Source organism: Phocoena sinus, chromosome 9, assembly GCF_008692025.1.
Source record: "Phocoena sinus isolate mPhoSin1 chromosome 9, mPhoSin1.pri, whole genome shotgun sequence".
Lineage (NCBI taxonomy): Eukaryota > Metazoa > Chordata > Mammalia > Artiodactyla > Phocoenidae > Phocoena > Phocoena sinus.
The window spans coordinates 54,551,816-54,695,994 of NC_045771.1; the positions used below are offsets into that span (position 1 = coordinate 54,551,816).

Here is a 144,179-nt window from a genome sequence, read left to right on the forward strand (position 1 = left end):
TTTCAAAGCCAATGTGTTTCTAATATTGCTTTGTCATTTTGAACTGATTTGTATTACCTTATAAATATATGTTTTAAATTATATCATATTTAAATCAAATTTGTATGAAATATGTCTGCGTAGTTAAAATCCTATTAATGAAATGAACACTCATGCATCAGACATCAGCTTAAGAATAAAATCCTAGTGTCTCAGAGGTCTCCTAAGTACCCTTCTTTGTTATAGTTGACTCCCCACCCCCATCCTCAGAGGTAGACACCATGCTCTATTAAGCCAGGCATTAAAGAAATTTGAAAAAATGTAAACAATGTCACTTTTCTCACTTTTGTTTTGGAAAATATAGTTATTTTTCATAAAAATGTTATTTACATTAACATGTAATTATCTATTATTGTTATATGAAACGAAATAAGTATTTATAAATAAATGTTGACAGATATAACCCACAGAAACAAAAACCCTTTGGGGTTCTTCAAATAATTTTTAAGAGTGTAAATAGGTTCAGAGACAAAAGTATTGGAGGCATATAACAGGAATGGTATTGCTAGGCTGAATACTGTGCACATATTTTTGATCATTTTTCTTTTGGATGGATGCTGCTCTTATTAATTCATATAGTTTTTATTTTTGGATACTAATCATTTGCTTACACACTGCAAATACCATTTTGCAATGCAACTAATATTTTTCAGTCCCTCCATGGTTTCTTTTGATTATGAGGAGTTTTAATATTAGTGTAAAATGGATAAATTTTTTACTCTTTTGGTTCACATTCTTATATGTGTCTTATTTAATAAATCTATCCTCATTCAAAGGTTACAAAGATATTTTCCTATGTTTTCCTCTTTAAAGATATTTTCCTATATTTTCAAGTTTTCCTTTCAGAGTAAGTCTTTCATTTTTCCTAGACTTGATTTTTGTGGAGGAAAGTACAGTTTCTTTTTGTCAAAAAATGATGTTTTATAAATTAACATAAACAACAGCCCACTGACATACAAGCGCTGGTACAAATCAAATTTTTCCTCTATGCCTGGGTCAGTTTCAGTGTTCTCTATTCCATTCCCTTGGTCTGTTTGCCTAACCCTGTGTTAAACAATTTTCACAGCTTTATGTTAACCTTGATATCTGAAACAGCAAATCATCTTATATTGTTCTTCTTCTCTGGGAATTTCATGACTATTCTTGACCTCTTACTCTTCCATGATAATTTAGAATTAATGTGTCTAGTTCCATGAAAAACCCTGATGGGACAACCATTAGAATCACATTGAAAAAATAGATATATTGAGGGAGAATTGCTATTTTAATATACTGAGTTCTTCTCGCCAAGATTATGGAAGATCTTTATGTTCATTTGGATATTCTTTAATTCCTTTTCCCATACAGTTAATGCTTTTCTCCATAAGGAGCTTGCTTAACTTTCATTAACTATTAGTAGGTACTTGGTGCTTGGGGTTACTATAAGAAATGGTATCTTTCCTAATTGCATTATTTAACTATTCATTGAATTTTGTATGTTGATGTTTTTATCTAGCAATCTTGCTAAACTCTGATTAAATCTTATACTTTATCTGTGGACTCTCGGGTTTTCTATGTAAAATTACAGTTGATCTTTGAACAACAGGGATTTGAAGTGTGCAGGTCCACTTACACATGGATTTTTTTTTCAATAAGTACATACTATAATACGGCATGATCCACAGTTGGTTAAACCTACAGATGAGGAACCATGGATACAGAGAGCTTACATTCCACTGTGTTGAAGTGGAACCTCCACCTTTAACCCCCTTGACCACCCACTGTTGTTCAAGAGTCAACTGTATTTCATCTATGAATAATGACAATTTTGTTTCCTCCTTTTTAATCATTATACTTTTTATTTCTTCTTCTTTCCTTACTGCACAAGCTAGGACTACAGGTACAATGTTGAACAGTGATGGGAACAGAGGATATCTTTGTCCTGTTCATTATTTAAGGACATGCTTTCAACACTACATTAGGAAGTGCTGGGCGCAGGCCCAAAGGTAGGTTAAAAACGTTTCCTTTTAACCCTCCTACACTGTTGGTGGGAATGTAAATTGGTGCAACCACTATGGAAAACAGTATGGAGGTTCCTTAAAAAACTAAAAATAGAGCTACCATACGATCCATCAATCCCATTCCTGAGTATATATCCAGAAGAGATGAAAATGATAATTTGAAAGGATACATCACCCCAATGTTTACAGCAGCACTATTTACAGCACATTATTTGAAGTGTCCATCAACAGATTAATGGATAAACAAGATGTGATATATATATATTTTCCATTGTATATATATATATAATATACATATAATATTGCATAAAAAAGAATAAAATATTGCCATTTGCAGAAACATGGATGGACCTACAGAATATCACACTAAGTGAAGTAAGTCAGACAGAGAAAGACAAATATATGATCTCACTTATCCGTGGAATCTAAAAAATAATACAGGTACTTCCCTAGTGGCCCAGTGGCTAAGACTCTGCACTCCCAATGCTGAGGGCCCAGGTTTGATCCCTGCTCAGGGAAGTAAATCCCACATGCTGAAACTAAGAGTTCTTATGCCGCAACTAAAGATCCCACGTGCCGCAATTAAAGATCCTGCATGTAGCAACGAAGATCCTGCGTGCCGCAACTAAGACCCGGTGCAGCCAAATAAATAAATAAATATTAAAAAAAAAGAAATGGAGTTAACATTTATAAAAATTAAAAAATAAAATAAATAATACAAATGAATCTATTCACAAAACAGAAACAGATTCACAGACATAGAAAAGAAACTTATGGTTACCAAAGGGGAAAGGGAGGGGGGGATAAATTAGGAGTATGAAATTAATAGGTATACACTACTATATACAAAATACACGAGCAACAGGGATTTATTGTATCAAGGAATAATATTCAATATCTTATAATAACCTATAATGGAAAATAATCTGAAAAAAATTCTATATATAACTGAATCACTTTGCTGTACACCTGAAACTAACACAATATTTTAAATCAAATATATTTCAGGTTTTTTTTGTTTTTAAATTTATTTATTTTATTTATTTATTTTTGGCTGCACTGGATCTTCACTGCTACACGCGGGCTTTCTCTAGTTGCGGTGAGAGGGGATTCCTCTTCATTGCGGTGCACAGGCTTCCCACTGCGGTCGCGTCTCTTGTTGCAGAGCACAGGCTCTAGGAATGCGGGCTTCAATAGTTGTCGCTCGCGGACTCTAGAGCGCAGGCTCAGTAGCTGTGGTGCTAGGGCTTAGTTGTTCCACAGCATGTGGGATCTTCCCGGACCCGGGCTCGAACCCGTGTCCCCTGCATTGGCAGGTGGATTCTTAACCACTGTGCCACCAGGGAAGCCCCTACACTTCAGTTTTAAAAGTTCCCTTTTATTCTGTTTGCTAAATTGTTTTTATGAATAGAGTTATGCAGAATGCTTTTTCTGCATCTATTGAGATGATCATATGATTTTCTCCCTTGAACTGCTAGTATAGTGAATTACAATACAGTAATATATTTTCTAATGTTAAATCATCTAACATCCTTGTAATAAACTTAATCATAATGTATTATCTTTTTTAAAAATTTGCTATCAAGCAAATCAGTTTGTTCATTTAAAAAAAATTTTACATTGAATTAAAAAATAAAATTGTACTCTTTTTTACTAACTTTGGTCTCAAGATTGTGCTAACCTCATAAAACAAGTTGGGGAACATTCTTTCTCATCTGTTTTCTGGAAAAGTTTGTGCTATATTGGATTGGTCTGTTCTTTGAATGTTTGGATAACTGACCAGGAAAGCCTCCTGTGCCTGATTTTATTTGTTTGCTGTTTATGTTTTACTTTATAAAAAGATTTTAATTCAAGATTCAATTGCTCAAAAATTGTGCTGAAATCTCTTACTGTGGTGGTAAATTTTTTAAAAATCTCTTTGTGGTTCTGTCATATTATGTTTTGAGGCTACATTATTAGAGACAAAATTTAGAATTACTTTATCTTCTTGGTGAACTGAATATTTTATCATTATGTAATAACTCTCTTTAAAGTCATTTTATCTGGTAATATAGTTAGATCATGCTTCTTTTACTTGATATCTCACAGGTACGCCTTTTGAATCCTTAATTTTTTAGTTTTTCTCTGTTCTTGCAATTTACATCTGACTTATGTAAATAGCATAAATGTTTGTTTCAATCCCGTCTGAAAATTTTGCCTTTTGATTGGAAAGTTTATTCCATTCATAGTTGTGGTGATTACCGATACATTTAGACCTATTTCTACCTTCTTATTATGTGCTATCTGTCCCATTTTTCATGCCTTTCCCTCCTTTCCCAAAGTTTCATTTTCCCTCATCCTCACCCTCAGCAGACAATTACTTCCTATAACACTGAGAAAAAAGCAGCAGTCAGGGGAGAACTTCCCCAAGCTCATCCACAACATCTAGCCACTTCACTGCATCTGGACTCATCTATAGCACATTTTCTTCTGTTGAGGATAAACTGTTCATCCTCCTAGCAAAGGCCAAGTCCACCGTTTGTGCACTAAATCCATCCCCTCTTGCCTTCTCAATGACCTGGCTCCAGCAACTCTCCACTCTATATTCTGCATCATCCATCTTCTACTCTCTATGGGATCGTCCCCATAAGCCTATGTATACAATTTTTTTCCATCATAAAATGTTCCTGGCTCTGGACCCTGTTTTCTCCTCCAGTCACCACTCCAATTCTCTTCTTTATTTTACAGCAAAAGTCTTAAGAAGAGTTGTCTATACTTGGATTGGTCCGTTCTTTGACTTGTCTCCAGTTTCTGTTCTCCCCTTCTCTAAACCAACTCCCATGAGGTAAGTTATCTGTGACCTTCACATTTTAAATCTTGTTCTCATTTCTCATCCTAACTGATCACACAAAAGCACCTGACACAGCTGATTACACCCCTTTCCTTGAAATATTCTTTTCACTTGGCTTCCAGGGCACTCAACGGTCCCACTTTTTCTCTTACCTCATTAGTGGCATCTTAATTTCCTTTGTCCTTTACTCCTCATCTCTCTCACCACCAGACGTTGGAATGTTCCAAAGCTCAATCCTTGGAATTATTTTCTTTTCTAACTACTCATACTCCATTGGTGAATTCGTGGTTTAAATATTTGAGACGCCAATGCGTGCTTCACGAAGGCGGAGATCTGCTTTGTCTGTTGTGTCCCCAGCCCCTTAGAGAGACACAAAAAGAACATTCAATAAATATTTGTTGAATAAATCAATAGTTTGAAAAAACACAAAAAATAAAAGTTATTAGTTAATGTTTAAAAATAAACATGAACCCTCTTAATGACATACTTCTGGAAAAGATGACTCAAAACATATAGATGCTCATAAAATGGGTAAATTTACTGGAGTAGAATAATCTAGGAAACAATAGGCTCAGTATATAAATATACTGAATACTGGAAGTCTGGTAACTCCTTTATTAAATAAATGCATAATAAAAATAAGAGAAATGTCGTCTTTGGCATTTTTAAGCCAATGGCCTACCTCTTACTTTTTGCCTTAACAAAGTGTATTGCAAATTTTAAAAAGGTCCTTTAAATGGTAAAACCTTTGGTGACTTGCTTAGAGAGGTGAATACTTAATTGCTCAAAATTAATAAACAGGAAAAGAATAAAGAGATTATAGAAAGCCCGTAGATAGTATCTTTCCCAGTGTCTCTGTTTATTAAACAATTTTATTTCTTCTTTATTAAAATGTTCATTCAATTCTTTTGTCCACTTATTGGAGCCTAAACTTTTGCTTCTATTCTGAATTTGTATGAGCTATTTTAAATATTTGACATCAATCTTTTAAATTTACAGCAAACATTCCCCCTCAACTTACGTTTTATTAAAAATAAAACTTTAAATTTTAACACTTTGACCTAAATAGAATTTATTTTGGTGGTACTGTATGAAATTAAGTATTATAAAAAACTTTGTTATTTATAAGCACTTTGTCAGTTCTTAAAACATTTGTATAAAAATAAATGGCAATCTCTTTTTTAGAGATAGTTGGATTTAGAGTTATAAAATTCCAACATTTTAAATGACATTTCAATTTTACTTAAATGTGTTTTTTTTTTTTTTTTTTTTTTTTTTGCGGTACGCGGGCCTCTCACTGTTGTGGCCTCTCCCGTTGCGGAGCACAGGCTCCGGACGCGAAGGCTCAGCGGCCATGGCTCACAGGCTCAACCGCTCCACGGCATGTGGGATCTTCCCAGACCGGGGCACGAACCCGCGTCCCCTGCATCGGCAGGCAGACTCCCAACCACTGCGCCACCAGGGAAGCCCAATTTTACAATCTTTAAGTAATCACTATAACTTGTCCTTCTGACTATATTCTCTTCTGCTACTTTGGGGAATTTAACTGTGTATTCAAACTGATACCAGGCAATGAGAAAAGGACAGAACAACACCTAGAAACACCCAACTGAATGATACTAAATGAAAGTCTGGCCCCTTGAAAGGCACATTTCGTTTTTAAGTACTAGGTGTACATAACAACTTATCATAATATAATAGTAGGTATACTGAAAATGTCATAAAATTTTAGACCTTGAAGGGACTTGAAAGCCAATCTTTTTTTTGGGGGCACACCATGTGGATTGCAGGATCATAGTTCCCTGACCAGGGATTGAACCCAGGCCATGGCAGTGAAAGCCCCAAGTCCTAACCACTGGACCACTGGGGAATTCCTGAAAGCCAACCTTTATTTCAAAGACACTCTAACTAAGGCCAAGAGTGGTTAAGCAACTTGCTAAAGGTTTACATAAGTCAATGAAGACATTCTAACTCCTAGTCAACAAATTTGCATGCAACGTGCTACCTTTTTCACTTACCCAGTAGTATTTGAACTGAAACCTTACTATCAAGACAACTGGGCTTGAGTATGGTTGATCCTTATTAATTTTTAAGACTGCAGAGTGATACCTGTGATGTATTAGAGGGTACAAAGTGGTGTACAGAGAGAGAAAAAAAGCCCAAGTTTATTCTAGACCAGAGATTCTCAAATTTGAGTAAAGTATGAACTCCTTTTAAAGAAAAAAGAAGGGGGAAAAACTCTCAATGGCCACATTGTTGACTTAAATTTCTCTTTTAAAAATTACATGATTATGTTCAAATATGAAACTTTGTGTAAATTTCTTATGATTAGAACATGTATGTAACTATGAAACCAAAACAAATGTGCAAGTTTGTTAAGTAATATCTAACATATATACTAGTTAATGGGTAGTAGGCACTTTACATATAGCAACTCATTTAAAACTCACAACAACTCTATTAGGTGGGCACTATTATATTCATTTAGTAAATGGGGAAATCAAGACACAACTGGTCAGTGGGGACCTGGGTTTCGCAAAAAGTTCACAGACAACTGAGTATGAAGAATGATATTGTTGGACAGAAATTAAATTGCTGCTTGTAATGTGAGTGTGGTACTGACTGAAACTTCGTAGATCTTCTGGTTTAACATACTTAAAATGAACTCTCAAAAAGATACATGCACCCCAATGTTCATAGCAGCATTATTTACAATTGCCAAGAATATGGAAGTAACCTAAGTGTCCATCAGCAGATGAATGGATAAAGAAGTGGTATACACACACACACACACACACACACACACACACACACACACTGGAATACTACTCAGCTATAAAAAAGAATGAAGTTTTGCCATTCACAACAACATGGATGGACTTGGAGGGCATTATGCTAAGCAAAATAAGCCAGACAGAGAAAGACAAATACTGTATGATATCACCTATATGTGGAAACTAAAAAATACAACAAACTGTTGAATGTAACAAAAAGCAGCAGACTCACAGATATAGAGAGCAAACTAGTGGTTACCAGTGGGGAGAAGGAAGGAAAGAGGGGCAATATAGGGATAGGGGATTAAGAGGTACAAAATATTAGGTATAAAATTAGCTACAAGAATATACTGTACAACACAGGGAATATAGCTGATACTTTATAATAATCACAAATGGAGTATAACCTTTAAAAATAGTGAACCACTATATTGTATACCTGTAATTTACGTAATAAAAAAAGTTTTAGTTAAAATGAGCTGGATAGTGACTAATTTCTCCCATCCCTTTTTTCTCTTCTGTCAACTGCTAAATATACCTTGGAAGAGCACAAATTAATGTTATTTGGTCTTTGCTAGAAGCAAATGCTTTGTTAGAAACTAAGTCTATATTTGCTCACTCATTAAATTTTTTTAGACAATTCCTGATACTATTTTTTATTATTGAAATATAATTCACATACTATAAAGTTCACTCTTTTAAAGTGTACGATTCAGTAGTTTTTAGTATATTCACAAAGTTGTGCAACCATCACCATTATTTAATTCCAGGATATTTTCATCATATCAAAAAGAAATCCCCTACCCATTAAGGAGTCATTCCCCATTCCCTTTTCCATCAGCCAGTAAATTAACAACTACTAATTTATTTTCTGTCTGTATGGATTTGCCTATTCTGGACATTTTATATGATGGGATCATAAAATATATGGGCTTTTGTGTCTGGCAGGTTTCACCTGAACTAATTTTTCAAGATTCATCTATGTTGTAGTCTGTATCAGTACTTCATTTATTTTTATAATGTCTGAATAATATCCTATTATATGAATATACTACATTTCATTTGTACATTTATCAATTGATAAGACGTTTAGGTTGTTTCCACTTTTGAGCTATTATAAATAATACTGCAGTGAACATTTGAGTGCAAGATTTCCTAAGGACATGTTTTCAATTCTCTTGGGTATATACCTAGGAGTAGAATTGTTAAACTATTTCAAAATAGGTGCACCATTTTACATTCCCATCATCAATGTATGAGGATTCTAATTTCTCTACTTTCTCATCAACTCTTAATATTATAATGCTGACTTTGATTATAGCCATACTAGTGGGTGTGAAGTGATACCTCATGTGATTTTGATTTGCATTTCTCTAAGAACTAATGATGTTGAGCATCATTCCATGATCTTGTTGGTCATTTGCATATCTTCTTTGAAGAAATATGTATTCAAATAATGTGTCCAGTTTATAATTGGGTTATTTGTCTTTTATTGTTCAGCTGTGAGTTCTCTCATTAGGCTTTGACAGGGTGATACTGCTAGGCACCAATGCAATGATAAATGCAAAAAACATGGGTTCTGAAATTGCATACTTGTACTCAGTTATAAAGTGGTCATCTATGAGATCCAGAATCAAATCTGCTTCTACTGAAATTTTGAAGCTTATCATTAAAAAATATACATTTTAAATGTTTAATAAAATACTGATATCAGAAATATTCCCTCCACTTAATATCACAGAGACTAAATTTTTCAAAGAAGTTAAGGCAGTGTTAGTTACAATAGCAAAAGAGTCAGAAAATGTATTGTCCTAAAGCTGAGGGTTAAGAAAACAATTCTATACCAATATTACAGACTACAGAGCAACTAATAATTATAAGCATCTGGACTATCTTGATATATGGAAATCCATTCATGAAACAACATTAGCTACAAAATATCTATCTTATACAGATATATACTCATATACTCTAATAGATTTATAAATGTGTCTACATCATTTTATCTTCAGACAAAATCTATAAAATATATTCTTATAAATCTATTAAAATTTATTAATATATGTATACATGTTTGTATATAATTTTATCTTCAATCTATTTCAAACAGATTATATACATACAAATTTATTAAAACCTGTGAATGTGCTTTGGCAAAAAATGTAAGGTAATGTTAACAGAATTTTATGTTTATTGGATTCTTTGGTTTCAAAAAGCACTGTTCCACAAATATGGTTCTATTTTATTAATAGCATTGCTCACAAAGATTCAGTGCTAAAAAAAATTTGGGAATTTGTTGGGAAGATGTTAAGCAAATGTTTTTAGGTAGAAGTCCTCAGAGCCTTTAATCCACTAATATGCATTGTGAATCTCTAAAAGAAAGAGGTTCTTCATATTATTTACTTCAAAGTCTGTTATTTTCATCATGATTTACATTTATTTTACTTGTATAAACAAATTTGTGTAAACCTCATTTGCACTTGTTTACTAATTTATCTTCTCCACTGAACTATACATTCTAACAGGACAGGTAAGTATATCTCTCTTCTTCACCGTTGTTCCTAGTGTCTCAGCCAGGGCATACAGCAGGAGCTCAATAAATACTTTTGTAGTGAATGTATTACTTGGAGGAGCATCTTGAGGGACAAGGGCTGGAAGTTACACACTTTGGAAACTACGACTCTAAAGTTATTCAATTGTATAATAACTTCAAAGAAAAATTTGTGTTAAAACCTCTAGACCAGCGGCAGAGTCAAGATGGCGGTGTGGGAAGACACGGAGTTGGTATCTCCCCACATTTAGGGGGCCTGCCGGCCAATGGTGGGAGACTTTGATGCCCAAGGAGATGGGAGGAACGTCCAAGTGAACCGGTAGGATGTGGGGGGACTGAGGGGTGAGGAGAACTATAGGTCAGACAGGATCGGCGCCTCTGAGGCAGGGGACATCAGGAGAGGCAGGTAGGAGGCACTCTCCAGGAAGAGCTGGAGAGGAGCAGAGGGCGATCGCCTGGCCCACTCAGGCCAGGGAGACTGCTGAGCTCCCAGGCCGGTCCCCTACCCTCCAAACCCCCCTCCAGGCCGAGTGGGTCCTGGGGGCATAGGAGGGAGGCCAGGGAGATCAAGAAAGGCAGGAGGTAGGAGACATCTGAGAGGAGCGGAAGGCATTTGCTCTGCCGACTCGAGCCCAGGAAGCCTGCTCGGCTCCCAGAGGAGGTCCCCCGCCCTCTGAGACCAGAGATGGGGGCACGCCTGGGGCCCCTCCTGTTCCTTGAGCCTAAGCCCCACCCCCCACAGCCCACAGGGCTGGAAAAGTCCTAAGCATAGGCCCCGTCCACTGCCCAAACTTCACCCTTGCTTAGGCCCCACCCTCCACAGCCAAGGCCATCCCCCCCTTTTTTTTTCTTTCTTTCTATATATTTTTTTCTTTTCCCTCCTCCTCTTTCTTACTATTGTGATACTGATGTACCTTCTGGTTGTTGATTCATCTATATTTTTATTTTTATATTCTTTCTAACATATCTGTTAATTTCCTAGTCTAATTTTATTTTTTACTTTGTTACTGTTCCTTTTTTTCTTTGCTGCCCCACATGGCTTGTGGGATCTTGGTTCATCATCTGGGGGTCTGGTTGAAGCTCCTGTGGTGGGAGCTACAAGTCTGAACCACTGGACTAACAGAGAACCTCAGACCCCAGGGAATATTCATCGGAATGAGGTCTCACGGAGTTCCTCATCTCAGCACCAAGACACAGCTCTACCCAACAGCCTACAAACTCCAGTGTTGGAAGCCTCAGGCCAAACAATCAGTAAGACAGGAACACAACCCCACTCATTAAAAAAAAAAAAAATGAGATGGCAAAAAAATATGTCACAAATGAAGAAGCAAGGTAAAAACCTACAAAACCAAATAAATGAAGAGGAAATAGGCAATCTACCTGAAAAAGAATTCAGAGTAATGACAGTAATGATTCAGAATATTGGAAATAGAATGGAGGCACGGATTGAGAAAACAAAAGAAATGTTTAACAAATATCTAGAAGAACTAAAGAACAAACAAACAGAGATGAACAACACAATAACTGAAATGAAAAATACACTAGAAGGAATCAATAACAGAATAACCAAGGCAGAAGAACGAATAAGTGAACTGGAAGACAAAATGGTGGAAACAACTGCTGAGGAGCAGAATAAAGAAAAAAGAACAAAAAGAATTGAAGACAATCTCAGAGACCTCTGGGACAACACTAAACGCACCAACATTCAAATTATAGGGGTTCCAGAAGAAGAAGAGAAAAAGAAAGGGACTGAGAAAGTATTTGAAGGGTTAATAGTTGAAAACTTCCCTAACATGGAAAAGGAAATAGTCATCCAAGTCCAGGAAGCAGAGTCCCATACAGGATAAACCCTAGGAAAAACACACCAAGACACATATTAATCAAACTAACAAAAATTAAATTGAAAGAAAAAATATTAAAAGCAGCAAGGGAACAAAAAATAACATACAAAGGAATCCCCATAAGGTTTTCAGCTGATTTTTCAGCGGAAACTCTGCAGGCCAGAAGGGAGTGGCAGGATATACTTAAAGTGATGAAAGGGAAAAACCTACAACCAAGATTACTCTACTCAGCAAGGATCTCATTCAGATTCAATGGAGAAGTCAAAAGCTTTTCAGACAAGCAAAAGCTAAGAGAATTCAGCACCACCAAACCAGTGTTACAACAAATGCTAAAGAAATTGTCTAAGTGGGAAACACAAGAGAAGAAAAAGACCCACAAAAACAAACCCAAAACAATTAAGAAAATGGTAATAGGAACATACATATCGATAATAACCTTGAATGTAAATGGATTAAATGCACCAACCAAAAGACACAGACTGGCTGAATGGATACATATGCCCTGAGAAAACCATAATTCATAAAGAAACATGTACCCCAATGTTCATTGCAGCACTATTTACAATAGTCAGGACATGGAAGCAACCTAAGTGTCCATCAACAGATGAATGGATAAAGAAGATGTGGCACACATATACAATGGAATATTACTCAGCCATAAAAATAAATGAAATTGAGTTATTTGTAGTGAGGTGGATGGACCTAGAGTCTGTCATACAGAGTGAAGTAAGTCAGAAAGAGAAAAACAAATACCGTATACTAACAAATATATATGGAATCTAAAAAAAAAATGGTACTGATGAACATAGTTGCAGGGCAGGAATAAAGAGGTAGACGTAGAGAATGGACTTGAGGACATGGGGTGGGAGGAGGGAGCTGGGGCAAAGTGAGAGTAGCATCGACATATATACGTTACGGAACGTCAAATATTTGGCTGGTGGGAAGCAGCAGCATAGCACAAGGAGATAGGTAGGTGATTTGCGACGACCTAGAGGGGTGGGATAGGGAAGGTGGGAGGGAGGCTGAAGAGGGAGCGGACATGGGGACATGTGTATGCATATGACTGATTTGCTTTGTTGTGCAACAGAAACTAACACAGTAATGTGAAACAGTTATACTCCAATAAAGATCTATTAAAAAAATTAAAACCTCTAGGCCACTAGAGATCCATTTAATAAATTATTGCTGCACTTCAGTGGAACCCATTACTACTTCAGGGAACTAAAGAGATTTCTCAGAGAGCACATCATGACCTGGTAAAATCTTGCAAAATCATTTTTACACTCTGAAACTCCAACTGAAAACTGTAGTAAAAATGACAGTAACCACGGAAGAAGTTATTGAAAGGAATCATGCTTTCATAAATACCAACAATTTTGTGGAACACATTTGGTGACATGAGATTTTCCTTCGAGGATGTCTTCTTATTTTAATAGTTCAAGTACGAAGAGCAGACATTCCTTCTGGAAATTGCAAATTATTGACTCATTGATCCTCTTTTAGGATAAGTGATTTCACATACAACTTGATTTTTTTTTTTTTGAATAGTCCATGTTATGACAGTTATTAAAAATATTTAAAATATATAGCTTTCCTACCTGTATTATACAATAGTTTATAGTTTAGGTTAAAAAATGCTTTATTTTTTAATAACCTCTTGTGAAATTGATATAATGCTATTGTATTTTTTAAGAACATAGGAAAGCTACTTTTCATCAACTACTAAGATTCATGAATTTCCTCCACTTGTCCTACAGAAGTGCTATAAAGATGCTAATTTCATTATTTCAGAGTAGTGCTGAAACAAAAATAATAAAAATTGACATAAAATTTAATTATTTTTTTCCACTTAGCGAAGTGCAAAGAATTTTACCAGATGCCAATGCTGCCACATCATGACACACCATTGAAAGGTAGCTTGTCTAAACTTCAAACCTCGATAATATTTGTGGGGGGGGAGGGGGCACATGTCAAGTCAAACAAAGAATGTATTTCCAAAGCAGCATTTGCAAAGGTTAATCTCTCTATAGACTACAGAGGGGAAAGTGCAGTGTCCAAGATCAATCCAAGACCGACTTCAAGAGTTTTTTTTCCTGGTTAATAAACCACCAGGAGAGATTTTTTTTAAACTTAAATTTGCTGAAATGGGGATTCACTAATGCATGCAAACAAGTTCCCCAAATTTGAGAATCTTCAGTGAACTGATTTTATATTTGAGAATAAAAATCTCTTGCTTCTGCTTACATCTTCAGCACAAAAAATAAAGGATACCTGACTATTTGGCAATCTGCAGGGAGAAAATCTACATACTCCCCAAACCAAAGGTGGCCTTACAGCTCAGGAATCCTCTGAACACTCAAGTCCATTGCGGCCCTGGCAGTTAAATGTCTTTCTCAGGAACCCAGGTATCCTGACCGCCAGGCCTAACCGTCTTTCCTCCAACACCAAAGCTCGAGCGCCACCAGCTAGAGTAAAGGTCAAAGCTAACAAACTACTATGCAGCCCGCCGGCTTCTCCTATCCCAGGGAGTTTTTAAATGTGGTTCACGAAAGGGCATTTCTGAACATTTTACTCCAAGGACGCAGTCCATCCAAAAGATGATTTGGGTGGGTAGAGGTGAGGGAAAGAACACGTACAGGATAAAAAGCGCAGTTTCTTGGAGACTTGTCACGAACTGAGTGGGGAAGGGGGTGGGAGTGTAATAAAAAGCAAAGTCTAGAGTGGAAAGGCGACCACACAGCACTCACGCAGTGGAGGAGAAAAGTGGGCTCAACTGTTCTAGAGAGGCTTCAAAAGGAACCCTGGGAGAGCCCTGCAGGGAGGCGCAGGCCAAGGGCGGATACGCGGCAGCTCCCAGAAGGTTTGGGGGTGGGTGGAGGCGGGGAGCGCGAAGCTGGAGCTGTGCCGCCCAGACTCCCCGCCCCTCTGCTGGCCCTCTCGGCGCTCCGCGCTGCAGCGCTCTCCCCACGCCTGCCCCGCCCCCGCTCCGAGCTCTCCGACTCCTCCCCGGCTCCTCGGCACTCCCACCTCGCCCGCTAGGCCCTCCACTCGGCGTCCCGGGGCCAGCTCCGCGCTCTGCGCCCTCACTGAGCGCAGCCCCTAGCGGCGCGTCCTGCGAGGCCGGGCTCCGCGCACCGCCCTTCCTCCCGCCCTCTCTCCCTCACTGCGCAGCCCCTAGCGGCCGTCCTGCAGGCCCTCCCGCCACCGCCCTCCTCCCTCCCCGGTCCTGCGCGATCCAGCTTGGGGAGGCGGGGAAGCTGCCCGAGCGTGACCGCCGCGGCAGCCAGTGTGCAGCCGTGGGCCGGAGGCGCGGTTCCTAGGCCTTAGAGCGCGGCGAGGCCCCTGGAGAGTCGGCGCTGCTCGCGGAGAGCTGCGAGGCCCGCCCCTACGCGGCGCGGAGGGCGCGGAGGGCGCGGAGGTGAGCTGGCTGGGGAGAGCTCTAGACGCGGTGGCGAGGGCGGAGTTGGGGGGCCAGATGCGGTCGGCGCCAAGCACTGCATCCCTCCTCCCCTGGATTCCGCGCCGTCTGCGGCGTCCGCCTGAGCTGCTGGGGTCCTGGATTGCCTGGTACCTAGAGGCGGGGAGTGGGAAGGGTGTCTGTTCCACGGATCCCGCCCCCTACTTCCCCGAGCTCCCAGAAAGTCCTGAGGTTGGTTGGGCCCAGGAGAAAGGAGGCCAGGAGAGACATTGTCCCAGGTTGGATGTGCCCCAAAGGGAGAGGACGGGCAGGTTACCTTAGCCTCCCTGATAGTCTCCTTACCACTTTGGGTTCATGCGGGGCATTTCATTGAAGATCGGGCAGCGCTGCTTTTCAAAATCTAAGTATTTCTAGTAGTCATTTTGTTTATTACCCAGTGATGTGACCGTGGTGTGTTTCGGCCATTATGTGTTAGAAAGTAATTGGCCTCTTCTTTGAGTGTCCTAAATTATCAGAACCCCGTATTCAGCCACAGCCAAAACTTGTTCAAAATTATGCCCCCAAAATCTTGCTCTTAAAATACAGCAGGGAGATAAAGAGAATTTTTGTCGAGAGATTTCCATTTATTATCTTCCCCACCCCTTGGAGAAGGATTGATGTCAGTTTTTACTCCTCAGGCCGTACATTTTTTAGATGGAAAAACTTATTCCAAGCCATGGTTAATTATCACTCATTGCTGTGGGTGAAAGTGCAAGTAGAATTCGAACTCCTGCCCCACCGCCACCCTCTTGACTTTGATTGGATTCTAGTCCTGTTAACAGCCCTGATGCTGGGAACCTTTTTAGTTCTCTCCAAACCAGTACCCCATCACACCCCATACACTTTTTTCACCTTTATTATTTCCTCGTCGTGTTGTTCTCCATTTATTTTTTTCTTTCTTTATTTTAAGGCTGTGTGTTTTTTTTTTTTAACTCTACAGCTCTCTCTTGTTTCAAAGCTTAAAAGCTGTCTACAGAAGAAAAACACCCGTCCTAGAGATTTTGCAGCATATTTAGAAACATAACTGGAATGGCTGCAGTTTCTTTCTCTTAGCTTGTCAGTCATTGGGGGGGTGGAGGGGTAAGGGAATGAGACAGTATTAATAATGATGAATTGAGCTAATTGTGCAGAAAGGAAATGAAAAACTGTATCCAGGTCACTTTTTATTGTACTAGTGACATGGAAAATAGACTTGAAGTGAATGAGCGTAATTATATTTTAATACTGCAGTTTCAATAAAGGGCATTCAGGGCATCAGGAGATGCATTTATTCTGTCTGTGCTCAGCCAGTAACCATGACATTGACTTAACCATGACATTGACATATCACCCGCTTTCGGCCCACAAGCCTTCATCAGCAAAATGAGGGATCTTATCTAGAGACCTATTACAGCTCTTCTGGTCCTGACATTTTTGGATGCATTTGACAACAAAGAATATTTATTGCATTCTTATGTATATACTATGTGCCAGGCACTGTGGAGGCAACGATGGACAAGACAAACATGGTTCTGCCCTCAAGGAGCTTATTTTCTGGTGGGGGAAATAGTAATGAGTAAAGAACAGTTACATAAGAAAGGAAACCTAACAGGGGCTCAAAACAGAACAAAACTGGAGTGAATCATTGTATTGAAGAGACATGATAGGATGTGCAGTGTTCACAGGATAGGAAAGTGATTGGTCTTTTCTACTTCAAGAAAAGGATGCTGTGGCTGGACCATAGGGAATAACAGTCATACAGGATGACATTGCAGAGTTGTGCTGGGGGACTTTCCTGGCGGTCCAGTGGTTAAGACTCCGTGCTCCCAATGCACGGGGCCCGGCTTCGATCCCTGGTCAGGGAACTAGATCCCGCATGCATGCCACAACTAAAGAGTCCGCAAGCCGCAACTAAAAAGATCCCATTTGCTGCAACGAAGATCTCCTGTGCCCCAACTAAGACCTGGTGCAGCCTAAATAAATAGATAATAAATAAAATATTTTTTAAAAGGAGTTGTGCTAAGACTAGCTAGTTCATTCAGAGTCTTCAGGTCAGGTTCATTTAGGTCAAGAAGGTGACTGCAGTTCAAAATGCAACAGGGAGCCACTGATTTTTAAGGAGGTGAAAGACATCATATATAAAAGCTAGCAATTACCATTATCTAGCTATAATTCTTGGAAACAAAAGAATTTTAGTGTTGGGAAGGAATGCAGAGTCAAGTACAACTTCTTTGTTTTCCATTTAACAAAGGAAACTAAGACTCAGAAAACAAGGTGATTTCAGAAGCCTGGGCCTATTCTTTCTCCTCGACACCACATAAACAAAACTTTCTATAAATGTCATAGTCTTTTCAATTATCTAGTCTGTATTACCTGTGAATAAGATCAAAACAAAAGGTACAGAAACTCTAGCGCCTTGCTAGTCCAAATGTGGCCCATGAACTAGGACCATGGGTATCACCTGGGGGCTTGGGAAAACTGCACACTCTCAAGCCCCCCCCCCAGACCTAGAGAATTAGAATGTGCATTGTAGCAAGATCCCTAGATGATCATACCCACATTAAAGCTTGATAGTCGGTCCACCTGGAAATTCTCGTCTGCTCAGGTCAGCAGAACCTCTGATGCCTGGAGAACTGAGGAGAGGAGCCCCTCGTCAAGTGGAAAGAAGAGACACCCTCACTGGAACATTCTGAATTTTGAATGTTATGAGCTAACAGGAACAAAGTATGCTGTGTGGTGGGATGACACATTTTAAGGAATGGCACTGCCCTTTCCAAAAAATGAAGAGAGGAAATTGCAAAATAGTGAGTGGACCTTCTGAGATAGCTCGGAGCCTGCGTGAGAAAGGGGAAAGGGCTGCATGCATATTCTATAGCTTCCAGCATTCAAGGGCAGCTGTTAGTCTCTTGCTAGGGTTATTTTCCATTATTACAAACAACAGTGTGATAAGGAGTGTAACTGAGGATCAAAAAGCCACATCTGTTATCTCCAAATACCAAAATAAGTATGAGGTTGAATCCTAACGCTTTTAGTAGAGTTGTTTTTGATCTTGGCTGCATATTAAAACACCTGAGGATCTCTTAAAAAATCCTGATACCCAGGCTGAACTCCAGACCAATTAAATAAAAATCTGGGTGGAGGGGCGGTGGTGACTAGGTATCAGTATGTGGTAAAGCTCCTCAGGTCACTCCAGGGTGCAGCTGGAGCTGAGAACCGCTGCTTTAGAAGGTCATTCTCTGTTGTGGGAAGAGGCGGCTCTGAGACTGAGGCTCTGCCTCTCCACTTAACCCAAGCAGTGAGTGGGACCTTCTGGTACTCCCATAGCATCCAGCACAGTCAGCAAAATTGAAGTCACAATCTGCTGTGTGTATAAAAGCCAGTGAGGCTTTCAGGACATTGTGGGAAGTAGGATTTTTTTTTAAAGAGGCGTATACTCTCGGCAGGTTTTATTAAAATTTGAGTAATAACAGTTACTGCTAGTGGGAATATTCTAAAATTGGATTGTGGAGATGGTTACATAACTGTAAATACTGAAAATCATTAATTTATACATTTAAAATGGGTAAATTTCATGATATGTATATTTCACCTCAATAAAACTTATTTTTTAGTTGTTATATATGCTTCAATATTCATAATTTAATCATGTTGCTTGGATGGCCAGGAAGCCACTGCCTGTTTTGTATCATTGGAGTGTTAACATCTAGCTGCATGCCTGGTGGATAGGGCTCAGTAAGACATTGGATGGGGGAATGGTTGGGGATGGATGGATGAGTATCATTATGACCTTTGGTTGTGGACTGATTTCTAAATTGATGTCAATCATCAGAGACCCCTAAAGTTCATAGCACCCAGTGGGCATTGGTGCCATTGGTAAACTGTTTATGGTATGGTATTGAAATTAGGGAAAGGGGTTTTTGTAGAGGCTAGAATAGCAGGCCCATCATAGAAGATTATTTGTTTATGAATAAGTTACTGCAATGTAGAAAAACTTGTATTTGCTAGTCAATAAATATAGGTGTCCTTATCTCAGAGTACCATCTGCAACAAGGTTATAAGATGGGGAAATTATTTCAGCCATTATGAGACCTGCTACTCCCAGCTTCATTTTAGACATACCCCCTGGTCATGTTAAATTGCAGTGCTATGAAAGCCCAGGCATGCACAGGAGACATGGCTGTGCTTGATGTAGCAGGCTATATATACTATGAAGTGGATGGAAAGACGTGTATAGCTTCTTCTCTGGCCTAAACACAGAAGAAAAGTGGGTTGGTGGGGAGGTCTTGGGATGTTGTTGCTTTAATTTATTGAAGAAGATACTAAAATTTTTTATTAACTGAAGTCCTTGAGTAATACATTTTAAAAATTGAATTTCTAGACTAACCTAAATTTAACCAGAACGCTTTTTTGTTGAAAATCTTCCTACCGTGAACTAGACTGCTTTCTTACCCTAGCAATTGCAACATGATAAACATATAAAGTTTTGTTTTGATGACTTAGGACCTAGAAACATCATAAAATCATACCCATATAAGCGTATATATTGAATACATACTAAGCCTAGGAAATATCTTGGAAGTTACTTGTAATTTTGAATATCTCATTAAAATTCTGGTTATTTGAAAAGTCTGGAAGGCTTGGAGTTAGTCAAACTTTTGCTTTAATGCTATTTTCTGAAAATCTTTTGGTTCTATAAAACATTAACACAAAAAGACACTCAGATCCAAGTATGAAATATTAATGAATCATTTGTGATTACCATAGTTTATAAACAGAATTTCAAAGAATAGATCTGCATAGTTTTAATAAAATTACTATTTTGTAATTTTTGGAAAATGATTTTTAAATGAGGATGCATACAGATTACGCAAAAGTTTCAGCTGAGGGAAAGAATTTAATAGTCTGACTTAAGTGGATTTTTTTTTTTTTTTATAACTTTTTTTTCCCCCAAATGTATTTATTTATTTATTTATTTGTGGCTGTGTTGGGTCTTCGTTTCTGTGCGAGGGCTTTCTCTAGTTGTGGCAAGCGGGGGTCACTCTTCATCGCGGTGCGCGGGCCTCTCACTATCGCGGCCTCTGTTGTTGCGGAGCACAGGCTCCAGATGCTCAGGCTCAGTAATTGTGGCTCACGGGCACAGTTGCTCCGCGGCATGTGGGATCTTCCCAGACCAGGGCTCGAACCCCTGTCCCCTGCATTGGCAGGCAGATTCTCAACCACTGCGCCACCAGGGAAGCCCTTAAGTGGATTTTAATATTCAAATAGCAAATAGTGATTGGACTGCATTATATTAGGACAGTTATTCTCAAACTTTAATGTGCATCAGAATCACCTGGGTGCTTTTTATGATGCAGATTGCTGGGCTTCACTCCCAGGGTTTCTGATTTAGGAGGTCTCCGGCAGGTCCTAAGAATTTACATTTCTAACAAGTTCCCAGGTGATTCTGATGCCGCTGGTTCAGGGACCATGCGTTAAGAAATTCTAAGTTTTCAAGCAGAATTGCAGCTTTGCTTCTGGCATTGTCTAAAGGACTTAAGAATTTCTTCCAAAAAACAAAAACCTAAAAAAAAAACCCCACCTCTTCCCTCAAAGAAATACTTTATTGTTATAAACAGATGGGTTTTATATGTTTATTTAAATGCTGAGAATGTAGGGAATATCTTTTTGCAACCCAAAGATCATGATGGTAAGAATCACAATTTAGTCACAGAAAATTAGATTGGGATATTTGATATTTCATGTGAGGATTAAGCAGACATCTCTAGCATCAGGGAGTTTGTTCCAAGGTGCTTTTCTCCCCTCCCCAGAAATGTTTTCTCTCCAACAGGTTTAAGGTGTACTTTATATAAAGAGTTTCCTAATGTCAGACCAGTAAAATAAAAAGGAGAGGGAGAGGATCTATATAGGACTGCCAACTCAAACAGCTGTTATCACTATCCTTTTATGAATAAAGGACATTTTGACCAGTAGTTAAGAGATACTCTCAGAGTAAAGGACAATTTCTTAAATTGAAAAATTTTATGAAAAACTCCCTATTGTATCCATATACTTCTTAATTGCTGTCGACCAGTGGTAGCTTCATATTTGGGAACCAGTGCCCTAGCACTTTTAAAGTAAGGTCACAGAAAGCCAAATTTAATTTTGGATCCTTATGGTTTTAAGCTAGAATGAGCCTGTAGTGTACTGTCATGAACCTGGTTTGAAGACATTCTGTGTAATTTAGGGATTATTTCCCAAGTACAATTCATAAATATATAGAATGACTTGAGGTAAGGGAACACCACGTGATATTTTTCTCTCCCTGATTTTCTAGAATAACTATGCTCTGGTCATACAGTCTAGTTCTTAATTATATGCTGATATGAGGATTTTTTTCCTGCTTTTTATTCCAAGTACATACTGTCTCTTCCTAACTGGAATGTAAACTCCTTAAGTGTACGCACCATGCGTCTCTTCTTTATCTCTTATGTGCAAAGCACACGGTGGCCTGGATAAATTCACGCTGGATCACAGCAGAGTAGATCTGCCTTTAGATTATAGTTACATCACTCCTTGTCAGTGGAAATGTACAATGTAAGATGCTTATTACTCTTATTTTGTAAATAGGTAAACCTTTTTCAGCTATTGACATAATTCACTTCTTATAACCCCATTTTTTATGGATATCATGATTGTAAACTTCAACTCAGCTGTTAATCAAGTGATCCAAAATGATGGCTTAGCAAATTGTAAAGTGATTGATGAGGTTTTGCTCCAGTGTCTCAGCCCACATAGTTTGTGGAGATGCATTGCTTTTAAGTCTGTGTACAGATGGGTTCCACAGGATACGGACATACTTCTCGGCTCTTATTCCTTTCCCTCTTGAAGCAGTACACACCTTCACAGTGTTTGCAGAGCCCCCAAAAGAAAATGAGTTGCTATCTGGGGGTTCTCCAAGAGATACCCATCAACCAATCATGTTTTGTTTTGTAGTATTAATAAATTTAGGTCTTTGGTTGGTTTTGATCTAATAATTGGATTTATTGTTGATTGATTGATTTGATTGATTGATTGGTAGCTAGAATTCCTAACCTTATAACTTTGGATTTACCTAAAACTATCCTAAGCTTGAACTATTTAGAGTTAGTATTTCTTTTGGAGAATAAAGTTAATGGGTTACATTTGGTGATCTAGACAGTTTTAAGATTCCCCATACAATGTTTGCACTGCAATATTAGAATGAGCAGAGGTCAAAAGACTCGTCTTTGAAGACTTGTGTTAACTACCAACTGTACTGTCTTTGATAAATTGCTAAGGTTCTCTAAGCCTCTGTTTCCTCATCTTTAAGATGGGCATAATATGTACTTCACAGCCATCTGAGAATTAAATAAGGTAATATATGTGAAAAGATTGTGAACTATGAAATAGCACACAAGCACATGGTATTATTATATGCTTTCAGCAATACACAAATAATCCACCTCTCCGATCGTTAAAGGTTGGTTTTTGTTTTTTCCTCTCATGAATGCTTTTACATTCCTTAACACTTTGATGGAAAGAGTCTGATTTTTTAGGCCAACTTCTATTTGTAGGCACTGTCATACTATTAAAGGGTTCAGTTAGAACTTGCCATTAGAAATACAATGTGAATAAGGCCCAGACATGTTAGGACAGAGTCACTTATTAATATGTATAAAATACAGGGTATAATGAGGTACCCAGAGATGACATTATTAGGCCCTAATGTATTTTAACCTATTCACATTCTGATGTGCAGAAGGGGGTTGAACTTGCTTTGTAAAATAAGCAGATAAGTGATACTGTTTTGTTTTTGTTTTTCATTTGAAAAGGTCTTGATCATCATGATTCTTATATTTAAAGGTTTTGAAATTCTTACGTGTGGGGAGATGCTACAGTCTCTACTCAGAAGAACTTGGGACTGGGATATAGGAAACTTGGTTTCTGGTGTGTGAGTCTAGTTAACTCTTTTTACCCTTAGATAATGTATACGACTAGGGGTAGGTTGGTCAGTTCACCTTGAATTGTTTAATGAAATGAGCATTGATTTAATTACTTCTGATTCCTTTAACTGCTCCTGATTCTCCAAGTGGCCAACAATATCTCCAAGATGTTGACAGTTTTGTACTAACCTGGTGCCTCTGACCCCCGCCTGCCTTTCAGGGTGTATGGGGTCACTCCAAGGGACAAGAAATAATTATCACCCCTTATGTCTTGAAAAGTATGAAATGAAACATGTAATAGATTAAAAAATAGTGAGTTTTCTCCTTTCCCAAGATCCAAGTTAGACATTAAGATGAGTAGGTAATGCTAAGGAGCAACGACATCACCAGAGAAGGAGAATACACTAATATGAACACAACCATCACTCTTCCACCTTGCCCCCGACCCCATATCTTCCTTAAATTCCTTACATGCACCCAGATGACACATACCTTAGCTAGACTGCCTGGGTTCTAATCCTGGTTCCTCTAGTTTCTCTCTTGTGACCTTGTACAAATTATCTTCTGCATGTGTCAGTTTCCTCATCTGCAAAATGGGCATGACAGTATTAGTACCTATCTCATCGGGTAGTTGTGGGGATTCACTCAGTTAATTTGTAAAGCACACAGCTGGCACATAGTGTATGCTATATGAGTATTAGGTAATATTATTATTATCTTTTTAAAGATTAATTTACTGATGTATTTGGAGTCATTGAACATGCTCCAGTTCTAGGGTAAAAAGTTGGATTTTCCTTGCTCCAGTAATTTCAAATTTCATTTAGTAAAAACCCAAAAAAATGTTTTTTAAAACATTCCACCTATTCCTGTAAAATCCATTAAGTTCTCTGAAGTGATCCACATCTGCTGTTAGCATAAAGGAAATGGTGCATTGCGGATAAAATGGAAGAGTATTTTTTATCCAGACCCAGCAGTGACACTGATTCATGGTGATCTGATTGGTGTGCTCGAGCAAGTTACAACAAATATGAGCCTATAAGGTGTTAGTCACTCAGAAAACAATTTGACAGATTTTTCCAGCAAAAATAACTGCATCATGTTGTATGTAATCAATGGGGGAAAAAAAAAAAAAAACGGGAAGAAAAAGATTTCAAAAGTACTGTGTACTTTAAGACCATCAACACATTATTAACCCCCTTTACACAGGGAAGCTATCTTTCTCTATGATAAGTTAATAGGACATAGGGTGAATGATAGAAGTCTATTGTATTTAATTAATTCTTTGTTGTATTTTGATGCCTACTTTTCTGAAAATATTATTTAAGCGCAAGGTTTCGTTCTTTAGTAGCTGATTTAGCTTACTCTCATTTAGTAATAAAGTCCCTCACTAGCTACTGAGGTAGACCCCATCACAAATGACTGTAGACAGTTTGGGGTTATAAATAAGTTCTTGGTTTTTATTATTGTTTTTCTGTTTTCTGTTGTCTTGTGAGCTATGATGAACTGTCATAGTCCTTCTCTACCTTTAGTGGCATTTCTGACTTGCTGCCTCTGGTCTGCTGAGCAACTGGATAATCACACTTGTTAGAACTGTGTTTTTTAAAAAGTTCTCCCTTGCTGAAAACTTCAGTCTCTTTCCTTTTGCACTCTAGAGCCTTGCTGTTCAAAGAGGGGCCCGTAGACCAGCAACATTGGCATCACCTTATTAGAAATGCAGAATCTTGGGCCTCACTCCAGACCTACTGAATCAGAATCTGCATTATAACACGATTCGCAGGTAATTTAAGTGCGCATTAAAATTTGAGAAGCTCCACTTTAGCGCATCAACTTTGTGACAGGTCATTTTTCTATTTCGAGATCCATTTTTAGCTTACAAATTGTGTCTTGAGGTTCGAGGTTACATAGCTTGCCAAACTATTTTACCTCTAGAAACAAGGGATGTTGTTATAACGTCTAGGCGTGTATTCATGTTTGTTAATAGGTAATTGATGAGCATTTTATTTTCTCTCCCCTAGGATATCCCTGGTGATCTTAGAAGAGTCCGTATCATGGAATCGATCTCTATGATGGGAAGCCCCAAGAGCCTTAGCGAAACGTTTTTGCCTAATGGCATAAATGGTATCAAAGATGCAAGGAAGGTCACTGTAGGTATAATTGGAAGTGGGGATTTTGCTAAATCCCTGACCATTCGACTTATTAGATGTGGCTATCATGTGGTCATAGGAAGCAGAAATCCTAAGTTTGCTTCTGAATTTTTTCCTCATGTAGTAGATGTTACTCACCATGAAGATGCTCTAATAAAAACAAATATAATATTTGTTGCTATACATAGAGAACATTACACCTCCCTGTGGGACCTGAGACATCTGCTTGTGGGTAAAATCCTGATTGATGTGAGCAATAACATGAGGATAAACCAATACCCAGAATCCAATGCAGAATATTTGGCTTCATTATTCCCGGACTCCTTGATTGTGAAAGGATTTAATGTTATCTCAGCTTGGGCACTTCAGTTAGGACCAAAGGATGCCAGCCGACAAGTATGTATTTTTAACTTTTATTCTTAGTTAGATGGTATTTTGTACTGAAATAGTTAAAACAAATATCATATATTTCAAAACTGAATTTTGACACTCTCCAATGATCATCATTTTGAAAACTGTGTATGAGCTCCTGAAGATTTGTGTCCTGACCTTGTAAGGGCACATTTCTATTCCCAAAATGATGTGAAAAGCTGAGAAAATAACTGGAACATTCCTATCATAATCAGCTAATTCAAGAAAAAGGCAAGGTTGGCAGTTGAATAATGGGCCATCTCCTTGCTTCCTCAAATATTAAAACAATCTCAATCATGTCTTTTTTTTTTCCCTCTCTCCCTCCCACCCATCCTTCCATCCTCCCTTCTTCCTTCCTTGAAGCTATTTGGTAAACAGTATCCCATCTCTGAGCGAAATGCTATGTAGTATGATCCTGAAGAAGAATGCTTTAGAAGTACCTTTTATTTTATGTAGATTATTCATAGAATTTTAAATAGTCCAGTTTGTTTTATTTTAAGGGTAGATTTCAATCTGCCTGGGGAAGGTAGAAGCAGATTGGATTTCTCAGGTTCTCCTTTAATCTGTGAGTTCTGTTTAGTTCAGTTTGAGAATAAAGCAGATGGGGAGCTCCATCAATGCTTTTGTGGAATGGGAGCTTTTATAAGTAAACACATAAAATAGTGCACCTTAAAAATCTTTCAAAAGTGTGGTTATGCATTATAATGAAGCATGATGATAAAATACTTTATTTTTGTCCATAAAGACCGTTGATTAGATGTCTTAGAAAATAAATTCAAGTATTACATCACTGTATGCTGCATATCAGAGTCATGATAACCATTCATTTTCAAGTGTTTAATTTGGAAGAATGTATACTTTCTTACTTTCCTAGAGAGTATTTCTGAATCCTTTTTTTCTTTTGCATATCAGCCAAGGTTTGGCAATGGATACAAATCTAGCAAATTAGAGATAAACCTGAATTTAATCCTTTGCCCATATTTGTGATAATTTGAATTATTCAACAAAAGAAATTGTAGAACAAGAGATTAAGTTCAATGTGAGCTACAGAAAGAGTTTCATTTGTATTTTGTAGTCCTTGTGGCTTTATGAATGTTTGATTTATTCTTTTAGGTTTATTATAAAATTTTATAATTTGTAGTTTTTTTTCCCAGTGAAGTAAAAACAGTTTAATCCACCATTGTCACACTTGTAATAAATTTGAGAATGCTTTTCCTTACTTCTTTGGTATATATTTCTCCACCTTCCCTGCTCCATTTTAGAAGTTCATGAACATTTGTATAATAGTATAGACTTTGTCATTTATATGGTTAACGTTAGATAAAATTAAAAATCCTAAGAGCTCTACATTCTCACCATTATGTAACTAGGTTTAGTAGGCAAGCATTTCAGTGTGGTCTGTTTCAGAGCCTTTATATAAACATCCTCAGGGATACATTTAGGAATTTGTTTTCCCTGAACATAGCTCAGAGATTTTATAGCAAAATTTTTCTAACTCTAATCCTGGCTCACTCCAGCCAGGAACTTGTGAACTTGGTGTTCAACAAATATTTGTGAATTCTCAACTACATTACAATATCTAAGAGGTTTTGGTAGTTTGAAAGCCCACCCTCACCCGCACTGATCACAATCCCATCTTAGAGTTCCTATAGAGGTAACAGCTCTTAGAAAATGGCAGTTACTTTACTGTTTAAGTTAACTAAGCCTATTAATGCTATTTTTTCCCCATTTTAAATTATCCTCATTTAAAGATGAAAGAATTTCATAATTCTGACCAATGAAATAATATACCTGAGATTATCCATGGTTTTGGTGAATTGGTTTCTAAGCCAAAAGTTAAATTTTATAAATAGTGTAGCATCATGATATCATTTAGAGGTTTTAATTACAAATTCAACCATTCAGAATCCATGCTTATCTTTTCCCTTGCTGAATAGCCATAAAGGGCAATGCTTGAAATCACTCTACTCGGCAGAATCACTACAGTCCTAGAACTAAGTACTGTCCACCAAAGCCTGGAAAGCCAGCCCCACCGGGTTCCCTGCAGGAGTGAGAGAGCTGGACGGGGGAGGGGCATGGCCTGCAGCTCAAACTCCACCTAGACTGTTGGAGGGAAGACCTTACCTTGTCTGCTCAGAACCTGGTGATCCAGAAACCTTTCTCTCTTCCCGCCTCCCTTCCCCTGAGGACTTCTATTCCCAGGTTCAAGCTAGATTTTTCTGCATTTTCTTTTCATGTCATTGATGGTAGCAAGGACTTTGTTGTTTTTATAATACTATTTTAACCTATAAATAGATTAATAAATGCTTTATCTCCTTAATTTTTTTGCATCATGCAGGGTCATCATAAGTGATGCTCTGTGGATTAAATGGAACGTGTGATTGTTACCATTTTTATAAGCAATAATAGTAATGATGAGTCTTCTGTTTTTTCCATAGGTTTATATATGCAGCAACAATATTCAAGCTCGACAACAGGTTATTGAACTTGCCCGTCAGTTGAATTTCATTCCCGTTGACTTGGGATCATTATCATCAGCCAGGGAGATTGAAAATTTACCCCTGCGACTATTTACTCTCTGGAGAGGGCCAGTGGTGGTAGCCATAAGCCTGGCCACGTTTTTCTTTCTGTATTCTTTTGTCAGAGATGTGATTTATCCATATATTAGAAACCAGCAGAGTGACTTTTACAAGATTCCTATTGAAATTGTGAATAAAACCTTGCCCATAGTTGCCATTACTTTGCTGTCCCTGGTGTACCTAGCAGGTCTCCTGGCAGCTGCTCATCAGCTTTATTATGGCACCAAGTATAGGAGATTTCCACCTTGGTTGGAGACCTGGTTACAGTGTAGAAAACAGCTAGGATTACTAAGCTTTTTCTTCGCTTCAGTCCATGTTGCCTACAGCCTCTGCTTACCAGTGAGAAGGTCAGAAAGATACTTGTTTCTCAACATGGCTTATCAGCAGGTATGGGACGTGCTTGATATTTATCTGATGCTAGTAAAATACGTGATTATTAGAATTTGTAAAACGTGAGATTTAAAACAGTGTAAAATAAAACTTTACATATCTTGTAATAGAAATTTTGGTATATTTAGGGAAGAGAAAGAATTGTTCTTTAAACAATGTTCTGCACAAGAATTATGCGGCTAATTCAGAATCATTTAGAATAAAAGCTGCTACTATCCCTTTCTTTGCAGAAAGGGCTGGGTTTTGTTTTCTTTTTTTAATGTTACAATTGCAGTGATTACTTTCAGCATCAGTTAATTATTTTATAATTGTCTATGTTCCATGAAATAATAAGGCAGTTCTCAGTAAACATACACAATAAAATTAGAACTAGTGAAAATATAAAACAGAATAGGAAGTCAAGATCAGGAGACACACAAGGTTTTTGTTATCATAAAGCAGGAAAGATACTGCTTCCTCAGGTGAACCTTTTCTAGCACTTAGCTCTTCAAGAAAATCTCTGGGAGAGCTTCATAGAAGGGGCTTGATGATGGAATAGACTATGATTTTCCTCAATAATTTCCATTCAGCAAATGTAAGGGGTTTCACTGAAGCTCTTTGATGTAGCACTTCTCAGTGAAAGCAGAGGACCGTGTGTGTACTAAACAAATGTGTAAGAGCTTTTGCATTTTATAAGAAACCAAGGCATCATGGTCCAAGTATGTAGCATCCAGTACTTACACTTGTTTCAACAATAAAACCTAAAATAGTTTGAAAAAATTACTAGATTGATGTTCTTTAAGCCATTCTCTCTAAAAATAACCACTTAAATGAATACTAAGGCTTTGATATCTACTCCACCCGCTTCCTCACCTCTTTCAAGTCTTCAGTTTGTTGACACAAATAATCAATAAACAATCAATAATAAGAATAGAAGAGAGTTTTATTTGTGCCAAACTGAAGACAACCTCTCAGTAGCTCTGAGGGGACTATTCTGAAGAGGCAGGGAAGGAGCCAGTGTGTATATGAATTTTTTGGTTAGGAAATAAGTGTAGTCGAACATACATCTTTGATAAAGAATTACTGCTAATCACAAAGAACAGATATCTCAAGTTAATGATTTTAGTGCTTTTCTATATATGGGAAGATGCAAGAATCTGGGGTCATTGAAATTCTTCCTAAGATATGCATCTTAATGACCTAGGGGCCAATATTTCAAAGCACAGAAAGCCTCATCCTGTTTTTTTTCCTCCTGAATTCCCCTCAGGGCCCGCTGTCAACTGACAGTGGGTTGTGACTGAACCCTTTGTATAACTTGATGATGGGCAACATTCTTCTCTTTAATGGTAAAGCTGATATACAATGTATGTTTGACAGGCCATAAGACAGGCTGTTCTAATTAGCATAAAGTTCAAGCCAAATCGTGTATAAGCCAGAATGACTTCCCTATACCTCAATATGTGAAAATTTCTTCCATGAAGTTCTTACCTCCTCAGCGAGGCCTTCGTTTGGACACCAATTTACATTCTACCACCTGCTTCTGACTCAACCCTGGTACTCTCAGCCCCTCTTACTCTACCTGCTCTTCTTTCTCTTTGTTCAATAGTATTTACCACCTTCTAAGATACTTTGTGTTCTTTGTTTATTTACTGTTCTCTGCCTTCTCTCATCATAATGTAAGTTCACAAGAGGAGGGATCTTTGTTTCGTTCACTGATATATGCCTAATGCCTGGAACTGTGCCTGACACATTGTAGACACTCAAAAAACATACTCATGGAACAAAGGGATGAATTGGGAGGGCTTGTAGATAGATTCAGGTTGGAACCTCCAGGTATACTGGAGTATGCTGTTATTCTGTATTGTTGTATAGACACCAAATGAGAAAATAAGAGCCTTTATCCACAGAGAAGCTCTGTGGCTCTTTTCAGGATGTTGGTATGATTGCTTCAGGGAACTAATGGCTAAGAAATAGCTTTTCTCTCTCTCTTTTTTTTTTTTCATTTCAACTATGTTTGGTTACCTGGAATTGGACAAAAAGTTAAGCTGGTGTCAAGTTAGAATGTTTTCCATGAATAGATTACTTAAACCGAAGCTTTAACCCAAGGAATCCAAGCCTTGATTTATACTCTAATTATATTGTTTGCATGTAAATAGACAATTCTAAAAGTAGCCCCTGTGCAGAATACAACATATTCAGAATTAAACTCTGGCTTGATTATATGTGCATTATCAATGTAAGGGAAAGTACTGAATGAGGCAACTGGACAGTTGGAAAGTATATTAATGAGGCCATTCAAGTGGGTAAGTATTTGCACTCCTTAGGGCTTTATCCTGAGGGAAATCTCAGCTTCCTGGGGAAAAGAAGGTAAGAAGAGGTAAATCAACATATAAATAATCTTCAAGTAAGAAAGGAAGGCACAGACATAGTTTAGAAATTCCCTGCCTGGATTCTAAATTGAACTAAGGCCAGAGTGTACCCAAAATATTCAACCAAGTTTAAACTAACTTATAAAAGCGCCAGAAAACAGTCTAACTGCCAGTACTTCTTTTGTGTCCCTCTGGAACCAACCACTCAGTATTTCATGGTCTTGGGACTCCAGAGTCCCTGTCACCATGATGTATTACAAATGTGGTGACACATTTACCCACGTTTCTCACATGTGGGTGAGGAAGGAGAGAATCTTAGCCCTCTTTTTGTTTAACTCTCCCTTCTCTTGCCCGCACACCTGGAACAATACCATCCAGTAATAGGTTCTCCATAACAGTTTGTTAAATTGAATTAGTGCAACTCAAATGTTCTATGTCAATATATGACATATTGTTAGGCCAAGAGTGAACTCTGTGCTGAATCAGTTAATATTCTACCAAACAAAGGAAATTCATGTTTGCTTTCTTGTTAGGTTCATGCAAATATTGAAAACTCTTGGAACGAGGAAGAAGTTTGGAGAGTTGAAATGTATATTTCCTTTGGTATAATGAGCCTTGGCTTACTTTCCCTCCTGGCGGTCACCTCCATCCCTTCAGTGAGCAATGCTTTAAACTGGAGGGAATTCAGTTTCATTCAGGTATGTGGGGTTTGTTTGGTGAGGGACTGAGTGGCATAGATTTTTAATTCCAGTTAAGTACAGTTGGATTTTAAATATGCTGCTAATAAAAGAGTGCCCCTGGGACTGCTGTTCATGCATCTAGCTCGTGGAATGTGTGTCTCTAGAGGCCAGCTTAGGACCATTCTGGTTTAGTAAGTGAAAGACCAGTACAGGACTTTACTAGAAAGCTTTGATAGTACTGCCTACTATGTTACAGATAAAGGTTATTTGAAAAAGAAAAAAAAAAAAAAGTGGGGGATGAATGAGCTTAGATCAAGTTTAATACCAAAGTCAATTTATTATTGGGTAAATGAATGAAGACTTACTTTATATTTTGAGTCATCTGAATCTGTCTAGAAAAGTCTCATTCATTGTAATTCAAGTGGAGAGAAGCTCACTTTGAATATTTTAAAGGAAATGTGTATACACATACAAACACAAGTGGTAGTTAATGGATTATGGCAAGCAACCAGCCTTATCATTCTTGTTAGTATATGTATTTGGTACATCAGTTGTATACATATGTATATGAGTGTCTACAAAGGGGTTTCAAGATAACATTGTGTTCTTTGACAAGTTAAACATTCACTTTCTCCAGTAATAGCTATTTAATACATTTGCATACTATAAAAATATATAACTCAAACTGAGACCCTACCTAAATTACCATAAAATCAGTATTAGTTGTATCCAAATGGTTTATAGCACATTATGTGGATGGGTGTCATTTGGTGGTACACTAAATTTTGTTTGTTTTTAGTTTTGTTTTTTGCCTCTTCGCTTGAGTTTTTTTTTAAGTGATCTAAAAATCTCATTCAAATTAAGGGCATATCCCTCGTCTAAATTCATTTTTCCTTTTTGAGGGAAATAAAATGTGAATATTTTCCCAACTGCTAGTTTAATCACACCTGAAAAGAAATAGAAGGCCCACTGATAAAAGGTGCTAGACGGGTGCAAAGTATCATAAATTTAGATGAGTAATTGCAAACAGAACAGTTTTCTGCGAGAGAGTTGATCCTTCCCCAGGGAAGTTAGAAGTTACATTATTATGCCGATGTAGTACTACATTTTATGTAACATAGACCATTTCTTAAATAAGCAATTAAACATAACGTAGGGAACCCAAAATGCTGAACTTTTTGATTTTAACCTGTGAACTGTTTAACAAAGTGCTCTTAATAATCTTATATAATATGGTTGATAAAGCCATTTGAAATGCTTTTTATGTTACATATTAATACTGTAAGATTTTTCATATTTATCTTCAACTAGTATGTATGTGTGTGTATACTTATGAGAATGCTCTTCAGCATTTAATTTTATTATATACGTGTGTATATATGTATGTATACATGTATTATATACACACATACACACATTTAAAAAAAATACACAACTGGTAGAAATGTGGATAACTTTTATAAAGGAGTTTTCCAGTTTTTATCAGTATCCTTAAGGAAAACCCAGATGTTTTGACCGGTAATCCCACTATTAGAAATCAATTCTAAGGAAATAAACCAAAATATAGAAAAGGGCTTAAAGTGATATTATAGTTGAGGAAAGTAGGAAACAGAGTAAATGATCAACAAAAAGGAATGGTTAGGTAAATTATAGCACATCCATTCAATAGAATATCATGCAGCATTAAAGTCATGTTTTCATATTTAATGACATGAGGCAAAGGTTCTGGATGTGATAAATAATCAGAATATTAGGCTATATGCAATACAGCCTTATTTGTGTAAAAAAAAGTGCATATAAATATATAAGAAATATATGAAAATACTAAAATTGTTTAATGCAGTAGAGAACAAAGAATAACTCAGTAATTTAAGATAAAATAGTGTTATCAAAATATAAACTTGGTATATCTGGATGGGTTAATTTATGAGTTTGAATAATTTGCTTCTTATTCTGTTTCTTTTTCTTCCTCCCCTATCTCAAGTCTACACTTGGCTATGTTGCTCTGCTCATAAGTACTTTCCATGTTTTAATTTATGGATGGAAACGAGCTTTTGAAGAAGAGTACTACAGATTTTATACACCACCAAACTTTGTTCTTGCTCTTGTTTTGCCCTCAATTGTAATTCTGGGTAAGATCATTTTACTCCTTCCATGTATAAGCCAAAAGCTAAAGAGAATTAAAAAAGGCTGGGAAAAGAGCCAATTTCTAGAAGAAGGTATTGGAGGAGCAGTTCCTCATCTCTCACCAGAGAGGGTTACAGTAATGTGATGATAAATGGTGCTCCCTGATGCCATATAAAGTTCTCCTCATGCCATTATTTTTATGACTTCCTTTATCTTCAGTTGCAAGTGCACTGTCAAACTGCTATGGGCTGATACCTCTTCAGTGAAATCTCAGCTGAATTAGTGGTAGAATTTTCTTCAAATTTATTTTCACTAATGTCACATTTTGCCAATATGAGGTTTTATTGTCAACTTATTGTTGAAATGTAGGTATGTTTTGTTTTGTTTTGTACAATCGTAAGGCTATTGTTATTTTAACAAACTTTATTCCATAATCAGGCAGAAATATTTGTAGTTAATAATATAGATACAACATAATGTTAAAAAACTTTGCACACCAGCAGAACTTTAAGGGTTTTTTTGGTTTTTTTTTTGTGGTACGCGGGCCTCTCACTGTTGTGGCCTCTCCTGTTACGGAGCACAGGCTCCGGACGCGCAGGCTCAGCGGCCATGGCTCACGGGCCCAGCCGCTCCGCGGCATGTGGGATCTTCCCAGACCGGGGCACGAATCCATGTCCCCTGCATCGGCAGGCAGACTCTCAACCACTGTGCCACCAGAGAAGCCCAGAACTTTAAGTTTTAATATAAATCAATAGATATATTTCTTTTCTGAAGCTTCAGTAAGGTTTTAATTATTATCTAGCTTAAGAAATAGAAATGCATAACCATGCATTATTTTTAAGAAAGGACACATTACATTAGCATCTAGGAAAGGGTGCATGGTTAAAATCCCTATATTTCTTTCATAAGATCGGGTTTGAAGAATGTAATCAATTGTATGAACCAATGTGATTTATAAACAAACACAAATTAAAGAGACAAACTGAACTTGAAATTATGTTTAAAATGCATTGGAAACATGAACTATATACTGATAATGTGTACCTCATGAAAGATTTTATTCTTTATCTTATTACGGAGCAGTTTTATTTGCATATTAATCTACTGATCAGGGAGAAGACAGTAACATCTGGCCTCCAAAACTGATCTTTCTCACCTAGTACCAATCTTGGGAATCTTATAATTGTTTCTAGTTAGAGGGAAAGTGTTATGTTTACACACAAGGAGTTGTCAGCTGATCTATGCTGTTGCACCTTAGCCAGTCATACTCCAAATGGTACAGGATTTTACTGACATTCATGGATGGATTATAACCTGCCAGGCACTGTTCTAAGCACTTTACTTGTATTTTCCCATTTAGTACTTACAACAACCCCATGACAGAGGTAGTTATTTTCCTCATTTTACATATAAGGATACTGGAGCATAGAAAAGTTAAGTAATTTGCCCAAGGTCATGCAGTTGAGTCCAGGCAGTCATATTTCAGAGGCTACAGTTTTAGCCGCTAGGCTGTATGGCCCCTGTCCCATCCCCATGCATACCAATCTAGATGCTTCCTCTTTGATATAAAGGCACTGACATTCTTTACAGTGCGTTGTGGGTGTCAAAAGATATATGAAAATAGTAAAATCTTAAATTTATCATTGCCTGTGGGATAATCCACACTTACCCTAGGAGAGGATCTTGCCTGGGACAGGACCCGGGAGATCCATGGCAGTCCATAGGCCTCCCTGTGCAGTGAGGGACTACAGCAGATAGGGCCACAGCAGTTTTAATGAATGGCCGAGGTCCTACAGAATCTTAAAAAGTCCCTGTAGAGTCGGTCATCTCTTTTTCTCTTCTTGAGAAGTCCTCCTGCCTGCTCAGCCACTAATTAGGGACCAGTTTGCAAGCATGAAGGATATTTATATGAGCAGTTAATTATAAATGTACTCTAGAGACATAGAATCATACAGATTATTCATGAAAGTTTTCAGTGCTGACATTCCACATTAAAATTGCATTTTGTTCATACTTTGGTTAGAAAGCCCTATGTTTTTTTTCCGTTTGCTCTTTCCTTATTAAAATAGAAAGTTGCAGACAGATACAATTATATGTATTCCTCTTCCTGAAATTATAACATTTTTAAACTTACCCAGTAAGGTTCTGCTGAATCCAGCTGCCAAAGATAAATGGACTTTTACTTAGTAGAGGCTACCTTTCCCACCAATGGCTCTTTCCCTAGTACCACATCATGTCAGTTTGGTAAACTACTCATAATTCTCTGATGTCCTCTTGCTGAATTTTAGTAGCTTGTACTTTTTACCTGAGCTTTTCTTTTTTCTTTGTTTTAATTATATTCTTTCCCTCTTGATAATCATTTACGTGTTAGTTCTCAGTAGGGATTCAGTTGGGTGATAACTTAAACACCTATAAACTGTATAGTGGACTAGTGAAATTAAGAGCATATTTTTAATATTTTCTTGTTCCTATAGTTCCACTCCCTTAAGCCCATACTTGCACCAGTTAACGTGAAAATACAATGAAATATTTTTAAAAGTTAGATGACTACTGAAGTATATTGTTGCATGTATATATTAATTAGCCAATAAGATAAATAAAATTATCACTATTACAGGTAAGTGGGGCCTTTGAAAATATGAAAAAACAAAGTTTATGAAAATGTATATAAGATGTAACAGTTGTTTGAAATGGTGATATCTCCTTTTCAGTACTATAAAGAGGAAATAATTTTGAAGTTTTAGAATAAATATAATATATTCATTATAATTCTAAGTGTTTAAAAGCTTTTCTAAAAATGCAAAAAAATATTGACTTTTAACTGCTTTACTTAAATGACTTTTAATTGCTTTTACTATTTCCTACCTGATTATTTTTCTTAATCATTATTTCTCATAATCATTCTTTAAAAATCATTACTCTGGCCTCAGAAGTAGGACTGAATTCTGCTCTTGCTAGATGTGAGAAAGTAGTGGGAACTTTAAAGTAGTGGGATTTTTTTGTTTCCTTAACTGTATTTTGAGAAGCGCCCCTGAGAAAATTATTATAAGAATGTAGAAAATATACCTAGTTTTAATCCTATGCAAAATAATTAAGTAATTTTTTTCCTAAGAGGAAATTAATCATTGACTGAATCATGCTACCTAGCTTTTGTGTGCAGATTCCATGTCTCCTCTATTAAGAATATTTTAAATCATGTTTAAATAAGAATATATTCATGCTAGCATATATTTTTCAAAGCATATATGGAAATTAGCCTAGACTGTCTACATGTAGAGATTTTTATTTAAATTTTAAAATATTTTAAAGTATGAATAAATTATATTTATAGGTATTTATCAGAGAGGAATATTTTGCGCTACATATGGGATTGGTTAATGAGCTCCAGTGTTAAACTACCTGATTAATTTCTTAAAATTAGTATAATCTTGGGTTGATTAAGGAATTTTACTTTTAAAATTAATTTGATAATAGTAACTCAATGTATATTAATCCTTACAGTCAAATTATGAAAATTATTTGTGTAAAAGGGCTTTTAAGAATATATCATATCCAATTTTTTTATTGTTTATCTCTTATGTAATATGTAAAAATCTTAATTCTTTTTAATTGCCTTTTGCCATTAAATTATTTCATAATAAATTCTGTACAGAGAGGTTTCCCCTCCAAAAAAGTTTTATTTGTGAAAGTTAAAGATTCTTATGTGATGTTTTAAATAAAGTACCATCAATGTAACTTATAAATATTTCTTTAGGAGTATTATGAACACTGAAACTGTGTCAGTCTATAAAATCTCTGTTTTGAAATAAGTATTTAAACAGCCTAAAATGTCGTGTTGAAATTATTTTGTAAATTCATGACTTAAAGCACACATAGCATAATAACCTGAGTCTAGTGTTAAGATTTATATTTGCGATGTGTTGTCATGAAAATGAGCTGCTCCACCCTCAGCTGTTCATAAGTCAGTAAAGCAAATTCTGATACATCTTCAGTATATGTAATTGCTCCAAATGAGGACACTGTAATAATTTTAGTGGAAACACAATTTGTTCATACCTTTGAACAGTGAATTTTATAGGGATGAATAGGTTCTTCAGTTTTTTTTAAGTGCAAGAAAACTATAAAGTGCTAATATTCAGAGATTCTGTCTATATGATACCAAAAAACATTTAGTTCAGCTTAACACATGTACACACAGTAGTCCCCCCCTTACCATAGTTTCATTTTATGTGATTTCAGTTACTCAGAATCAGCCATGGTCTGAAAATATTAAATGGAAAATTCCAAAAATAAACAATGAATAACTTTTAAATTGTGTGCCATTCTGAGTAGCTTGGTAAAATCTCGGGCATTCCTGCTCCATCCCACCCACCCGGGAGGTGAATTATCCCTCTGTTCAGTGTATCCTTTCCCTTAGTCACTTAGTAGCAGTCTTGGTTATCAGATCGACTGTTGTATCACAGTGCTTGTAACCCTTATTTTACCTAATAATCGTCGCAAAGTACAAGAGTAGTGATGCTAGCAATTCAGATATGCCAAAGAGAAGCTGTAAAGTGCTTCCTCGAAAAGGTGAAAGTTTTTGACTTAATAAGAAAAAAAATTGTATGCTGAGGTTGCTAAGATTTATGGTAAGAAAGATTCTTCTATCCATGAAATTATGAAGAAGGAAAAAGAAATTCAAGCTAGTTTTGCGTTGGACCTCATGCTGCAAAAGTTACAGCCACAGTGTGTGACAAGTGCTTAATTAAGATGGAAAAGGCATTAAATCTGTACAATAAGATATTTTGAGAGAGAGCGAGACCACATTCACATAACTTTTACTACAGTATATTGTTATAATTTTTCTATTTTATTATTAGTTATTGTTGTTAGTCTCTTACTGTGCCTAATTTATAAATTAAACTTTGTCACAGATATGTATGTATAGGAAAAAACATATGTATGTATATATAGGGTTTGGTACTATCTCTGGTTTCAGGCATCCACTGGGGGGTCTTGAAACATATCCCCTGTGGATAAGGGGGTTGCAGACTACTGTACTCAGATTTTTTTAACTTTCCAAATCATTGGATTAACAACATACAGTCATCCAAAATTAGGGCAGACTATTTGGATTCTCCTAATGGCTAGATGGGCTAAATTAAATTACCAATGCAGGTTCTTTCTTTATGATTTCCAAATTACCACCTCCAAGGAAGATTCTCTTAGGATTTTCTTTAAAGGTCTTTCATAGCTTTACAGATATCCAGCCTGAATGGGGACTGGAAGTTGTCTCAATGTCTAGTTACCCTACTTTAAAAGCTGTTGCCCATTACATTCCTCAACTGCACTTGCCATTAGGTGTTCCTGTGTGACTGAGTGTTGGCCAGCGAGATGTAGGGGTACAAATGAGTGACTTCTTGGAAGTCTCTTCAGAGAAAAGCAGCATGTGTTCCTTTATCTTATTCCTCCATCTTCCTGCCGAACTGTGATATAACAGGAGCCCTTGCAAACATCCAAGTAGACCAAGGCCTAAGGACGACATGTTAGAAACTGAAAAGATCTTGACTACTTCACTACTTCAACTGCCTTTTCCTGTATTTAAGCCATTGTAAATTTGGGTTTATTTTTATGAAATCAAAACTAATCCATTCCGGCCTTCAGTTCTTTATCACGATGCCGTTTAACACTGTTTGAATCAACTAGATTGCAATAATTCTTACCTTTAAACGTTTTTAAAGGATAATGTGCAATTCACATTAGAATTGATTTTCCATTGTTAATTAATTATACTCATTTTCCTGCCTTGACCTTTCATTAGGTATTTTATATCTGCTTGGAAAATACTGTCTTCTTTATAACTGTGTAATAGATATTTGCTAAAACTCTGTAATCTGTAAAATATCGTTATCAAATTTTATGCCATGTTTTTATATCATTCTCATAGATCTGCCTTATAAACATCTAAATAAAAAAGTACTGTTTAATGTGATTTAACTTCTTTTTTGAAATGTTATATATAAATGGATTTTTCTTTCTTACTGAATAATAATTCCAGTATTTGGTGGAAGCCATCTAATACTTTTCTGTTTCTTTTCAGAAGCATCCAGAAAGCAATTGCATGTAACAGTTTTGGGTTTGGGGAGAATTTTGTTTGTTTTTGCCAAAGTAGACATTTAGAAAAACATCCATCTAATGAGATGGTATTCTTAAAAGTATTTCATTTCACTAGCATTTATTAAGTATCTTTTGTTTTAATTAATTTATTTTATTTTAATTTTGGCTGTGTTGGGTCTTCATCGCTGTGTGCGGGCTTTCTCTGATTGCGGCGAGCGGGGGCTACTCTTTGTTGCAGTGTGCAGGCTTCTCATTGTGGTGGCTTCTTTTGTTGTGGAGCATGGGCTCTAGGCGCGCAGGCTTCAGTAGTTGTGGCACATGGGCTCAGTAGTTGTGGCTCGCAGGCTCTAAAGTGCAGGCTCAGTAGTTGTGGTGCCAGGCTTCGTTGCTCTGCAGCATGTGGGATCTTCCCAGACCAGGGCTGGAACCCGTGTCCCCTGCATTGGCAGGTGGATTCTTTTTTTTTTTTATAGATTTAATACATTTTATTTTATTTTATTTTTTTTACATCTTTATTGGAGTATAATTGCTTTACAATGGTGTGTTAGTTTCTGCTTTATAACAAAGTGAATCAATTATACATATACATATGTTCCCATATCTCTTCCCTCTTGCGTCTCCCTCCCTCCCACCCTCCCTATCCCACCCTCCCTATCCCACCCCTCTAGGTGGTCACAGAGCACCGAGGTGATCTCCCTGTGCTATGCAGCTGCTTCCCACTAGCTATCTATTTTACATTTGGCAGTGTATATATGTCCATGCCACTCTCTTGCTTTGTCACAGCTTACCCTTCCCCCTCCCCATATCCTCAAGTCCATTCTCTAGTAGGTCTGTGTCTTTATTCCTGTCTTACCCCTAGGTTCTTCATGACATTTTTTTAAATTCCATATACATGTGTTAGCATATGGTATTTGTCTTTCTCTTTCTGACTTACTTCACTCTGTATGACAGACTCTAGGTCCATCTACCTCATTACAAATAGCTCAAGTTTGTTTCTTTTTATGGCTGAGTAGTATTCCATTGTATATATGTGCCACATCTTCTTTATCCATTCATCCGATGATGGACACTTAGGTTGTTTCCATCTCCTGGCTATTGTACATAGAACTGCAATGAACATTTTGGTACATGACTCTTTTTGAATTATGGTTTTCTCAGGGTATATGCCCAGTAGTGGGATTGCTGGGTCATATGGTAGTTCTATTTTTAGTTTTTTAAGGAACCTCCATACTGTTCTCCATAGTGGCTGTACCAATTCACATTCCCACCAGCAGTGCAAGAGTGTTCCCTTTTCTCCACACCCTCTCCAGCATTTATTGTTTCTAGATTTTTTGATGATAGCCATTCTGGCAGGTGGATTCTTAACCACTGCGCCACCAGGGAAGCCCTATTAAGATCTTTAAACCAGGACTGAACACAATATTCAAGCTATATTCTGTAAGTTCCTGATAGCAGGAACTCTGTCTTACGACTATATTCCTAGTGTCTTGTGCAACATGGTCCTACCGACACTAACGAGATAGTTTAATGAATGTTGCCTCATTTTTACAGAAAATTATGTTATTTATCACCCCACATCCATGCAGCCATACCTGCATCCTCCTGCACATGCCCCTCCCCATCACTGTCTCAACTTCTTGCTTTTCTTCCTGGCCAGTGGCCTGGAGCTGCCCTGTGGTCCCAGAGTGGAGCCGCTGCTGTTGCTGCCACTGCCGCCACCATCACCCCTGCCACATTGCTGTACTGAGGAAAAGAAACTGACCTTTGTGCCTGAGCACAGGATCTGTGGAGGCTATGGCTCCCCCTGCAGCTGCCTGGAAGTGCGTGGGTGTTAATGTCCTGAGAGTAGGGTTCAGGTAAAATACAGGATACTCAATCAAATTTGAATTGCAGAGAAACAGCAAATAACATTTTTAGTATAATTCTGTTACAAATATTGCATGGGACTTTTTTTTCCCCCTCTAAATCTGGCAACCCTACTTGGAGGGTGAATTTTTTTTTTTTTTTTGCAGTACGCGGGCCTCTCCCTGTTGTGGCTTCTCCCGTTGCGGAGCACAGGCTCCAGACGCGCAGGCTCAGCGGCCATGGCTCACAGGCCCAGCCGCTCTGCGGCATGTGGGATCTTCCCGGACTGGGGCACGAACCCGTGTCCCCTGCATCGGCAGGCGGACTCTCAACCACTGCGCCACCAGGGAAGACCTGGAGGGTGAATTTTGACCAAAGAGATGCAGCACAAGAGGGAGCTGGTAGATAAATTCTTCTCCCTTCATCTCCCCAAGATAGGCTGTTCCAAAGTGCAATAATCCATGAAAATATCCTAAAAGACTGAGCAATTAACCACTCTTGTTGAAAAGCTATGGCAGCTCAGTAACACCTATATTTGTACACCCTCCTCCACTGCCTGCCTCACTTCCATCTTTTCCTCCCTTCTGCTTCCCAGAAATAGTGCCCCCCAATGAACTGGCAGCAGGTGAATGTTTCTTGTTTGTGGCAGGCTCTAGGAAACCTAGGCTAGCATAGTAATTTTGGTAGTGGATTCTTCAACTGGAAAATAAAACATGAAATAAATGATGGTTTTCACAAAGTCAGGCACAGGGCCCTGCAGACTCAAAATCCAGACTGGCTGAGAGCTTTGAGAAAGGGCCTTTAAAGAGGTAATTAAGGTAAAATGGGGTCATAGAGGTGGGCCCTAATCCAACATGACTGGTATCCTTATAAGAAGAGGAGATTAAGACACAGAGGGAAGACCATGTAATGACAAAGGGAGAAGCCAAAGAGAGAGGTCTCAGAATGAAACCAATCTTGGACACCTTGATCTTGGACTTCTAGCTTCCAGACTGTGAGGAAATAAAATTTCTGTTACATAAGCCACCCAGTTTGTGGTATTTGTTCCCACAGCCTTCAAAAACTAAAACACGGTTCATGGAATCAAAACAAGTCAACTTAATTACAGAACTTGAATAATTAATGTCACTGGAATAAGCTTGTCTGATTAGTCCTGCTCCACAATAAAGACAGTTCTCTCCTGGGGGTACTTCACTATAACAACCCACCATGTAAACACAATAAATAGTTTTTAGATCTAAAAGCTCAAGAACATTTTCAGTTCATGGAACTATGAACTGGAACTATGTTATGAAACTGAAGCTTTGATCAGATAAAAGTTGCTCTTTTTAAATTAATCTTATTTATTACCATTTATTTAGTTGCTCCACTAAACATGAATAGCTCCTGCAGCTTCCTATTTCAAAATCACTTGCAGAAAGTGAGAGAGTGGCATGGACATATATACACTACCAAACGTAAAATAGATAGCTAGTGGGAAGCAGCCACATAGCACAGGGAGATCAGCTCAGTGCTTTGTGACCACCTAGAGGGGTGGGATAGGGAGGGTGGGAGGGAGGGAGATGCAAGAGGGAAGAGATGTGGGGACATATGTATATGTATAACTGATTCACTTTGTTATAAAGCAGAAACTAACACACCATTGTAAAGAAATTATACCCCAATAAAGATGTTAAAAAAAAATAATAACTTGCAACTTGGATTATTAGTACACTTTTTTAGTAGAATGGTTGACTTCAGGGGTGGCTGTTCTTTTGTTTTCTGTTCCAGGTACTTATTATCAAATTTACATTAATGATTCTGTTAGTAAGAGGTAATTACTTTTGTTTCTTTTTTATGCATTGTTTCTGCAACAATCAACCTCAAAGATATTTTAAAACACTAAAGTAGATTAAATTCCAGCTTTTATGTACTTCTTCTGTTACATAATTCCCCTACATCCAACCTAGTAAGACTATAATTACATTTCACATGTGCTATAAACTTTTTCTGTTTAAAACAAATTACTCTGACTCAGAAAGGAATAACATTTGCTTGAACATTTAGGACACCTGGCATTAGGTTAGCAACTACCAAATTCATATGTAATCTAAAATAGTAATTAGAAACATTCTTAATTCATGCTAATGAATAATTATAATTTTAACTAAATATTGCTAATTAGGCAGGGTGCAAACAAGTATCAGGAAAAAAAATCAGAAGAAGAATATTATTTCTTAACATATTTATGTTAAAAATATAGTTTTCTTTGTTACTTTTAGAAGTAACAAAGTGGTGCATAGGTCAATAAATTACTAAAACTTGTAGTTAATCTTTAAGTATACAACAGCTTTTAAGAAATTGTAATCTGTAATTTAACAGAAATGTTAAATTCTGCTGAACTGTTACCAGATTGAAGCATTTCTATTCTCTGTGTATAATTCATCTCTCATACATTTCTCTACTATTAATTTATATTTTTGCTGAAATAATTTACCAATTCAATAGTTAGCCATTTTACCCCTACCTATTTCTGTGTTCTGGTGTCATAATGTCTCTTGTGCTCTTAACTTAAGGCCTTCAAAAATCGATAGCAAAGAAGGATCAATGAATAATGATTAAACCTAAATCCATTAGCTAATTTAAACAGGTAAAGCTTTTTAAAAGCTTAAGCTTGGTGCATTTAACAAGAAGAAAAACAAATACACTCAACATTATCATCAGTAAGAAAACAAAGAACATGGAAAATTCACAAATGGAAAAGTAAGGTAGATAGCTGGTGGGAAGCAGCCGTGTAGCGCAGGGAGATCAGCTCAGTGCTTTGTGACAGCCTGGAGGGGTGGGATAGGGGGGGTGGGAGGGAGGGAGACAAGAGATATGGGAACATATTTATATATATAGCTGATTCATTTTGTTGTAAAGCAGAAACTAACACACCATTGTAAAGCAATTATACTCCAATAAAGATGTTAAAAAAAAAAAAGCCAATTTTACAGCGACTGCCAAAACAATACTAATGAAAATATACAACACACAGCAGAGCAGTGCTTCTCAACTTTTAACATGTATACTAATTACCTGGGAATCTTGTTAAAATGGAGATTCTGATTTAGTAGGTCCAGCACAGGGCCAGAACTTCCATGTTCCTAACAAGTCCCTATGTAATAGCTGTGTAGGTAGTTCAAGGACCTCACTCTGAGTAGCAAGGACTTAGTGTGTACCTTACTCTGGGTAAACTTATGAAATGCTTTAATTTGGTTTCAAACCAAATAAAAAAGTAATCCTTGAAATCTTTAATGAACGTTTATTGAGTACCTAGAAGGATCCAGACCAGGAGGTCCCAGGTTGCCAGACCAGAAGCACCAACATCACTCAGGAACTCGTTATACGCTGACCCATGAACAACGTGGGGTTGGGGTGTCGACCCTGGCTCGGTCAAAAATCCAGGTGTAACATTACAGTTGGCCCTCTGTATCCAAGGTTCCATATCCACGGATTAAACCCACCAGATTGTGTGGGACTGTAGTCTGTATTTATTGAAAAAAAATCTGCGTATAAGTGGACCCCTGCAGTTCAAACCTGTACTCTTCCAGGGTCAACTGTAAATGCAAACCTATGAACCCCACCCGGACTTACTGAAGCAGACTCTGAAGGTAGGGCTCAGGAGTCTTTTAATTAGCTTTCCAGATGATTCTGATGCATACTAAGTTTTGAGAAACACTACTCTAGACACTATGCTGAGGGCTTGGGATGTAAACCTGGGTATGTGACTCTTCTTGCTTTAAAAAAATCTCAGTCTAGTAGGAAGTCTGCTGAGCCAGTAAATACCGGTCAAATATGCAGTCAGTACAAAGCCAGAATGACAGACAAAGTGGCACCTAACACAGCAGAGCATGTAAAGAAGGTTTCCTAGAAAAGGTCACAGGAGCTGAGTCTTATAAGGAGTTAGACATCAGAAGACAGTCACATGTACAACATATGCAAAGGTAATGCAGGAGGAAGTTTGGCACCTGTGAAAAACTGCAAGTAATTCAGTCCAGATGGCTTGAGTGTGGGGTGTTTGAGGACTTCCATTCTGGCTGCTTTTCACCTGTCAAAAGATAAAACAAAAACCATTAGAGCTGATAAAAATTACAAAGTTAGATCTATTAACTTCCTGGTAAGGGAACCCATTCTATGAAGAATGTCACTGATGGGGAAAAGTCAAAAGTTTTTAAGTGCTAGAAAGGGGGAGTTCATGGGAGTAGTGCTAATTAAGGATGGGAAACTCGTGCTCTGGATATGGGACAGAATGAATCTATAGGTCGGTACACAGTTGGTTAAAATAAAACAAAAATCCTATTGTTCATTCGTTAGGGAAATGTCTTCTGTAAAGTCCAGTGAGGAGAGTCTGACTTCTCAGGGCCATTGAGATTTATGGACCCTTATCAGCTTCAGTCTACTGTGCTGAATCACAAAAGTCAGTTGATATCTCCTAGGCAAGCTCCACTTTAAGTGGGAAATTTTCCGTGGCAATCCCTCCTCTTTGTCCTTCCTCATCTTGAGATGCCAGATGAGCACACAAAGGATAGCAAATCATCAGATTATCAGCTTTCCCACCACCATCTTAGGCTTGGGTGCTGTTCTCACAGGATTCCACTGTGTTTATCCAAGTGGTTTCAGTCTCCTCTTGATGTAGTATACTTGGAATGTACAACAACAATTAAGGTTATGTTAATAATACACTTGACACACCCTTTGCACTTTCTCGGGTTAATAGCAACCTTAGACCTACTGAACCACTTCTAGGTGTAAGGCCTGAGAGGAGCTCTAAAAGCACCAATGAGTAGTTGTAAAGATAAAAAAACAAAAACAAAAAGAATGCTGAAGTCCAAGCTAGGGAGTTTCAAGAAAGCGTGAGTGGTCAACAGTGTAAAATACTACAGACAAGTACACCAAAATGAGGACAAGAAAGTGTCCACGAAATTTTACCACAAGTGTTGTGACCTCAGTTAGGGCAGTTGAGGAAAGCCGAAGAATGAATAGAATTGAGTAAATAGGGATTGGAAGTGCTCAGTACTCTTTCAAAGAAACTTGGTTTCTTTGGCTGTGATTCACATCAAGTGCTGCCAAGCCCAATCTAGGTTTTCCATTTCTTTTTATTTGTAGGGCCAGAAATGTCATTCAGATCATCTTGCTTATTATGTGCCAAGTACCACTTTACAAAACTATCATTTCATTCTGTCCTCTCATGGCAATCCTATTGATGAGAAAAGTGAAAAATTATGAGAAAAATGGGGCTTCCAGGGGTTTACTTGCTCTAGATTCAATAATTTGACTTGAAAGCCTTCTAACATTGTGTACAATGCCTTGGTGGTTATTTAATTGTCTGGGAGAACCACTAAAGTACAGAAGAGGTAAAAGGCTGGGGAATGTAGGTGACACTAGTCACCTCTCCGGGGTGAGATAAACTGCTTCAGCTTCCAACATTATCAGTTCATCATCCATCATTCCTGCATCCCACATCCATCCCTCATCCCTCCACCCGCCCATGCTTGTTTCAAGGAGGCCCAGCGCAAACTACAAAGACTGAGACGCACATGTCGCCAAGGTAACACTCCACTGTTACATACCGAGGTCTTCCCCCGCTTTCCTCTGGTACGCAAGCAAACCCAGCCCCTCCAAGTTTAGAGGTTCAGATAAGAGTTTGGGGTAGTTTGGATCCTCGGGCTTCCGTAGGTGCTGGCGCTTCAGCAGCCTCTGGCCCCGCCCCTAGCAACGCATTGGCTTGTTAACAACCTGCCAGCAAGCAGGCTGCTAGGTACGCCAGTGGGCTGCTTCCGCGGGATGCGGGTGGCGTCGCGGTGGCCGAGTCCACGGCCGGACCCCCAGGACCTTTCGCGACTCTAGTGGCTCTCAGGAGGCTTTCACTTCTCGGTGGCGGGGCCTCTTGCAGTCTCGCGGCTGCGGGCACAATGTAGGACAGGAGGACACCCCCCACGCCTCACTCCGCCGCACAGCCATGTCTACAGCGGAGGCTGCGGCGACGGCCCAGGCCCGGGCACCCGGCAGCACGATCAAGTTCAGCAGCCCTCGCCAAATCCCGGTAGTCGGGGTGGTGACGGAGGACGAGGAAGCGCAGGTATGGCCAGGTGTCTGTGCTTTGGAGGGTGTGAAGGCGGGGGCGGAGATGCCTGGGGGCAGCAAGGGAGGAAACGGGGGCCTGAGGGGAAACCAGGGGAGCCCGGGGGACTGTGGTTCCAAGCTCAAAGCTGATCCCTTTGAGAACTGCGCCGCCTACGAGGGGAGTTGGCTGTCATCGACCAACCTGTCTGGGGACTCGTGTCTCGAGGTCCTCCCGGAGCGTCCCAGTAAACTGAGTAGGCAAAGTTTGGCGGCTTTTCTTCGAAAAGTGTGACCCCACGAAGGACCTGAGAGGGAGGGAAACATTCTTAGCGAAAACTTGGATTTGATGACCCCTTTGTTTGCACTGGGCTTTTATATGTAGATCGCTGTTATCGTGTGATGTTCTTGATATCGGGGTAAATCCTCCCGTGTTTAAATTTGCTGCTACCAAAACCTGCACCTGGAGGGGAGGGAAATACTATTAAAATTAGAAATTTAGCAACATTTTTATATGAAATTGGAAGCTGGTTAGAAGTGCGTCGGAGAGAATTGGGATCGAATAGAATTGATTTATTGTGCTTGTATTTGGTTTTTAGTTTACTCTTTGTCTTACAAAACTAGTTCTTTGGAATTTCTGTTGAGAAATTTCACTTCAGAACCCTAGCTTGGATCTCCACTCATAGCGAGGGTGTTTAGAAATTCCAAGGCGTTTGTTTCATACTAGGGTTCCATTGCTCTTCCCCAGAGATCCATGATCAAGCCTTAAATTAACGTGAATTCTATGGAGGAAATTTGCCCTACCTCCTCGCGCTGATGGTGTGGGGCTACTATGGGAATTCCCGCCGAGGCTTCACAAGTCTCAGGCTGCGTCAGGAACCTTGTCTCCTGCGTCCACATCCTGGAGGCTTGGAGAGTTCCTTAGGAGAGGCTAGTTGACTGGGGACCTCTTCTATGGTGGGAGTAGGGTTGCACTCTCTGAAGATGGCCAGACATTCAACCCACAGAGAAACAACACTTCTGCACGAGGAGGAGCAGGTGTTAGGGGAATTTACCTAATCGGGTTTGTGGAAGTATTCCAATTCAGGTGCAGATGATTTTGAGGAACAACAGCTGTCCCTTCACTCCCAAGGCTGCAAGGGGGCTCAACACTACTGCTGTTCTCCCAGGCATGGGGCAAAACTGACGAGTAGGTGAATTTGGTATCTGATGGCTGTCATTCTTCCTTTACTTGGTATTAAAAAAAAAGAAGGGATGGGGTCTCAAGGTTATAGGAGGCAGGCAAGAGTGGGCTAAAAAGAAGGAGAAAAAAGGGGAAATACTTTTAACAGGCTGTTGCCAAAATAGTCCACAATGTATCAAATAATGCAGAACAAGAATATGTGTGTTTATTTTCTCCCTTCCCTTTCCCTTTCTTTTCCTCTTTCATTACTGCCTCTTCTTACAGGGCCTAGGTTTCTGCTCCAGGAAGAAATCAGTTTGTATTAATTAAAGTTCCTACCCTGTTAATAACTGCTTCTAGGGATATTAACATTTTTTATAGTACTGAAGAAAAAGGCAGTTTCTAGCAAAAGAAAGGAAATCGAATAAAGACATCTTAGAGCTGGGAGAAATGGTCTCTAAGCCTTTCTGGGTTTTGTTTGTGGTTGTTTTTACAAATGAGGACCCTAAGGCCATGAGAAGTTAACCGAGAGTTACTCAGTTTCTTTACTGGGAGTGGAGTCTAGTGCTCTTTGCCACTTAAAATGATAACCTTTATAGACCTCTGCCTTGGAACTCGAAATGTTTCCAATCTTTTCAAAGCTTTCCATATTTGCAGCCTCCTCCTCTTCCTACAGTGACAGTACAGTATATCCTAGTAGCTAAAAGTGAGAATGTGGAGTCTACCTCAATCCATTAAGCCAGCTTCATCATGTGCTTGAGAAATCACAAATTGTTCACCCTTTATATATTTCCTATTTATTTAAATGTTGTTTCTCTTATTATAAAGAATCAGAAGCCCTTTGGAGCAGTGATTATTCAAAATTTAATGTGCATTTGGAGCACCTGGGGAACTTATTAAACGATATAGATTCTAATTCTGTAGGTCTGGGTGGAGCCCTGGATTCTGCTTTTCTAACAGGTTTTCAGGTGATGCCATTGCTACTGGTTGAAGGACTCCATTTTCCACTCAGAGTAGCAACACTTAGTGTATCATAGCTGCAGTATGGTATGTACAGTGTGACAGTTTCACAGCAGCTAACTCCTGGAAAGCCATAGGAGATGGTTTTACATGGACTCAGATTATAAAACAAAGTAAACAACAACAACAACAATAAAAATTCCAACCCTCCCCCTGCCAGGTCAGATGATATGGTACCAAATGGGGCTTTAAAAGAACTACTTGTTCTCCTTTTCTGTCACCACAATGCCTCAGTCAATCCTGGATTAATGTCACATCCTTTGGGTCTCACCTCTTCCTCTCTTTTCACTCCATTCTCCATAAACACCACATTAACATCCTCCTTGCTACCTCTGAGTCCCGCCTGTTCTTTCTTTCAGGCTTCTGCAGTAGCTCCTTATTGCTTCCCTCACTTAATACCATTACATTGACCAGATCACTCAACTCTCTAAACCTGTTCCCTTTTCTGTAAAACAAGCCTGTACTAGATGAGTGTTCCCCCCAAACTTGGGTGACCATCACAGTCATCTGAGGAGCTTTTAAAAAAAACCCTGTACATAGCTGGGTCCTTCCCTAGATTTACTTAATCATAATCTTTTAAGTGATTTTTAGCCTCAGAACCACTGAACTAGATGGTATCTAAGGGGTTTGCCATCCTCAAAGTGCCTCAGGTCCACTTCTTGTCCTGTTTGCGAGGTTTCCCAGTGTATAGTCGGTACTTTATCTGTACCATGTACTCTGCTTAGTGCCACCTCCATGAGGGCAGAAACCTTCTCTGTTGTTTTTTTCTGTAGTGTCCCCTATTATCCCCCAGTAGCACCCAGCACAACACCTGGTACACAGGAGGGGATATTAAATATGTATTGAATGAATGCCCTCCCCTCTTTTCTGAATTTAAATCTTACCCTACCTTCAGATCCTACCTCTCCACCGTAAAGTAACCCCCAATAGGACATACTTCCCATTCATTTTCACTCTCACAGACCTTCTTCTCATAAATGGGTGTAGTCCTTGGTCTGAGTTTCTCACCTAATTATCAGTTGTTTTATGTTTGTTACTATTTCATTTGTCTTGTTTTGTCTCTCCCTCTCCTTAAGTGTAGAACATATATCTTAATACTTGCGTGTCCCTCCCCTCTCAACTCTGAGTTCAGAGTAGAAATTTAAGTCCTCATTAGTAGCTGATAAAGCCTTCTGTGTTCCAGGCACACTGGCCTCCTAGCATCTCCTCAACCATGCCAGGTATACCCTGCCTAAGGGCCTCTGCACTTGCTATGCCCACTGCCTGGAAGTTTTCCCCTTCTTATCCATGGCTTGTTCCCTTACCTCCTTCAAGACTGCTGAAATTTTACCCACTCTGTGAGTCTTTTGCCGACCACTGCTTAAGCATGCTAGCACTTTCTACTCCCGTTTCTCCAGAGCGTTATCTTGCAATACACTGTATAACTTATTGTCTCCCCCAAAGCATATCAATTCTTTATAAAAGCAGGAGATTTTTTGTGTTTATTCAATACCATATCTTCAGCACTTAGAACAATGACACAATGGAGGCACACAGTAATATTTGTAGAATAAATATGATTGCGATTAGTTTTTTGTTTTCACTTGCATAGTATCATGGCTGAGCTTCCTTGCCCAAATTTGCTTTCCCTCTGAGAACCTGCACAATCTGCTAGTTGATGTCATATCCTGCCACTGTCTGTAATACTGCCATGGGCTGTGTCCTTAAATTGCCTACCCCTGCTTTGGAGTAATTGCCAGAAGTAGCCTCTGTGGTCAGCTGAGAAGTCAGGCAGAGAATGAAGGTGCAAAGAACCAGTGTTTCTGCATCAGACAGCCCTGCTAGCCCATATACTAGCTATGTGACCTTAACAAGTTAGATATCAGGGCCTCAGTTTCAACAACAGGGATAATCTATCTTCATATGGTATATTTGAGGATTAATTAAGATATAAAGTACCAGACACATTAATGGACCACAATAAATGTTAGATCCTTTCCCTATAACTAAGTATCAAAGGAGCAGGACTTTCCCCCTTTGAAATGTTCCTTGGTAAAGTGGGAAAATAAGTTCATTCTATAACTTGACGTAAGTGGAGGTCTGGTTTTCTTCAAAGCAGTTTATTAAGCTTTTGATCTTAAAAGGTTTTGTTAAATGTTTTTACAATTTCTCCATAAACATCTTATGATGATAATAACAGCAATTATTTTTATTTTTACATCCGTATGTTCTCTCTTCTACACCCTGCCTGTGTGATCTCATTTACCCAGACTGTTCCAATTATTACTTTAAGCCTGTGACTTAGAAATCTCTGCCCCAAATTTAACTAATCTCCAGCCTCAACACAAGCTTCTCCCTCCAGCATCCCTGTCTCAGCAAATGGTGCCAACCACTTATGTAATTCCTCAAGCGTGTCCGTCCTCCTTACCTTTTCCTTCTCTTTCCCACCAAATCAAATCACTCATAAGGTCCTGCTGATTCTGCCTCCTTGATGCTTTTCATTCCATTCATTGTGTATTCCGATTGCCACTGCCTTAGTCAAGGCCTGAAGTCATAGACTGGTCTCCCACCTCCAGTCTAGATCTTTCCAGTTCAGTCTCAGCAGACAGAATTATCTTTTTTATTGTTACCTTCCTCTGGTTAAAACCTGTGGAAATCAATGAAGACCACCCTAGTGAGAACGAACAGGGGCTTGCTGTTCAGAGCTTGCTATAGAAAGAGAATCTGCCAGCATTGCTTACATTTAGCAGAGACTCCCAAGGCAGGCAAGGGAGCTTTACAGTGAATAAAAGGGAGGCTTCTGTATTGCTCTGGTTGGAGGCTGTTGCCTTGGGGAAGCTGGAAGTGAGCCAGCTAGAAGCAAGGCAACCTGTGTGATTGATTTGGGAAGCATACTTGTCTTTTTCTGGTTGGCCCTGAGAGACAAATTGCGGTAAAAAATAGGGAATCTGACAATCATTGACCAGATACTGACTTTTCTGAGCCAGTTGCTGCAGAAGTTGTGGTTTGACTCCCCAGGTTGGTTACTACAGAGGTTGTAGGACAGAGTTCTGTTGCTAGATATAGTCTGGCCTTTGTCTGTTTTTATATCCAGTCTCTCAAACCATTCAATAGCTTCTGATGATCATTAGCATAGTATACAAGGCCCTCTGTAAAATGGGGTTAATAATAGTATCTACCTCATAGAATTCAGTTAGTAAATTCATTTAGTGCTTACAGCTGTACCTAGAAATAGACTTAGTCTAATAAGTTTTACCTATAACTATTATTGTTATTGTCATCATTATTATTCATGATTTGACCTCTACTTACCTTATCAGCATCATCTGTAGCTACTATCCTCTGAACTATCTTCTCCAACCTACTGAATGTCTCACCAGTCCTGTAAATGCCATGTTTTCTCTTGTCTCCAGGCCTTCACACGTGCTACTTCCTTTGCTGCATTTCTCAAACCTTCAGTTCATCTCGCAAATCCTACTCCGTCTCACCTCTGCTTGAAGATTACTTCTTCCAGGAGCTGTCCCAGATTGCCATCCCATTCCCATTCGCATCCCTCCTCCCCATACCATTCTGTCCCCATCTATATAGTTCCAGAGCACACCTCTCAGCCAGACTGATAGGTACCTGAAGTCAGGGCAATGCGTTCCCACACCTAGCACAGTTTCTGAAATGTCGAAGCTGCTTATAACTATTTATAGAAGGAGGAAAAGGCTAAGGGAGGGAGGGAGAGAGGAGAAACCTTAAAAATATAATATGTGCCATGCAAGTAAAACACAGGGTAACATGAAGTAGTAATATAAGATAAATTTAGAGATAATACAAGATAAATCTATGCTTTAATCTTTATACACTCTTTCTTTGGAAAAGTTATACCTGTTCATTTGGGGGAAAAAATTCTGAAAATACATAACAGGTATTAAAAAAATTTTTTGCTCTGACATTTCAATATCTTTTACAACCCTCAAAGCCAATATTGCAGAAATCGGAAATAAAAACTCACTATATATATTTATTTCTCTGAGAACACAGGAAGAAAAAGGACAACAGAGGTAGTGGCAGATGGCACTGTTAAATCCCAAAACCTTAGAAGGCAAAATTCTATTTATCAAAAAACTTTGTAACAGTAATTTAATAATTTAAACAATTTAATAGTAAGATGTAACATCTTAATGGTAATCATAATACCAAGGATAAATAAGTATATAGTAAATCCTTTTTTTTCTTTTTTTATACAGCAGGTTCTTATTAGTCATCAATTTTATACACATCAGTGTATACATGTCAATCCCAATCACCCAGTTCAGCACACCACCATCCCCACCCCCGCACGGTTTCCGCACTTGGTGTCCATACATTTGTTTTCTACATCTGTGTCTCACTTCTGCCCTGCAAACCGGTTATCTGTACCATTTTTCTAGGTTCCACATACATGTGTTAATGTACGATATTTGTTTTTCTCTTTCTGACTTACTTCACTCTGTATGACAGTCTCTAGATCCATCCACATCTCAACAATGACTCACTTCGTTCCTTTTTATGGCTGAGTAATAGTCCATTGTATATATGTGCCACATCTTCTTTATTCATTCATCTGTCGATGGGCATTTAGGTTGCTTCCATGACCTGGCTATTGTAAATAGTGCTGCAATGAACATTGGGGTGCATGTGTCTTTTTGAATTATGGTTTTCTCTGGATATATGCCCAGTAGTGGGATTCCTGGGTCATATGGGAGTTCTATTTTAGTTTTTAAGGAACCTCCATACTGTTCTCCATAGTGGCTGTATCAATTTACATTCCCCCCAACAGTGCAAGAGGGTTCCCTTTTCTCCACACCCTCTCCAGCATTTATTGTTTTTAGATTTTCTGATGATGCCCATTCTAACTGGTGTGCGGTGATACCTCATTGTAGTTTTGATTTGCATTTCTCTAATAATTATTGATGTTGAGCAGCTTTTCATGTGCTTCTTGGCCATCTGTATGTCTTCTTCGGAGAAATGTCTGTTTAGGTTTTCTGCCCATTTTTGGATTGGGTTGTTTTTTTTTTTGTTTTTGTTTTTCTTTCGGTACGTGGGCCTCTCACTGTTGTGGCCTCTCCCGTTGCGGAGCACAGGCTCTGGTCGCACAGGCTCAGCGGCCACGGCTCACGGGCCCAGCCGCTCCGTGGCACGTGGGATCTTCCCGGACCGGGACGTGTAATCTACATGTAATGTCTGACACATTTATATTAACATATTTCATGCAAATAACCCAATGAAAGTTTAGTATTAGTTGTTTGTTTGTTTGTTTATACTGCATGTTCTTATTAGTCATCAGTTTTATACACATCAGTGTATACATGTCAATCCCAATCACCCAATTCAGCACACCACCATCCCCACTCCACCACAGTTTTCCCTCCTTGGTGTCCATACGTCTGTTCTCTACATCTGTGTCTCAACTATTGCCCTGCAATGGGCCTTGTTTTTGTATCCATTCAGCAGCTGTGTCTTTTGGTTGGGGCATTTAATCCATTCACGTTAAGGTAATTATCAATATGTATGTTCCTATGACCATTTTCTTAATTGTTTTGGTTTGTTTTTGTAGGTCATTTTCTTTCTTGTGTTTCCCCACTTAGAGAAGCTCCTTTAGCATTTGTTGTAGAGCTGGTTTGGTGATGCTGAATTCTCTTAGCTTTTGCTTTTCTGTAAAGCTTTTGATTTCTCCAACGAATCTGAATGAGATCCTTGCCAGGTAGAGTAATCTTGGTTGTAGTTTCTTCCCTTTCATCACTTTAAGTATATCATGCCACTCCCTTGTGTCTTGTACAGTTTCTGCTGAGAATCAGCTGTTCACCTTATGGGAGTTCCCTTGTATGTTATTTGTCGTTTTTTCCTTGCTGCTTTCAATAATTTTTGTCTTTAATTTTTGCCAGTTTGATTACTATGTGTCTCAGCATGTTTCTCCTTGGTTTATCCTGTGTGGGACTTGCTGCACTTCCTAGGACTTGGGTGGCTATTTCCTTTCCCATGTTAGGGAAATTTTCGACTATAATCTCTTCAGATATTTTCTCGGGTCCTTCTCTCTCTCTTCTCCTTCTGGGACCCCTATAATGCGGATGTTGTTGTGTTAATGTTGTCCAGAGGTCTCTTAGGCTGTCTTCATTTCTTTTCATTCTTTTTTTCTTTATTCTGTTCCGAAGCAGTGAATTCCACCATTCTGTCTTCCAGGTCACTTATCTGTTCTTCTGCCTCAGTTTATTCTGCTATTGGTTCCTTCTAGTGTAGTTTTCATTTCAGTTAATTGTATTGTTCATCTCTGTTTGTTTGTTCTTTAATTCTTCTAGGTCTTTGTTAAACATTTCTTGCATCTTCTCGATCTTTGCCTCCATTCTTTTTCAGAGGTCCTGGATCATCTTCACTATCATTATTCTGAATTCTTTTTCTGGAATGTTGCCTATCTCTACTTCATTTAGTTGTTTTTTCTGGGGTATTTTCTTGTTCCTTCATCTGGTACATAGCTCTCAGCCTTTTCATATTGTCTACCTTTCTGTGAATGTGGTTTTTGTTCCGCAGGTTGCAGGATTGTAGTTCTTCTTGCTTCTGCTGTCTGCCCTCTGGTGGATGAGGCTAAGAGGCTTGTGTAAGTTTCCTGATGGGAGGGACTGGTGGTGGGTAGAGCTGACTGTTGCTCTGGTGGGCAGAGCTCAGTAAAACTGTAATCCACTTGACTGTTGATGGGTGGGGCTGGGTTCCCTCCCTGTTCATTGTTTGGCCTGAGGTAACCCAACACTGGAGCCTACCTGGGCTCTTTAGTGGGGCTAATGACAGACTCTGGAAGGGCTCAGGCCAAGGAGTACTTTGCAGAACTTCTGCTGCAAGTGTCCTTGTCCCCAAGGTGAGCCACAGCCACCCCCTGCCTCTGCAGGAGACCCTCCGACACTAACAGGTAGGTCTGGTTCAGTCTCCCCGGGGGTCACTGCTCCTTACCCTGGGTCCCGATGCGCACAGTACTTTGTCTGTGCCCTCCAAGAGTGGAGTCTCTTTTTCCTCTAGTCCTGTCGAAGTCCTGCAGTCAATTCCCACTATGCTTCAAAGTCTGATTCTCTAGGAATTCCTCTTCCCATTGCCAGACCCCCAGCTTGGGAAGCCTGATGTGGGGGCTCAGAACCTTCACTCCAGTGGGTGGACTTCTGTGGTATAAGTGTTCTCCAGTCTGCGAGTCACCCACCCAGCAATTATGGGAGTAAATCCTTTTTGATTGTTAATTTTTGAAGTAAAAATCATATTGAGTAAATAAAACTCACTTCAGATACTTATTCTGCAGACTTAATGTTAGAACGCTTAACTGAAAATTGGTTTTGAAAGAGATTTCTTGAGATCAGAGCATGTGAGTTTGTAATTGTGAAGGAAGGAATTCTAGCCCTAAGAGGCAATGGAATAATGACTGTGTAGGAAAGGTGACTATGTAGAAATATGAACGTTATGTATTTATAGATTTAAAAATCAGATATACAATAGTGTTAACACTAAGTGAAATTATGTAATGTATTTTATACATGTAAACAAAAACAGAAAATAAAATATAAAATACATATATAAAGCAGAAAATAATAAAAATGTATTTTGATGATAATAAGATTTTTTTTCTTTTTGAATATTTTTTATTACATCATCTTTTCAAACAGTTATTTTAAAGTAGAAAATAGTATGAAAGCAGGAGAGATGGGAAGAAGGAACAAGAGACTGGGATAGCTTAACCCTTCTAATAGGAGTGAGCAGTATTGATATAACATTTGAATGAAAGAAACACCATGCAGCAAGCATTAATCCCCAAGATAAATATAGCCCAAACTGCATTTAGAATTTTGACATTTATACTATCATAAGTACTTAAACTTTGGATAACACCTTCTATTTCCTTCCCCATTTACCTACAATAACTTATATATGTTACACCAAGTGTTTGGTGCTGGGGATGCCAGAAACAAAAGTCTTCCCTCAAAGTAAACTTTGGGACGGGGATAAGGATGTAAACCATTTTAGAATAAGGTGATGGGAACTGTGATAGATATACATTCAAAGTGCTATGGGATACTCAGGAGGGACAGTTGTTGTATCCTTTTTCCTCCCTTGGGAGGTGACACCTGAACTGTGTCTTGAAGGACCTGGGGAGGTTAACTAAGGAGACAGATAGGATTGTAACAACATAATGAAAACAGAGGAGGGGGTGAAAGGCATTAGTGGAGAGTCATTGAATGATTTAGATGTGTTGTGTTCAGATTTGGGTTTTATTTGTTCTGATCAGAGGGTAGAACCGTAAGGGTGCCAAGACTAGAGGCGGGGAGAACAAACAGCAGGAAGCCTTCAAAACTGAGTGAGAAATGAGAACTGAATATATCATTAAGATGGAGTGGGCCGGATACTATAAAACTTCTTAGAGGAAAACATAGGCAAAACACTCTTTGACATAAATCACAGCAAGATCTTTCTCAATCCACTGCCTAGAGTAATGAAAATAAAAAGAACAATAAACAAATAGGACCTAATTAAACTTAAAAGCTTTTGCACAGCAAAGGAAATGATAAACAAAATGAAAAAACAACCTTAGAATGGGAGAAAATATCTTCAAACAAGCAACTGACAAGGGATTAATCTCCAAAATATACAAACAACACATGCAGCTCAATATCAAAAAAAACAAACAACCCCATCATCAAGTGGGAGGAAGACCTAACATAGACATTTCTCCAAAGTATACATACAAATGGCCAGAAAACCATATGAAAAGATGCTCCAACATCAGTAATTATTAGAGAATGCAAATCAAACTACAATGAGGTGTCACCTCACACAGTCAGAATGGCCATCATCAAAAAAATCTACAAACAATAAATGCTGGAGAGGGTGTGGAGAAAAGGGAACCCTCCCACACTGTTTGGTAGTGAATGTAAATTGGTACAGCCACTATGGAGGTTCCTTAAAAAACTAAAAGGAGAACTACCATATGACCCAGCAATCCCACTCCTGGGCATATATCTGGAGAAAATCATAATTTGAAAGGATGCATGCACCCCGATGTTCATTGCAGCACTATTTACAATAGCCAGGACATGGAAGCAACCTAAATTTCCATTGACAGAGGAATGGATAAAGAAAGTTGTGGTACATATATATACAATGGAATATTACTCAGCCATGAAAGGAATGAAATAATGTCATTTGTAGAGACGTGGATGGACCTAGAGATTGTCATACAGGGTGAAGTGAGTCAGAAAGAGAAAGATGAATATCATATAATATCACTTATACTGTATGTGGAATCTAGAAAAATGGTGCAGATGAACTTATTTGCAAAGCAAAAATAGATTTGCAGATATAAAAAACAAACTTAAGGTTACCAAGGGGGGAAGGGGGAGGGTGGGATGAATTGGGAGATTGGGATTGACATATATATATGACTATATATAAAATAAATAACTAATGAGAACCTACTGTATAGCACAGGGAACTCTACTCAGTGCTCTGTGGTGACCTAAATGGGAAGGAAATCTAAAAAAGAGTGGATATATGTATATGTATAACTGATTCACTTTGTTATACAGCAGAAACTAATACAACATTATAAAGCAACTATACTCCAATAATAATTTTTAAAAAAAGATGGAGTGGGCTCAAGAAATATTAAGATGTAAACTCTGTAGAACTTGGCAGTTCCTGTTTTCTACTACAGGTGATGTAAGACTGCTGGGATAGGGGATACCTGGTTCAAGAAGGCGATCACCTACCTGTAGTTTAGAAGCTCGTCTTATGTATATCTGCGTAGGCAAACTCAGTGTAATGTGTATGCATGAGATATGTAATATGTATGAATGAGATCGTTTTTATTTTCCAAAGCATGGAAGTGCTATTATTCCAGATGCTCTCTTGGGCCTTTCGGGACTAAGAAATTTAAAGACGTTAAGATTGTAAGATATGAAGGTGGGAGGTAGATGCAAGAGGGAGGAGATATGGGGATATATGTATATGTAATGTATAGCTGATTCACTTTGTTATAAAGCAGCAACTAACACACCATTGTAAAGCAATTATACTCCAATAAAGATGTTAAAATAATAATAATAAAGAAAAATAAAATGAAAAAAAAAAGATTGTAAGGTAATACTAGAATTCAAGAGGTTTGGGGGGGGGTTCACTCCAAAATTTATTTACTCCTATAAGTCTCATCTGCTTTTCATTATCCCTTACTATCTTTTTGTCATAAGATAATTTTAAGTTGCTAAGAGATAATGCCATATAAAAATAGTGTGTTTGATGTGATTTCTTGTTTCTCATGACATAGAATACTATGAGTTTTATGTTTTTTAGGGTGTTTTCAAGCCTATGGACCTAAATCGTGTCATCAAACTCCTCGAAGAGACTGGTAAAGTAAGCTTTGAGAGAAAATTTCTCTATTTCACTTAGAAACTGTGATTTCCCTGCAAGGTAACATGTATTCCCCTAAATATGTCTCATTTCTCTCCTTTTGTTGAAAACATTTCAAATAGTATATGTCTCATCTTGAAGAACTATTTAAATTTAGTATGAATATATTTAACCTGGTAGGGAGGCTGGAAAAGAATAGATTTGATTACATGGGATGGACAAATCCATGGTGGATATAAACAGAAGAATCATAAGAGTAAAGAAAGACTGATCTAGCCTCTGTTCATAGCTTATTACCAAGTAGGATATGGGCACAAGGGTAGAAAAAGTGTATCATGATGTAGTACTTAAAAATTTCCTGATAAGAAATTAGGATATGTACATACTCATATCCAGTCATAAGTAATTTATTTTGAGAGAACTCTTATACAGAATGTAATGGAAATAAAGATACAAGACTCAAAATTGAAGTTTAGGCATTAGGAGAAAGGATAATAAATGCGTATGCATACATGTTTATATGACACTCTCCTGATGTTACCCAAGAATTGACTGAATGCCTAAAAAGCCACTATAAAATTACTACAGGATGAAGATTGCATACTTTCAGTAAGTGGGAAATGGGCTGACCATGGTATAGCAGATCAAGACAATGTCCTGTGATTAGCAGGTGCAAAAATTTAGTCATTGTTTTAACATTTTTTAGTCTCTACATTTTTACATAGAAAGAAGAAAAAAACACATTAAGAATAATGACTTTATAAGAATAATTTCTCTTTTGTTGGCTATGATTATTGTGAAAGTTATTTTTAATTGTGAATATATCTGCAGTTTTTAAAAAAGGAAACCCAACTATGTAGAGCTCCTACTAGCTGTTAAATAATAAATATGTGTGTGTGTATGTATATGTTCATACATATGTCTATATACACAGATACACACACACACACACACACACACACATATACGCCACAGTTTCTCACAAACAAGAAGGTTAAAAGAACAGAAATGGGGGCTTCCCTGGTGGCACAGTGGTTGAGAGTCCGACTGCCGATGCAGGGGATGTGGGTTTGTGCCCTGGTCCGGGAAGATCCCACATGCCGCGGAGCGGCTGGGCCCATGAGCCATGGCCGCTGAGCCTGCGCGTCCAGAGCCTGCGCTCCGCAACGGGAGAGGCCACAACAGTGAGAGTCGAGGCCCGTGTACCACACACACACACAAAAAAAAAGTGATTCAGTCATGAAAATGCATCAGTATACAGAGTTTTGCTTTGCTTTGTTTTGTTTTGTTTTAATTGGCTGAAGATATTTAGTTTGGGCCATTACATTGGTATATTTTAGAGGTTAAAAATACAATTTCTGGAGGCAGATTGTCAAATTTGACTTCTTACATCACCATTTATTAGCTGTGTGATTTGGGTAATTACGTAGTGTTTCAGCTTGAGTTTCGTATTCTGAAAAAGAAGGATAATAAAAGTACCTCATAATAGGGTTATTTTGAAGATTAATGAAATGATATGTATATACCTTGCCTAAATGGTACATGGCATAGAAAAATGCTCAGCATACTTCAGTATTATTAATATTATTTCTGGAAACAATTAATGCTTTTATATTAACCTAGTTTTGATTTGCAATTTATTATTCAAATATAAATGGTAGTTTATTTTTACCTTCACTGTTTTATGAAACATTTTTAATGCTTACATTATAATATAGTAATTTAAGAATTACTTGATAACATGTCTACTCTCTTTTTACACTAAGGAAAATTTTTGAAATCTCAACAGAATTAATAACACAAAAGAACTAAAATAGATAATTTGTTTTAGGATGATTTAGAAGAAAAACAACTTAAATCTGTCAAGAAAATGGTGCAGTGTTATCAGAATGGACTTGTATCCTTTACTTATATGTGTATGTTTGTTTTGTTTATCCTGAAATGGGAGAATTTTTATTAGAAAACGCATTAGCTTCCTATTGTTGCTGTAACAAATTACCAAAAACTTAGTGCCTTAAAACCACATAAATTTTTTGTTTTACAGTTCTGGAGGTCTCACTGGGCTAAAGGCAAGGTGTTGTTGGCAGGGCTGGTTCTTTCTGAAGGCTCTAGGGGAGAATCCATTTCCTTGCCTTTGCTAGCTTCTAGAGGCAGCCTGCATTCCTAGGCTTCCTGGGCCCTTCCTTGAAGTAGCATCACTCTCACCTCTACTTCTGTCATCATATCTCCTTCTCTGACCCTCTCCTGCCTCTCCTTTCCTTATAAGGACTCTGTGATTACATTGGGCCTACTTGTATAACCTCGGATAACTTTCCCATGTCAACGCTTTTAACTTAATCACATCTGAAAAGTCCCTTTGCCATGTAAGGAAGGTAACAGTTACAAGTTCTAGGGATTAGGACAGGCCATTATTCTGTTTACCACAGAAAATATCTAACATTTTGTGCTTTTTACAAACTTATATTTTTATCAGAGATATAAATTTGAAGAAACAGTATAATACAATATTAACTGTGCAGATAGTGTCAGTTTCTATAGACTCAGAGAGACAGTTTATGTAGTTAGCAGGGCCAAGTCAAAGTCTTGTTTCTACCAATTTACTTGAGTATTTGCACTGTTGATAAGCTTCTTAACTTTTCCACCCTTATAAAATAGGGATAACAGCCCCTTATAAGGTTGCTAGGAAGACTAGATGAGATAATGTATGAGCAAGTTCTTGATAATCTGTAAAACATTCTATAAATATGTTATCCTCAATGAAGATACCACCCTGATCAGAATATGTAGAAACCAGTGTGTCTCAAAACTATCTGTGATTAAGAACCAGTTTGCTGTTGGGGGTTGTTTCTTTTTTTTTAATCCTTTGCATATATATGCTATTGTAAAAATGCAATGAAATTGTCACAGGAAACTCACTTTCTGCAGTTATTTTTCCACAGACTGGTAACATACAATTCCAGAACTGGCATGGTCCACAGACCACACTTAACAGTAGTATTGATCTAACTAATCTCTAACAGTTGTCCAGTCTGGTCCCAAGAAGACAGCAGTCTCTAATATTATCTTGTTCCAAGATTTCAAAACGTCTTAAGCCTCCGATTCAGGGAAGTGGTGCCTTATAATTTTATCTCTTTTCTCACCTTATTTTAGCCTTGTTTTGTATGGATTTGTTCAGTCAGTTACCTGAGGGCTTGTCGATATCAAGCATTGTTTACTGGTAGCCAAGAAAGTCTACTAGCAAGTGATTTCTTATCTTAACCCAATAACTCAACACCTCCCTTATTTTTTCTTCTTCAGGCTAGAGAGTTGGTGGCAAATGACTGTTTCTGAATGCCTTTAGTAGGCTGGGTTTAGAGGTTATAACCACATAAAGCAAACATAAGTTAGAGAGGTATCTTGATCATTTCTCTAGGAAGTTAACAGAGGTTTGTATTTCTAATATATCCAGCTCTCCTATCTTTTTCTAAGAAGCTCCTAGAGACTAGAAGTGATCAGATTCAATCAAGAAGTGCAAGTCACAGCTACCATGTCCCCTTAACTGTATTAAAAAACAAAACAAAACAAAAAATGTGAAATTTGTTTATGTACCAACTGGGTTTTTTAAATAGGTAAAATAAAAGGTGCTTTTACCTGAAGATCTAGAGAGGGTACATTTTGCTTTCATAAACTAGTCTTAAATAAAATTTTCAACCAATTTAAACCTTAAAAACAAGAGCACACACCTGAGTAATGTTAATAAAATAACGCATAAAAGTAAGGTAGGTTTGGGTTGCTTATTCCCGAGCAATATATGTTTTGTATGTGGGTGGAGATTAAGGATATAATTGAGCCATTAAGTTAGTTTTGTTTTCAAAGTATTATTACTCATTGCCAATAAGTTATTGTTCAACTGAATATGTGGTGTAGTAGTTGGTAGTCAAATTCTAAAGATGTGGTGAGAAGAGAAAAAAATATTTTGAATAAGAGGTTACTGAGACAAAAATTAAATAATATTCCTTAAAAAACATGGTTCTGTTTTCCTCTTTAGATTTCAAAATTGGTATAATTAAACCACATTTAACAAAATAGATGGAATTCTATAGACTTTTCTTGACAGAAGTGCTGTAAAGGATATTTTAATAAAAATCTTAATTTTATTTCTTAACTAAAAATATTAAAGCCCCTAAGGGATTTAGCACAGATATTTAAAATTCTGAATCTGTGTGCAGGAAAAATTAAAAAACAGCCCTATTTTATAGAACCTGCATGTAATATCCTAAAATTATGTGGGTAAGTTTTTTTTTAACTTTGTTTTATATTAGCATGCAGTATTTTCTGTTTTATTTTGTCTTACAAAAATATTATGCATTATGGTATAGCAAAGTGATACAGAACTCAGGACACTTCACTTGATCACTTGATTCCAGCAGCTGGTATCTCAAAGGTAGTTCATTTTATTTTATTGTAGTCTGAGATTGCTGACCACAAGAGATTAAACTGTAAGTATATTTGAATGTTTTCTCATAATAAATTGCTCTCAAGTGAATGATAAATGTGAGATAAAACAAAGAAATATTTTAGAGAATCCTTGAGAAAATTTATGGACAATACTTAATAGTTTCTGCCTAGTTTTTTTTCTGTCTCTCTAAGAAATTTGACTCTCAAAGACATGAGAGTCAAAACGTTTTATTTGATCTTCCAAATTTGAATAAAGAATGATTTATCACCAAATTATTTTTGGCATATTTTTTCAAAATGTAAATTAGAGATCAGAATTATAAAATTTATATATTCCATCCTCTGTACTATTTTTTCTTCAATGATTTGGGGGAACTAGCCACATAGTGGCTAATCAAGATGTATATTAAAATATATGTTTTTGGTTTTCAATATAATATGGTAGAAGAAATTTCTTAAACAAGGAATAAACTTTTCTGACAATTTAACCTTCTAAACCTTTCTACCAATTTACTTTTTAAATAGTGAGTTTCTTTTAATATATAAATAATAGTATTAGTAGGACTATGTATATATGGTAGGTTTATCTCTCACTTTTAGATTTAGTAGCAATAATATTTGCAATTTTGTAAGTAATTACATTTAAGATTTTGTTATCTGAATAGATGTTCAAAAAAAATTTATTGAATGCCCTTACCACACCTTACTTTTTAATAGAGACCATGAAAAATAAAGAAATAAATTATTGCTCTGATGCTCTCAAGGAACTGTAATGTACTAACTGGAAATTATTGTTATATTGATGTGAGATAATATTATGTAAAACACTTTCAGATTTTGAGGCTATGCAAGTCTTAGAACACCAGATATGCAAGCATTACTTTCAACATCAGTACTCCTACAGAGCTCCACCAAGAATTGGTTCTCTATGAAAGCTGTGACTGAATGTTTCATTGCATAATATGAGAAATCTTTTGAAATGCACTCTTCACTTTCCTTCATATTTCATAATTACTCACATCATTTTTTTTTTTTTTACTTTCCTAATTTCTACTTTCATCGTGCATTTTTCCACACCACACCCTCACTTGATTCTCTTTTCAGGACATTTTTGGGAGATAAAAACATAGGAAATTAAAAAATAAAATCAAACCCTTCTGTTTTGGCCTCTAAGTAGTATGTTTCTCTCAGTGCATCAGAAGTATAATGCTTATTTTTTTTCATAACCTTTTTGGTGGAAAACTCTTCTGATGCTTTATCTTTTAGGTTGTTTCCTTTGGTAAAAAAGGAAAAAATTTGAGGACAAGAACAATTTGTTTTATAGTTCTTCACTTTAGAGATTCAACAATGAGCTGGATATCAAGTAATTAAGTTATTTATTTCAAATGAAAAATTCTAACAAACACCAGAAATGAACCTCTATGGTATTTATAAAATATTCCTTTTCATAACTTGCCCTTGAAATATCTTTTAATTCCAGTTGACCTATATACATCCACATGTGATAGTTCCAAGTGCTCTTTTTCAACTATTTGGTTAATTTTTCTTGAAAAACATGAATTTAAAGTCCTATATATAAGATATATTAAATATCTTTAAATAGGATACAAAGTTCAAATTTTGAACTCCTGAAATAGTTTATATTTTTTGTTTAGGAAGTGACTTTTCTCTCTCCTCTGACACTTAGACTAATGACCTAGGTTCGAGTGCCCTATCTTTTATGATTTGTGAATAAATTATTTTCAGATAACTTTGGTTATATTAGCTGTGAAATGTAATTCTAATATAATTAATATTTGTTAAATTCTTTAGTGTCTCAAAAAGTATATTTGTTATTTCATGGATGGTAACTGATCCAATTAATAAGGAAAAAGTCACTGACCTTTAAGAACAAATAGACCATTGATCTATTAACTGGAGTTTCAAAAACTTCAGAAAAAGCCCTTGAACAGCCTTTAAGTTATAGGTGAGACTAGATCTGTGATTTGTATCAGATTTTCCAATGTCTTCCTAATTTTAATAGTACAGGTATAATCTAGTATTATTTCGCCCTCAGAGAGAAAGAAGATTCTTAAGTTTTTTATTTATGTACTGTTTCAAGACGGCTTTCTTAACGCTTGCCTTGTATGTCCATGTCTCTTCATTTTTATAAACCTATTTTATTTTGTTTTATTTTATTTTGGTCAACTGGTTAGAAACACAGAAATATTTTTGGTAGTTGTTAATTCTCCAGGGCTAAAGAAACAGGATATTTATCCTCATTTTAATCTTTAGAAAAGAAATTTTCCTCTACTTTGCAAATGATGCTTCAATTAAGGACTTCATTAAACATAACTCATATATTCTTCATTCTTACTGAAGCTTGCCATTTTTGAAAAAGAAAGTATCGGATGAAATAACATATGCTGAAGATACTGCTAATTCAATTGCACTTCTGGGTGAGTTGAGATGATAGGCCCTACTGACAAGAAGGAAATAGCTCTTGCACAAAGTTTCACTAAGGATACTTCTCCAAATCTAGGCTCTTCTCTTGTTGGGAATTAATCACAGTGTGCTTGGTGACGTTTTTTGTATTATCTTCTACTCGGGTGTTTCATGATACCAACAGGATTTTTTGTTCCTTAATTTTAAGGACTGGCAGATACTTATTTGCACTTATTTGCCTTGATGTTATATATTTAGTTTGATGAAATGTTTGGGGACATTTTTTTTTGTAAATCAGAAGTATGTGTTCCTCTCTTTCAGTAATCACAAAAATATTTTCATCTTTGAACTCTAATCATTGCTTGAACCTAACTGATTGCTGGAATTGTTAGCAATTCTAACAATTTAGCAAGGGCCAAATTGTTCATTAAATAATTTAAAGTCTTAAATAAAATCATAAAATGGTGGGATATTGGGAGCTTTAGTATAATATACATAACGATGCCTGTGTTTTTGTATAAAAAATATGAAAAATATTATAAGCAGGTTTCATATTTGGGTTATTGCTCAGTTTTCTAGAGAAAGAAAATAATAATTTTTTAGAAATGAGATCAAACACTATAGCTCCTTGAATCAGCCCCTGAGACATAACAGCATGTTCCCAAAACAAATCCCACATTAAATTTATGCTTATTAATTTAGGTCTTTGTACAGGAGAAATAAAAGATACACAAATGGCCTAACAAATTAAAAATAAATATTTACTGAATAGTTATGTTCCCAGCATTATACTCCATACTGAAAGATGATAGAAACTAATATAAGTAAAAGGCATTTAAAATTTTTAACATAGACACTAACACTTTTATGTCTAAATAAATTTCATAATCTTCAACTGTAGATACTTTGGGAGGAATTGTTATGGCCTAAAGTTGGTGAAGGTATCAAGGAAATTAGAATAAACATGGGGAGTTAAGTAAGATGACCTTAAGGAGCAGGAAGACTAGAAACTAATGGGAAACTTTAATTCTGTGAATCTCTCATCAGTGGAAATTTACAGTGAGAAGCCAACCTAGAAGAGGATATGATAGTATTAACAGATAAAAAGTGTAGGTTTGGTTGATAACATTTAAAAAATCTCTGTTGCCCTTATTATTTGTAAATATGCATTTGTATAATAAATACATGGAGCTTTTTTACTGTGTCAGTCTACTCTTTGCTGAATGCCTGCCTACAGAACATATTACTGTCTCATTTGAGGGCAGTATGAACTCTTAGCTTAAAATGAACTCCTTTCACTGATTACTTACCATAAGTACTGCTGCTCTGTCCCTCATTTTTTTAATTGCTGGAACCATGAGTTTAAACTAAAATAATTGTTTGTAGTACAAAGTTTTGAACAAAGGCTATTCATTTTTAGTAACTTCCAGTTTCTACTACGTACTAGTAAATTATATTACTTTTTCTTCTAAATGATAGATATTTCTGAATTAAGAACAGGATTCTGGAAACATATGAAGGAAAAAGTTGGTACTCTGCCCTGAGATTATAAACAGGAAACTATGAGAGATGATCTAAACCTACAGGAACTAAAAGGGTGGTGAAGCAGATGAGAAACCTTAGAATTTCCCATAAACTTGAACGTTTGGATAGTTTTATTAGAAAAGTTTTGTTGTTCCTGTTGCCTAATTTTTTTCAAAACATAGTGAGTTTTCACCTTCAAAGGATGGGTCCAAAAAAATTAAGAGAATAATCTTGAACCTATCTTTTTTTTTTAAGTGCTAGCTTTTGCTGATAGATTCTTCTCAAGCTAGGGTGAGCCTTTCCTACGTGCTCCCTCCTTCTGTCTGCTTGTTTCCCCACCCACTGGCTACCCCCAGAGATAAACATTATGCAAAGCCTAATGCAAAACACAAGTCTTCAAGGCACACCTAATTATCTCTTTCCCTCAGAGAATCCAAGCAGATCTGCTTCAGTCCTGAAGCTGATATTCCTGACTCCAGTTGTCCTCAGGCTCCCAGAGGACATTCTGGATCATTTCCAGAATCCTACTGATCATTTTCAGATTCTCTTAGGGATCATACTTGTAGGACTTCACCAGAGCAGATACAATCCAGTTTGAAATATAGGCTGAAGCCAATTCAGAAGTAGTTTAAATATGACTGAAAAGGAATATTCCCTATCCTCCATCCCCACCGCAATAACCTGAACATAAAACTATTACCTGCAGGGCAAAGACTGCCTAGAAACTCACTGTCTTCCAGTCTGTCAATAAACTGAGGGAGCAAAGCTCACTTGGAACTTCTCTAAGCAAAGGATGCATTATTAGAGGCAACAGATTACTGACTCTCTAGTTAGGGAGGAAAAGCTCACTTGGAACTTCTCTAAGGAAAGGATGCATTATTAGAGGCAACAGATTACTGACTCTCTAGTTAGGGAGGAAAAGTCTCAGCCCTTTTCTCATACTAATGCATTTAATTCTCACAGCAATCTTTAAAGTGGTAACTATTGTTATACCATTTTATAGATGAGAAAACTAAAAGACAAGTTTATACAGGTAGTAAGTGGCAGAGCCAGGATTTAATCTTAGACAATCTAGTTCTAGCATTTATGCTGCTAATTACCATTCTTTTCTTCCTGGGAAGGAGAGACTGAGTTGATTGAGGGGCCAACTGTTACAAGGATAGATATTCAGGGTGTTTTGTGCATGCATGCGCACGCACGTGTGTGTGTGTGTGTATAAAATTACATGATCCAGTTTGAATCTCTGATGATATTTTTAATCATGTTACTAACACTGTATGCTTAAAACTGCAAATAAACTTATGGCACTGTTGTTGAATAGCATTTGTTTATCTTTCTGGCAGGTGACTTAATGATAATACCAAGTTCTGAATTGAGGATACAAATTTGTAAGTGTATTATTGACTTTTATCATGCAGAACCACCAAAGCAGCATATTACAGGTAAAGTTTTCAATAGTCTTTCAGTAATAACTTATGTCTTTATAAAATAGAACAGTCTTTCTCATTTCTCTTTGAACTTGGAAAGACAGAGTGGGATCATAAATGCAATACATCGGGCTTCCCTGGTGATGCAGTGGTTAAGAATCCACCTGCCAATACAGGGGATATGGGTTCGAGCCCTGATCTGGAAAGATCCCAGATCTAGGCCACAACTACTGAGGCTGCGCTCTAGAGCTCATGCTCTGCAACAAGAGAAGCCAGGACAATGAGAAGCCCACGCACTGCAACGAAGAGTAGCCCCCGCTCACCACAACTAGAGAAAGCCCGCGTGCAGCAGTGAAGACCCAACGCAGCCAAAAATAAAAAATAATTAATTAATTTTTAAAAAGTAAATAAATGCAACACATCAAAACAGTTCTTTTGGTAGTCCCAAACTCTTCAGTCATTTTAAACAAAAAAATTTATGTATTTTTTTCAACTTTAGATTTTTATTCTGATGCTAAATAACAGAATTTTTAAAGTCATACCCAAGTTAGTTTAATTATAATTATTACTATTCATGTTATTTAATACTGTTGATAATATTATTATTTTCTAACATTTATCTGTCCCACCCAACTAGATGTTAAATTCCTAATGCTAATAACATTCTCTACCATGTTTGGAAAAAGAGTTCTGCATGTTACAGCTAAGGGATCATAATATATAATGATAAAATGAGTCACACTGAAATGGGTGGTATCAAGATAGAGGGCACTTGCAATGTAGAGGATATAATGTTACTTAGGACATACTTCCTACCTTCATAGTTTCTGTAATTCATAATCAATCTAGGAAAGGAGAGAAGATATAAAATACATTTTTAAGTTATATGTTCCTTTAAATGGGTGGCAATAAGACTGGTAGAAAAGAAAGCTAACTTATGAATAGGGAAAAATGGGAGGACATCTGAAGTAGAGAAATGAGTAAAGACATTATTAACTGTCAGATTTGAGCTATTGATGAGATAAACAGGAGGAAGTGTTTGGTAGATAGTAGACATTGGATACTAAAAGCAGAGACCAGAAATACAGGTTTGAATTTCACCCAAATAGAGATGAAAATTGAAACCATCAGGATGCTTGAGTTTTCCAGGAGATAAAGCATGTAAGCAGCAAGGGACCAAGAACAGCAACATGGAGAGTGCCCATATTGAGATCTGGGGAAAAACAAAACAAAACAAAAAGCAATCCAAAGAAACTGGCAATGAAGGAAGGTTCAGAGAGGAGGAGGAAAAGCTAAAGACTGCCATGTCTTGTGTGCCAGTGAATGAAATGTTTGATGAGGGAAGTAGTGGTCTCAGTGTCAAATACTGTAGAGGCTTCTGTAATTGAGGAATGAAAACGCCAACTGATGTGATATCTGAAAAGTTGTAGTTCATTTTTGGCAGATCTATTGCCATAAAGTGGTCAGGGCAGATACAGGACTAAAGAATGAGAGGATTGTGAGAACAGAGGCAGTGAATGCAGACTTATATATTAAAATCAGATGGAGAAGAAAAAGAAGGAAGATGGAGAACAATTCAACTGGTAGCAAAATCAAAGAAGATATTTGGTTTTGTTATTTATAATTTTTAGGATAGGGAAAAATGAAGTTTTCCCCTATAGGCAGAGGAATAAGAAGCTAGTACATGGAAAATTGGAGGGTGAAATTCCCAAAGAAGGCATGAGAGGATGGAATTAAGAGCACAAGTTTAGGGTTAACCTAGGCAATATATACACAGTCTTTTTAAAATAGAAAGAAAGGGAGACAAATGATGTATAAGATATGACAGAGGAGTTAAGGTGCAGAGAAGTGAGGTTGATCTTAATTTGACCAGGCTCTGAAAATTGGGAATCTTAGGCAATGCTCTCACTAGCTGTCACACAGTTGGTTTCAGGTGATGGGCATGGCTGGATAGCTGGGACCACAGCTGAAAAGTCCTCAGTAGAGCAATAGTAAGAGACGTAGCCCTGGAGACAGGAATCAGGTCCATGAGCCTTAATATTACTATATCCTTCTGTAGAAATGTAAACTCAATATATAAAGATACAGTAAGTATAAAGTACATTTTGGTTGGTCCATGCATATGGACCATTATGGCTATTATGCAAATAAAATCATGATTTGGGAAAATATAGAATGAGAAAAGGCTTACAATAAAATCTTTAGTGGCTGCAGTTGAATGTAAAATTCTGCATATAGTATATTGTTAAAGTTATATGCATACATTAAAAATATCAGTAAAAAATATACCAGATTTACAATAATCTGTAACATAGTAGCTGCTTAGTAGATATCTATTGATCAAAAAAAAAAACAAAAGAAATATACCAGAATGTTAAGGTTGTTCTCTCTGGATGGTGAAATTCTGCAACTTGTGGTTTTCTCTTTATATTTTTTAAATGCCTAAAGTGAGTAGCTAGGGCCTTACCATAGAGAACCCATCACAGGAGTGGACAGGGCCTTGTCCAGGGCTAAAGATCAAATTCAGAAAGACAAGACAAACTGACAGACATCTCAGAACTATGGCAAAGTTAAAGAATCTAGTTGGTCTCAAAAGTCAAGAAGTCAGGGAGGTAGATAAGTATATCACTAAGAGAGAAAATAGCTGCGTCTCACGTGAGCAGGTACCCTCTGCTGTGTATTTAATCTCTCTAGTTGAGTGTAGTTGGTCAGGTACCTGTGCAGCTGTATCAAAGGAGAGGTGGTGTTTCTCACAGGCGCTACAGCAGAAGGAAATTATTATAAGACATGTCGCCAAGAATCAAACTTCCCTAAGATACCATTTTCACTAGCATTTATCAGAACAGCATTATATTTTCACCTCTTATTTCATCACCTAATTATGGTCCCTTGAAAGCACTAAAGTAATGTATTGACTTGAATAGTGAAAACATTTAGTATTTTTAATCATGCCATTTTCCTTTATGGAAAGGTATATCTAGAGAAAAGAAATATTGTTCTTTTTTAGAATTTAAGATATGCCTCCAACTCTGCAGTCCTATTTCAAATGCTACACCAGGGATCAGCAAACTATGGACCCTAGGCCAAAATTGGCCCTCTGTAAATAAATTTTTATTGGAACACAGCCATGTCCACTTATTTTTGTATGGTTTATGCCTGCTTTCATGCTATGGTAGCAGAGTTGAGTATTTGAGAGAGAAATCTTATAACCTGCAAAGCCTAAAATACTGATACCTGGCCTTTTATAGAAGTTTGCCAATCCCTGTGCTATACCATCTTAACATGCCATACACTTTTTTAAAGTTTTTGTTGTTGCTGTTGTTTAATGTTTACTCATTCTTTTGTTTAATGTAGATGATTACTATGTGAAATAACTGTACATATTTATTCACTAATTGTTGTTAGGTTACCAGCAGGCTAGTTCATCATATAAGATTAAAATGGCTGAAGTTGGAGGATTGGCAAAAACAATGGTCCAGTCATTGGTGTTGTTTGAAAATCAACTTGTTGAGAAACTTTGGGTACTTAAAACTCTACAACATCTCTCAGCTTCTGGTTTGTATATTATTGTACATATTTGAACACTTCATTCTCAACTATTTTTGTTTTTATCTAGTAATGTCAAGGCTGTACAGCATAAATAATTTTAAAATTTATTTTCAGAAGTTAATTGTACTTTAATGGTGAAAGCACAAGCAGCCGGTGCAATCTGTGCTCACCTCAATGACCCAGATCCCTCTGGACAGCTTCTATTTCGTTCATCCGAAATACTTTGGAACTTATTGGAAAAATCTTCAAAAGAAGAAATCATACAACAGCTTAGTAACTTGGAATGTTTGCTGTAAGTATATGTGGTTAGATAGGAATTTTTAGCCTTAAAACGATAGCCAGTGACATAACTAAATTTTTTTAAAAATTTATGTTCAATTAGGCTTTTGATTCATGTAATGGCTATGTTTCAGGACATTTTTTGTACCATAGTATAAATGCATCTGCACAATAACAAGTCTTTTTTTTCTATGTGGAAGGCTTTTAAAGTAGCTTGTTAACAAAACTAAATTATGTCCTTGAGTATGTATAAAGTAAAATTAGATATTTAAAAGAACTATTTCATTTGTTCATTCAGTAAACCCATTTTTGAGTACGTACTGTCTTCCAGATACTACAGTAAGCATTAGCAATAAAATATGAGTGAGCCTTTGAGTTACTTATTCATATATTCATCAAATAATTATTGTCTGCTCTGTGCCAAGTTCAGTACTAGGCTGTGGAAATACAACTGAAAACAATACAGAAATGGTCTCTGCTTTCACGGCACTTGCATTATGTTAAGGGATAGAGACAAGTAAATAGGCAACTAAAAGAGAGCATACTAAATGTTATGAAAGAGATTACTGCAAGGTCCTTCATGTTCTCCTGAAGATGGTGGATCAGCACAGTTTTGTTTGCAAGCAACTGAACCCCCAACCCAACTGATTTAAACCGAATAGGAAATTTTATGGGCTCATGTAACTACAAAGTCAAGGATAAAACTGGTTTCATGTGCAGCTGTATTCAAGGCTCAGCAAATATCAGGACTTGGGCCCTCTTCATCCCTCTGCACTATTTTCCACGGTGTTGGCTTTAGTCTCAAGATCCATATGGTAAGACCTACAAAGTCTAGCTTCACATAATCACAACCCCAAACCAAGCAGAAGATAAGACTTGCTATTCCAAAAGCTCAAATGAAATCCTTCTAATTGAGTCCCTGTTGACCCTTAGGTCTGGTGTTGGCCATATGCCCATTTCAGAGTGAGTTACAGTGACAGAAAGAAGGAATGCTCTAACTCGCTTCCTTTTAGTGGAAGGCAGCTTTACAAGACCAAAAGTGGGTAAAGAGTGAATGCCTAAATAAACATAAGGGTACTATTATCACAAGAAGGACAAGTGGCTCCTAGAAGATAACACAACAAATGCCCATTGTACAGGGAACCTGACCCAGACTTGGAGAGTTAATCAGCACTTCCTAATAAACCCTAATCTGGTATCTGAATGATAAATGTGACTTAGCAACACAAGAGTTCTGCATGCAGAGAGCATCCTAGACAGGGGAACAGAAGTGAAAGAAGAATTTAGCAAAATCAAAAAAATTGAAAGAAATTCAATATAGTGAGAGCAAAAACTACAGGGTGGAATAGTAAAAGATGAAGCTAACAATGTTAGCAGGGACTGTAACATGAAAGACATGATAAGCCTTGGTAGGGAGGTAGGACTTTATCCTAAGAACAAAGAAAAGGCTTTAAGTATCAGTAATTTTAAAAAGGAAAATGACGTGATTGAATCTTTATTTTAGAGCAGTCACTTTGACCACCAGGTATAGATTGGACTGAGGGATTCTTATCTAGTCCCTCAGAGAACTAGAGGCAGATTTGTATAGAAAAGATTAGAAATATTTTGAAATGAGTAGTAAAATGTAAAAAGGGAGATTTTGTTGGTAGACACTTAGGTGGTATTTCCATAGAAAGATGGCTTTAAAGATATGACTTCACTTTTTAGGGCTTTGAAGAAAGTATTTAAAAATCTGTTTACAAGAGGTTTTAGTAATTATGATCGTCAGCTTAGAAATGACATATTAGTGATCACAACAATTATATCTCAAAATCCTGGAGCACCAATGATTGTAAGTATGAATCAAATTGCATTTTAATTCTAATTGTGGAAGTGGTGGGTGTGGGGGGAGGAGGGAGTCCTGAACTATGTTGTAACATTTATGTACTTTGTTGTAATGCCAAGTTATATTGTAATGTCATTATGGTCACCAGTATACTTGCACTCTACCAGTTATTCTTTGCATCCCTTTGGAAGGTTGAGATCCTTCTCATGTATTATAATTTACTCACAAATATAATTTACTCAGCTGGGCATAAGACCTAAATAGACATTTCTCCAAAGAAGACAAACAAACGGCCAACAGGCACATGAAAACATCCTCCTCATTGCTAATTATTAGAGAAATGCAAATCAAAACTACAATGAGGTACCACCTCACACTGGTCAGAATGGCCATCATTTAAAAGTCTACAGAAAAACAGGGACTTCCCTGGTGGTCCAGTGGGTAAGGCTCTGTGCTTCCAATCACAGGGGGCCCAGGTTCAATTCCTGGTCGGGGGTAGGGGAACTAGATCCTGCATGCATGCCATGATGAAGAGTTCGCATGCCACAACTAAGAGGTCTGCATGTCACAACTAAAAAGATCCCACATGCCGCAACTAAAGATCCAGCATGCCCCGGTGAAGATCCCACGTGCTGCAATTAAGACCCGGAGCAGCCAAAATAAATAAATATTGAAAAAAAAAGTCTACAAAAAACAAATGCTGGAGGGGGTGTGGATAAAAGGGAACCCTCCTACACTGTTGGTGGGAATGTAAATTGGTGCAGCCACTATGGAAAACAGTAAGGAGGTTCCTCAAAAAACTAAAAATAGAGTTGCCATATGCTCCAGCAATCCCACTTCTGGGCACATATCAGACGAAGCTATAATTTGAAAAGATACATGCACCCCTGTGTTCATAGCAGCACTATTTACAATAGCCAAGACATCAACAGATGAATGGATAAAGAAGATGTGGTATATATATACAATGGAATACTACTCAGCCATAAAAAAGAGTGAAATAATGCCATTTGCAGCAACATGGATGGACCTAGAGATTATCATACTAAGTCACACAGAGAAAGACAAATACCATATGATATCACTTATATGTGGAATCTAAAAACAACACAAATGAACATATCTATGAAACAGAAACAGACTCACAGATACAGAGAACAGACTTGTGGTTGCCAAGGGGGAGGGGGTGGGGGAGGGAAGGATTGGGAGTTTGGGATGAGCAGATGCAAACTTATATCTAGGATGGATAAACAGCAAGGTCCTACTGTATAGCACAGGAAACTATATTCAGTATCTTATGATAAACCATAATGGAAAAGAATATGAAAAAGAATATATGTATAACTGAATCACTTTGCTGTACAGCAGAAATTAACACAACATTGTAAATCAACTAGACTTCAATAAAATTTTTTAAAAAACCAAACAGTCATGGAATTTATACTGTGCAAATGGGGAAAACGTCCTACATAGCTTCCTAGTCAAGGTTGCAATGTGTAGGTGGGCCTATGTTTCTGTGGAAGCCCCTGGTCAGTCAATAAATTCTCATTAGCATCCTTGCAAACATTCAGGTGAATTCCATGAATGTGAGTCAATAGGAATAACATCTTCTCACTTTAAAGAAACCATATGGATCTTAAAGTAGTAGGAATATATAGTCGCAAACTCAAAAGCCCAAGGTTTGTCCCTATAAATTCTCCCTAATGTCCGAAGTCCAACTAGGATATCTCTGTCAGGAATGAGTTCCCTCACGCTGAAATGTTTTCTGGTCATTCTTCAGGGCTTTTCATGTTAAGTAGGAATTGTTTGTTGTCTCTTGACCAAACCTTTGACATATTTGAGAGTGGTTGGGGTCAGGGTGGGGAGCCAGGGGGTGTTTAAGAAGAAAAGCTGTTGAAAATAACTGTTTTCTTCCCTTCTTTCATCCCTTGAAGGTATAGATAATGAATTACGTAAGTTACTTCTAGCCGTACGTTTTGGGTTCTTACCAAATTTTAAACAGTATCTTGTAAAATGTTCATAGAATAATGTAATATTTTTTAGAACCTACAGAAGTACGTTTAATATTAAATAAATTAAAAGTTTATCTGGCTATATGCTTTTATTTTCTTTCTTTCATCCCTTATTATTAGTGCTTTATGAACTCAGATGAATGACAAGGAGAGTCTGATGAAAAAATACCTACATATTAAGTAAATATGGGCATCTGTAACTTAATTTCCATATAATTAATTCATCCTTCTGTTTATTTTGTGTATTTATATTAGGAGTGTGGCTTTACCAGGGATTTGATATTATTTGCAACCTTTAATGAAGGTAAAAACCATAAAACTTTCAACTTGTAATTACCTTAATGAGTCATACATCATTTCAGCTTTTATTTCACTCTGCCTTTTTTTCCCCTCTCACAGTTAAAAACCAAAATCCTTTGGTAAAAGGTCTTAAGTTTTCTAATTCCTATGAAGATTTTGAGTTGAAGAAATTGCTATTCAATATAATTGTGACCTTTTGTAAAGATTTATCTACTATACAGGTAAAAAGTAATCAAAATAAAAATTAAAATTGTCTCACTTTGTAGTATAACGTTTTAAAAGCCACAGCTGCAAATCTTTCATCAGCCCATATATTACCATAGAAGGTAACAAACTCGTATTCACTGGAATTTCACTTTTTCAAAATGTCTCTTATCTATTAATGAACAGTGAATTTACCTAAATTTAAACCACATAAACCAAGGAAAAGCAGGAGAACCGTGGAGATTTATATATTTAGAGCTCCTGAATAAGAGAACATAAACTGAAAGAAAATCCATATAGGACCACCCAGCCTAATAGTCTATCTTTGACCATAGTAATGAGGGATGATTTAATGCTGGAGGAAATTGCTCATCTCTACGCTGCCCATCTCAAACTGTATGAACCTGCTTTTTCTCCACACAGATCTAACCTCCTTATGTACATATTTTTATTACCCATGAATTATCTTAATACTTTATATCCTACATAAAGTATGGTATAATTTGAAGAGCACTGGAAATGAATTTCACTTCTGTCTTATTGCCTACTAGCTGTATGGTCTTGGCAAAGTCACCTAAACTTTCTGACGCTCAGTTCCTCCTTCTGTTGTGAGACTGAGATAAAGGCTTTGTAAACTATAAAGCAACAGAAAAAAATATACTACTTACTAACAATTCCATTAGTTTAGTTATTACTGCATTAATTGAAATTTCATTTTAGTCTTAAAACTCTTTCAAGTTCCAAGGGAGGATTCATTCTATCAATTTCATTAGTGATAATATAAATGTGGTATAATATGGTGGTTAAGGCTTTAGTCAGGTGGAATCCAGTGCTGTCGCTTTCTAGCAATGTGATATTGAATACATAGTTTAGCGTCTCTAAATTTCCAGTTATCTCAACTTCAAAGTGGTCAAAACACCTATCTCATGGAATTATTATGAGGATTAAAAGAGCTAAAAACAATTTTTTTTGGTAATGCCACTTTGAAGAATATACTAAAAAATGCTCAGAAAAAAACTGTCTTTACAGTTATAACTTTATTATTCATATCAAAAACGTACACTCCATAGAAGCTAAATGTATTTTCTGAAATGCAATATAGAAAATCATTCAATAGAATATGGTTTATTATTATTGTGGAGTATTATATAACTATTAAAATGACAGCTACAAAGATAAAATTTACACTATAGTTTATAAACCAATTTTATTTGACAACAAAGTCAAATGGCACAAAGACTGATAAGCTTCTTAAAGCACTATGTGAGCAATGGAATCAACTAATTTTTTTTCTGTCATATGTTTGTGTTTGTGGCTCATAATGGTAGTGATAATGAATATGTGTACTGTTATGTGCAGTTCACAGAGTATTTCAAAAAAATTATCCACTTACTACTTACAGCAGTGCTAGAACTAATTGCTATTCTTGTTTTCTCAGTTCTAAATCTTGTGCTCTTTCCATGTGGAATAGTAGAAAATTTAGAAAAATTCATAGATTTATTGTGAAAAAATCTTTGTAGAATAATGCCAGATGAAAAGAAAATTGAATAGAATATAGCACATGGTGTGTTACTATCTTGTGAACCATAAATATATATCAATCAGAATAATAGCTTTGCATTTTTGTTTTATTTTTATTGACATCATGGATTCAGTACAGTTTTAAAATTCTTGGCGTGTAATTAACTATGGCTTGTGACCTGACTGGTATTCACTGGATAGAATATTTGTATAAGTTCTGTTGCCTATGCTTAAAAATAGCCATAGTCTATTATCATAACTTCAGACAAAATTGACTTCTTAAAGTATATATACAATTGAGTCTCTGAAATGTTTCCTTTAAGAAACAAAAGTAAGGAAGACAAAAATAACCAGCAGTTTATTTGCTCTAAATTTTCAACTCCTGTGGTTTTATCGTAAGCGGGAGGTAAACTGCATATATAAGCAGCATAGATTAAAAAAACTAATACTTACTTTATATTATTGTCAGCCATAGAGTGTATATCCCAGAAAGGGGGATCATAGTGAACTGTTGTTATTAGTGAGTTTGGTTTTGGGTTGTTTTAATTTCTGGTACTTAACATAGCTTGGAATCTTTAGGAAGAAAGTATTTTGAAATGATCATCAATAACACATCAAATTGGAAATCTTTTATTAAATTTTCTTATATTAAATAAAATTGTTTTAATTATGTTTCTAACATAGTACTTTTTGCCCTTTCTCATAGCTATTAATTGATGGCAAAGTTATTTTGGCTTTGTTTACCTATGTTAAAAAGCCTGAGAAACACAAAATAGTTGAATGGTCTGCAGCACAGTATGAAGAATTACAACTGCACGCAATTGCCACTTTGTCATCAGTGGCTCCTTTTTTAATAGACGAGTACATGTTGTATCAGGGAAATGCTCACGTCCTTGCATTTTTAGAATGGTGTGACAGTGAAGGTAAGTGGCCTTTCAGATTCCTGTCAAAATTCTAATCTACATATTTCAACTGAATGGCGGTGTAGAAAAAGAAATACAATTAAAAGGAGAACTAGTAGATCTGGCCTTCTGTGATCTTAATGTGTTTAAATGGTGTTTTAAGGAAAAAAGCCTGAGATTTCATTTATAGTCAGACATTAGTAAATGTTAGCATAGTTGATGCATACCTTTCAGTAAAATAAATCATTCATATAAACTGATTTAAATTTTTATATTATTAGGCCCATCCAATAATTATACTGTCCTGTAATATTTTAATTAATCATTCAACAAATATTTATTGAATGCTTACTAGTAACCATATATTGTTTTAGCTACTAACGAAACATTTATGTTCAAAATAAATGAAGTCCATACCTTCATGGAGCTTCAGATCTAGATCTCTAGCCACATGTAGTCTGCCAAATTAGCAGAGCCCTAATTTGTATGAATATTTCATTTCAATTCTCATAATTCTTAGAAGGGAAATAAGAAATACATTCTTTTTTAAAAAAAATTATAAGTAAGATACTGTATTCTTCTCTGGTAGTAACTTTGCTCTGGAAATAATTTTGTATGGTACATTTTCATTAGATCAAGAATAGCACTCATCCATGAGGAAGAAAAAATTATAGCTTATTTTTATTCTCTAGTTTTTAATATGCTGAGTTACTAAATTTAGTCATGTTAAATTACTGTGCATTAAATAAAACAATTCTCCTGTCTCTCCTTTATATTACTTATGTTTACAGAAGTCTATAAGGCAAAAAAAAGGAAATGCTGCCTAACAAGAAGAATCCTGATAGCTAACAGTTATTGAGTACCTACTATGTGATAGGCCTTAACCCCCTCAGCAGTATTAAACCACTCAGGCCTCACAACAAATCTAGGAGTTATAGGTTCTATTATTAGCCCTGTTGGTCAGTGGGTAGAACTCAGTCAGAGAAGTTAAATAACTTGTTCCTTGCCACATAGTAAGTGATTTAATGCAGGCAGTCTAGCTCCAGAATCCACATTTCTAAACCTATACACACTACTGAGAACAGTATTTTGAACTTTTTTTTTAGCATTAAACAAAAAGCTACTTCTAAAAGAACCTTTCAAAGAAAGCATATTATAACGAAGAAAGAGAACTTGCCTTGTTATTTATCAAGACTGACCATAAAGCTATAGTAATTAAAATTGTATGGTACTTGACCAGGCATAGACCAGTGGAATGGAATATATGGGAGGTTGGCATCATCAGGGATTATATTGCCAATCAATGAGAGAAGGTTGGTTCTTGGGCAGTTGGCCCTCCATGTGAAAAAATAAAAATTAGATCCTTTCAACTTGTTTAAAAAAGTCAATTGCAAAATGAATTAAAGCCTAAATGCAAAAAGTTAAACTGTAAAAATCTTAGAAGAAAACATGGGAAATTATGATAACAGGGTAGAAACAGACTTTTTAAATACAGAAGAGCTTAACTACAAAAAAGATTATTAAAGATTATTAAATGTATTAAGTACTGTAAAACAGAAATATCTGTATTACAAAATCTGAATAAGATAATCTATAAATTGAGGGAAGACATTTACTCACCACTCTGACTGATAAATGATTAGAATTCAGGTTCATAAAGAACTCCTACATATCAAAAAGAAAATAACTCAGTAGAGAAGTAGGCAAACAATAGAGATTGCCAAGAAAATTCTTCAAAATTTTTGGAGAAAATTTCAAATTTCCAAAAAAAATTAAAAGACACTCAACCCCACTGGTAATCAGAGAAATGTAATCGCTCTGCAAATTAAGATAACAATGAACTACCATTTCACATTTAATAGATTGGGAAAAAATCTATTTCTTATACATTGTATCCATATAACCACTTTGGGGAACAATTTGGCAACTTTAATAAAATTCCACGTGGGTATATGATTCTGGTGTCACAGGCGAAACACTTCTCAGTGGGAACAAGAGGACATGAACTAGAATGTTCATTGTATCAATTTGTACTAGTGAATGGATAAACTGTTATTTATAAACTGGATGTAGAAAGCAGTTAAAACTGAGTGACCTAGATCTACTTGTAACAATGTGAATAATTTTAAAAATACAACGTTGAGGGCTTCCCTGGTGGCGCAGTGGTTGAGAGTCCGCCTGCTGATACAGGGGACACGGGTTTGTGCCCCAGTCCAGGAAGATCCCACATGCCGCAGAGCGGCTAGGCCCGTGAGCCATGGCCGCTGAGCCTGCGCGTCCAGAGCCTGTGCTCCGTAGCGGGAGAGGCCACAACGGTGAGAGGCCCGCGTACAGCAAAAAAAAAACAACGTTGAGTAACAGAAACAAGTCACAGAAGATACATACAATAATGATACATTTGAGTAAAATTTAAAAACATATTTCTGTACTGGAAATAGAAAGAGGAGGGGGATGGAATCATATTTACTTCTCTAAAAAAAAAAAAACCCTAAAGTATGACAAAATTTTAATATCTCTTTAAACTTATATAGATATAAAAGATGTCTAATCTAAATTTCTTGATGTAAAGTAACTATTAATATTTCTCTACAGATTCCTTCTTTAGTCATGGGAACAGTTTTCATGGTACAGGTGGCCGTGGAAACAAGTTTGCCCAGATGCGTTACAGTTTAAGACTCTTGAGAGCCATGGTCTACCTTGAGCATGAGACCATAAACAAGGATCTTTGTGAAAAGAGAGCAATTCAGCAACTGATAGGTAAAAACATAACATGTTTGTGTCCTGATGAAAGTAGAATGTTTATAAATTAGAACTTTTGTTTGAAATGTTTTTCTACACATTTATTTTGTCCTATATCTGACAAACTCCTGAATATTTTCTTGATTTTTGTTTCATACTGTTGCTATAAATTAGTTTGTCTTTACTGAAACATCATGATCACTTATCCTTTAAACATTTGTTTACTTAATTCAGATACCGTTTCATTTAGGATTATCTTTATCTTTTTTTTTTTAATGGGCTAGTGTTATATTTCACTCTTCTAGGAGTAAGATCACCACTTTTTGGCCAGGCCTTTTGGAGTCATTTTAAAAGAGGATAACATTACATTTTCCAGTGCATTTGACATTACCAGAACACTGGTACACTGGTGTATATAGAAATGTACATAGGTTTTCTGATGTGAAATATAAGGATATCCTTAATTTTCAGCTTAAAGAGTTGACTGTGCTAAGTCACTTTATCTCCAACATACATACATGCGAGCTCAGTGTAAAATTCAGAACCCCTAAGCAGAAGCTTTCTACCTTTTGTTATTTAAAAAATAAATAGTTCTCTGGCCCTAATCTTTCCTGAATTTGAGAAGTAAGAGCTATATTTGTCATATCCATGTTCAGTGACTGCCTTATGAGAAGGTGATATAATTTGCTGGATGTCAATTAATTACAAATGCTTACTCAAAAACTCTTCTACCTGTTCAGTGCCTGCTCTTCCATCATTAGTGGATTGGGGTGGTGCCCTCTAATAATAATACTAGTAAGCAAAATGAGGATATTGAAAAGGGGGCTAGGCAAAAACATTCACTTTCTTGATGAGTTTACTGGGGGATGACCAAACCTGAAAGTAGATTTTATCACTTCTGTGTACATTTCATGATACAGAACTCAGTGTGAAGGCCCCAGCCTAACTGGATGAATACAATTTTCCATATATCCAAGAAGAAGTCTTAATCTTACCTGGGTAGCAAGTGGGGAAGGGAAAGCAAATAGCAAGGGTTCTTTTCTTCTCAGGACCTTTCGCTTTAACTTGAAAGAAGCTGATCTTTATTATGTGAGTTCCTAGGGGCAGGAACCTTCTCTTACAGAGTCTAACAGAGGCTCTATAGTAGTAATAAGCTCAACAAATAGTAATTGCATTGTAAATAAATGTTTATACACCTGTTGTGTAGGCACTGGTGTCATAAACATGTATAGAACAGAACTCTCAGGACCTTGCCTTAATGAAAACAAAAGGAAAGGTGTATGTCATAGAAAGATAGCATGCATTACCCTGCACTGTTAGTAAGGCACCTAGTGAGTAATACAGAGAGTAAATGCCACAGGGTAGTTTTCAATGCTGGGCAATCTTAACAAGAATCTTTATGAGTTAGGGTGTGAGGGTAAGGCTGGTTTCAAGAGGAAAAAGAGAGAAGAGAGAGAGAGAGAGGGAGAGAGATGGTCTTTCAAGCAAGGGGACAGCATAAACAGAGACATGAAGCCAAAATATACCTAATGATGTGTTCAGAGCTAGCTTAAGTGGAGTCAAAGTTTTATGAAGACAAATATGAGATAAAGTTAATTGTCTAGTCAGAGGCCAAGCTAGAAAGAGTTTTGAATGGCATACCATAATAGAGTTTGAACTTCATTCTCTTTAAGCATGGGGAGCTATTAGTGGTTTGGATTAGGGAAGTTATATGTGCAATGCTATTTTAGAAAGAGGAAATCTGAAAAATATATCCAATGGTTAGAATAGAGCAAGGAGAAGGTAAACGTAGGGAGTTAAAGGATACCAAAATATTAAGAAAATAATTCAGTATTAACATAACATTTATTACAGACAACAGGGAAAGTGACATCCCTGTACACAGGTAGGAAGAAGAGGAGATAATCTAGAAAGGAGAAGCAGATGCAAGGCCAGCCAGGTTGGATTCCTAGAAGGTGTCCTAATAAGGGAGCATAGGCCCTCTGTCCATGGCATGCCTCTCCCCTGGCCTCCAGCATGCTCACCTAGCCTTCCTAGCCTCTGATCCTTCACCTGCTGTAATTCATCCTAACAGGACCAAGAATTCAGAGCCAACAGTGGAAATAGGCTGTGATTTCCATGGCCCTTTTACTTTGAAATATAGCTCCACACCTTCCTGCTAATGCCAGTGATCCCTTAGTAACTGAGGAAAAATGACTTTTGTTCCTTATACAAAGCTTAAAGGAAAAGTCCTTTTTTGAGGCAAAATTTTATTGTGAATGACATTCCATCAGCGTAAGTGGCTATTTTCAAGTCTTTTAAAATTTTGATTGGAAGAAGAGCTTTTAAAGAACATGGGAATATTGCTACCTAAGTTGTTGAAGATGCCTTCGAGTGGACATAAGGAGACGATGCAGAAAGAAGTAACAGGAATAGAAAACGTACTTAGGGATGTCTTCCACCTTTGCTTAAGATTGACCCTGTTAACCACAAGGACAAGAAGAGATGAGGCAAGGTATGATCAGGCATTTTAGTCATATATTTGCAAAGGCACACATCTTTGCCTCATGAAACTGCATATTTTCAAACAGTTTTGTTTGCTTGGTGAAGTATCAGGTTGTTAAGGGCTTCTTTTAATGACACGCCGGTAATTATGTACTAGAAATTCTATATATATGGGGCTACTGATTGTATTGAGAGCCCAAAGAATCCATTTATCATCTTCTGTCTACAGCTTCTAGGAAACCATACAATGAAAATAGCCCTTTTAAAAGTAATTTTTCTAGTTGAAATTTTATAAGAAAGAATTTCAGAACAGTAATTGATCAAAATAAAAATACAATGTTCAGTAACTTTATATTCTTTAACTTTTTTCAATCAGGAATCTTTAAAAATACAATAAGCAAGTATAATGATAAGGAAGAGGCCATTCTTTTGGAAATTCAATCTGATATTTTACTTATTTTATCTGGTCTTTGTGAACATCATATTCCTAGGAAGGTATGTATGCCTGTGAATCAAAGTTTTGTTCAGATCTCTCAATCACATAACACTATGAACTTTTCCTTAGTAAATGTCCATAAATGTTGGTGTTTTTTTAATCTTACGCAGATTTAATATTCTTTTTTAAGAGTATAATTACATACAGTAAAATATATAGATCTTAAGTATATAGTTTGATAGGTTTTGACAAATATATACATCCATTTAACCAATATCACAATTAAAATATAGAATTTTTTTTTTTTTTTTTTTCGGTACACGGGCCTCTCACTGTTGTGGCCTCTCCCGTTGTGGAGCACAGGCTCCGGACGCACAGGCTCAGGGGCCATGGCTCATGGGCCTAGCCGCTCTGCGGCATGTGGGATCTTCCCGGACCGGGGCATGAACCTGTGTCCCCTGCATCGGCAGGCGGACTCTCAACCACTGCGCCACCAGGGAAGCCCCAAATATAGAATATTTTTATCTCCCTGTAAAATTCTTTCATGCCGCTTAGCAGCCATGCCCCCACTTGCCTACAGGCAACCACTTTTCTGATTTCTATTCCCATAAATTAGTTTTGCCTATTTTTTAACTTTATATGAATGTAATCACATAATTATTTACTCTATTAGTTCTGGTTTCTAGCAGCCAGCACCATATTTCTGAAATATATCCATGTTGTTGCATGTATCAATAATTCATTCCTTTTTATTGCTGAATAGTATTGTATGAATACAACAAAATTTGTTTCTCTATTCCCTTATTGATAAACACTTAGGTTGATTCCATTTGGGACTACTATGTTTAAAACTTTAATTAACATTCTTGTACTAGTCTTTTTGTGGACATAATGCCTTCATTTCTCTTGGATAAATACCTAGGAATGCAACTAATGGATCATAAGGTAGGTGTATGTTTTGAAGAAACTGGCAAATAGTTTTCCAGAGAGGCTGTACCATTAAAAATGATGTTTTGGGTTTGAATTCGGTTCATACCTAAAATTAAAAGTTAGAAAAAGAGCTTAATTCCCTTTGATCTTTTTAATGCCATAGCAAACTCTGAGTCTCAGAGATTAATAACTTAAATAGCAAGACATAGATTTGGAAAGATAAAAATTAAAAATTATGAAGGTTTCAATAGAGTGATTTGAGGGAGAGGCAAAAAGAACAGTAAACACATACTTACCTCCAGGCTTTCGTGGAACTTCTTATATTCTATCACCCTGCACCTGTGTTCTTCTGGAAAATACTCATAGTCTTGCTTACTGGGAACCAGAACTGAACGACAAGACAATAGGAAAGGTACTTGGTAACAGACAAATATTAATTGGTGAAAACATCACATAAATTATTAAAGGTTTTAACTGCTATTTATAAATTTATTTCTCTCTTGGGAACATTGGAAAATCTTCCATGATAGAATTTTAACCCCTTAAATTAGTTGTTGCTATCTAGTACTCATCTGACATGATGTTAGATTACATTCATTACAATGTGGAGAAAACCATGGGATAAGTCTTATGGTTTACTTTTTTTTAAAGAAAGAGAAAGGGAAAAAATATAAAGGGGCATTAAGCTGGCATGTTGATTGATATCCTCTCTAAAATGACTAGCTTTACAGTAATTTGTCTTAAATTCCTGAGAACAAGTGAGTACAAATTTAAAAAAGAAAAATTGTATTACAGTACTATTTTCCTAAAAATGTTGTTGTATTTTTCTGGTAGAAAAACTTTTAGGGGACAGGATGAAATGGGAAAGGAAAGGATTATTTATTTATTTCAAGAAATACTTTTAAATAAATCTCTTAGGAAATTTTTGGAACTGAAGGAGTGGATATAATTCTTCATGTAATGAAAACAGACCCCAAGAAGTTACAGAGTGGATTAGGCTATAATGTACTTCTTTTTAGTACACTGGACAGCATTTGGTGAGTATTACTGTACCCATGTTAGATAGAATCACAGTAAAAGAAAATTACCTCTTTTGGTAGCTATGTATGCCAATTTTTTTCCCTCAAAACTACAGCAGAAAGATAAGCCTTTTTCTTTTCAGTAGTCCAGAAATGACACTATCCTTTGGAAAGTAGTCTTGTCTATCACTCAAATATAAAACCATTCTTGTATCTAAACTTAAATCCTTGTTTTTTGTGATTTGAATGCGTTCCATTTTGCCCTGGCCTGGGAAAACACAAGCATCTACTATTACTCATACACTATTCTTATTCTTGAAGACTGCTGAATTCCTCACTCATCTTATCTTAAAAAGTTGAAAACCAGGGCTTCCCTGGTGGTGCAGTGGTTGGGAGTCCGCCTGCCGATGCAGGGGACGCGGGTTCGTGCCCCGGTCCGGGAGGATCCCGCATGCCGTGGAGTGGCTGGGCCCGTGACCCATGGCCGCTGGGCCTGCGCGTCCGGAGCCTGTGCTCCGCAACGGGAGAGGCCGCAGCAGTGAGAGGCCCGCGTACCACAAAAAAAAAAAAAAAAAAAAAAGTTGAAAACCAGTTGATTAGGTATTTCCTAATCAATATTGTTTCCCAAACATTTTAGCATTCCAAAGGGCAAATATATATATATATATATACTACTTTTCTTAACATTAATTTATGAAATTTTGTCTTTGGGAAAAATTAGTTGAGTTTCCTATATCATTAACACTTGACACATTTCTTCTATTTGGGTAGAATTCATGAGAGCCACACTACAACACATTAGTTTAAAAACAAACAAAAAAAACCCTCATGACTGTAGACCAAATGGGCCTAACAGATGTATGTAAAACATTCTACCAATAACAGCAGAAAACACATTTTTTTAAATCACTGTGATATTGTGATTTATAATTTAAAAATATGTATTTGGTCCATTTCTAGTACAGAGCTCCTAAAATTCTCATAATTTCTTAATTAATAAGAGCAATGGGAACATCTTTTGTTACAATATTTGCTCTTTTATCCTCAGTTCCTATAATAGTTTCAGAGTAATAAAGATGAAAGTAGTATCTTTTGTTATTCATAACAAGCCCCTTTCAACTACATCTGAGTTTATGTTAATGAGGTGAATTTTGGAAAGCCCCTAGATAACCACAGGATGGGAGCCTGGTTGCCAGGTGAACTAACTATATGGTTAATTAAAGGGTTGTAACTTTCAGCTCCACCCTCAACCTCCAGGGAGGGGAGAGAGGCTGAAAATTGAGTTTAACCATCAATGGCCACTGATTTCATCAATTACACCTACATAAAGAAGCCTCCATAAAAATCCTAAACTATGAGATTGAGAGAGCTTCCAGGTTGGTGAACACTTGGAGGTGCTGAGAGAGGGCATGGAAGCTCCACGCCCCTTCCCCATATACCTTGCCCTGATCATCTCTTCCATCGGGCTGTTCCCAAGTTGGATCATTTTATAATAAACTAGTAATCTAGTAAGTAAACTATTTTCCTGAGATCTGTGAGCTACTCTATAGCTGTTTTATCAGAAGCACAGGTGACAACCTGGACCGGAATTTAAGGTTGGGGAAGGAAAGCAGCACCGTCTTGTGGGACTGAACCTTTAACCTGTGAGATCTGATGCTAACCTAGGTAGATAGTTTCTGAATTGAACTGAATTGTTAGGACACCCAGTTAATGTCCACTGAGAATTGAAGAATTGGTTTGTGTAGGAAAAACCTACACATTTGGTGGCCCTAAGTGAAGTATTTAGAGTAGTTTTGAGAGGAGACACAGAGGGTTTTTTTCTTTTTTGTTTTTACAAACACAAATGGAGCATTCTCTAGGGTAAATCACATGTAAGGTCATAAAACAAGTCTTGAGAAATTTAAGAAGACTGAAATCATTCCTTTCTGACCACAACTGAATACAACTAGAAATCAATAACAAAAGGAAACCAGAAAAACTCACAAATGCATGGAAATCAAACAACACAGCCTTGAACAACCATTGGGTCAAAGACAAAAATAAAAGGGAAAGTAGAAAATTTCTCAAGAAAAACTAAAATGAAAACACAGCATACCTAAACTTACGTGATACAGCGAAAGCAGCACTAAGAGGGAAGTTTATAGTGAAAAATCCCTATGTTTAAAAAGAGTCAAACATCCTAACTTTACACCTTAATGAACTATAAACCAAGCCCAAAGTTATCAGAACAAAGGAAATGATAACAATTACAGCAGAAATAAATGAAATAGAGAATAGAAAAACTCAACAAAACCAAGAGTTGCTTCTCTGAAGAGATAAAACTTTTTTGAAAATTGACAAAACTTTAGCTAAACTAAGAGAAAAAGAGAGAAGACTGAAATAAAATTATAAATGAAAGAGAAGCCATCACAACAGATAACACAGAAATAAAAAAGATCATAAGGGACCGTTATAAACCATCTGCCAACAAATTGGAGAACATAGAAGAAATGGATAAATTCCTAGAAATATACAATGTACTGACACTAAATCAAGAGGAAATAAAAAGCCTGAACAGATCAATAACAATAAGGAGATTGAATCAGTAATCAAGAACCTCCCAGCCAAAAAAGCCCACGTCCAGAGAGCTTCACATGTGATTTTTACCAAAAATTTTAAGAAGAAGAATTCTGAAAGGTAGGAGAATAGGGAACACTTCTGAACTCATTTTATGAGGCCAGCATCACCATAATACCAAAGCCAGACAAAGACATCGTAAAAAAGAATTGGGAGTTCCTTGGTAGTCCAGGGGTTAGGACTCAGCACTTTCACTGCCATGGGCCTGGGTTCGATCCCTGGTCAGGGAACTAAGATCCTGCAAGCCATGCAGTGTGGCCATAAAAAAGAGAACTACAGACCAATATCCCTGATGAACATGGAAGCAAAAATCCTCTAGAAAATATTAGTAAACTGAATTCAACAGCACATTAAAAGGATTATACACCATGACCAAGTGGAATTTATCCCTGGAAAGCAAGAATAGTTCTATATATGCATATTAGTCAATGTGATATACCACATTAATGCGGTATATCACAAAAGGACAAAAATCACATAATTATCTCAATGTATACAGAAAAAGCATTTGACAGAATTCAACACCCTTTCATGATAAAAACTCTCAATAAATTAGGTGGAGAAGGAATTTACCTCAACACAATAAAGGCTGTATGTGAAAAGGCCACAGCTAATATCACACTGAATGGTGAAAAGCTGAAAGCTTTTTCTCTAAGATCTGTATAAGGCAAGGATGCCCACTCTTACCACTTCTACTCAATATAGTACTATAAGTCCTACCCAGAGCAGTTAGGCAAGAAAAAATAAATAAATAAAAGGCATCCAAATCAGAAAGAAAAATGTAAAATTCTCTCTGCAGATGACATGATCTTATATGTAAAAAACACTAAAGACTCCACCAAAAAACTGTTAGAACTAATAAATGAATTCAGTAAATTTGTAGGATACAAAATTAACATATAAAAATCAGTTGCATTTCTATATACCAATAATGAACTACTCCAGAAAAAGGAAATTAGGAAAATAATCACATTTGCAACTTCTAAGAATAAAATACTTAAAAATAAACATAACCAAGGGGTGAAAGACACAGTGGTACAGCCACTGTGGAAAACAGTATGGAGGTTCCTCAGAAAATGAAAGATAGAACTACCATATGATCCAGTAATCTCATTTCTGGGTATATATCCAGAAGAATTGAAATCAGGATCTTGAAGAGATCTTATGTTCACTGCAGCATTATTCACAATAGCAAAGATACAGAAACCACCCAAATGTCCATCAACAGATGAATGAATAAAGAAAATGAGGTATATGCATACAATGGAATATTACTCAGCTTTAAAAGAGAAGGAAATCCTACCATTTGCAAGAACATGGATGGACCTAGAAGACATTATGCTAAGTGAAATAAGTCATTCACAGAAGGATATCTCTTATACATAATTTCTCTTATAAAAGGCATCTAAGGGCTTCCTTGGTGGTGCAGTGGTTGAGAGTCCGCCTGCCGATGCAGGGGACACGGGTTTGTGACCCGGGCCGGGAAGATCCCACATGCCACGGAGCGGCTGGGCCCGTGAGCCATGGCCGCTGAGCCTGCGCGTCCGGAGCCTGTGCTCCGCAACAGGAGAGGCCACAACAGTGAGAGGCCCGCGTACCGCAAAAAAAAAAAAAAAAAAAAAGCATCTAAAATAGTCAAGTGTAGAAGTAGATAACAGTATGTAGACAGTGGAATGATGGAGTGAGGGAGGCATGAGGTGTTATCGTTCACCAGGTATAATGTTATAGTCATACAAGATCAGTAAATTCCAGAGATCTGCAGTACAACATTGCCCATAGATCTGCTCTATAATATAGCGGCTATAGTTAAGGTAAGGTATTGTGTGTACTTAAACATTTGTTAATTGCATGGATCTAGTATGTTCAGTGGTCTTACTACTAAAAAAAAAAAAAAAAAAAAATACCACAAAGGGATACAAGGAAACTTTTAGAGGTGATGAATATTTTTATTACCTGGATTGTGGTGATAGTAACACAAGTATATACATATGTGCAAACTCACCAAATTATATATAATAATTATATGCAGATTAAAAAATTCCAGTTATACTTCAGTAAACATGGGGTGGGGGGAAACTCTGATGAATATTAATTTCCATAAGATGAAGTAACTAGATTTATCCCCTGCAAATTCTCTGTTTATATAGAGAGCTGGAATACTCAGCTCTCTTCCAGATACACATAAACAATGGGGCTAATCAAATATCTAGTTTCTTTTTTACTGCAGAGAAGAGAGGGATATAGTGATAAAATGATAACCTGATCTTAGGTTTCAATAGCAAAGTCTTATTGACCAAAGTGCTGTATTAAGCATAGTAAAAAATTTAGAGATGAATATTAATGAGTACCACCCTTACTATCTACCAGTACATTGGGATTCAGTGGTTACTGCAGAAAATGACTTGATGTTTTACCCCATTTTTTTTTTAAATTTTTTAATTTTATTTATTTATTTAAGATGGGGGTAGGAGTTTATTAATTAATTAATTTATTTATGGCTGTGTTGGGTCTTCGCTCCTGTACGAGGGCCCTCTCCAGCTGTGGCAAGCGGGGGCCACTCTTCATCGCGGTGCACGGGCCTCTCACTATCGCGGCCTCTCTTGTTGCGGAGCGCAGGCTCAGTAGCTGTGGCCCACGGGCCCAGCCGCTCCGCGGCATGTGGGATCCTCCCAGACCAGGGCCCGAACCCGTGTCCCCTGCATCAGCAGGCAGACTCTCAACCACTGCGCCACCAGGGAAGCCCACCCCTTTTTTATTTAATACCTCACAGTTATACTAAGATAAAGATAAATAGTTTTATTTATCTGTGTCTTTTATTACAGCACAACTCAAATCCCTTTGGCTAAGAGATAAGTGATAAGTCCAATGTTTAATTAGTAACACTGGGCATCGGATCTTTTTCCTTTTCTTAGGAACTTAACTGAGGAGTTCTTGTCTATTCATTTGCATCATGAAAGGACTTTACATTTTATCGAACACTTTTACTTCTATTGAGATATCATATAGTATTTCTCCTTTATTCTGTTAATGTGGTCCATCACATTGTATGCCTTGAATAAGTCTGACCTGGTTATGGTGTATTATTTGTTTTTCTATGTTGTTGGATTCAATTAGCTAATGTTTTTAGATTTTTTTTTTTTGGTACCATGTAATGTGAGTTTAATTTTCCTTTTTATTAATGTTCCATGGATGGTTTTGGTATTTAGTTTATTTTGACCTCAGAAAACAGGAAATCTTTTTTCTAGAAAGAGTTTGTGTAAGATTGTTTTCATATCTTTCTTAAATAATTTGTGGAATTCACCAATTAAGTCATCTGTGCCTGGAGTTCTCTTTGTAGAAAGATTCTGAAGTATAGATTTCATTTCTTTAATATGTGTGTGTCTATTAAGGTTTTCTAGCACAGGCTCTGATGTCTTTTCCTAGGCACTCATTTATTTTGTCTGAATTTTCATATTTACTCTCATAAGGCTATTTGTAATATCCTCTTAGGATTTTTAATGTCTGTAGGACACAAAGTGATGCTTTCTTTTCCTTTCTTGGTATTAATCATTTCTGCCTTCTCCTTCTGGCTTTTTTCTTGATGGGTTTCACCAGGAGTTGATCAATATTATTATTATTATTATTTTTTGGTACGCGGGCCTCTCACTGCTGTGGCCTCTCCCGTTGCGGAGCACAGGCTCCAGACGCTCAGGCTCAGCGGCCATGGCTCACGGGACTAGCTGCTCCGCGGCATGTGGGATCTTCCCGGACCAGGGCACGAACCCATGGGCCCTGCATCGGCAGGCGGACTCTCAACCACTGCGCCGCCAGGGAAGCCCTATTAGTCTTTTTAAAGAAACAATTTGTGTGCATTATTATTTCTATTTTATTTTGTTTTATATTTAATTTCTGTGGATTTTTTTCTTTCATTAAATTTCACCTTTTCTATTTCTTTTGTTTTTCTGGAATTTAATTTTATTTATTTTTTTATACAGCAGTTCTTATTAGTCATCCGTTTTATACACATCAGTGTATACATGTCAATCCCAATCTCCCAATTCATCACACCACCACCCCCATGCCCCTGCCGCTGTCCCCCCTTAGTATCCATATGTTTCTTCTCTACATCTGTGTCTCCATTTCTGTCCTGCAAACTGGTTCATCTGTACCATTTTTCTAGGTTCAACATATATGTGTTAATAAATGATATTTGTTTTTCTCTTTCTGACTTACTTCACTCTGTATGACAGTCTCTAGATCCATCCATGTCTCTACAAATGACTCAACTTCGTTCCTTTTTATGGCTGAGTAATATTCCATTGTCTATATTTACCACAGCTTCTTTATCCATTCATCTGTCGATGGGCATTTAGGTTGCTTCCATGACCTGGCTATTGTAAATAGTGCTGCAATGAATATTGGGGTGAATGTGTCTTTTTGAATTATGGTTTTCTCTGGGTATATGCCCAGTAGTGGGATTGCTGGATCATATGGTAATTCTACTTTTAGGTTTTTAAGGAACCTCCATAGTGTTCTCCATAGTGGCTGTATCAATTTACATTCCCACTAACAGTGCAAGAGGGTACGCTTTTCTCCAGACCCTCTCCAGCATTTGTTGATTGCAGATTTTCTGATGATGCCCATTCTAACTGGTGTGAGGTGATACCTCATTGTAGTTTTGATTTGCATTTCTCTAATAATTACTGATGTTGAGCAGCTTTTCATGTGCTTCTTGGCCATCTGTATGTCTTCTTTGGAGAAATGTCTATTTAGGTCTTCTTCCCATTTTTGGATTGGGTTGTTTCTTTAATATTGAGCTGCATGAGCTGTTTATATACATTGGAGATTCATCCTTTGTCCGTTGATTCATTGGGAAATATTTTCTCCCATTCTGAGGGTTGTCGTTTCGTCTTGTTTATGGTTTCCTTTGCTGTGCAAAAGGTTTGAAGTTTCATTAGGTCCCATTTGTTTATTTTTTGTTTTATTTCCATTACTCTAGGAGGTGGATCAAAAAAGATCTTGCTGTGGTTTATGTCAAAGAGTGTTCTTCCTACGTTTTCCTCTAAGAGTTTTATAGTGTCCAGTCTTACATTTAGGTCTCTAATCCATTTTGAGTTTATTTTTGTGTATGGTGTTAGGGAGTGTTGTAATTTCATTCTTTTACATGTAGCTGTGCAGTTTTCCTAGCACCACTTATTGAAGAGACTGTCTTTTCTGCATTGTATATCCTTGCCTCCTTTGTCATAGATTAGTTGACCATAGGTGCATGGGTTTATCTCTGGGCTTTCTATCTTGTTCCATTGATCTATGTATCTGCTTTTGTGCCAGTACCATACTGTGTTGATTACTGTAGCTTTGTAGTAGTCTGAAGTTAGGGAGTCTGATTCCTCCAGCTCCGTTTTTTTCCCTCAAGATTGCTTTGGCTATTCGGGGTCTTTTGTGTCTCCATACAAATTTTAAATTTTTTATTCTAGTTCTGTAAAAAATGCCATTGGTAATTTGATAGGGATTGCATTGAATCTGTAGATTGCTTTGGGGAGTATAGTCATTTTCACAGTATTGATTCTTCCAATCCAAGAACATGGTATATCTCTCCATCTGTTTGTACCCTCTTTAATTTCTTTCATCAGTGTCTTATAGCTTTCTGCATACAGGTCTTTTGTCTCCCTAGGTAGGCTTATTCCTAGGTATTTTATTCTTTTTGTTGCAATGGTAACTGGGAGTGTTTCCTTAATTTCTCTTTCAGATTTTTCATCATTAGTATATAGGAATGCAAGAGATTTCAGTGCATTAATTTTGTATCCTGCAACTTTACCAAATACATTGATTAGCTCTAGTAGTTTTCTGGTAGCATCTTTAGGATTCTCTATGTATAGTATCATGTCATCGGCATACAGTGACAGTTTTACTTCTTCTTTTCCAGTTTGGATTCCTTTTCTTTCTTTTTCTTCTCTGATTGCTGTGGTTAGGACTTCCAAAACTATGTTGAATAATAGTGGTGAGAGTGGACATCCTTGTGTCGTTCCTGATCTTAGAGGAAATGCTTTCAATTTTTCACCATTAAGAATGATGTTTGGGGCTTCCCTGGTGGCGCAGTGGTTGAGAGTCTGCCTGCCAAGGCAGGGGACACGGGTTCAAGCCCTGGTCTGGGAGGATCCCACGTGCCGCGGAGCGGCTGGGCCCATGAGCTACAAATACTGAGCTCTGCGCGTCTGGAGCCTGTGCTCCGCAGCAGGAGAGGCCGCAACAGTGAGAGGCCCGCGCACCGCGATGAAGAGTGGCCCCCGCTTGCCACAACTAGAGAAAGCCCTCGCACAGAAACGAAGACCCAACACAGCCAAAAATAAATAAATGAATAAATAAATTAAAAAAAAAAAAAAAGAATGATGTTTGCTATGGGTTTGTTGTATATGGCCTTTATTATTTTGAGGTAGGTTCCCTCTATGCCCACTTTCTGGAGAGTTTTTATCATAAATGGGTGTTGAATTTTGTCAAAAGCTTTTTCTGCATCTATTGAGATGATCATATGGTTTTTATTCTTCAATTTATTAATATGGTGTATCATATTGATTGATTTTCATATATTGAAGAATTCTTGCATCCCTGGGATAAGTCCCACCTGATCATGGTGTATGATCCTTTTAATGTGTTGTTGGATTCTGTTTGCTAGTATTTTGTTGAGGATATTTGCATCTATATTCATCAGTGTTATTGGTCTGTAATTTTCTTTTTTTGTAGTATCTGTCTGGTTTTGGTATCAGGGTGATGGTGGCCTCATAGAATGAGTTTGTTCCTTCCTCTGCAATTTTTTGGAAGAGTTTGAGAAGGATGGCTGTTAGCTCTTCTCTAAATGTTTGGTAGAATTCACCTGTGAAGCCATCTGGTCCTGGACTTTTGTTTGTTGGAAGATTTTTAATCACAGTTTCAATTTCATTATTTGTGATTAGTCTGTTCATATTTTCTACTTCTTCCTGGTTCAGTCTTGGAAGGTTATACCTTTCTAAGAATTTGTCCATTTTTTCCAGGTTTTCCATTTTATTGGCATAGAGTTGCTTGTAGTAGGCTCTTAGGATGTTTTGTATTTCTGCAGTGTCTGTTGTAGTTTCTCCTTTTTCATTTCTAATTTTATTGATTTGAGTCCTCTACCTGTTTTTCTTGATGAGTCTGGCTAATGGTTTATCAATTTTGTTTATCTTCTCAAAGAACCAGCTTTTAGTTTTATTGATCTTTGCTATTGTTTTCTTTGTTTCTATATCATTTATTTCTGCTCTGATCTTTATGATTTATTTCCTTCTGCTAACTTTGGGTTTTGTTTGTTCTTCTTTCTCTAGTTCGTTTAGGTGTAAGGTTAGATTGTTTATTTGAGATTTTTCTTGTTTCTTGAGGTAGGCTTGTATAGCTAAAAACTTCCCTCTTTGAACTGCTTTTGCTGCATCCCATAGGTTTTGGATCGTTGTGTTTTCATTTTCATTTGTCTCTAGGTATTTTTTGATGTCCTCATTGATTTCTTCAGTGGTCTCTTGGTTATTTAGTAATGTATTGTTTAGCCTCTATGTGTTTGTGTTTTTTACGTTTTTTTCCCTGTAATTGATATCTAATTACATAGTGTTTTGGTCAGAAAAGATGCTTGATATGATTTCTATTTCCTTAAATTTACTGAGGCTTGATTTGTGACCCAGGTTGTGATCTATCGTGGTGAATGTTCCTTGTGCACTTGAGAAGAAAGTGTAATGGAATGTCCTATAAATATCAATTAAATCTATCTGGTCTATTGTGTCATTTAAAGCTTCTGTTTCCTTATTTATTTTCATTTTGGATGGTCTGTCCATTGGTGTAAGTGAGGTATTAAAATCCCCCACTGTTTTTGTGTTACTGTCGATTTCCTCTTTTATAGCTGTTAGCAGTTGCCTTATGTATTGAGATGCTCCTATGTTGTGTGCATATATATTTATAATTGTTATATCTTCTTTTTGGATTGAGCCCTTCCCCATAATGTAGTGTCCTTACTTGTCTCTTGTAACATTCTTTATTTTAAAGTGTATTTTATCTGATATGAGTATTGCCACTCCAGCTGTCTTTTGATTTCTGTTTGCATGGAATATCTTTTTCCATCCCCTTACTTTCAGTCTGTACGTGTCCCTAGGTCTGAAGTGGGTCTCTTTTAGACAGCATATATATGGGTCTTGTTTTTGTATCCATTCAGCAAGCCTGTGTATTTTGGTTGGAGCATTTATCTGTTCACGTTTAAGGTTATTATCGATATGTATGTTCCTATTACCATTTTCTTAATCATTTTGGGTTTGTTTTTGTAGGTCCTTTTCTTCTCTTGTGTTTCACATTTAGAGAAGTTCCTTTAGCATTTGTTGTAGAGCTGGTTTGGTGGTGCTGAATTCTCTTAGCTTTTGCTTGTCTGTAAAGCTTTTGATTTCTCCATTCAATCTGAATGAGATCCTTGCTCGGTAGAGTAATCTTGGTTGTAGGTTTTCCCTTTCATCACTTTAAGTATGTCATGCCACTCCCTTGTGGCTTGTAGAGTTTCTGCTGAGAAATCAGCTGTTAACCTTATGGGAGTTCCCTTGTATGTTATTTGTCATTTTTCCCTTACTGCTTTTAATATTTTTACTTTGTCCTTAATTTTTGCCAATTTGATTACTATGTGTCTCAGCGTGTTTCTCTTTGGGTTTATCCTGTATGGGACTCTCTGCGCTTCCTGGACTTGGGTGGCTATTTCCTTTCCCATGTTAGGGAAGTTTGGGACTATAATCTCTTTACATATTTTCTCAGGTCATTTCTCTCTCTCTTCTCCTTCTGGGACCCCTATAATGCAAATGTAGTTGCATTTATTGTTGTCCCAGTGGTCTCTTAGGCTGTCTTCATTTCTTTTCATTCTTTTCTCTTTATTCTGTTCTGTAGCAGTGAATTCCACCATTCTGTCTTCCAGGTCACTTATCCGTTCTTCTGCCTCAGTTATTCTGCTATTGATTCCTTCTCATGTAGTCTTCATTTCATTTATTGTATTGTTCATCTCTGTTTGTTCTTTAATTTTTCTAGGTCTTTGTTATACATTTCTTGCATCTTTTCGATCTTTGCCGGCATTCTTTTTCCAAGGTCCTGGATCATCTTCACTATCATTATTCTGAATTCTTTTTCTGGAAGGTTGCCTATCTCCACTTCATTTAGTTGTTTTTCTGGGGTTTTATTTTGTTCCTTCATCTGGTACATAGCCTTCTGCCTTTTCATCTTGTCTGTCTTTCAATGAATGTGGTTTTTGTTTCACAGGCTGCAGGATTGTAGTTCTTGCTTCTGCTGTCTGCCCTCTGGTGGATGAGGCTATCTAAGAGGCTTGTGCAAGTTTTCCGATGGGAGGGACTGGTGGTGGGAAAAGCTGGCTTTTGCTCTGGTGGGCAGAGCTCAGTAAAACTTTAATCCGCTTGCCTGCTGATGGGTGGGGCTGGGTCCCCTCCCTGTTGGTTGTTTGCCCTGAGGCAACCCAACACTGGAGCCTACCCAGGCTCTTTTGTGGGGCTAATGGCGGACTCTGGGAGGGCTCACACCAAGGAGTACTTCCCAGAACTTCTGCTGCTAGTGTCCTTGTCCTCACAGTGAGACAGACCCGCCCCCATCTCTGCAGGATACCCCCCAGCAGTAGCAGTAGGTCTGGTTCAGTCTCTGTTGGGTCACTGCTCCTTCCCCTGGGTCCCGATGCACACACTACTTTGTGTGTGCCCTCCAAGAGTGGAGTCTCTGTTTCCCCCAGTCCTGTCAAAGTTCTGCAGTCAAATCCTGCTAGCCTTCAAAGTCTTATTCTCTAGGAATTCTTCCTCCTGTTGCCCAACCCCCAGTTTCAGAAGGCTGACATGGGGCTCAAAACCTTCACTCCAGTGGGTGGACTTCTGTGGAATGTGTTCTCCACTTTGTGGGTCACCCACCCAGCAGTTGTGAGATTTGATTTTATTGTGATTGCGCCCCTCCTACCATCTCATTGTGGCTTCTCCTTTGTCTTTGGATGTGGGGTATCTTTTTTGGTGAGTTCCAGTGTCTTCCTGTCGATGACTGTTCAGCAGTTAGTTGTTTTCCATTGTTCTTGCAAGAGGGAGTGAGAGCATGTCCTTCCTCTCCACCATCTTGAACCAATCTCAGCCTTTTCTATTTCTTGAGATAGATGCCAGGATCATTGGTTTTCAACCTTCCTTCTGTTCTAATATATCCATCTAAGGCTGTAAAATCTCCTGTAAGCTGAGTTTCCATATGTTCTATTTGTATTATCATTATGTTCAAACTATTTTCAGTGTGATTTTCTTTTCAATCTATGTGAATTTTAGAAGTATATTATTTAATTTCTGAACAGAGAAGCATGTTCTATTTTTTTCTCTTTTTGTAATTGTTATGAATTAAAGAGTCTAAAGGCAGCCCATGATAGGCATCAGAGAGTACTACTTCAAAAGTGGGAACAAAAACAGTGTGATTCATACCCATAGATTGTAAGACCTGGAAGCACCTGAGTGAGAGGGGCCAAGCTGATGGCCTTTATGCACTGACCCTCACACAACCACCGTCACAAAACAGCCAGCAGAAACAGCGTCTCTTTCTTTTTTTTTTTTTTTTTTGCGGTACGTGGGCCTCTCATTGTTGTGGCCTCTCCCGTTGCAGAGCACAGGCTCTGGACGCGCAGGCTCAGCGGCCATTGCTCACGGGACCAGCCGCTCCGCGGCATGTGGGATCTTCCCGGACCGGGGCACGAACTCGTGTCCCCTGCAGCGGCAGGTGGACTCTCAACCACTGGGCCACCAGGGTAGCCCGGGTCTCTTTGTTTTTTTGAAGAGGGATCCATGTTGAATAATTATCACATTATTATTGAATGATAGATAGATAGATACCACGTTAAATAGGAAGGGTATACAATACAGTTTGACCCCAGCAGGCTTGCAAGGCCTGGGAGGGCTAGAGGGAGATTAGGCTCTGTTTACCAACACCACCACCAGCACCAGCCTATTCAGCCCATATCCACCCCCAACCCAGGAAAACAGTGAAAGTAGCCCTGACAGCAACTTCAGTCTCTCACTCCATATGAGCTGCCCAGGCCTAAGCAGCAGGCACTTCAGCAAATAATATCATATGCAAAGAAGGGATGTAATTAAAAACAACAAATGTTTCAGGCATGCCAGCACTGTAAAAGATACACAGTAAGTGAATAAATCTTGAAGAAAAAGTTAATAGAGCAACAGAGGAGACCTTTAAGAATAATTAATATCAGGAAAGCAGAGGAGAATATTGCATCTACAGAAAAGAAATAGGCAGTTATGAAAAATAATTAAACAATATTAGTGTTTAAATAGTTGAAATTAAACTACACTGACAAAGTCTCTTTAAAGTTCAATTTTTTTTTTTTTTTTTTTTTTTTTGCGGTATGTGGGCCTCTCACTGCCATGGCCCCTCCTGTCGCAGAGCACAGGCTCTGGACGCGCAGGCTCAGCGACCATGGCTCACGGGCCCAGCCAGTCTGCGGCATGTGGGATCTTCCCGGACCGGGGCACGAACGCGTGTCCCCTGCATCAGCAGGCGGACTCTCAACCACTGTGCCACCAGGGAAGCCCCAAAGTTCAATTTTTTAAGCAAAGAAATTAACTACTTGATTTAAGGAAATGAAGAAAAAATATTCTTTGAGAAGATTTTTTAATAGAAATAGACTCACAAATTGAATTGAACAATAAAGCCTTGTTAAATGAATAACTTTCTTTTTACTTAAGGTGCTGCATTTTTGGATGTTACCCCTCAGAGGATTACTTTCTTGAAAAGGAAGGCATTTTTCTCCTTTTGGATTTAATGGCAGTAAGTATGATTATAACAATTGTGAAACAAAAAATAAATGTCTTTATTAACTTTCCAAACTGAGTATCACAGAACACTACTCTGTGATTAAATGTGCCCTCAAATAGTGTTCAAATATTTGTTTTAAACAAAAATCCCTCCTGGAGTTTCATAGTATGCATTGGCATAGTAGAGTCTGAAAATTCCTCCAGTGAAGAAACCAGTTTACTTAGGTCAGTGTTCCCAAACACATGACAGCCGAGAATTTGTTCTGTCTTGTTTTGTTTTTCCCCATGAAACTTTAAAGTAACAGCTAGATTATTTAAAAATCAATAATCATTTATTAATAACTTCTAGCTTCTTAGTATTAAAAGGGTCACCTTAGACAAAGGAGTAAAGACCAGCATTTTTAAAAAACTGTGTATAGTTTGTAGGTAATGTGAAGAATCTAGTGTGTCATACACTGTTTTACAGAATGAGCAGAAGTGAGCATATTAAGCCTTCCAGGAAGGCAGCTGAGAAGAATGGCAAAGATCCTTACAGTAATCCCCTACTACCCTCAATTCTAAGTGGGTCCATAGTTAAGATGATATGAAAGAGAAAGTATACTTTTGTTTCAGTAAAACTTTGGGAGATATTCTCATGCAGAGTTCTAGCTACGTCACTGCCTATGATTGCCACCATTCTTGATTTTATTAACAGAATAACAAACCTACTTTGACTTAGCAAAGATACTAAAGTTATCTGTGTCCTTTTAACTCTGAAAGAAAATTAGTTTACACTAGAGATGAGAGTGAACTCATTAGATATAAAACACTACAAACAAAAAACAAGTAAATAATAATGATAATAATAATAACCCACCTTGAATGAGTCATAACCAGAAACCCTTTGAAAGTTCAGAAAATTGAACATAATACAGAAGGACGTATGTAGTCCTAAATGACATACAGCTCACCGTGTTTCTCTGACTAGCGTACAAGTATGCCCAGAGGCACATGGTCAGTGTCAGGGATTCTCAAAGCTACAACATTAATTTGGCATATCGTTCTGGAATCTAGCTTATACTTAAGATTTGGAAGCAAGGAATGATATTATGCATGTACATATTAAACAATTATATTTTATTTTAATATTATATAGAAGACATAAAAGACATTTCTTACTTGTGTCCACTCTCCTTCACCATCAGGGTTTCTTGGATGGAAAGGCATGAAGGCTGGTAGGAGAGGCCATATAACACAGTGGTTGTGAGCACAGGTTGGAATCAGTCTGACTGAAGCCTCTAATAGTTGTTAGCTGTGTAACTTTGAAAAATTATTTAACATCTCTGCTACCAATTTCTTCATCTATAAAACAGAGATAACATTTATCTACCTTATGCATTGGTGGAAGGATTATGTGAGTGATTGTGTGTGTGTGTGTACACATATACATGCATTAGTTAGAATAGTTCCTGACAGGTATTTTTGTTGTGTTTTCTATAGTTATGAAGGTAATTATTAGATTGCACTTAACATGGATTAAACCAGCCAAGTTAACTACAGATTACAAATCTTCTTTACTGAAGTTCCTGTATAAACTTCAACCCTTGACATTTGCCTCTTTCTCCTGAATGTGAAGTATCGGAGTAAAAAACTCATTTGATTGAGGATTCTGCTTAATACAATCTGCTAAAATATTTATTCAGTGTGAAATGGTAATTGCTAGTAAAGGTTAAATATCATTGAGCGTTTACTATGTGACAGGCAGTCTCATATAACTCATCATAATAACTCTCTAAAGCAGGTAATATTATTACCCTTAATTTAATGAAAGAGGAAACTGATAATGTTTGCAATTCAGACAACAGGTTACATGTTTCCTTTGCTATATTCTATTAGCAGTATACTGTAGGAGTTAATCAACCAAAAATATTTCACACAGAAACCATTACTGTGTGGAGGCCATTGCTCTGGTTGGACTTCTCTATACCTAAATTTTGGTTTGCTGAAAACTGTTTGCAGGGAAACAGAGGAAATATGCTTAATACAATAATTTTTCTTAAGTGTTTAAATACTCTTTTATGGATGCTGAGTTTCAAAATACAAAATTATACCTCATTTTGATTTATTTTCACATGTGACTGCCACTTGGAGTTACCATCAGTTGGTATCTTAGTAACAATGAGGTTATAGCTAGGATGAGACAACTTTACAAACTTTAATTAAGCAGGTAAACTGGAAAGATCCTGTAATTACAGAGTCCTATGCATAGCACCATTTACCTTGCTCCACTTAAAATGAACATTTTCACTTATTTTGACAATCTCTCTTTTTCCTACTCAGCTAAATCAATTACATTTTTGTTCATGACATATGTTTATGACTACATCAGAATTATATTGAATCTTTTTCTTTCTATCTTTTAAGAATCCCTAATGTTTGAAAATGGACTCATTACAATGGTATTTATTTTAATAGGAGATGGTCACAAATCATACTTAGAGTCTTAATTTTATAAGGCAGTCATTTAGAAGAAACCTACTGATTAATACAAAAGTTTCTCCTTTTTTAAGACAATAATTCTAAATATTAATTGCAACATTTTTCTTTTTCTGTTTCCTTGCAAAAGTTGAACCAAAAAAAATTCTGTAATCTAATACTTGGAATAATGGTTGAATTTTGTGATAATCCCAAAACTGTGGCTCATGTCAATGCTTGGCGAGGGAAGAAGGATCAAACAGCTGCTAGTCTTTTAATTAAATTGTGGAGAAAGGAAGAAAAAGAACTAGGAGTAAAACGTGATAAACATGGGAAGATCGTTGGTAAGTGTATTTATAATTGTTTGTAGAAGCAATTAGATCCGTATTTTTAAAAAGCAATCTTAGGAAAGTATGGGGCCTTACACCATACTAAGTAAATTAGTAGCAGGTTCATATTTTTATAGAATATTTTCAGGAAATGGTATTTGATTATATTCTTTAAATTGAAAATAAAAAACTTAACAATACTTCTTAAAGAACTTTCTTTGAGTTACCTGCTTTTGTAAGTATATTCAGTAATATTTCATTTACCAATAAAATTTGGGACATAAGTTGAGTGCTTGAGAACAATTTTTATTGTATTTTGTACATTTCTGTTGATTCATATTTATACAGTTTACTTTTTATATGAAAGAAGAAACTTTTAAATAAAAATAAATCCAATGGTCATAAATTTTAATTACTAGACTCTAAATTAATGAAGTTAATAGTACCAGAATTTATATTTCATTTATCTATTTTATAATGCTACATTATATTTTCTAAACCTCTTACAATTCTTATTATAGTTTCATCTGTTAGTATTGTTTATTTTTAAGTGAAAATACTTTCCCCTTTAACTTCTGATGATTTCTATCTTTAAACCATTTTTATTGTTTCTAACTTTTGATCTATAACATCATAAAATAGTTTTTATATTTATAGCATAATATATAGAAACCAGAAGCAAATTACATCATTTTTAAACTGACAGTGTTCAATTTCTGGATCTCAAAATTAGAAAAGTTTTTTATGTGAAAGTTTCACTTTTAAAAAAGTAATTTTGTGAAATTTTTATATTTTACATAAATAGTTAAAAATGAAAGCTTTAAGTTTTGCAACAGAATGGGGAAGAAATTATTGATTATTTATGCTTTTAAAGGAGTAACCATGTATCGGGCAGTATTGTACTCTTACAATATTTTTATATATTTTATGATGTCTAGACTAAAATCTTAAAATTAAGTATTAATTTACTACAGTTTTTATCTGTCCTTTCTATATTTTCATGATATCCAATGATTAGATACAAAGAAACCTCTATTTACTAGTTTTCAAGAAGAGCAAAAAATCATACCACTGCCTGCTAACTGCCCAACCATTGCAGTTATGGATGTTGCTGAGAATATCAGAGCAAAAATTTATGCTGTGTTGGGCAAACTAGGTAAGAAGTTACTCGTCAAATGCGCAAGAGCCTCTCTTTTTTGCTGAGTGTTGTAAATTGATTTCACTTTGGAGTCCATTTTTCATATATGATGAACAAAAGTCCCTTTATACAGATAAATGCATATTCTATTGTTATCCCAATACGCAGGCTACACCGTTAAGCTCTGGGTTTGGGGCCAGGCATCAGTATTTTTTAAGCTCCCCAGGTAATTCCAGAGTGCAGCCAGGATTAAAGGCAGTTAGTTTTAGATGGTTAGGCTTAAACACTAGAATTCTGAATCACCTGAGGACTTGACCTTGCTTCTTATTAAAGAAAAAGTCCTCACTCTTCAGATTGTGAAAGTACAATATCATGGTCTGACCACAGCCTAGAAAGTATTCCTCTTCTAATGACTAGATAAGGATGACCTGGCAGCTGTTTGTTATAGGAGGAAGCCAGAAGCTCACAGAAGTAACTTTTTCATAAATCAGGATGAAATCAAAAGCAATCATTTGCATTTGTTTTTATGATAAATATATGCCTTTTGGAATCACTTGCTCTGTTAAAGTAAATCTCTCTTTATAAACTTCGTTTAGATTTTGAAAATTTACCTGGCTTATCTGCTGAAGATTTTGTTACCCTCTGTATCATACATAGATACCTTGATTTTAAAGTGAGTACCTTCTTAACCTTGTTATTAAAATCTAGTATGGCAAGACATCAGTTGGGAAAGATCTATTTTTATTTGTGAGCAATCATCCATGAACTGTGTAGTTTTTATTTCTCATTTTACATCTGATACTATTCAAAGAACATACAATTAACTGATTGGGTATTTTCCATGGGATAAGATTTCATCCAACTATTAGTTTATAAAAGAAGATGGAAGTTACTGACATAGAAGCCTAACAGAATCTTTAAAATATAATTTCTTCTCTTTAGAGGGTATTAAGAGCTAGAATTGAATGAATTATTACTTATTAAAATAAATGATTTATACTTATTAAAGTATTATTTTATCATTTCATTGTATGATGATCAAATATCAGTTAAGGAGTTGCTTACTTTGCTGGTTATATACTTTTTGGTAAATAAATGCCTTTGAAATTTTAGGAAAGTCTTTCCAAGTAAACATTCTCTTCTACTAGTATTAGTACTATGTATTTGAATGCTGTAAATGAATAAACCTCTATAAAAAAGGAAAACAAGGCTGAATTTGATCCGTATTCTGGATGTATGTTTTTTTTCTAAATTTAAACATACTCAAGCACAGTAATTTCCAGATAACCCAGAATATGAGATGGAGCTACAGCATGATGCAACCAACATGTTAAGAGTTTTAGATTCAAGTATTACCTTAGCTGGAAAGTGAGGGACAAGGCCCTATTTCTCAGGGTGGCTGGGTACTAGAGTCCCGGGAATCTCCATGTTCATTGTTCTACAAATTCAGCTTGACCTAGCCTTCAAACAGGGCTTTAAGAAGGAAAGCATCTGTACTTCAGGAGGATGAAACTAAAGCAACAACTTGTGCAGCTGTGAAAACAGTGTCTATAAAGGAGAGGGCAGTGATGATAGCAATAAACTACATTTAGGTAGTGGAACCTTACCCGTGAGTACCTATCATTGAAAGACACTAGGCAAATTACTTCTGAATACTCAAATGTAACTGTTGCCCCAAATCATTCTCAATGTACTTAACTTATTCCCAAGGAGTAAGTTAGGAGAAGCTGGTTCAGTTAAGTGTTAACTTTGGAATGATCACCCAAATAAATTTTAGGTTATGTAAAATTATATTATTTATTTTTGGTTAATTTAACTTTTTAAAACTCTTTTAAACTTTGCTATAACAGATTGGAGAAATATGGAATGAAATATATGAAGAAATAAAATTAGAAAAGTTAAGACCAGTCACTACAGACAAAAAAATTTTGGAATCTATTATAACAGCATCAGAAAATATTGGAAAGATGGTTGCTTCTCTGCAAAGCAAGATGATTGAAAGCCAAGCATGCCAAGATGTGCAAAATGAACAAAAAGTATATACAAAAGTAAGCCACAGATGCCACTGAGGCACAAGAAAATAATTTCAATGTATAAACTAGTTGAAGTTATCCATAAGTTATATTTGCCTTACTTGTGAATGCTTCAGCACTTAGAGTTACCTTGTAATTTTCTTTTATAGTTACTTTCAGTGTCTTTGTGTAGTTTTTAAAGAAAACATGGAGTTAATAGCTTGAAATTCAATTACTATACTCAGTGCTGCTTTATGGGATTATAATTTGATTTCTATAGGCTTACATTTTAAAAGGTAGACACCTGAGACATTTCCATTTTTTGAAAGGTCAAACAGAGTTCCAAAAATTGTGGTCTATTTAAATGTATACACTTAGCAAATTCTGACAAATGATGTTTCTCTGTGACTGTATGTATAACCTCATTGAGAAAGTTGGCCCTCGTCCCTCACTCTGTGATAGGCCCTTACTAGCATGCCAATCATAGGCACACCGACAAGCCTCTCCTCACCTCAGTGCCAAAACATATACTGTGAGCACTCTACAAATCTGGTCTCTGACTTTAGCTAATCAAAAAAGCCTGTCAGGAAAATATAAGCCATTTTCCCAAAGCTTTACACAGGTAAGAAACAACACATCAGAAGTTTTTGAGCAAATAGGTTAAGTGACTATTTAAGTGAACTTGTCCACAGATACAAAGATGATGTAGATTCTCCACTTCTGCTTGGTGATCTTTTATGATTAAACTTAAGTATTTAAAACACTTTAAGGTGATTTCCAAAGTGTTTTCTATTGCCTGATCTTTTTACATCTACTATTAAATGTCTACATCTTCAGTCTAGTGGAACTTAGCATCCACCTATAAATTCTTAGATAACTCCCTGCTTAAAAGTTTTGTTTGTGAAGAGTTTTTATTGCAAGGATGCTGCTGTTTAACCCATTCATTTGCTTTTAAGTGGAGTACCCCGTTAGAAGTTCTTGCTCCTCATTAGTTCTATTGAATTGGCAGGATTCTGCTGTGTGGGCTAGCTATTACTGATTTGTTGGTTATCGTTGATTTGTTATCATGGCTCTGACCCAGTTTATTTTTTAGCAGTTGGTTAATTAAATACTCTTAGGTTAATAATTTAAACTTAATAGTCTATTATATACCAACCAAGGGCATGTGTCCTCGGATTATATATATATTTAGTGGAGAGCCTGTTGGGAACCATAGTCTTTGTCCTTTGTCAGTAGTTACCTCCCTAGACTGCATCACGACAACCAACTCAGCACTCTCACAAAACTGCTGTCTTGCTGAAGGTGTAAATTAGAAGCACTTTTACCAATATAATCTTGCCTAAACTATTATCAGTGGCAGCAGAAAACTCTTTATTTTCTCCTGTGAATTTGCTCTTGGGTCATTTATGTAGCTTGTTCTGGGTTATAATCTGTCTTCACAAGTGATAATCATGTGAAACAATCAGTCTTGCTAAGAAGGATTATTGTTATTTTCATATTTTGTATTTTTATAGCAACAGTTTTGCATTACGTTTCATGGGAAGCAGTTCAAACCTTGGCCACATAGTAAGGGAAGGAGTTTTTTTCCATTTTAAGACTTTGGTTTTTTAAGTTGTTGAACTCTAACCCTTTTGCTAGTTGACCTTAAAATTTACGTTGGCAAAAACTAGGTCTTCCTTCAAAATACAAGTATTCAAGCCCTTTGGTATCCTTTCATAGAAAGTGGAACTCTTAATTATCTTTCTCATTTCAGGTACAAGCCACACACAAGCAAAGAGAATTGGCTAATAAATCATGGGAAAATTTCTTGGCTAGAACATCAAATGTTAAAACTTTAAAGGTAGGATTTTTAAAATATTACAATATCCACAACAAACAGTCAACTCTGACAGACTTTTTCAGGGATAACTATTCATTCACCTTTTTCTGTTGATCTTTCTGTGGAATACCAACACTATTGATCCTCATTTGCAGTTTAGGGCGTTAACTGAAACTCTGCATTTTTCACAGTTACAGAAGATACCACTCTGAGTTTCATTTGGCTTAGCAGTGGGAGGGAGCGAAGCAAGGATGGTGTTCCTGGTTTGCATAAAAGAGATGAGAGTTAGCCAGGAATAAGCAGGAGAAATGTGCTCCTACTTTCCATTCTGAGCCTTCTTATTTACTGATCCTTTCTGTAAGAAGCAGAGTGAAGGACACAAAAAACAACTGTCCATATTACTCTCTCCTTCAAGGATGCTTCCCCTCTGTGACCACCAAAAGGAACATTATATTAAAGCTTAAGTGGGAATTTGGGATAAACACCCCTTTGGGAAAATGTGATAACCTGCTTCAGCAATAAACTGGAAACTAATCTAAACAGTTTACAATGCTAATTGTTCACTTGAAATATGTAAGAGGCAGCATAGATTTCCAAAATCTCATTACTTTTTTCCCAACTTTTTCATTAATACGTGGGATACACTTTTATATAATGTTACAATTCTTCCTCTAGATATGAAACTGTTAAATGTTATATTAGCCCACGAAAATAGTGGAATCATTAAAATAGCAAAACCAAAATTAAGAACAAGCTTATTCAAGGTACCATGTCTCCCCTTTGTCACTAAAAGTTCTTCCCAACTTTAAAATCAGCCCCCTCCATGCGGATAATTTGTTACCTCGAATTTAGCCTGTTCTAGTGTCTCAACTATTGAGCTTGACTATAACTGCAGCAAATTATATAGTTTGCATTATTCTGAATGCTTGAAACATTTAAGTGTACTGAATTAGTATTTAATTTATGCAAAATAATTTGAAAACATGTATCATCTATTGTAAATTTAGTAGCTTATTCAATTATGTACAAAAAATTGAACCTGATTTCCTTAGGACCTGCTTTATCCCTTGGTCATATATTACCAGTACCTATGGAAATCTCAGTAACATTTTTCAGGTGTTTTCTGCAATGTACAAAGGATATAACTTGTTAATAACTATTTTCTTAGCCTAAATGAGTAAATGCTAGTGCTAACTAATAAAGCATAAAACAGACACAATTAAATATATTTTGTATACTTCATTGTAAGTACCATAGTTAATGCTTTAATAGCAATTAATTTATTTTCTTTCTAATTTAAAAATCTTCAGAAAGCAAAAAGACTTCAAGAGAAAGGTATAGAATCCTCTAGATACAGTGAGCATCCATCAAATGCAATATTTCACCGGACAGATATTAAAGGCCTTAACACAACAGTAAGATTCTTTTTTCTCCATAACTTTTCTTAGTAGATATTAAATTTAATCCCCAAAGAATGTTATTTCTATGGGGTTTTGTCTCATATATTTTTCTTTTTGCTGTTCAAATATCAAATAGTTAAGGCATATTTATCTCTACCCTTGCCTAGTTCTGGTTTAGACCAGACCCACCCCTCCAGGATTCCCAAGAAACTGCTATAAACACTAGTCAAAATATATCTGTACATCTCTGTGACAGAAAGTGTGCAGTGCCTCCTTTGCCTGGCAAATAGATCCATGCCATATTCCAGTGTTCCTGGTGTCCTGTTCTGGACATAATTTGGCCCTGATTGCAAAGGCTCCAAAGCCCTTATTTTTCCATTAGTCCATGCTGTCTCCTAGTTACTATGTTCATTTTGTGTCTCTTCCAAAGTTAGCTGAAGGATGAATGAGTTTTCCTCTTAGTGAAAAATTTTGTAAATGGACTCGTAAATATTTACTTTTGCTCTTTTTAGGTGCCCTCTGGTGGTGTAGTAACAGTGGAAAGCACTCCTGCCCGATTAGTGGGAGGACCTCTGGCTGATACAGATATTGCTCTTAAAAAACTTCCTATTCGAGGAGGAGCCTTACAGAGAGTAAAAGCAGTAAAAACTGTGAATGAGCCAGAGAAGAGCGTTCCCGCATAAAATACTCTGGAGACTTTTTGAAATAAATTCTGCTTATAACTTTTTAGTTAAATATCTGTATATATAAATGTAAAGAAAATATTTTAGAATAAATATTTTAGTAAAATACTATTAAAATAAAAGCACATATAATGTATTTTTATTGAAAATATCAACACATACTGTGAGAAGAGTTATCATCAATTTCTTTCTAAAGATTACAATTCTCTTAACTGAAAATTGTAAAACATATTGTATCAGTTGACTCTTTCAATTGATGTGAACTACTCCAACTGGTTTAAGCCAAAAACCAAACCAAAACAAAAACAAAAAAACCCAACTTTTACAGGCTCTGGGGCTATCAAATCTAGGACTAATTAAAACTACAGGCATTGTTGGATCTAGGAACTGAAACTCTATGAGTAGGCTCTTCTCCTTCCCTAGCAGCTCCTGAATTATATTCTCCCAGGTTGATATCCAGTAGAAAAGAGTGCATGCCTATCTCTCAACAGTCTGCAACAGTCTCTGCATCTTGGGACCCCTGATTGGCCATATGCCCACTCCTGAACCATTCATCATGACTTTGGCCAGATCTGAGAACTGCCTACACTCAGAGACAGAAGGAAGCCAATCCCATCCAAAGCATATGGATGGAGTAGGGAATCAGGATATTATTAATATATGTTATTATAAGTATATATAAATACTGGGCAGCAAAAACATTTGCAACAAATATGTTGGTCAACGTAAAATAAGTTCTCCTATAAAAAGCAAATGTTATTCATAAGCTAAACAATAAAACTAAAATAAACATGTTTTAACTCTTAATATATAAATAAATTCTAATGCTACTTCTCTTCCTTAATGGGGAAGGAAAAGGGGGAGTAGGGAGAAGCTCTTTTGGTGGTGGAGGTATCTTGCCAAATAGGAGGTAGATGCCTTAATGCTAGATGTAGAGCAAAGTGTCTGTGTCCCTGTATGGCATTATGCGGTTTCCACAGCCTGTCTCCATTTCCATCAACCCCCTTCTCCACTCAGGAAGCTGCAAAATTGAGTTCATGTCCAGGGCTGGGAGAGACAAGAATCTGTTTTCTCAGAAAGGAAAATATACCGGAATTTGAGTCTAGACTCTAGGCCCATAGTGTGCACACAGCAGTGTACTGGTTAAATGTATAACAACCAGCTCTGCAAGGGGAAAAAAACCCTTATTTGTAGTATTTGCCAATCCCACTATGACCAATTTCAAGCTACCAATATGGTGCTACTGAATGCAGAGTTGGGAAGACATGCATAGAATCCACTTTCATTATCAGATAAAAGACGGCTCCAACACCCCACTGGGCCCACCTTCTCTTACTTTCTCCTCCCTCTTCCCCTCACCCCTCCTCCCCCAATTCACATTCCTCCAGGAATTTTTCATTATTCTGTCTGTGAGGATAGTAGCATCTGCTATGAGAGGAGAAATTGCAATTGTTGTTATTGTTCTAATTAGAATGAGTTACCAGCGGCCTCTCACCCTGGCCCAGCTGCCCATTCTCCTTGTGGCTCACAGGAGTACATAATATGCATCAGCTTATCAGTGAGCTTTGTGCTTTCTTGAATCCCTTTCTCTATTACCACCACCCCCAAGAAGATAGGAGATGGCATAATTTGTTCCTCTTCTTCACAGGCAGCCCTAAGCACAAAGGTTCCACGTAAAGGGGAGTTACTGAGACACAAGAATGGATGTGGGTAGGAACATGCAACGATGAGATGCCCATACAAAAAGCACCAGATACACGTTCAGGTACATCTGAGATACACATAGAATTGAGATGAAGTGTCCATGGCTAAAAGCAATGAATGTTTACTCCAATTTGTAGACTATAAGTTCCTTCCTCAGATTCTAAGCTCCCTAAAGACAAGATAGAAACCACATCTCATTCATTATTGTAACCAACACCTCAGTAAATAAATTATTGAATAAGTGTGATGGTGGCCTCAGCTCCTGGCAACCTTACCCTCAACTTCTGCAAAGGCAGCAAAGTCCTGAGCTCAAAGGGAAGGTTCAGCCAACAAAATACTATACCAGGAATGCTAAACATGGACATGTTAAAGTAGTTCAAATGTATGTGCTTCGTAACAGTGATAGACTTTCTCTAAAATGAGACATAAATACTATTACATTAATATAACCAGTGGGTAGAAGTAGAATTGATATTTCTTGGCTGAACATTATTTTTTGGATGTAGTACAACTTGGTATCTCCAGATTGATTAGGACTGACTGCAGTCAAAATAGTCTGTGAGTTCTGTAGAACTTCTCCCTGCTGTTGTAGATCTTACCCATCAGGAAGAGGAAAGGTAAAATAGGGCAGGTTACTACCTAGCAGCCATTTAACAGAGGAAGAAATGTACACAGATGGAGGGTAGTAAGGTTGCTTAATCCAGACACTTGCACTTGGTAGACAGACAATACCCAAGTTCACATATTACAATTCCAGCCACCCAGCAGCGAGCCAGTGAAATCAGTCCCTCTGTCTGACAGGGTCACTAATTCTAACACGTCTCCATCTCTCCTCACATCCTGTGCTCCCATCATACCACTTCTAAGCCCTAGGGGATTTGTGCCTCTCCCATCCAGCCTGGCTGAAAGGTGGACAGTATATTTCCTTCCATGAGTCAACTGATACAAAATTTCAGCTCCCAGACTTCTGCTAATAAACTAAATGAAAAGAAAGTCAAGAAAATAAAAACGGAGTTGAGTGAGCACAGATGAAAGTGGCTTCAACACTCTTCGGTAATGAGATTTTTAACACATGAGGGAGGAGTTCATTCCATGATTAGACCCTGTTAGCCAGTGCTTGCTCATATTGGATGAAAACCAGTGAATAATTAGGTGAACAACTTTTGTTCATCTGGTCCTCAGTCTGCCTTCTGAAACACAGGGTACCTTTCATATCACAGGAAAAAACTATAATGTTCACCCTCAGTCTTTCTGGGTCAAATATCCAGTTTATTTAGTCATTCCAGACTATGAACCTGGCCAGCCCTTTCTGAAGTGCTACAGTTTGTGATTATTCCTCTATACTGAGACCAACAGAACCGAGCAACAATTTACAGGTATAACAGGACACATGGAGGGTATAATGAAACTAGTCCCTCTCATTTTTACACACCTTCTGCCAACATAGCCTAGGCTTACATTAGTTTCATTGGCAACCATGTTTCATAATCGCTTGTATTTATTTTAATTTATGTAGATATTTCCTTTTCAAGGAGGTGGAACATAACTCCCCATTCCCTAAAGTGTGGGTAATGCTTAGCGCCTCGCTTCCAAAGAATACAACATAGAAAGAGAAGGGAAAGTAACTTTACAGCCAAGAAACCTGGCAGATACTATCTCAGCCAGGGTTAAACGCCATCTGTGTTATGTCATGTTGACAGCATGTACCCTTGATAGGAAGTGCTGAGAACAGTGCTTTACTCCTGTAGTTTTCCCCCAAAAACCTATGACCCCAGTCTAACCATGAGAAAAACATTAGGCAAACCCAAATTGAGGGACATTCTGCAATACAACTGACCAGCATCGGGAAGTATCAAGGTCATCAAAAGCATCTTCTTAGAGCCTAACTCATTGTAAGTGGTGTCCTGGATAGGATCCTGGAACAGAAAAAGGACATTAGGGGAAAAACTAGTGAAATTCAAACAAAATATGAAGCTTAATTTAAAATGTATCAGTATTTGTTCATTAGTTATGACAAACATGACTAACGTAAGATGTTAAGAAAAAATGGGTGAGGCATATACAAGAAGTCTTTGCACTAGCCTTGCAACTTTTCTGCAAACTTAAAACTATTCTAAAGTAAAAAGTTTATTTAAAGAAAAAAAAATTCTATAGGAAGAGCAGAGGAACTTTAAGCATAGATGCTCAATTTTTATCCATTGTATCACCTCATGAAGAAATATTTTGGGAGCAATATTAGATGTTTTGCTGTCTTTTTTCAGCTTTCAGTGCTCTGGAAAATAACTGATTATGAGTTAAGCTATATGAGTTCAGCATAAACCCAAAACTGAGAAACTGACTGAGTCTTTACCATAATAGCACTGCAAGAATTGGTGGGTTTTGGGGTTTTATTTTTTTTGGATGATCTGTCTGATCTAGTCTGATGATTTTGAATAGGGCAAAAGAGAAATACATATTGTTCCCCACTCAACACTATGTTGGCTACAATTCCTCTTTCTTGGAAAAAAACCCATATTTTGACATCATAAAAGTGCTTTTGAATTATATTATTTCCTGCTGCATCTTTGTCCCACAGCAATGACAACTCTGGGAGTCAAGGATTTTGTCTGGATTGCTCAGCAGTGTACCTCCAAGCTCAATGAATAAATGATGAAAAAAGAATAAAATTTTCTATATACAAATGACATGATTTGTGCCCAAAACTGGGGGAATTTAACAGAACATTATATCTAAGTACCATCAAAAAGGTTTAAGATGGAGACTTCCCTGGTGGTGCAGTGGTTAAGAATCCACCTGCCTATGCAGGGGATGTGGGTTCGAGCCCGGTCTGCGAAGATCCCACATGCCACGGAGCAACTGAGCCCGTGCGCCCCAACTACTGAGCCTGCACTCTACAGCCCTTGTGCCACCACTACTGAAGCCCGCGCGCCTAGAGCCTGTGCTCCGCAACAAGAGAAGCCACCGCAATGAGAAGCCCTCGCACTGCAACGAAGAGTAGCCCCCGATTGCTGCAACTAGAGAAAGCACACATGCGGCAACGAAGACCCAACACAGCCAAAAATAAATAAATAAATAAAATTAACTGCCTTTCTGCTTGTTATTCCTTTTTTTTTTAAATGAGGACTATAAAAATGAGAACATAAAACAAATTTTTAGGCCTTAATGCATAAAAAAATAATATATAGCTTGGTGATGAGATACATATATCAGAAGCCACACAGTACACTACATCAAGATTAAATATTACTTTTTAGGATAATACTGGCATTAGTTTTGGCACAGTTTTAAAGTCAAAATTATGTAGAAGATACCTGATAAAACTGGTTACAATTTTACTGCACTGATTGTAGTATTAAAAAATATGTTGTATTTGCATTTTAAGTGGTTTTTTCTTTAAAAAAAAAAAAGAGGCTTTACAAAGATGCCTTCTAAATAAAAAATTATTGACAAAATACCCCAAAATATGGAAATGATAATTCAATAGCCATAAAACAATTACATATCAACAAAAATACAATCTTCATCAATATTAAAGAATTAGAAATAATTTTGATAAATGCTACAGGAAATATTCGAGCTCATAAATACTGACACAGGGTTAAATTTTCAGGTTGGTGTCATCTTGCTTGAGGTATTTTCTGTGTGCTCTTAAATGTAAAACTCATGTTTTGTAAAATCCAGTCCCGTAAGATTAGAGAGGAAAAATTGTTAACATTTGTTCCAATATGAACTCTTAATATACCCTCCCTTTAAACAACCCTATTGAAAAAATTAATTTCAAAAGCCTAAATACATGTTGATGTTTTAAAATTTTTTCAAAAAATGTAATATGAATAATTACACGGCTAAATGGTTTTCTTATGAACTACTCATGGGGAAAAAAATAAGATGATAATTTAATGATCTACAAAAATATATCATTCCAAGATCATTTAGAATCTAGTATTTGCACATCAGAGCTCCTCTGGTTTCTAAATAATATAAAATCAGTAAAAATGAAAATCAAAGGTGATCATATTAGGAAAAAATACGGCAAATTTGCTAGCTTATTAGATCAACTTTAAAAATCAGAAAGATTAAATATTGAATTTTTAAGAAAACTAAACTGCTATTCTCTTAAGTACACATTTAAATTACCTCCTGTTATCTTCTGTGGAAAATTATACTTGGGAGGCATCACCTGTCTTCTGCCCATTCCATAGGGTCTTGAAAGCAAGCAGTCTACATACATGTCCCAGAAATCCTGAGCTATGCTTAAGAAGACATTATAATGTCTAGGCTGCTGGGATTTTTGCAGGAACAACATGAAATTCCAGAAAGAATCCACAGTGTGCTCTATCTTGATTTCCTTGAGATCTATCAGTGTCAAAGAGCAAGCATTCCAGCACTGAAGATCAATGTCTTCCATGATCCCTGGGCTGGCAAGCACCCCCTTTTGAAATTCAAAATCCGCGTTAATCAGATTTATCAGCATCATGCAGCCCAGAGGCAGGTAGAACCATCTTCTTGTGGCAAAATTCACATTCTATACAGAAAAAAAAATGAAGATATATTTTTAACTTAAAATTATTCAATTACTTGATGATCTGTTTAAACCTAAAAAGTTATAACTACTTATGTATTTGGTTTTTATCAAACCTAAAAAATTATAAATACTTATGTATTTGGTTTTGATCAAGTCAAATTTGCCTACTATGTATTTATTGGTTTTCCTCTAAGTTGCTGACTCTCAGACTTTCCTTCGAAAGGATATAACAACAGCTTTACCAACATTCTGATAAACAGTCTTCAGGAGCCACTGAAATCCAACACGTGTTTATGAAGTTGTGATACATTCATTTCATCAAAGACCTTTGGAGCTGAAAGAAACTCTAAAAAGCATGTGTTCCAACCTTCTACTTTTACAGATTAGAAAAATTCTCAGTGATATGATTCAGCAAGTTCTCAGGTCTCCTGTCTCTCTATCCAAGACTCCTACCACAATACATTTCAACCAAGAAGATCAAAATGCAGCCCTTTCTACAGGTAACCATAAAAAATGGTGTGTGTGGTTTTCTTTAAATTGACGCTTTCCAATCTATCAAGTGTTGGATGCTCAAGCACCATTTTAGGTTTCAAAGTTACTGATGAAATTTATTCATTGAAAAAATATTTGTTATGCACTGATATCTGGTGGATCCCTGACTTTTCTCAGGTTGTTCAGGAGCTGGTTAGAGAAGATTAACATACATACACAAAGGAGCACGAAGACAATAAAAGTGATATAAGCCAATACGACATGGTGCAGCACCAATAACATTCAGCAAAATCTAGGTATTTTCTCACGATTCTTTGCACAAGTTTCCCTGAAAACTGATTGCTCAGTAAATCGGCCTGAAGCCTATAGGTGAAGTCAAGGTCTAAATTCGCTTTGAATGGCCCTACCATTCCAGGCTGGCATTGGAAATGTCCCTGACACAACCTTGACAGCCAGGTCGGAGGAGTGGAGCGGCGAGGACAGATCCGGAAGACAGTGCTCACCTTCTTCCCCGTAAACCGCCGTCCTCCACTCCCCCCTAACCACCACCCCACCCAAAAAAAAGAAGTTAGATTAAAGAGACAAACTCAACGAAACAAATTTAAACTTAGGTTAGTCGGGTCGTTTCACGTTGTGGAAAATTGTGCAGGTTTCCCAAACAGAGCTGACAGTGGCCAGTTTATAATACAAAGGACTGAGTGGGACCAGAGAATTTTATTCCTCAAGAATTTCAGGTTACCCTCCCGATCAGTGCTCTCCTGCCGGGTCGGGTCACCTGGACGCGGACAAGGAGCCCGCGGGGAATGGTACCTCTCTTAGGCGGCGGAGGCGAGCCTCCGGGTGCGATGTCGTGCGTGCGCTGCGCTCCCTCGAGGGATGAGGGCGGCTCTTGACTGGAAGGGACAAGAGGTCTCTGAGCGGACTCCCACCCCCTGCCCAGCCGAACCCACCCCTACAGGCTGGTGACAGGTGGAAGCGGTGCTCTGCGACCTGCCGCCAGCGCACCCCGGGCGCCCTGAACTCAACCTAGGGAACCGTCTCGGCCGCACCGCGCTCCGGAGCCAAGCGGCTCAGGCTCCCCGGGAGCGGCGCTGCGGAATCTGCTGCCGCCGCTGAGGAATCTGCTGCAGACGCTGGGGGCTCGAAGTCAGCCCTGCAGCCCGAACCACGCTCCCTTTCTAGAGACTGAGTGAGGGGGCAGAGTGTGTGGCCGCTCTCAAGGCCCCGCCCTCACCTTGCCCACCTCCCCAGTCCCGAGACCCAGGAACAAGGACAGTGTGAAAAAGAGTAAAGTCACAAGAGTATCTCACTAATGATGATAGATGAAAGATCCTAAACAAAATATTATCAAACCAAATTCAGCAGGATTTAGGAAAATACACATCAGTATCAAGCTGGGATTATTCCAGGGATGCAAAGATCAACATATGAAAATCAATTAGTGGATTCACCACAAAAACAAACTGAAGAGAGAAACCACTTGATTAAATGCAACACCCATTCAAGATAAAAAACAATAAGAAACCTCTTAGTAAACTAAGAATAGAAGTGAATTTCCTTAACCTCTCAAATGTTATCCACCAAAACCCTACAGCAAGCATCTTTCTATGGTAAATCATTAAAAGTATTCTCTTTTAGAGTCATGTACCAAAATGTTCGTTGCAGCTCGATTTAGAATAGCCAGGACATGGAAGCAACCTAAGTGTCCATCAACAGATGAATGGATAAAGAAGATGTGGCACATATATACAATGGAATATTACTCAGCCATAAAAAGAAACGAAACTGAGTTATTTGTAGTGAGGTGGATGGACCTAGAGTCTGTCATACAGAGTGAAGTAAGTCAGAAAGAGAAAAACAAATACCGTATGGTAACACATATATATGGAATCTAAAAAAAAAAAAAAAAGGTGCTGAAGAACCTAGGGGCAAGACGGGAATAAAGATACAGACCTAACAAAGAATGGACTTGAGGATATGGGGAGGGGGAAGGGTAAGCTGTGACAAAGTGAGAGAGTGGCATGGACATATATACATTACCAAAAGTAAAACAGAGAGCTAGTGGGAAGCAGCCACATAGCACAGGGAGATCAGCTCTGTGCTTTGTGACCGCCTGGATTGGTGGGATAGGGAGGGTGGGAGGGAGGGAGCCGCAAGAGGGAAGAGATATGGGGACATATGTATATGTATAACTGATTTACTTTGTTGTAAAGCAGAAACTTACATACCATTGTAAAAGCAATTATACTCCAATAAAGATGTTAAAAATAAATAAATAAATAAAAGTATTCTCTTTTAAATTAATAACAAGACAAGGATTATCTTTGTTAACATTCAAAACAATACCCTCAAAAAAAGGTTAAAAAGAAAAAAAAAGGAGGGAAGATAAGGATTAGAAAGGAAGAAACAAAACTTTTCAGTCTAGTGGGGAGGCAGCAAAGCTATTGGTTTAGCATGGAGCTTAGAGATCAACTGCCTGGATTTAAATCCCACCTTCTAGGTTCAAATGAAAATTTGTGACTTTGGGCAGTTACTTAATCTCTTTGTGACTTAGTTTCCTTATCTGTAAAATGGGGATTAAAAAATAAACCTGGGGCTTCCCTCGTGGCACAGTGGTTGAGAGTCCGCCTGCTGATGCAGGGGACACGGGTTCGTGCCCTACTCTGGGAAGATCCCACATGCCGCGGAGCGGCTAGGTCCGTGAGCCATGGCCACTGAGCCTGCGCGTCCGGAGCCTGTGCTCCGCAATGGGAGAGGCCACAACAGTGAGAGGCCCGCGTACCGCAAAATAAATAAATAAATAATAAATAAACCTGTTTCATAGGGATGTTGAGATAATTAAATAAATATTTGTGAAGTGTTTGGAATAGTGCCTACACATAGTAAGAATGCTATGTATGTGTTTGTTTTTTTAAATAATAAATTATATCCACAAACTATTTTACAAGAGTTTTGTAAGGTTTTGTAAGGTGTCTGAATATAAGCTCAATCTAAAATATCCACTGCATCTCTATACCTGAGAAACAAACAATATAAATTAGAAAAGAGATGTTATTTATAATAAGAAAAAAATATATCTAGAAGTAAATGCAATGAGGACATTAAATCCTTATGGAGAATTTTTTTCTTGAAAGGCATTAAAAAATTTCAACAAAAAGAATGTTAATATGTGGTCTAAAGATATCTATCTTCCCAAAATAATACACAAATTTTCAACCAAAATCATACCAGGGTTAATGAAAAGTTATTCTAAAAGGTATATGGTAGAGAAAAGATCCAAAATAGCTAAGCTTTTCCTAAAGAACAACAATAAGGAAAGGGAACTCACTGGTGATTAAACAGGATGTCATTGGCTCAGGAAAAGAGAAATTAACCAACTGAGTAGATTAGAGAGCCTAAAAACAGACGTATACATTTATAGACTTATATGTGACAGAACCAGCATTGCAGATCTGTAAGGCAACAGTGTCTTTTTCACTAATTGAGGCTAAGACGATTGGTTATCCATACAGAGAAAAAAAAAAAAAAGTGCATTCCTGGGACTCCTCTGGAGGTCCAGTGGTTAGGACTCTGCTTTCACTGCCAAGGGCTCAGATTCGATCACTGGTTGGGGAACGATGATCCTGCAAGTCCTGCGATGTGGTCAAAAAAAAGTAGATTCCTACCTCATACAATCACAAAAATCAATCCCAAGTAGATTAAGAATTTCAATGTGAAAAGCAAAGCATTACAACTTTAAGAAGAAATTTAGAATATCTTTCTGATCTTGAGGTTGGCAAGCATTACACAAAATACAAGTAGTGCTAAGCATAAAAGAAAAATTAATACATTTGACTACATTAAAATTAAATCTGTTAATCACAAGACACCATAAATAAAGATAAAAGATAAGTATAATCTGGGAGAAGACATGTACAGCACATATAACCACAAATGGATTAGAATTAGTATCCAAGATATAAGAATCTTCCAAGGAATCAACAAGAAAAAGACAAATACCACAACAGAAAACTAGGCAAAATGCTTAGAGGGCCATTTCATAGATAAGGAAACATAAATAATGAATGATTGAATAAGTATATTCATAACCTCATTGCAAGCAAGGAAGTTCAAATAGTGAAAGACCATAATAAGATATGAACCCACACCCATCAGGTCGTCAAAAATTAAGAAGTCTAGCAAAATCAAGTGTTGGTGAGCATATGAAGGGTATTAGTCAGGGTTATCTAGAGAAACATGGGCTAAATAAACAGAGAGATGACAGAGAGAGAGAGAGAGAGAGAGAGAGAGAGAGAGACTGATTTAGTATAAGGAATTAGCTCACATGATTATGGAGGCTGGGAAGTCCCATGATCAGCTGTCTGCAAGCTCGTGACCCAGGAAATCTGGTGGTGTAGTTCCAGTCTAAGTCCCAAGGCCTGAGAACCAGGAGAGCCAATGATGTAAATCATAGTCCAAGTTAAAGAGAAGACCACCGTCCCAGATCAACAGTCAGGCAGAGAGAGCAAGGGAGGGCCATCTTCGTTCAGTCTGCTAATTCAAATGCTAATCTCATCCAAAAGTACCATCACAAACATACCCAGAAATACTATTTAACCAAATATCTGGGCACTCCATGGCCCAGTCAAGGTGACATATATACTTAACCATCACATGAAACAACAGGGACTCTTCTTACACAGTGCTAGGAGGAGTGTAAATTAGTTCAATTAGTCTAGAGCACAAATTGGCACTATCTTGTGAGTCTGAACAAGCACACAATCTGCAATAAATCTTTTTACTCCCAGGAAAGATCTTGAAGAAACTCTTGTACATGGGCACCAAGAGACATACACTATAATGGAATGTTCATAGTAGCACTCTTCATAAAAGCCAGAAACATGGAAACAATCATAATGACCTAATGGTTAACAGGAGAATAGATAAATTAACCATGGTACATTCACAAAATGGGATGTAATTCGGCAGTGAAAATGAATAGACTGCAGCTATATGCATTATAGATGAAAAAAGCAAATTGCAGAAGATACCATTTTTATAAATTTCAAAGACAAGCAAAATGAAACCACATGTTCTCTATAAATACATATATATGATAATGTAATTTTAATGGTAAGGAAGTGGTTAACACAAAATTCAGGAGAGTGGTTACGTTTGAGGGAATGAGATGTAGAAGAACGCACAGAGAGCTTCTATGGATGGTAAATTTACTAGTCTTTATGATTACAGTTGCCAACAAATAGCTATATTCTTTTCTACTGTCAAATAATGCATGTCAAAACTTCTAGGATAGTGACAAGACATATTTCAAATACATAAAGACAAAGCTTGGTGACTGGTCATATTGATATGAGATGGAAAGAAAAGAGAACTAACATTTTTGGCATGCATCGTTATGGGGGTGACAGTGATAATATGAAAAATGGAAAGGAAGATTAGTGGGGAGGATACATTTGATTCAGGATGTGTTGCATTAGATTTGATTCTGGATCTTCTGAAGTATCTAAAATTTAGCTAGAAATTTAAGTTGAAAGGTCTCTGTTTTAATAGAAAATTACTTTTGCTATGAGAGTATACATTGATAAAAGAAAGTTGAGATGAAGATGGAAGACTATGTCCAAATTTAGGGGTCCATGAACTGCAGATAGAATCAGTGAAGGAAGAAGAGATAGAACAATCAGCCTATACAAGCTCCAGGGTAGTATGATGTCACAGAACTAAAGGGAGGATGCTATGGTCTGAATGTTTGTGTCCTCCAAAAAATTTATATGTTGAAATTCTAATCCCCAAAGGTGATGGTATTAGGAGGTAGAGCCTGTGGGAAGTGTTTAAGTCATGCAGGTGGAACCCTCCTGAATGCGATCAGTGCTTTATAAAAGAGGTTCCAGAGGGATCCCCAGCCTCTTTTACCAGGTGAGGACACAGCAATAAGTAGGTAGTCTGCAATCCAGAAAAGGGCCTTCACTAAAACCCAGCCATGCAGGCACCCTGATCTTGGACTTCTAGACTTTAGAACAGTGAAAAATAAATTTCTCTTGTTTATAAGCTACCAAGTCTCTGGTATTTTGTTATGTTATCCTGAATAGACTAAGACAGAAGATACAGCTGAAGAATCAGAAGACTGCTATAGGTCAAACACCTGAAGAATTGGTCTTGAAATAATATTTTTCATTTGGCAAAAAGAAGGTGTAGTGCTGAAACTCAAAAGTACATAGTACCTTTAAAAATAGCCATGATAAATTCATGTGGAAGCTTAGATTTAACAGGTGGTTAAGGTCAAGTTAACTAATCCATCTAATTATCATTATATCTAAAACAATCCCTAAGTAATAAGCAACTATGTTTTCCACGCTATGTACCATTTTTATTAAAATCATCTTCGAAAATGGTGGAGTAAAAGGACATGCTCTTACTCCCTCTTGCGAGAACACCAGAATCACAACTAACTGTTGAAAAATCATTGACAGGAAGACACTGGAATTCACCAGAAAAGACACCCCATATCCAAAGACAAAGGAGAGGCCACAATGAGACAGTACGAGGGGTGCAATCACAATAAAATCAAATCCCATAACTGCTGTGTGGGTGACTCACAAACTGGAGAACACTTATACCACAGAAATCCACCCACTGGAGTGAAGGTTCTGAGCCCCACGTCAAGTTTTGAAACCTGGGGGTCCGGAAACGGGAGGAGGAATTCCGAGAGAAACAGACTTTGAAGGTTACTGGGATTTGATTGCAGGACTTCAACAGGACTGGGGGAAACAGAGACTCTACTCTTTGGAGGGCACACACAAAGTAGTGTGTAAATCGGGACCCAGGGGAAGGAGCAGTGACCCCACAGAGACTGAACCAGACTGACCTGCTAGTGTTGGAGGGTCTCCTACAAAGGTGGGGGGTGGCTCTGTCTCACTGTGAGGACAAGGACACTGGCAGCAGAAGTTCTGGGAAGTACTCCTTGGCGTGACCTCTCCCAGAGTCTGCCATTAGTCCCACAAAGAGCCTGCGCAGACTCCAGTGTTGGGTCGCCTTAGGACAAACAACCAACAGGGAGGGAACCCAGCCCACCCACCAGCAGTCAAGCAGATTAAAGTTTTACTGAGCTCTGCCCACCAGAGCAACAATCAGCTCTACCCACCACAGGTCCCTTCCATCAGGAAACTTGCACAAGCCTCTTAGATAGATTCATCCACCAGAGGGCAGACAGCAGAAGCAAGAACTACAATCCTGCAGCCTGTGGAACAAAAACCACATTCACAGATAGATAGACAAGATGAAAAGGCAGAGGGCTATGTACCAGATGAAGGTACAAGATAAAACCCCAGAAAAACAACTAAATGAAGTGGAGATAGGCAACCAACCAGAAAAAGAATTCAGAATAATGATAGTGAAGATGATCCAGGACCTTGGGAAAAGAATGCAGACAAAGATCGAAAAGATGCAAGAAATGTTTAACAAAGACCTAGAAGAATTAAAGAACAAACAAACAGAGATGAACAATACAATAACTGAAATGAAAACTATACTAGAAGGAATCAATAGCAAAATAACTGAGGTAGAAGAACAGATAAATGACCTGGAAGACAGAATGGTGGAAGTTCACTGCTGCGGAACAGAATAAAGAAAAAAGAATGAAAGAAATGAAGACAGCCTAAGAGACCTCTGGGACAACATTAAACACAACAACATTCGCATTATAGGGGTCCTAGAAGGAGAAGAGACAGAGAAAGGACCTGAGAAAATATTTGAAGAGGTTATAATCAGAAACTTCCCTAACATGGGAAAGGAAATAGACACCCAAGTCCAGGGAGTACAGACAGTCCCATACAGGATAAACCAAAGGAGAAACACGTGGAGACACATAGTAATCAAATTGGCAAAAATTAAAGACGCAGAAAAATTATTGAAAGCAACAAGGGAAAAACAACAAATAACATACAAGGAAACTCCCATAAGGTTAACAGCTGATTTCTCAGCAGAAACTGTACAAGCCACAAGGGAGTGGCAATGATATACTTAAAGTGATGAAAGGAAAGAACCTACAATCAAGATTACTCTATGGAGCAAGGATCTCATTCAGATTCGATGGAGAAGTCAAAAGCCTTACAGACAAGCAAAAGATAAGAGAATTCAGCACCACCAAACCAGCTCTACAACAAATGCTAAAGGAACTTTTCTAAGTGGGAAACACAAGAGAAGAAAAGGATCTACAAAAACAAACCCAAAACAATTAAGAAAATGGTAATAGGAACATACATCTCGATAGTTACCTAAAACGTGAATGGATTAAATGTTTCAACCAAAATGGAAAGGCTTGCTGAATGGATACAGAAACAAGACCCATATATATGCTGTCTACAAGAGACCCACTTCAGACCTAGGGACACATACAGACTGAAAGTGAGAGGATGGAAAAAGATATTCCATGTAAATGGAAATCAAAAGAAAGCTGGAGTAGCGATACTCATATAAGATAAAATACACTTTAAAATAAAGAATGTTACAAGACACAAGGAAGAATACTACATAATGATCAAGGGATCAATCCAAGAAGAAGATAAGACAATTATAAATATATATTCACCTAATATAGGAGCACCTCAATACATAAGGCAACTGCTAACAGCTATAAAAGGGGAAATCGACAGTAACACAATAATAGTAGGGGACATTAACACCTAACATACACCAATGGACAGATCATCCACACAGAAAATTCATAAGGAAACAGAAGCTTTAAATGACACAATAGACCCGATAGATTTAATTGATATTTATAGGACATCCCGTCCTAAAATAGCAGATTACACTTTCTTCTCAAGTGTGCATGGAACATTCTAGAGGATAAACCACATCTTGGGTCACCAATCAAGCCTAAGTAAATTTAAGAAAATTGAAATCATATCAAGCATCTTTTCTGACCACAATGCTATGAGATTAGAAATCCAGGATTAGATTAGAAGTCCAGGACCAGATGGCTTCACACGTGAAGTCTATCAAACATTTAGAGAATAGCTAACACCCATCCTTCTCAAACTCTTACAAAAAATTGCAGAGGAAGGAACACTCCCAAACTCATTCTATGAGGCCACCATCACCCTGATACCAAAACCAAAGATACTACAAAAAAAGAAAATTACAGACCAATATCACTGATGAATATAGATGCAAAACTCCTCAACAAAATACTAGCAAACAGAATCGAACAAAGCATTAAAAGGATCATACACCATGATCAAGTGGGATTTATCCCAGGGATGCAAGGATTCTTCAATATACGCAAATCAATCAATGTGATACACCATGTTAACAAATTGAAGAATAGAAACCATATGATCATCTCAATAGATGCAGAAAAAGCTTTTGACAATATTCAACACCAATTTATGATAAAAACTCTCCAGAAAGTAGGCATAGAGGGAAACTACCTCAACACAATAAAGGCCATATATGACAAACCCATAGCAAACATCATTCTCAGTGGTGAAAAACTGAAAGCTTTTCCTCTAAGATCAGGAGCAAGACAAGGATGTCTACTCTCACCACTATTATTCAACATAGTTTTGGAAGTCCTAGCTATGGCAATCAGAGAAGAAAAAGAAAGAAAAGGAATCCAAATTGGAAAAGAACAAGTAAAACTGTCACTGTTTGCAGATGACATGATACTATACATAGAGAATACTAAAGATGCCACCAGAAAACTACTAGAGCTAATCAATGTATTTGGTAAAGTTGCAGGATACAAAATTAATTCACAGAAATCTCTTGCATTCCTATATACTAATGATGAAAAATCTGAAAGAGAAATTAAGGAAACACTCCCATTTACCATTGCAACAAAAAGAATAAAATACCTAGAAATAAACCTACCTAGGGAGACAAAAGACCTGTATACAGAAAACTATAAGACACTGATGAAAGAAATTAAAGAGGATACAAACAGATGGAGAGGTATACCATGTTCTTGGATTGGAAGAATCAATATTGTGAAAATGACTACACTCCCCAAAGCAATCTACAGATTCAATGCAATCCCTATCAAATTACCAATGGCATTTTTTACAGAACTAGAACAAAAAGTCTTAAATTTTATATGGAGACACAAAAGACCCCGAATAGCCAAAGCAGTCTTGAGGGAAAACAACGGAGCTGGAGGAATCAGAGTCCCTGACTTCAGACTGTACTACAAAGCTACATTAATCAAGACAATATGGTACTGGCACAAAAACAGATACATAGATCAATGGAAAAAGATAGAAAGCTCAGAGATAAACCCACGCACCTATGGTCAACTAATCTATGACAAAGGAGGCAAGGATATAAAATGCAGAAAAGACAGTCTCTTCAATAAGTAGTGCTGGGAAAACTGGACAGCTACATGTAAAAGAATGAAATTAGAACACTCCCTAACACCATACACAAAAATAAACTCAAAATGGATTCGAGACCTAAATGTAAGACCGGACACTATAAAACCCTTAGGGGAAAACATAGGAAGAACACTCTTTGACATAAATCACAGCAAGATATTTTTTGATCCACCTCCTAGAGTAATGGAAATAAAAACAAAAATAAACAAATGTGACCTAATGAAACTTCAAAGCTCTTGCACAGCAAAGGAAACCATAAACAAGACAAAAAGAGACTTCTCAGAATGGGAGAAAATATTTGTAAATGAATCAATGAAGAAAGGATTAATCTCCAAAATATATAAACAGCTCATGCAGCTCAATATTAAAAAAAAAAACCTAATTCAAAAATGGGCAGAAAACCTAAATGGACATTTCTCCAAAGAAGACATACAGATGGCCCAGAGGCACATGAAAAGCTGCTCAACATCAGTAATTATTAGAGAAATGCAAATCAAAACTACAATGAGGTATCACCTCACACCAGTTAGAATGGGCATCATCAGAAAATCTATAAACAACAAATGCTGGAGAGGGTGTGGTGAAAAGGTAACCCCCCTGCACTGTTAGTGGGAATGTAAATTGATACAGCCACTATGGAGAACAGTATGGAGGTTCCTTAAAAAACTACAAATAGAACTACCATATGACCCAACAATCCCACTACTGGGCACATACCCAGAGAAAATCATTATTCAAAAAGACACATGCACCCTAATGTTCATTGCAGCATTATTTCCAATAGTCAGGTTATGGAAGCAACATAAGTGCCCATCAACAGACGAATGGATAAAGAAATGTGGTACATATAGACAATGGAATATTACGCAGCCATAAAAAGGAACAAAATTGGGTCATTTGTAGAGATTTGGATGGATCTAGAGACTGTCATAGTGAAGTAAGTCAGAAAGAGAAAAACAAGTATCATATCTTAATGTATATATGTGGAACCTAGAAAAATGGTACAGATGAACCGGTTTGCAGGGCAGAAATTGAGACACAGATGTAGAGAACAAACGTCTGGACACCAAGGGGGCAAGTGGCGGGGCTGTGGGTGGTGGTGTGATGATTTGGGAGATTGGGATTGACATGTATACACTGATGTGTATAAAATGGATGACAAATAAGTATTTTTAAAAATAAATAAATAAAATCATCTTCACCAGCAGCAACATATCCATCACCGCCCTATCATCATCCTTCTGTTCCCAGCATATTCCCATTGTCCCCAGATTTCATCTCTGAGTTATATCATATGTCTCCTTTTCTCTCTGTCAATTTAGGCACTGATCCCACTTCTAAGTCCCTTCCATTTAATTCAGCCTTTCCTCTGCAATTAGGTATTCGTTTTCACTACAATATTTGGCATCTATTACTACATTGGTTGTCTTTTTTTTTCTTTCTATGAGAACATGTAATCTTCCCTACTAGTTTATAATAATACTATCTTTACTTCCTATTCTTCTAGTGACTGGCATATGACACAATCGGCACTCAATAAATATCTTTAGCTGATTTCTACTTCATATCCATGATATTCCCTCCACTTAGGGAGTTTTGTCAGCTTTACACAAGGCAAACCCAAGTCTTTCAGAACTCTAGTGCTCCCTGTGAAGACTTCCTGGGTTAGTCAGGCCAGTGGCCTATTCATTTGCCCCCATTCTTCCTACCTTCCAATCACTTAGCTGAAGTTCTGTCACACTTTTGTTTATCCCATTTCTTTTCTTTTTTTTTTCTTTTTTAACACCTTTATTGGAGTATAATTGCTTTACAATGGTGTGTTAGTTTCTGCTGTATAACAAAGTGAATCAGCTATATGTATACATATATCCCCTTATCTCCTCCCTCTTGCATCTCCCTCCCACCCTCCCTGACCCACCCCTCTAGGTGGTCACAAAGCACAGAGCTGATTTCCCTGTGCTATGTGGCTTCTTCCCACTAGCTATCTATTTATCCCATTTCTTCTTTATACAGCTTGTTATTCCAGGAAATACTGCCATAATCACACCCCCAGAGAATTCAGAAGAGCACTCCACAGACAGCAAGGACATGTTGGCTAATGCTGAATACCCACAAAAAGAAAAATTTTTCAATTCACTGACTTTCTGACTCATTATAATGAAAGACATTAATTTTAAAAATCTATGATTGCAATTGCCTCTAGTAATCCTTAATAACAATGTATTTATCAAAGTGTGATTCAATGACCTTGGGGAGAAAGAGGGCAGGAAATGAAGTTGAAACAAATAAGTACCCTGCAGAGAAAACAAGCACTAGTTGACTGCTGAGTAATTGAAGGGAAAGTAGACATATTTTTCAGGAACACAGGAGACAAAGAAGAACAAAATACTGACTCTGATACAGGAGAAAAAGTGTTCAAGAGAGAAGTCAAAAAAATATCATATAATCCTTACCCCTGACAAAAAAGACCATTAATAGAAATAGTTTGTTGTCATCATTTAAGAAGAACAAGAAATAAAAAGTTTAGCTTAGGTTTGTTTACCTTTAGTTTAGCTGAAACATAGCATATGTATAAACATTATGTATTCCAGGATCCTTACTTTACCTCTTTGCATTATTTTTTAGTGGTTGCTTTAAGGATCACAATACATATACTTTTAACAGCCTACTTAGGGTTAATATTGAATCAATTCATGTCAAATACAGAAATCTTGCAAGGTAGGAGTTCACTTACTCACACTTGCCTGTTTTTGCTAAAGTTGTCAAATGTATAACATCTACATACATTAAAACTCTATGATACAATGTTATAATTTCCAGTGCTCTCATCCCCCCCAACAGTCAAGATATGAATTTTCATCTGTTTTTATTTCTCTTTAGTGTGTAGAACTTCCTTAGTGTTTTTTTTTGTTTTGTTTTGTTTTTTGCGGTATGCAGGCCTCTCACTGTTGTGGCCTCTCCCATTGAGGAGCACAGGCTCTGGATGCGCAGGCTCAGTGGCCATGGCTCACGGGCCCAGCTGCTCCACGGCATGTGGGATCTTCCCGGACTGGGGCACGAACCCATGTTCCCTGCATCAGCAGGCGGACTCTCAACCACTGCGCCACCAGGGAAGCCCCTTAGTATTTCTTATAGTACATGCCCACTGTCAATATCTCCTTTTAGCTTTCTTTTTCTGAAAATGCATTTCATTCTTGGAAGATCATTTTCACTGGATGTAGAATTCTGATTTGATGTGGGCGTGTTCTCCCTTCCCCTCCAGCACTTTAAAGATGTTGTTCCACTGTGTTCTGGTCGTCAATAATTCAAATCATGGTTCCCTTGTATGCAATGTGTCATTTTTCTCTGACAGCTTTCAAAACACCTTTAGTTTTCTCAAATTTGATGATTATGTGCCTAGGTGTGTGCAATGCAATTCTGATGTTAACCAGCTAGAATTAGGTCAAATTTCAGAAGTTAGGAGCATAATTCTACCCTCACTTCAGAAGCCAGATGTAAATCCCAGAGTTCTCAGGTCACCATTCTTCTGATCAACTGGCTACAAATTCAGGGGTTCCAAGTACTCCCTGAAGTATTATACTTCACTAGCATGACTCACAGAACTCAGGAAAGTATTACATTTATAATTATAGTTTTATTATAAAGAATGTAAATCAGGAGCAGCCAAGTGAAAAGACCCATAGAGTTAGGTCTGGGGGTCCCACACACAAAGCTTTTGTGTCCTCAGAATGCCTCAACTTCCAGGCACATTAAGGTATAAATACCAATCAGGCTCTCTCACCTCAGTGCCCAGAGTTTTTACTGGAGTTTCATTACATAGACTTTGTTGATTGAATCATTGGCCATGTGCTTGAACTCAATCTCCAGCCAATTCTGCCCTCTTCAGAGGCTGGGCTCATATCACATGACTAAAAAGCCCCAACCCTGTAATTACCTGGTTGGTCTTTCTGGCGTGGCTAGCCCCCATTTTGAGTCATCTCATCAGCATAAACTCAGGTGTGGGTCTAGAGGCTCACCATGAGTAACAAAGACATTTCTATCACTCCAAGAAATTCCAGAGATTTAGAGGTTATTTCCCAGGAACTAGGGACAAAGACGAACCAAATTCTTTATTATACAACAGTGTGGTTTTCTTTGTTTTTATCTCATTTCAGGTTTGTTAAGCTTCTTGAAAATGTACAGTTACATCTTTCACCAAATTTGGAAAATATTCAGCCATGTTTTCCTTAGATATTATTTCTGCCCATTATTCCTTTTTCTCATCTCCTTCTGGGACTCTAATTACACATTCTTAGAGCTTTCAATATGGTCCCTGAGGCTTGTTCATTTTTACTTCAATATTTTTTCTCTGTGTTCCTCAGGTTAGATAATTTCTATTAATTAATTAATTTTTTCTTTTTTTGGCCTCACCATGCAGCATACGGGATCTTAGTTCCCTGACCAGGGATTGAACTCTTGCCCCCTGCAGTGGAAGCGTGGAGTCCTAACCACTGGACTGCCAGGGAAGTCCCAATAATTTCTATTAATATATCTTCAGCTTTGCTGACTCTTTCTTCGTTTGCATTCTGCTGTTAAATACATCTGGTAAGTTTTTATTTCAGATAGTACATTTTTTAGTTCTGGAATTTCCATTTGTTTCTTTTTTATAGTTTCTCTTTCTCTGTTAAATATCCTATATTTCATTCATAATGCACATATTTTCTTTTACATCTTTGAATATGTTTTATAGCAGGGGTCCCCAACCCCCGGGCCATAGACCGCTACTGGTCCATGGCCTGTTAGGAACCGGGTTGTACAACAGGAGGTGAGCGGTGGGTGAGTGAACGAAGCTTCATCTGTATTTATAGCCGCTCCCCATCACTCGCATTACCACTTGAGCTCCACCTCCTGTCAGATCAGCAGCTGCATTAGATTCTCATAGGAGTGCGATCCTACTGTGAACTGTGCATGTGAGAGATCTAGGTTGCGCAATCCTTATGAGAATCTAATGCCTGATGATCTGAGGTGGAACTGAGGTGGTGAGGCTAGCTAGTGCTGGGGAGCGGCTGCAAATACACATTATCATTAGCAGAGAGGTTTGACTGCAGGGAGACCATAATAAATCAATTGCTTGCAGACTCATATCAAAACCCTATCAGTGAGTGGCAAATGACAATTAAGCTACATCTGGCGGCAGTCTTTAAGTCAGAATCTGACACTTATTTTAGTCCATGCAGGGCCCGCCCATTATTTTATTTATCACTTCCATCTGTGCCTCTTTCCCCACACTGTGCGCTTGTCTCACTCACAGTTTTGGTAAGCCCATAAGTTAACCCTAGCCAAAATGAGTAAAAAACAAACGTCTCTGGAGAGCTTCTTTGAAAAGGGGGAAAGACCCAGTGATGAGACAGAAGACTCTAAGACTGCCAACAAAAAGAAAGCTGCATTTAAAAGAAAATACCAAGAGTCCTACTTAAATTATGGGTTCATTGCAACGGGTGGTTCACATTCTCCAAGCCTGCTTTGTATAATATGTGGCAACCAGCTATCTAACGAAGACATGAAACCTTCAAAACTGCTTTGCCACATGGAGACCAAGCACCCTGCATTAAAAGACAAGCCTTTGGAGTTTTTCAAAAGAAAAAAACGTGCACACAAAGAACAGAAGCAATTATTGAAGGCCACCACTTCATCAAATGTGGCTGCCCTGAGAGCATCATTCTTAGTGGCTAACTACATTGCCAAAGCTAAGAAGCCCTTCACTACTGGTAAAGAGTTGATCCTGCCTGCTGCTAAAGGACAACTTTTAGGAGAGGCTGCAGTTCAAAAGGTGGCACATGTTCCTCTATCAGCTAGCACCATAACTAGATGAATTGATGAAATAGCAGAGGATATTGAGGCACAATTGTTAGAGAGGATTAATGAGTCACCGTGGTATGCAGTCCAGGTTGACGAGTCTACCAATGTTGACAACAAGGCAACAATGCTTGTATTTGTGTGATATATTTTTCAGGAGGATGTGCAGGAGGATATGTTATGTGCACTTTTGTTGCCAAGCAACACCACAGCTGCAGAACTATTCAAGTCTTTGAATGATTACATATCAGGAAAACTGAATTGGTCATTTTGTGTTGGTATATTCACGGATGGAGCGGCTGCCATGACTGGATGGTTTTCTGGTTTCACTACTTGGACCAAAGAGGTTGGTTCTGAACGTGAGTCTATGCACTGTGTCATCCATAGAGAAATGCTGGCCAGCTGAAAAATGTCACCTGAACTTAACAACGTTTTGCAGGAGGTGATTAAAATTATCAACCACATTAAACTACATGCCCTTAACTCACATCTGTTCACGCAGCTCTGTGAGGAGATGGACGCAGAGCACACACGTCTTCTCTTATACACAGAAGTGAGGTGGCTTTCTAAAGGTAGATCACTGGCCAGAGTATCTGAGTTATAAGAGCCACTCCAGAGATTTCTTTTAGAAAAACAGTCACCACTGGTAACACATTTCAGTGATACTGAATGGGTTGCAAAACTTGCTTACTTGTGTGACATATTCAACCTGCTGAACGAACTCAATCTGTCACTTCAAGGGAGAACAATAACTGTGTTCAAGTCTGCAGATAAAGTGGCTCCATTCAAAGCCAAACTGAAATTATGTGGGTGACAAGTGAACACTGGGATTTTTGACATGTTTCAAACATTAGCAGAGATTTTGAAAGGGACTCAACCAGGGCCTTCTTTCTCCCAGCTGGTGCATGATCACCTATCTCAGCTTTCAAAAGAGTTTGAGCATTACTTCCCAACTACAAAGACCCCCGAACTGGGAAGGAATGGATCCGCAACCCATTTGTAAATAAGCCAGGTGAATCGACTTTGTCCATGCTAGAAAAGGATCAACTGCTTGAGATTGCAAATGATGGTGGCCTTAAAAGTATGTTTGAGACAACTTCAAATCTCCATATGTTCTGGATTAAAGTCAAGACGGAATATCCTGAGACTGCCACAAAAGCACTGAAAAGCCTGCTTCCATTTCCAATATCCTATCTTTGTGAAGCAGGGTTTTCTGCAGTAACAGCCACCAAAACAAGATTACAGAGTAGACTGGATATAAGCAACATACTTCGGGTGTCACTGTCTCCCATCACCCCCAGATGGGACCATCTAGTTGCAGAAAAACAAGCTGAGGGCTCCCATTGATTCTGCATTATGGTGAGTTGTATAATTATTTCATTATATATTACAGTGTAATAATAACAGAAATAAAGTGCACAATAAATGTAATGTGCTTGAATCATCCCGGAACCATCCAGCCCCACCCCCCTGAGGAAAAACTGTCTTCCATGAAACCGGTCCCTGGTGCCAAAAAGGTTGGAGACTGCTGTTTCATAGTAACTGCTTTAAATCTTTGTCTGCTAGCTTCAACATCTGGGGCATCCCCGGGTTGATCTTTGTTGATTGTCTTTTGTCTCAAAAATGAGTCACATTCCCATATTTCTTGATTTATTAAGTAATTTTAGGTTGTATCCTTAACATTGTAAATGTTATTTTCCAAACATCTTGGAGTCTGTAATACTTTCCCAAAGAATGTTAGTTTTTTTGTATGTTTGTTTGGTTTGGTTTAGCATGCAATTGACTTAATTGGGCTATATCTTTTGGGCTTGGTTGCTTAAAGTTTGTCCTGTGCAGGCATCAGCAGAAGATTTATTAAAAAGATTTTAGGATTCCCTTCTCTGGATTCCTCCTACCTTGGATCTTCCATTACTTTCCAGCAACTATACTTATCCCAAACTCTTACCTCTCATTCTTCAAGCCAAAATACCCGGCGTTTTGCAGCAGAATTTTAGCCAACCTAAAAGAACTGACTGAGGCCAGTTCTTAGGCTATAAACTGTGAAAACAGGGATCTGAGTATCTCCCTTCTTACAAACGGTCAACTGCCCTCCAGAATCTGCTTACTTCTGGTCATTCTAAGGATAAACTTACAGTTTATCATTGTTATATGTAGAAGGATCATCTGACAAGAGCAACTCATGTCAGAATTCCTTCATCACCCTCATTTTGTAGGTTAAGAAAACTAAGTCCTAAGGAGGTGTTTCCCGGTTCATAAGGAATTTATTGGAATTGGGGCTTGCCACCATGAGAGCTGAGTTGTTGTAGTAAGATAGATGTTATCGGGCAATTTCCTTAAATTTAATAAACATCACTAGTTTGAATTCGTTGGCATTACACCCAGTCAATGTTAATCAAAATTCTATATTTTAAAATATTGTAAAAGAAATGTTATAACTTTTTATTATTTTTAAAGGACTTGGCTAGCAAAGTGCTAAAAGTAAAAGTTCCTAAAAGATGTTTTATTGAGGATCTAAAAACTGTTTGAAACTAGTATATACACCTATGCAAACAAAAAATCTAACATAAATGTTTATTTCAAAAGTTAAAATAAAAGGAGACCTTCAAGGTGGAGGAGGAGTAAGACGCGGAGATCACCTTCCTCCCCAGAGATACATCAGAAATACATCTACGTGTGGAACAACTCCTACAGAACACCTACTGAACGCTGGCAGAAGACCTCAGACCTCCCCAAAGGCAAGAAACTCCCCACGTACCTGGGTAGGGCAAAAGAAAAAAAGAATAAACAGAGACAAAAGAATAGGGACGGGACCTGCACCAGCGGAAGGGAGCCGTGAAGGAGGAAAGGTTTCCACACACTAGAAGCCCCTTCGTAGGCGCAGACTGTGGCTGGCGGAGCGGGGGAGCTTCGGACCTGCGGAGGAGAGAGCAGCAACAGGGGTGCGGAGGGCAAAGCGGAGAGATTCCCGCACAGAGGATCGGTGCTGACCAGCAATCACCAGCCCGAGAGGCTTGTCTGCTCACCCGCCGGGACGCGTGGGGGCTGGGAGCTGAGGCTCAGGCTTCAGAGGTCAGATCCCAGGGAGAGGACTGGGGTTGGCTGCGTGAACACAGCCAGAAGGGGGCTAGTGCGCCACGGCTATCAGAGAGGGAGTCCAGGAAAAGGTCTGGAGCTGGCGAAGAGGCAAGAGACCATTGTGCGGTGCGCGAGGAGAGGGGATTCAGAGCAACGCCTAAACGAGGTCCAGAGACGGACGCGAGCCGTGGCTATCAGTGTGGACCCCAGAGACAGGCATGAAACGCTAACGCTGCTGCTGCTCCCACCAAGAAGCCTGTGTGCAAGCACATCCACACCTCCTCTCCTGGGAGTCTGTGCAGCCCGCCACTGCCAGGGTCCCGTGATCCAGGGACAACTCCCCTGGGAGAACACATGGTGTGCCTCAGGCTGTTGCAACATCACAGGCTCGGCCCGCATTCCGTACCCTGCCCTTCCCCTCCACCGCCACCCCCACCCCCGGCCTGAGTGAGCCAGAGCCCCCGAATCAGCTGTCATTTTAACCCCGTCCTGTCTGAGCGAAGAACAGATGCCCTCAGGTGACCTACACGCAGAGGCGGGGCCAAATCTAAAGCTGAATCCCAGGAGCTGTGCGAACAAAGAGAAAGGGAAATCTATCCCAGCAGCCTCAGGAGGAGTGGATTAAACCTCCACAATCAACTCGATGTACCCTGCATCTGTGGAATACCTGAATAGACAACAAATCATCCCAAAACTAAGGCGGTGGACTTTGGGAGTAACTGTAGACTTGGGGTTTGCTTTCTGCACCTAATTTATTCCTGGCTTTATGTTTATCTTAGTTTAGTATTTAGAGTTTATTATCATTGGTACATTTGTTTATTGATTTGGTTGCTCTCTTCCTCCTTTTTTAAAAAAAAAATATATATATATATATTTTTTTCCTTTTTCTCTTTTTGTGAGTGTGTATGTGTATGCTTCTTTGTGTGATTTTGTCTGTATAGCTTTGCTTTTACCATTTGTCCTAGGGTTCTGTCTGTTTTTTTTTTCTTGTTTTTTTCAGTATAGTTTTTAGCACTTGTTATCACTGATGGATTTATTTTTTGGTTTGGATGCTCTCTTCTTTCTTTCTTTCTTTTTTTCTCCCTTTTTTTCTGAGCCGTGTGGCTGACAGGGTCTTGGTGCTCCAGCCGGGTGTCAGGCCTGTGCCTCTGAGTGGGAGAGCTGAGTCCAGGACATTGGTCTACCAGAGATCTCCTGGCTCCATGTAATATAAAACGGCAAAAGCCCTCCCAGAGATCTCCATCTCAACACAAAGACCCAGTTCCACTCAATGACCAGCAAGCTACAGTGCTGGACACCATATGCCAAACAACTAGCAAGGCAGGAACACAATGCTACCCATTAGCAGAGAGGCTACCTAAATTCATAATAAGGTCACAGACACCACAAAACACACCACCGGATGTGCTCCTGCCCACCAGAAAGACAAGATCCAGCCTCATCCACCAGAACACAGGCACTAGTGGCCTCCACCAGGAAGCCTACAAAACCCACTGAACAAACCTTAGCCACTGGGGGAAGACACCAAAAACAATGGGAACTATGAACCTGCAGCCTGTGAAAAGGAGACACCAAACACAGTAAGTGAAGCAAAATGAGAAGACAGAGAACCACACAGCAGATGATGGAGCAAGGTGAAAACCCACCAGACCAAACAAATGAAGAGGAAATAGGCAGTCTACCTGAAAAAGAATTCAGAGTAATGATAGTAAAGATGATCCAAAATCTGGGAAATAGAATGGAGAAAATACAAGAAATGTTTAGCAAGGACCTAGAAGAACTAAAGAGCAAACAAACAATGATGGACAACACAATAAATGATATTAAAACTTCTCTAAAGGAATCAATAGCAGAATAACTGAGGCAGTAGAATGGATAAGTGACCAGGAAGATAAAATAGTGGAAATAACTACCGCAGAGCAGAATAAAGAATGAAAAGAATTGAGGACAGTCTCAGAGACTTCTGGGACAACATTAAACACACCAACATTAGAATTATAGGGGTCCCAGAAGAAGAGAAAAAGAAAGGGACTGAGAAAATATGTGAAAGGAAATAGTCAATCAAGTCAAGGAAGAGCAGAGAGTCCCATACAAGATAAATCCAAGGAGAAACACGCCAAGACACATATTAATCAAACTATCAAAAATCAAATACAAAGAAAAAATAGTAAAACCAGCAAGGGAAAAACAACAAATAACACACAAGGGAATCCCCATAAGGTTAACAGCTGATCTTTCAGCAAAAACTCTGCAAGCCAGAAGGGACTGGCAGGACATACTTAAGCTGCTGAAAGGGAAAAACCTACAACCAAGATTACTCTACCCAGCAAGGATCTCATTCAGATTTGATGGAGAAATTAAATCCTTTACAGACAAGCAAAAGCTAAGAGAACTCAGCACCATCAAACCAGCTTTACAACAAATGCTAAGAAACCCTCCAGAAAGTAGGCATAGAGGGAACTTTATGACCAGAAACTATCAAACTCTTAGAGGAAAACATAGGAAGAACACTCTATGACATAAATCACAGCAAGATCCTTTCTGACCCACCTCCTAGAGTAATGGAAATAAAAACAAAAATAAACAAATGGGACCTAATGAAACTTCAAAGCTTTTGCACAGCAAAGGAAACCATAATCAAGACCAAAAGACAACCCTCAGAATGGGAGAAAACATTTGCAAATGAAGCAACTGACAAAGGATTAATCTCCAAAATTTACAAGCAGCTCATGCAGCTCAATAACAAAAAAACAAACAACCCCATCCAAAAATGGGCAGAAGACCTAAACAGACATTTCTCCAAAGAAGATATACAGAATGCCAACAAACACATGAAAGAATGCTCAACATCATTAATCATTAGAGAAATGCAAATCAAAACTACAATGAGATATCATCTCACACCAGTCAGAATGGCCATCATCAAAAAATCTAGAAACAATAAATGCTGGAGAGGGTGTGGAGAAAAGGGGACACTCTTGCACTGCTGGTGGGAATGTGAATTGGTTCAGCCACTATGGAGAACAGTACGGAGGTTCCTTAAAAAACTACAAATAGAATTACCATATGACCCAGCAATCCCACTACTGGGCATATACCCTGAGAAAACCAAAATTCAAAAAGAGTCATGTACCAAAATGTTCATTGCAGCTCTATTTACAATAGCCTGGAGATGGAAAGAACCTAAGCGCCCATCATCGGACGAATGGATGGGGAAGATGTGGCACATATACACAATGGAATATTACTCAGCCTTAAAAAGAAATGAAATTGAGTTATTTGTGGTGAGATGGATGGACCTGGAGTCTGTCATACAGAGTGAAGTAAGTCAGAAAGACAAAGACAAATACCGTATGCTAACACATATATATGGAATTTAAGGGGGAAAAATGTCGTGAAGAACCTAGGGATAAGACAGGAATAGAGGCGCAGACCTACTGGAGAGCGGACTTGAGGATATGGGGAGGGGGAAGGGTGAGTTTTGACAGGGCGAGAAAGAGTCATGGACATATACACACTAACAAACGTAGTAAGGTAGATAGCTAGGGGGAAGCAGCCGCAGGGCACAGGGATATTAGCTCGGGGCTTTGGGACAGCCTGGAGGGGTGGGAGGGGGAGAGTGGGAGGGAGGGAGACGCAAGAGGGAAGACACGTGGGGGCACATGTATGTGTATAGCTGATTCACTTTGTTATAAATCAGAAACTAACACACTATTGTAAAGCAATTATACCCCAATAAAGATGTTAAAAAAAAAAAAAAAAAAGAACTTCTCTAGGCAGGAAACACAAGAGAAAGAAAAGACCTACAATAACAAAACCAAAACGATTAAGAAAATGGTAATAGGAACATACATATTGATAATTACCTTAAATGTAAATGGATTAAATGTCCCACCAAAGACACAGACTGGCTGAATGGATACAAAAGCAAGACCCATATATATGCTGTCTACAAGAGACCCACTTCAGACCTAGGGACACATACAGACTGAAAGTGAGGGGATAGAAAAAGATATTCCATACAAATGGAAATCAAAAGAAAGCTGGAGTAGCAATTCGCATATCAGACAAAATAGACTTTAAAATAAAGACTATTACAAGAGACAAAGAAGGACACTACATAATGATCAAGGGATCAATCCAAGAAGATATAACAATTGTAAATATATATGCACCCAACATAGGAGCACCTCAATACATAAGACAAATGCTAACAGCCATAAAAGGGGAAATTGACAGTAACACAATCATAGTAGGGCACTTTAACACCCCACTTTCACCAATGGACAGATCATCCAAAATGAAAGTAAAGAAGGAAACACAAGCTTTAAATGATACATTAAATAAGATAGACTTAATTGATATTTATAGAACATTCCATCCAAAAACAACAGAATACACTTTCTTCTCAAGCGTTCATGGAACATTCTCCAGGACAGATCATATCTTGGGTCATGAATCAAGCGCTGGTAAATTTAAGAAAATTGAAATCGTATCAAGTATCTTTCCAACCACAACACTATGATACTACATATCAATTACAGGAAAAAAATCTGTAAAAAATACAAACACATGGAGGCTAAACAATATGCTACTTAATAAACAAGAGATCACTGAAGAAATCAAAGAGGAAATAATAAAATACCTAGAAAAAAATGAAAATGAAAACACGACAACCCCACACCTACGGGATGTAGCAAAAGCAGAGTTCTAAGAGGGGAGTTTATAGCAATATATTCCCACCTCAAGAAACAAGAAACATCTCAAATAAACAACGTAACCTTACACCTAAAGCAATTAGAGAAAGAAGAACAAAAAAACCCGCACAGTTAGCAGAAGGAAAGAAATCATAAAGATCAGATCAGAAATAAATGAAAAAGAAATGAAGGAAACAATAGCACAGATCAATAAAACTAAAAGCTGGTTCTTTGAGAAGGTAAACAAAATTGATAAACCATTAGCCACACATATCAAGAAAAAAAGGGAGAAGACTCAAATCAATAGAATTAGAACAGAAAAAGGAGTAACAACTGACTCTGCAGAAATACAAAGGATCATGAGAGATTACTACAAGCAACTATATGCCAATAAAAAGGACAACCTGGAAGAAATGGACAAATTCTTAGAAAAGCACAACCTTCTAAGACTGAACCAAGAAGAAATAAAAAATATAAACAGACCAATCACAAGCACTGAATTTGAGATTGTGATTAAAAATCTTCCAACAAAAGCCCAGGACCAGATGG

The 144,179-nt window shown here is 37.5% G+C and overlaps 2 protein-coding genes across 12 annotated transcripts; both read left to right on the plus strand.

Moving 5' to 3' along the window:
* Positions 1-15,032: 15,032 nt before the first annotated feature.
* STEAP2 (STEAP2 metalloreductase) lies at positions 15,033-42,154 on the plus strand. 8 transcript variants are annotated; one of them, XM_032642858.1, is made up of 7 exons: positions 15,250-15,453; positions 25,064-25,188; positions 25,427-25,951; positions 28,405-28,932; positions 31,817-31,981; positions 33,948-34,095; positions 41,844-42,154. In XM_032642858.1, exons 3-7 carry the CDS (start codon positions 25,460-25,462, stop codon positions 41,945-41,947), a joined length of 1,437 nt encoding a protein of 478 aa, XP_032498749.1. In that variant the 5' UTR covers positions 15,250-15,453; positions 25,064-25,188; positions 25,427-25,459; the 3' UTR covers positions 41,948-42,154. The 8 variants fall into 8 exon arrangements, with proteins under 8 accessions (XP_032498746.1, XP_032498749.1, XP_032498750.1 ...); XM_032642859.1 differs by lacking the exon at positions 41,844-42,154 and adding an exon at positions 40,170-40,364; XM_032642860.1 differs by lacking the exon at positions 41,844-42,154 and adding an exon at positions 39,431-40,061.
* A 5,730-nt stretch (positions 42,155-47,884) lies between these two features.
* On the plus strand, positions 47,885-117,474 carry CFAP69 (cilia and flagella associated protein 69). 4 transcript variants are annotated; one of them, XM_032644038.1, is made up of 23 exons: positions 47,885-48,131; positions 60,618-60,677; positions 62,506-62,571; positions 64,834-64,943; positions 67,473-67,549; positions 70,403-70,501; positions 73,892-74,041; positions 74,150-74,327; positions 76,022-76,145; positions 78,407-78,455; positions 78,551-78,672; positions 80,883-81,099; positions 83,671-83,835; positions 86,678-86,796; positions 88,586-88,704; positions 103,029-103,110; positions 105,703-105,895; positions 106,899-107,036; positions 107,615-107,691; positions 108,869-109,066; positions 110,784-110,870; positions 112,160-112,264; positions 112,762-113,751. In XM_032644038.1, the coding sequence occupies exons 1-23, from the start codon at positions 48,012-48,014 to the stop codon at positions 112,930-112,932; spliced, it is 2,826 nt and encodes a 941-aa protein (XP_032499929.1). In that variant the 5' UTR covers positions 47,885-48,011; the 3' UTR covers positions 112,933-113,751. The 4 variants fall into 4 exon arrangements, with proteins under 4 accessions (XP_032499929.1, XP_032499932.1, XP_032499930.1 ...); XM_032644040.1 differs by having other exon boundaries at positions 48,100-48,131; positions 60,618-60,672; positions 112,762-113,016; XM_032644041.1 differs by lacking the exons at positions 112,160-112,264; positions 112,762-113,751 and adding an exon at positions 117,212-117,474.
* Positions 117,475-144,179: the final 26,705 nt, after the last annotated feature.

Bases quoted from the DNA above. Each gene is read 5' to 3' on its own strand.
- STEAP2 (XM_032642855.1), top strand. From the start codon at position 25,460: ATGGAATCGATCTCTATGATGGGAAGCCCCAAGAGCCTTAGCGAAACG. The intron at 25,952-28,404 runs GTATGTATTTTT...TTTTTTCCATAG, and splicing joins CAAAGGATGCCAGCCGACAA to GTTTATATATGCAGCAACAA. The intron at 28,933-31,816 runs GTATGGGACGTG...CTTTCTTGTTAG, and splicing joins TCAACATGGCTTATCAGCAG to GTTCATGCAAATATTGAAAA.
- CFAP69 (XM_032644038.1), top strand. From the start codon at position 48,012: ATGTCTACAGCGGAGGCTGCGGCGACGGCCCAGGCCCGGGCACCCGGC. The intron at 70,502-73,891 runs GTAAAGTTTTCA...AATTGTTGTTAG, and splicing joins ACCAAAGCAGCATATTACAG to GTTACCAGCAGGCTAGTTCA. The intron at 107,037-107,614 runs GTAAGAAGTTAC...AACTTCGTTTAG, and splicing joins TGCTGTGTTGGGCAAACTAG to ATTTTGAAAATTTACCTGGC.